This window comes from Dama dama, chromosome 2 (assembly GCF_033118175.1).
Source record: "Dama dama isolate Ldn47 chromosome 2, ASM3311817v1, whole genome shotgun sequence".
Taxonomy (NCBI): Eukaryota; Metazoa; Chordata; class Mammalia; order Artiodactyla; family Cervidae; genus Dama; species Dama dama.
In genome coordinates, this window is record NC_083682.1 from 37,794,361 (window position 1) to 37,938,539 (window position 144,179).

General features: G+C 40.1%; 3 protein-coding genes across 10 annotated transcripts in view; 2 read left to right on the forward strand and 1 right to left on the reverse strand.

Annotated features, from left to right (window-relative positions):
* PCF11 (PCF11 cleavage and polyadenylation factor subunit) overlaps positions 1–7,189 on the forward strand; it is a 24,204-nt gene extending 17,015 nt beyond the window's left edge. For both annotated transcript variants that reach the window (XM_061168440.1, XM_061168445.1), the window contains exons 10-16: positions 1,275–1,394; positions 1,882–1,987; positions 3,238–3,421; positions 3,923–4,078; positions 4,478–4,570; positions 5,119–5,154; positions 6,075–7,189. In XM_061168440.1, the coding sequence (XP_061024423.1) occupies positions 1,275–1,394; positions 1,882–1,987; positions 3,238–3,421; positions 3,923–4,078; positions 4,478–4,570; positions 5,119–5,154; positions 6,075–6,290 (911 nt within the window). In that variant the 3' untranslated portion in view covers positions 6,291–7,189. The remainder of the gene's footprint in view (positions 1–1,274; positions 1,395–1,881; positions 1,988–3,237; positions 3,422–3,922; positions 4,079–4,477; positions 4,571–5,118; positions 5,155–6,074) is intronic.
* Positions 7,190–13,326: 6,137 nt separating this feature from the next.
* ANKRD42 (ankyrin repeat domain 42) lies at positions 13,327–77,743 on the forward strand (the record flags this gene model as incomplete). Its single annotated transcript, XM_061159727.1, has 12 exons — positions 13,327–14,380; positions 19,561–19,724; positions 29,471–29,578; positions 32,940–33,059; positions 33,878–34,013; positions 40,386–40,586; positions 43,593–43,718; positions 47,655–47,760; positions 52,219–52,394; positions 56,457–56,583; positions 63,994–64,138; positions 77,293–77,743. Coding segments are annotated over 12 exons (2,553 nt in total), but the record flags the coding sequence as incomplete, so codon positions are not given.
* A 4,292-nt stretch (positions 77,744–82,035) lies between these two features.
* On the reverse strand, positions 82,036–115,101 carry CCDC90B (coiled-coil domain containing 90B). Of its 7 annotated transcripts, none has more exons than XM_061168451.1 (10): positions 114,568–115,101; positions 101,908–102,027; positions 99,979–100,082; positions 89,261–89,362; positions 88,241–88,282; positions 88,073–88,144; positions 87,915–87,968; positions 86,780–86,856; positions 85,971–86,085; positions 82,036–83,202 (listed from the first exon to the last, which is right to left on the reverse strand). In XM_061168451.1, exons 1-9 carry the CDS (start codon positions 114,665–114,667, stop codon positions 86,019–86,021), a joined length of 738 nt encoding a protein of 245 aa, XP_061024434.1. In that variant the 5' UTR covers positions 114,668–115,101; the 3' UTR covers positions 82,036–83,202; positions 85,971–86,018. The 7 variants fall into 7 exon arrangements, with proteins under 7 accessions (XP_061024434.1, XP_061024437.1, XP_061024432.1 ...); XM_061168454.1 differs by having other exon boundaries at positions 82,036–83,249; XM_061168449.1 differs by lacking the exon at positions 86,780–86,856.
* Between the last annotated feature and the right edge of the window lie 29,078 nt (positions 115,102–144,179).

A 144,179-nucleotide genomic window follows, 5' to 3' on the forward strand; every position in this document is an offset into this window, starting at 1 on the left:
CAGGCTCTTTACCACTAGCACCACCTGGTAAAGAGTATGCAGTGGGTAAGGGCAGAGATTATGTCTTGTATTGTGGTGGCGGTTGTTCAGTTGCTAAGTCATGTCCGACTCTTTGTGACCTGTGGACTGCAACACGCCAGGCTTCCCTGTCCTTCAGTCTCCCTGAGTTTGCTCTCATTTATTGTATTGTGGATGCAAGTTGAATTTCTCCCATTAAGAGGAATTTTTAGTGGTTCAGAACTGTTGTGTAAAGGTGCGGTAAATAAGATGCATAATAATGGTATACAAACATTAAAATACTGTTTTTTATAATTGAGGTAAAGAATTATCATTTTTAAATTAGTGCTTAGCCAAATATGTAACTGGATTGATTCCTTGCCAGTGAACTTAAGAAGAATATTGTTATTCTTGTTTCATTTATTCAAATTATTGGAGCTTCAGTAATGTACCTGTTCAGCAGTAGTCTGAGGTGCTTTCCCAGGGTGGTGATTTAGTACAGGTCAGAGGGGTAGGTATATTCTGAGCCATATGGCTCATCTCCCTGCATTAGTTCCCCTGGGCAGTTATGGGGAGGCGGGGGAGTTGGGGAGCTGGGCAGCAGTGCTTCTGTTTAGGCTCTGGTTATTTTTTTTCCTCCTGGAAATCTGTGCTAAGAGATGGTAGCCTACTTCATCTCTATAAAACTACCTTTGCCAGTAGAGTTAGGTGAATAGAGAACTGAAAGGGTGGAAGGTTGCACCTGGAGGTGTGGTGCCACACTGCACAGAAGGAAGCGTTAAGCTTTCTGCATCTGCCTTTCTTTGCATGGAGTAATTGGGCGGCAGTGGGTGATACTGGTTTTTTAAGATAGTACATGAAAGTGAAAGTGTTAGTGGGTCAGTTGTGCCTGACTCTTTGCAACCCCATGGACTGTTGTAGCCCTCCAGGCTCCTCTGTCCAGGGGATTCTCCAGGCAAGAATACTGGAGTGGGTTGCCATGCCCTTCCTGACTTAGGAACTGAATCTGGTCTCCTGCTGTAGGCAGGTTCTTTACTCTCTGAGCCACCAGGGAATGTCCTTATAAAATATTTGTGGTTTTATTATTTGTCCTAAATAGACTTCTAAGAGGTGATGATTTGCTGATGTAAATTGCAAAGTATAAAGGAGTTTTGGTAATTACACTGATCTTAAGCTTTTTTCAAAGTTAATATTGATAGGAAATCTTGAACAAAACTTAAAAAATGTTTAGCACAGGTTGCCTCTGTTCTGCTTTTAAGAGTATTCTTTTCTTAAAGGAGCCCTGCCTAAGGCTTATCCTGATAATCATCTCAGTCAGGTGGATGTAAATGAATTATTTTCAAAACTGCTAAAAACAGGAATTCTCAAATTGTCCCAGCCTGATTCAGCTACAACACGTAAGTATGGATCTGTAATTCATCTACACAAAGCTTAAGTTATAAAGACATATGATATAAAATGATATGTTCTATGGTAAGAATTCTTAGGTATACTTTGTTTTCTGAAAATTAAATATAACTGGTTTATAATGAAACAAAAATTTTCTAACATGAAACTGTTACCTTTATAGTGGACATTGTTATCAGTTAACAAATATTCTGCAAATACCACATGCAGAGTTTTTTCTAGTTCTATATTATTTTAGCTTATACAAATAATTAGACTGTTAATGAGTTTCATAAAGATTGACTTTTAACAGATCAAACAAAATATCACTTATCAAAATAAATAATTGCATTAGGTTCCTTGGCCAGTAAACCTAAGATCAGAAGCCCTCAGTAGACAGGATGGGGTTCTCCATATGCTTTTAACACTCTAATGTTCCCCTATAAAGAATACATGGAAACTGGTATTTAGAAGTCTGTTGTTTCTTTTCAATTGAAGAAGTAAATGAAGTTGCTGCTCAGCCCGCTGCTGAGGAGGAGGAAGATCAAAATGAAGATCAAGACGTTCCAGATCTTACCAATTTTACAATTGAAGAATTAAAACAGTATGTAATCTAGTTTTCTGATTTTCTAAGGTAAAAGGGATGATGACTTTCTAACAGTGGTTATTATCATTAGTGCCATTCATCTTACCCCTCTTTTACAGCAAGTATAAGGAGATTGAGTATTAGGTATTAGTAAGTCACTCATGTCCTTCTTTACCTTTATTTTCTCCTAATCATAACTTTTTTTCTTTACTGCTATCCTTCATGCTTTTGAAGTTAAGAAAATGAGATTTTTATAGGCTGATATTTAACAGATTAAAACTTTTCATTTTATAGAAATCAAGAAAATAAAGTTACCTACAGTTCCCACTTTACTGATAACCAGTGTTAACATTTGGTGCATATATTTTCATTTTTTTATTGCCTGTATTACTTACATAAAATCATTTACAGTTGCTTTTTTAGATCCATTATGTTAAGAGCACTTCATAAAAAAAAAGAACTTCTGATTTATTACATTTCTTGATTTATCCCATTTAGACAATTTCTTGACTTCTGAAAGTGAAGACTTATTTGGCTCTTCCACTGTCCTACCAGCTCTCCTCTATATAGTTATAAAACCACTTCTCATTAATTTATTCAGTAGTAATATTATGCCTCTAAATATTTTGTTTTCTGGTATACAGAATACTAGTGTACTATGCTTTGCTTTATTCTATTACTTTAAAAACTTTTTTGGTGTTTTTAATGGCCTGTTTGTTCACTTACTTGTTTTGCATTCCTATTTCTTTCTAAATAGGGAGCCCAGAATTTAAAAAAACAAACTGATTATTGCTGACCTCAGTTTCTCTTTCCCTGTTCTTTAGACTGGGGGGGACAGTTGAGTAATTCAAAACTGAAGTTCTGGAAAGATGAACTTGAATTGTTCTGCCATATCCACCTTGATACTGACAGTAATCGAAGAATAGGCCAAATATTGCCTTATTAGTGGGCCAGTGATCATTCCATTATTTGCTAGAGGGAAATAGTAACTGAACCAGGTCTGTTGATAAGAGGGTAGACTCCATGTTCCAAAATTTAACCAAAGGTAAGGTAAAGACAGTCAGTGATACAATGCTAGAAAATATTATTGATCTTTGGATAGTAAGTCTCAACCAGCTCTTGGCTGAAACGTTATTTTGTCACATAATAATGGTTTCACCATTATTAAAATGTAGAAAATTTAAGTACTTATAACTGCCTTTTTTTTTTTAAAGGCCATTAAGCCATGTTATCAAAACTAAAGATTATTTCTCTACTTTTCAAAATAGACGTTATGATAGTGTTATAAATCGACTGTACACTGGTATTCAGTGTTATTCCTGTGGAATGAGGTTTACAACATCACAGACAGATGTATATGCAGATCACTTGGACTGGCATTATCGACAAAATAGAACTGAAAAAGATGTAAGCAGAAAAGTCACTCATAGGCGTTGGTACTACAGTTTAACAGTAAGTAATCCATGTGCCTCTGAACTCTTAACCTTTAAATTATATCATTCTAAAAGTAAATTAAGTAATTGATGAGTACTAGTGAATTTTTTGAATAAAATTTGACCCCTAGAATATAAAATGTCTTTTTAATTAAAAAATTTTTGAAGAGTATGTATTTGCTTGTATTAGAGTAGAACACAGGGTTGTTCTAGCTCTAAAATTCCAAGGTTCCATGACTGATTTTTTTTTTTTGGTAAATTGTAAACGAAATTTATCTTACTTGCATAAGTAGTTGTAACTGTAGAGGTAGTGGAATGTTGATATTAAGGTCTTAGTTGTTCATTAGTTGCTTTATGTTGTCTATTAGCTATGGGGCTCATAGAGATGATGAAATTTTAAATAATATTAAAGTATATTGTAGAAGAATGAACTTCTTATATTGAAATGGCATTATACTGAAGGTGTTCAGTAAGAATTTAGAAACACATGAATATACTCTTTTTAAATTAACTTTTTAAGGACTGGATAGAATTTGAGGAAATAGCTGATCTGGAAGAACGTGCAAAGAGCCAGTTTTTTGAAAAAGTACACGAAGAAGTTGTACTCAAAACTCAGGAGGCTGCTAAAGAAAAGGAGTTCCAAAGTGTACCAGCTGGACCAGCGGGATCAGTCGAGGTAAGAGGAAAACGTTAAATTTTCTGTCTCTGGTCATGCCTTTCACTTCCTTTAAGTAAAGAACATAAAATCATTAAAAGAGAGATGTAAATAAAGTTATAAGATTTCTTGTAAGCTTTACTCTTCAGTGTTTTTCTTGAGTTTTGGTTTGTATTTTATAACCACTGTAGTTACTGCATATTTATTAGTGACCAAGAGCAATGAAATGTTAACTATTTTTGCATGGAAGAATGCAAAATTCTTAGGTCTTATTTTGTACTATATATTTGAACGCTGTTTAAATTTTCAGAAAACTCTTGAATTCTTTTCTCCATGTAACAAAATGTTTGCTTATTTTTACTCAATGGGATTAAATGTGTTGTTACATAAACTTCATTTTTATATGATTCTATTTTTTAGAGTTGCGAAATCTGTCAAGAGCAGTTTGAACAGTACTGGGATGAAGAGGAGGAGGAATGGCATTTAAAAAATGCTATTAGAGTAGATGGAAAGGTAATTTTCACCTCTTTATGACGTACTTTATAAGGAAGTGTTAAGATTTAAAAAAATTTTGTAGGGGTAGTTCTACTTTGAAAGAAAATTGTTTTTGCTTTATGGTTTTTAATAAAAGCAGTATTTCTAAAGTATTGGACTTTAGGGAGTCACAGTATTTGATATGGAAGGCATTTTACCAATTATCTGGTCTTGTACTCATTTTATAAAAGAGGTTGCCTAACTAGTTAATGATAAATCCAGCAGTAGGTCTTCTGAGTCTAGCTAATCTTCTGCTTAATCACACTATTTTGATCTGAATTTATATTTCATCAACAAAACTCATATATATTAGTTTACCATGTTAACTAAATCTATAAAGGAAGCTTTAAGAAATATCAGAATGAAAATTTTGTTTTTATCTGTTTTTCTGACCAAATTATTTTCTTCGTCTTTCCAAAGATAGTTTACCTTCTGGTTTAAATTTAAAGAGAAAATTTTGTCAGAATAGTCCATTAGAAATGAGGAAGCATGCATGTGAATACTTAACTTTTTTGTTTTTGCTTCAGATTTATCATCCATCATGTTACGAAGATTATCAAAATGTAAGTTCTTTTTGGTTACTCTTTGTTCTCATTTACATTGATAAATTTTATTTTTTGCATCTCAATATTGTTATTTTAATCTTGCTATGTTGAGCTGTTAAGATTTGATGGAGCATTTAGGTTGTTCACTAAATATTGGTGATAGATTGATATGGTCTGTTGAGATTTTGTGTCATTTTCCTTGCATTCTTTTCGTTTGAATCTTGATGATCTTACTAGAGTATTAGGCCTAGAGAAATGTAAGACTAAAAATGAGAAGGTTCATGATGGTAATAATTTTGTACAAGTTATGGGTCACATTTAGTTCTGTCACATACCCCACTCAGCCATGTAATATAGGAATAACTTAAATTATCATATGTGAATTATGAAAAGACATCAGTGTATTGACCTTAGAAGTTAAATTTTTCATATTTGTAGCGACCATTTTTTTTTTTTTTTTTTAACTAAACAGTGAAACATATTAACTCTCAGGGAATATTTGTTTCACAGCTTCAAGGGGCAGTTTGGAAGATATACTTAGGTCATCAAAAGATTAGATTTTACAGGATGTTTTGATGGTTTGGGGGGATTTAAAAAAAATCATCAGAGTATTTGAAACTAGGAGTCACAAATCCCAGGATATATGTAGGGGGGGTTATAGTGGGGTTAAAACACAGAAACATGTCTAGTCATTTAACCAACTTCTTTTGGCCTTATATTGGTGACTGCTTTTCTTACCTTATCTCATTACTTGAGTAGATATCAAGTGCTCAGTATACAGTCTAGTTGGCTGCCTTTATGGCATGTTTTGCAGGAAAGCATGGTTTTCAAATTGCCTTTGGTATATGTATGTTTCTTTGCCCATAAAAGGGTCTTATAAAACTAAATGTCATTTAATGTGATATCTGTCAGTACTTAAAGGGTTTTTCATTTTGTAGACATCTTCATTTGATTGTACACCATCTCCCAGCAAGACACCAGTTGAAAATCCCTTGAACATTATGTTGAACATTGTCAAAAATGAATTGCAGGAACCCTGTGAAAGTCCCAAAGTTAAGGAAGAACGAATTGATACTCCACCAGCTTGCACAGAGGAAAGCATAGCAACAGCCACTGAAATTAAAACAGAAAATGATACAGTCGAGTCAGTTTAAATAAAATGAGAAAGGTATGTTTTTCTTTTAAAAAAAAAAAAAAGCTGCTGTTGAAATCTAGAAGGTGAAGAATTTTTTATGTATATATAGACGTATCTATATAAATTGTCTAGCTGAGGCAGGGCCTTCAGCTATCACTTGGTTAATAAATACATTTTAGTATTTGCATTTCCTACTGCCTGCACAGTTTCAGGTGCTTGTCGTGTGAAAGTTCTGTAGATGTGTGCAAATTTAACAAAATGAAATTGTATGTGTAAAAATGTACGATTTTCACTTGTGAAACTGTAAATTATAAATAAAAAAATATTTTTGCTATCCATGGAGTGTAATATTTATGCACACCATCAAATAAAGACAGTGTTTCTGTACTTTTTATTGGGTGAAAATGGAATTAAACAGCAACCTCAACATAAGATTTTTTTCCAGCAGCTTCCCATGATTAAAGCAAAGTCTGAATTACTTTTATCCTTCAAAAGGGGGTTGTGATGAGAGCACTGCAGGACTTTTCTCAAATTGAAAAGGCAGATTTGAAAAAAAAATTTTAAAATAGGACATATTTGCATATCTATCTATATATCTCCAGCTATAGAGAACCATCCAGATGTCCATTTTTGAAAAGTACCTAATGAAGCAACTTAACTTACTCTTGGACACTGATGCCATCGAAAGATTAACAAATATATTTAAGTACTAAAGGTGATTTTTTTTTTTAACGACATTTTTCAGATTTGTCAATTTAATGCAGATGAACATATTTCTATTTTAAGTTACAGGGGAATCTGTAAGAATGTTAATTTGAAACATGGTTAACCTTTTCTCCTTTGTTGGTTTTGACTGAATTAGATGGATGCCATGAGATGTTAATATTCATACATGTAATAAATAGAATGATGAAGAAACTCCAGTTTGTATCTCTTTATTTCTTGAGTGCCTTCAGAAAGTGATTTCCTTCTCCTGTCTATCATCACTCTGTTCTTTAAAACATGAATAAGGCACATGCTATGAGCCAGGCACTCTGAGATGCAAGGTCATCTTTTCTGCCATCTACTGGAGGAGATAGGCTATTATAAAAGAACAAAAGTCTGTTTAACACTTACTATACGGTAGGCATTGGCAAACTCTACGTATATTTACTCTGATGCTTACAAATAATTCTAAATAGTAGATGGTATTCTCACTTTACAGATGAGATTGAATCCTTCATTTATGAAGTTGTAGAACAAGAATGTGAACCTAGCTTTGTTTCACTTCATTTCATACTATTTCTGCAATTTACAAAAATACCCTAAGATAACAGGCACACCAAACTATCTGAAGGTTGGTTAAGGAAGTCTTTGTATGTAGAGGTGGTGGAATCTGAGGGCAAACTAGAGTCCACATTGGTAGGAGGCAAGGGTATCTATAAAGAATGAGCAGCAAATGTGAAGGCTTGAAAACACTTCATGTGTTTGTAGTACACTGACAACCACAGGAGCCACTAGAAACTTTAAACAGAGGCAATATCCTATCTGCATCCAAGGCTGGTCTTCGTTTTTAAAGAATAAAGTGAATAAAAATTGAAAGAGATTTGTGGTAAATGCAGTGGGGAGGTCCAGTGAGAAAACTGGTGTCCACTAGATTTGAGACAAACATTTATGATTTGCGAGAGATAAAGCACATTGATACATTGTATGAATAATGTCATGGAAGAAATGCTGAAGTCTGAATCTAAAAATGTAGGCCAAGACTTCATGTGCGTTTTTGGGGGAAGACCATCCACAGCTTTTATCAAAAGCTTAAAAGTATGTCACCATCGAGGAGGGGGACATTCAAACCTACATATGTACCAAGAATATTCAGGGAACAAACATTTAAAGACTCACAGGTGGGAAGGTGAGAAATAACCACAACTGAAGAAGTAAAAACCAGAACTGGGAAAAATTTTTTTCAGATAGGTAGTCAAAAAGGTCAAATATGGAAAATTGAGAGGCATCCCTTACTGACTGAACAACAGTTGAGTACGGGTGAGAGGTGACAAAAAGAGCTGCTCTTTTATGAAATTTAACTGGAGAGATTTAGTTATATAAACAGAGATGTTAGCACTTAGTTTACTAACGGAACTCACTGGAGAGACAGACTGACCCAGTCTCAGCTGGAAAGAGAGATGGCAGAATAGCACAAGAGGACTTAGAATGGAGGAGGGACAGTATTTCTCTTAGGTGTTCACAGGTATCTGCAGGTGGAGTTGAAAATTCAGTTCCTAGTTTTTGATGTAGGTGTCAGGTAGTGACTTAAAAGGATGGCCTGTCAACTTGGCTGTGCATTAGAATCACGGTGAATGCTAAGAAGAGACTGCTTACCTCCAGTCTTATTTAGTAGATTCTCAGAAACACCTCTAGTAAGTAAACAGCTCCAGTTATACCAAAACCAATGTTCTATGTCAATTACATCCCAATTAAAAAGCTGTATAGTTAATTCTAGTAAACAGCCAGATCTGACAACTGACCTAGAAATCAGCAGCACCTCCTTTTTTGCCTGTTAAGAAAATGGAAGAGTTAGCACATACCATTAGGAACTAGAACCATTACTCTACACAAGACAGTATAGCAAAGAAAGCAAAAGGAGGCCCCAGGAAGATGGAATAGTCTTTTTTTCTTTTGGTCCTCCCTCATAGCATGCAGGATGTTAATTTCCTGATCAGGGATAGAACTTGTGCCACCTGCAGTGAAAGTACAGAGTCTTAACCACTGGACTGCCAGGGAAGTTCCTGGAGGACTGTCTTTTGAAATAAGAGTTGGAAGTTTGTGAGGAGAAATAAAAGGAATATTTCATTGTTTTTACCCTCTTTACCATATCCTCTCATTTTGACATAATTTACCTATTTTTAACTTCCAACTTTCATGTTCTGTAAAACACTACACAGTAATTTGTTATTCAGCTAACAATAAGCTTTGGGGACAAAAATAAGGACCTCATATATTAAAAATATAACAAAATACTGAATGATATCAAGTGTGTCAAATCTAAAAGGTAAAACTAGTTAATAACAGCAACAAAAACGATTTACAAATAACTAGTAGTTACCAGTGGGGAAGTGGGAAGGGGAAGAAGCAAGGTAAGAGGGAGGGATTCAGAGGTACAACACCTGTGTATAAAGTAAACTACAAGGAAATACTGTACAGCACGAGGAATATGGCCAACCAACACGGACAATAAATGAAACATAACCCTTACCACAAAAACTGTGTATATCACTGTTGTACATCTAACACTGAATGTCGAGTATACCTCAATTAAAAAAAACTTGTTTCTCACAGAATAGTTCAACCTAAAATAGACAATTTTAGGTTCTCATTATATTTTCCTGGATGGCATTCTTTATAGCCTAGTTAGCATTCAGTGAATGCTTTGATGGGTTTATTCAGAATACTCAGATAGGATAAGGCATTCAGACATTGTCTGCAAACGGAAAGATCTAGCTGACTAAAGAGGAGGCAGTCTGGAGGTGGAGATGGAAAATCAGGTTACTGTCAAGAACAGCCTGAACTTCTACTGTAGGAGGAGGAATTTTTCTCCTACTCCTGTATGGGGTCAGCCTTCTGAAATAATGGGCACTGCTGGGCAGGTGGGGAAGGACAAGTTAAAGAATACGAGCAAAGAAGAACCTTTGGCACATCCCAGTGAGGGTTCAGAGGGGAGCACCAAAAGGAAGCCAAGAGGGTGTAAAGGCAGAAAGCAGAGATGGTTTCCAAAACCCATTTAATTCTTGTCCTGGGGTTGGCCCTACTCCCTCCTGTAGAACTAGATGGAAAGAGCTAGTTTACAGAGGATTAGAGGAACAACCTGATTTATCACCCCACCTTTGCAAAAAATGAGATAGCCAATTTTACTTGTAACCACATATTTCCTACTTACAAAGGGTTCTGATTCTCTGGAATACCAATACCCACTTCAGTGTGTTCTGAAACGTGTTTCACTTGAGAAACTTCCTTCAGTTAGTCCCTCACTTACCTTGAAATCCTGTGGAGTTTTATATAGCTGGCCTATTTCATTAAAATTGTTCTCCTTAATATTATCAATGACTCCTTGCTAAAAACAGCGTCCTCTTAGCCTCTTAATCATTCTTGGCTCATACACTTCTTAAAAGTATCTTTTGCTTTATGTAACAGCGCATGTTTTCCTGTGCTTCCTAATTTTACTTAGGAATATCTAAAAAATTAAAAATTGATACCAGACGAAAATAAAGTTGCTTTTCATCATCCTATAAAGTAGTCACTGAGTTAACAATTTAGATCTTTACCAAACTTTGGAAAATTCTACAAAGTAATTTTTAGAAATTAGATGAGATCACATACCTATTATTTTGCCTCCTTTTTCATTTACTGTCTTACAACTATTTTCATTTTGATTAAGGCATGGAGAGCTGCATTTCTCATGTAATATTTCATTATATGAATATAACATAATTTATCCAGCCATTCTTTCCCTGATGTATATTCAAGTTTCTAATTTACAAAGTACTGCAATGACTACTCAATATCTGGGTCAGGAAGATCCCTTGGAGAAGGGAATGGCTCCTTACTCCAGTATTCTTGCCTGGAAAATTCCATGGGCAGAGGGGCCTGGCAGGCTACAGTCCACTGGGCCCTAAAGAGTTGGCCAACATTGAGTGACTGAGCAGAGACACAAATAATTCACTTCTGTTTTCAAAGTCCCTCATATCTGTAATATGTTCCCCTTGTTCTGGTTTTCCTTCCTTTTCTTCCTCAGATTTGCTATTTGTTCTTTTCAAACACCAGCTACTATTATGATCAATTTTATTTGTTTCATTAATTTCTGCTTTTATCTTTAATTCCTTTTAAGTTTATTTTGGGAGATTTTACTTTTTCGGCTTCTGTTTCCTTTCCTGATTCTTTCCACCAAATGTATATCCTTTAAGAATGTGCTGTCTTATTCCCTCAGTGTGTTTACCCATACAACAGAGCAAAACCAAAAGCCTTTACCATTATTATACTGTGGCTACAAACAATGTATTCATTTGGAGTCTGTCATAGTGCTTCTAACTCCCTACCACCTAGCTATGTGATCTTGGCCAAATCTTGGTTTCTTCACCTGTAAAAATAGAAATAATAATACAGATTAAGTTTAAGACTATTTACAAATCATTCAGCATTAGAACTGGCCCATATTACTAACTCAATAGATATCTGATAAGACAAAAGGCCTCAGTTACCATTTACAAAAATGAGAAAACTAGGCTGACTAATCTCAAATTCCCTACCAACTGAAAAATTTTCGGTTTTTTTTTTGGCTTCGCTGAGCAGCAAGTAGGATCTCTGTCCCTCAACCAGGGTTCAAACTGGTACCCTCTGCAGGGGAAGCACAGAATCTTAACCACTGGACTGTTAGGGAAGTCCCTGAAAAAATTTATTTTCAATCTACTGGTTCATTTATCTATCAGACAATCAACCAAATATCAACCCACTCATTCACCCAAACAACAGTTAAAAAGCGCGTCCCTTGAACTAGGTATTCGAGATGTTAGGAATGCCATGATGAACTAACGATATAGTTCTTACCTTCCAGGTCAGAGTCCCTAGAGGGTAGGATTGAGCACTAACTGTTAAATAATGGGATACTTGGTCTAATAAAGGCTGTGGGAATTCAGAGACTTTGAGGCGTATGCACAGCAAAATCAAGACTTAGGTTGGACACCACATGCGGGGACTCACTACTTACTAGCTGTGTGTGCTGCGCTGTGCTCAGGGGCTCGGTCGGTCCGACTTTTGGCGGCCCGTGGACTGTAGCCCGCCAGGCTCCTCTGTGCATGGGATTCTCCAGGCAAGCATACTGGGGTGGGTTGCCATGCCCTCCTCCAGGGGATCTTCCCAACCAAGGGATCAAACCCAGGTCTCCCGCACTGCAGGCGGATTCTTTACTGTCTGAGCCTGTGTACCCTCAAAAATTAACTATGGCGTTAAAGTTCTCTATCTGTAGAAAGGAACAGGAATACCCAACTTGGTAGGGTATATTAAAGGTTAAACAACACATCATACAAACTCAACGAATGGAGGTTATTATTATTACAAGAGGCGATGAAAAGTAAAGAAAGGTATTTACTATATTTCAAGAGAGAAAAGGCAGGATCAGGGGAATTTCCCAATTGTGTTCACAAAACAAAACCTGTGGCAAGGCAGTTAAGGATGGGGAAAGAAAAAAAAAAAAAACACGGTAAGAGGAGAATCAAAGTGTGTGATGCCCTTGGAGGGCAGAGAATTCTAATTTCTGTATTTTCAGATGCTAGCACAACACCTGACCCATGTTTGCCATAAACACGAATGGAAGAACACACGTTAAGCAACGGGACTGCAGAGAAAGATCTGGGCCAAACTGTTCAAAGAAACCATTTTACAGTGAAACGAAATCTGAGGAATCAGGAGATCTGGTGCAGTCTTTTGACTAACGACCTCTCTTTTCACTCTGGCTTTGCAACTTACCTGCTGTATGGCCTTAACAAATTACTTATACCTCGAATCTCCTCATCTGTGAAACGGGGATAACACCTACCTTACAAAATTAGTGTGAGAAATAGTACCAAGCGATTATCAAAGAGGCTGGCAGTGGGCACACTCAGTAATACGACAGCGCTGCAGCCGCTTAACTTCTCCATTAGGTCTTTTGTCCGTACTTATGACAGGGTAAGAATATATTTTCTCCAACGCTCCAACCGGCACCGAAAAAGGACACTAGGTTTCCAGAGGATGCAAGGCCCCGCCCGGTTCGCGGCACACACTCGGGTCACGGACGCCGACTGCAGTCCCGGAGCCTCCCCACCTGCGTCGCCGAGCCCTGGCGGGCGCAACCGATACCAAACCGTTATAGAGACGGGGCCGAGACAGGCTGGACATGAGGCCCAGCGCCATTTCACTGAAACCCGTTCCACACCACCATGTCTAGAGGGGACGCCTCGGAAAAAAATAGAGAGTACTTTAAAAAAAAAAAGGGGCAAGGAAGCCGGAAGTGACGCACAGCAGCGAGGAACCGGAAATGACCGCATCACGCCGGAAGTTTACCCGTTTCCAGGGCGCCGGTTCCGCTCCCCCCCCACCCCAGCTCCAACCTGGTAGCAGGTGTCGGGACGCTGGAAAGCGACTCGGTGGAGCGGGTGCTCGCCGATGGCGGCCGCCGCCACAGCGAGTCGCGCGGAGTAGCAACCGAAGACGGCGGCCGCCGCACCAGCCAGCGCGGGTGGAGGATAAACGGCCGGCACGGCCGTCGCGGTGATCCGTCCAGGGAAAGAGTGAGCGAGGGCCAGGGCTCTCGTCTTAGCGAAGACAGAGAAAGAATCCGCGAGGAGAGCGACCGCCGCTGCCGGGTACCGACGGGAAGAGGAAGTGAAGACGTCGGCTTCTCCCGCGATGACTCGAGAAGGGTCAGCGAAGACCTGGGCCACGGCCGCAGCGTTTCTGAGGGAAGAGTCAGGGGAGACGGCAGCCACCGTCTCGGCAACTCTTGGGAGAGACTGAGGGGAGGCCTCAGCAACGACGCGAGCTTCAGTGAAGTCGGAAGCCAGCCGACTAGTGACTCCTCGGGATCCATCAGAGACGACCGCGGCCTCCGCCTCAGCGGGACTTGGGAGGAAGTCCGGGAGGTCCGGGGCCTCCGAGCCACCGACTCGGGCGAGAGGGGCAGTGACGACCTTCGCCGCCGCCTCAGTGGCTCTTGGGAGGGCGCGAGTGTGGATGGCTGCCGCAGTCTCAGCAGTTCCTGGGAGGGGGTGAGTGAAGACCGCGGCTACTTGGCCAGCGACTCCTCCGCGGTGAGCGTCAGCGAAGACGCCAGCCACCGCCGCTTCTGGGAGAGGGAAAGTGAGGACGAAGGTTCCCGCTGCCGGGCCTCCTGGGGGAGGACGACGGAGGACGGCGGCCCCGGGCCTAGTGACGACGAGGTAGAGAGCCGCTGCTGCAGTGGCTCGTGGGTGACAGCGAGCGAAGACCGCCGCAGTAGCGGGGGCCTGGACTCGACGCCCCCCCGGAGTTCGAGTCGCCGCACCATGCCCGGGGTGTCCGATTCAGGCCCGTCCACCTCCTCCACGGAGACTGCGACACCGTGTGAGTCGGATCGCTTCGCTGGCCCTTGTCTCTCTGCCACACTCCACTTTTCTCACTCCAGCCCTTTCTTGGCATTTCCCTTTCTCACCTGTCACTCATCTCTTTTCCCTTAATTGACCTATTTACAGTGGGTCCCAAAGCTCATCTGGTCATCTGGCCCCCATCCTTCCTCATTTCAGCTTTCCTTACTCTTTTTTTTTTTTTTTGGCGCCTATCTGCGCCCACTCCTGAGACTTCGTTCCTAGGTGATAGCAACTCTTGTTAAAATTTATGGACCCTTTTAAGTTCTTGGCGTCTCTGCGGCATTTGACTCTGTGTAAATAGTATTTGTTTGTTGTTTAGTCGCTAAGTCATGTCAGACTCTTTGCGACCCCGTGGACTGTAGCCTGCCAGGCTCCTCTGCCCATGGCGCTTCCCAGGTAGGAACTCTGGAGTTGGTAGCCATTTCCTTCTCCAGGGGATCTTCCCGAAGCAGGTTATTGAACTCGCGTCTCCTGCATTGGCCAGGCGGGTTCTTTATCTCTGAGCCACCATGGAAGCCCTGGAGATATTAGACTCACCTAATTTTCTTCCTTCCACTTTCCCGACTCTCCCTGTCTGTCTGTCTAGCTAGCTATCCACCCATCCATCCTTCCATCCTGACTTTTCTTCTATCCTCTCCTTAAATGTTGCTTTTTTTTTTTTTTCTTGGATAGTGCCATCACTGATGCTTTTTTCCTTGTTATGTACTGTGACTTCAGCCCTACTGAGGACCTCTGAATCTGTTATTCATTCAGTCATCCAGTAAATATTTATTGAGTGTCTACTATGTGCTTTTTCTTAAGGATATGTGAGCAAGGAAGACAAACACATTCCTTCCTCCTACTGGGGAAGATAAATACTGAGCAAGTAATTACTAGTGTGATGAATGTTATAAGGAAGAGTAGAGGGCCCCTGGCTCCAGTGTGGGGTGAGGTTGGGGATCAGAGAAAGCTGCCTACTACTGAGACACAGTTAACCCTGAGAGCTCAGCTCAAGACCTCGCCTTGGAGCTGCAGACTTCCATGTACAGCTCCCATGTGGAACTCTTCCTTGGGCGCCTCAAGATCAACACTTTCAAAATATGATTTTATATCATTATGTCCTCCCTGTCCTTTAGCGTTGTTTGTCTCTATTAGTGTATAGTGGCACTATACCACTTGTGTAACTTAGTCACTCACCTTGGAGTTGTCCTGTTATTTTTCCCATATTTCATGCACCAAATCCCTTCAAGTTATTTCATCCTGTTTGCGTAATATATGTTGAATCTGTTTCCTTTTCTGTTCCTACTGCCATTCTCTTAGTTGAGGGTCTCAACCTCTCTGGTGGAGACTCTTCCCACATGGTCTCCTTGAGTCTCTACTCTTGCCCTTTTGCTCCCCAGTCCATTAATTCCCCTCACTGCAGCCAGCGTTACACATCTGATTATTCTTATTCCTCTATTTAAAATCCTTTAATGATTCCCCACTATCTGTTCAAGTCCAACAAGTTCAGCACAGCCTGCCTCTTGTCTAATTCTAGCCTCTTTTCCTTTCAACCTTATGCTTCCACAGTAGGGTGGGTATTTTTATAGTTTCTTGAACTGTCCAGGATGCCTTTCCCTGCATGCATTTCACCTGGCAAAGTCCTGCTAACCCTTGAAGATTCATCTCAGGTGTTACCTCTTCTAGGAACCCTTTTCTGCTCTCCTTCCCTCCTACCCTAGCTGAGCTAGAAGTCTTTTGCTTCCGTAAGTTCTTAGGAATATTTCTGTTGTTGCTCTTACTACATTGTTTTGTAATTTGCATTTGTAGATCTCTGTGAGTTCCTTGAGGATAGAGACCATGTCTTTTTAATCTTTTTATACTTATGATAGATACCAGATTAATGTTGAGTGGATGAATGAATAAACTGGAATGGCATGTGGTGAGAAAAAAGGTTGTGAAATTAGATGGAGGCAAGTTATGGGAGGGCTTCTCAGGTGATGCTAGTGGTAAAGAACCTACCTGCCAATGCAGGAGACATAATGAGACACGGGTTGGATCCCTGAGACACGGGAAGATCCCCTGCAGGAGGGCATGAAAACCTGCTCCAGTATTCTTGCCTGGATAATCCCATGGACAGAGGAGCCTGGAGGGCTACAGCCACAGAGTCACAAAGTCAGACACAACTGAAGCATTTTAGCACTCGGTAAGTTATGGGAGGACATAGACCGTCATACTGAGAGTCTCTAGATGAGCCTTGGATAACCAGAAGCAGTTTGGAGTGTGGAGGCATGAAGTGATAAGATAGCTCCATGCGTCCTTGGATTAGAGTGTTCCTGTATAAAATGGATTAAAATGGGTAGAATGTCATTTGTAGATCTTGCAGTACTTGTTTAAAGGAGAATAATGGAGATTTCGCTGGTGATCCGGTGGTTAAGACTCTGCACTTTCACTCCAGGGGGTGTGAATTCAGTCCCTGGTCAGGGAACTAAGGCCCCACTGCTCATCTGGAGAACCAAATACTGCCGGGGTTCAGCCTCGGCAGGATCCAGGGGGTACCCTCAGGATGAATGGCATCGGCGAGAGATAGAAGGCACGTGAGACCAGCCTTCATAGGGCCAAGTCTGCGAGGGGGAGAGAGAGAAAGAGAGAGAGAGAGAATGACCAGACAGGGGTGTTTGCAGGGTCTGGCAGAGTTTGGCAATGCTTTATTTTTTACCGTGGCTTTTATACCCTAAAGTAGTACATTTCTAAGGGGAAGATAGTTTAACATTACATCAGCTTGTTCTTCAAGAAACCAGGGTGTTTTCTGCATACTTCTTTGTTTATGAGGGTCTTGTACATTATCTTCTGGCCTTGGGGCCTATTGACATTTTATGACCTAGGTGAATGCAAAGCTGTTTTCCGTAATCTATTCTTTAATGAACACAAAGGTCAGTCCTTTTGCAGAAGTTATCAGTTAAATTTATCTAAAAGGTTTACCACACAAAGACTCTGCAGCTCCAGTGAGGCAGCCCCTGTTTAGCATTCCTGGTTAAAATTAACAGGTTTACACTCTTATTTTTCTAAATCTTTAACTATAACCACTTTTAGAATAATACTTTTATTTTCTCTAATAGGGCTTCCTCACCCTCTAAGGGCTCTGTGTCTATTAGGGCCTTTATGTGATCAGGTTCTTTATGCTGTTTTATGATTAGGGTATTATAAGCAATCATGCCTATTAGTACCAAGGGCATAAACGCATTAGGAGTTTAAATTAAAACACTCCTTTCACCCTGGATAATCTCATAAAATACCTCCACTTGGGAAACTTATTGATTAAAGTTCTAAATTGATTCTTATTAGGAAAGAGATCAGGGAAGGCCTTCTGCCTGTGTCACAGAAATTAGGGAGTAGTCTATTGAAGCAAGCATCAGAAGAACAGATACCATCTTTAAGGTGAGCGCCGGGGGCAGCTTTGGGGCAGCTTTTCGGAATCCCTGAAAACCTGATCCACCTTGCCCGTCAGGTTTTCTCCCCATGACCTTGTCATGGGTGGGATCTCGTGTGCTGGCTTCCGGCAAAATACAAACCCTTATGCCAAAGTTTAAAAAAAATAAAGGAGAATAATGAAGGTCTGACCTAGGGGGATTAACATCATTAAATATTTACCAAGTAGTTTGGTTTTTTGTGGGGTGCCTCCTTATTCCCTTTCCCAGATACATATATCTCAGTTGTTCTTCAGAGACTTGCTCCGCTGTTTCCTCCTCTTCCTCCTTTATTTCACCTGTACTCTTAGGATGTTACTGTCAGGTTTTTTATTGTGTCCAATTTATCCCAATAGTTTTAAAAGCGTCTGTGGAAAGAAAATGTCTAAAATCCATGTCTGTTCATTGTCTTATCATAGTGCCTGGCATATGGTAGATGCTCAGAAAGGATTTTTGAGTAAAATGCATAGCATTTTGCTAACAGTTGGTATAAGAAATGATTTCAGCTGTCAACTGATTTGAACTATTTACTTTCTTCTCCAACTACTGTCTGTTCATGCTTAGATACTTTTGGTGCTTCTGGTTCACAATGCACATTAAGATATTTCATGGAACAGTAGGGCTGACAATGCAGTCTTGATGTTTGGAACATAAAATTATAAAATACGTCACTTCGTGTATGAAGTAAAAGTTGTGACTTGCCATCCCTTTCTTAGTGTAGGATATATGAGAAAGATATGAAAAACATTGACAAGATGTATCTGCCCCTGTGAGATGAGGTTAAGTCTTTTCCACTGGAGAGGAGGCCTTTGTTACAGAGAATAGCTGGGCAGGTTTCCAGATGGTCACCTCTCTCCTGTCTCTACCAAAGACATGAAGCGAGTTTTTTTTTTGGTTTGTTTTTCACAGTAATAACCTGGTGGAGTTTTGAAGGTAAAATCTTTGAAAATGAGGGGCCTCGTAAGACTATGACCCTGAGGAGTTTCTCACTCTTAGGCTAGTACATACCCAGCCCCCAGCAGTTTGTCAAAATTACCACTCCGAGTGCTTCAGGAAGTTTGTGGTTCCAGTGGCTTCTGCTCCAGGTGAGCTGAACTTGACCACGTTTTTCTTGACCTTTCTCTCCAAATTTAGGGTGGCTGTTTGCCCTGAGACCTGACTTCTGATAAGTCTAAGAAAAGTTGTTGATTTTCAGTTTGTTCAGCTTTTTTCCTGTATGAATGTAGGTGACGACTTCTGTGCTCTTTACATATTAGAGCCGAAAGTGAAGTCTGAAAGTGAAATAACATCTTAATCAAGATGTTATTCATGAGTATCTTTGTAGTGAAAGCTGAAAGTGAAATAACATCTTAATCAAGATGTTATTCATGAGTATCTTTGCAGTAAATTATTTGGAAAGCCAAAGTGACTTTGTACTTTCGTTTCAATTGTTGCTTTAGTCTTTTTTGATCTTAAATTTATTTTTTAATTGGAGGATAATTGCTTTACAATGTTGTGCTGGTTTCTGCTGTACAACGATGCGAATGAGTCAGACTTCTATTTATATATATACCCCTGCCTGTTAAACCTCCCTCCCTGCTCCAGGTCGGCACAAAACGCCAAGCTGGGTTCCCTGTGTTATATAGCAGCTTTCCACTAGTTACCTACTCTACGCATGATAGATTATATATGTCAATGCTTTAGTCTTTTTTTAGGTTTGCAGTATATTTTAAGCAATTTGGTTTTTCAATAGGTGCCAGGAAGAAAGTGCATTTTGGTAGCATACACGATGCAGTACGTGCCGGAGATGTAAAGCAACTTTCAGAAATAGTACAACGTGGTGCCAGCATTAACGAAGTTGATATTCTCCATAAATTTACCCCTTTACATTGGGCAGCACACTCTGGCAGTTTGGAGGTAAGAAACTATAAATTATTAAACTGGGTAAGTTTGGAGCTGTTGGCGGCTTTGTAAATTTAGTATACAGGACTGAGGCCTTATGCTGGGCACCACAAATGTTTTTCTTTTTTTAAATTTTATTGAAGCATAGTTGATTTACAGTGTTAATTTCTGCTGCTTAGCAGAGTGATTCAGTTACACATATATATACAAATGTTTTTCTTTTCAATTCATTGTAACATTTGGGTGTTCTTTTTAGCTTTGTAATAAATTGTATCCAAAACTTAGTGGCATAAAATAAGCATTTATTTATGCTTAGGAGTGAAGCAGGAATTTGGATGTTAGGGACACCTTTTCTCTGCTCTGTGATGTTGGGGGGCTCCAGTGAGAGGATTTAAAAACTAGGGCTGGAATCTTCCGAAGGCTTGATCACACAGACATCTGGTAGTAGAGGCTGGCTGTGGGGCCTGGCCATCTGGATTCCTCTCCACCCAGGCCTTTTTGTGAGGTCGCCACATGTGGACTAGGTTGTGATTCCTTTCAGTGTGGTGGCTGGATTCCAAAAGCAGCGTAGAGGGTGGCTTGCAGAGGATAACATAATGCATACGTAGCTCCATCAAATCCTGATATTTTTGCCGTAATTGCTTCAGATTTTTGGAAAAGAAATGGAATATCACAGATGCATTGAAAGTCCCTGAGTGCCCCTCCCAGGTGTCTTTTCTCTTCTTCCAATTCCAGAGATAACTGTTGCTCTGAATTTGGTGTTTATTACCACCATCTATGTTTTATGCTGTTATTACATATGATTAGATCATGGTTTTAAATGACGTTTTATATTTAAATGACGTCATATTATTTGGACCATTCTGCAGCTTGCTTTTTTCTTTTTGTTCAACAATGTATTTTTGACTTAACGATTTCGTTACATATATGTACTCTGCTGCTGCTGCTAAATTGCTTCAGTCGTGTCCGACTCTGACCCCATAGACGGCAGCCCACCAGGCTCCCCTGTCCCTGGGATTCTCCAGGCAAGAATACTGGAGTGGGTTGCCATGTCCTTCTCCCTATATGTACTCTAGTTCATTTCTTTTTTTTTTTTCCTTTTCTAGTTCATTTCTTTCAGCCATGTGGTAGTAGTCTATTCTTAGGTAAATATCGGAATTTATTCATTTTTTGATTGATGGATATTTCATTGGTTCTAGGTTTTCAGTAGTACAAGCCGTGCTTAGTGAATATTTTAATGCATAAATTCCTTTTTTTATTGATTTATTTTATCGAAGTTTAGGTGATTTGCAATGTATTCACTTCTGCTGTACAACAGTGATTCAGTTACGCATGTCTATATACATTCTTTTCCATTATGGTTTATCACAGGATATTGCACAGGTCCCCTGTGCTATACAGTAGGACCTTGTTGTTTATTCATTCTAAGTGTGATAGTCTGCAGAGTTAGTCCCCAGCTCCCAGTCCTTCCCCCACCCCACCCTTCTTGGCAGCAGTAAGTCTGTTCTCTGTGTCTGTGCGTCTGTGTCTGTTTCACATGCTGTGTGCTTAGTCGCTCAGTCGCGTCTGACTCTTTGTGACCCTGTGGACTGTAGCCCACCGGGTTCTCTGTCCTTGGGATTCTCCAGGCAAGAGTACTGGAGTGGGTTGCCATGCCCTCCTCCAGGGGACGTCCCCAACCCCGGAATTGAACCCAGATCTCCCACATTGCAGGTGGATTCTATTTCATAGATAAGTTTATTATGCACAACTTTTTATTTTTGGGCTGTGTACAAAGCCAACTGGAATTTTTCTCATGATTCTCATGATTTTGTGTGGGGAGCTTATTTTAGCTATTACATTTCCCTATATCCTGTAGGCTGCACTATGCATTTCTCTTTTTCCCCCTGCCACAGAGTCTGCTTTCTATGAATATGGAGTCTCTGTGTGATTTCCTGTTTGTTTGGGCTTTTCTGCTTCTTGGAACCAAATCTGGTCCAAAGAATCTGTCTCCACCAGTTTGTGTGCCCCACTTGAACTGTGGAGATGTCTCCTTTGCCCTTTTAGTGGCTCCCTCTCACCTGGGAGGAATGTGCCTGATGGGTGTTTCTGTGCCTGCAGCCCTGAGTGGGGATTTTCTCTGCTGTTTGCTCCCACATCCCTGATTGATCTACACTTTGGCAGCTTTCCTGTCTGTTTTGTGGTTTCAGATGTCTCTTAGCTTCATCAACAATGGGATTTTCCTGCCTTTTTTAAAAAAATGATTTTGAAGAGGAGAGGAAGTACTGATTTTAGTTTCCCAAATTAGTGGTTTTCCTTATGTCCTGCCAATGGACTTCTATGTTACACTCTGTCTCCAGGCCATTTTTAGACTTCCTTGTCTTAATCGCTCCTATATAACAATTCACAGAATTGTTTCCTCTCCAGAATTTGAATTCTGGTTTCTGCATACAGTGCTTATCAGCAGCTCATGCATACCTGACTGGCATCTCATATTCAGTTGGTCTAAAACTAAACCATTATTCTTTTCACTCCCTTCCTTAGCTTTCCAGGCTAATGTCCTTTGCATCATTATTGAGTTGTCTCAGGGTTTTCCAGAAGCAAACTGCAGTATCAGCATTTGTCTGTATGAAGTGCTTCATGGTGCATATTAATGTAGTGAGAAGTGATCATGAAGTTTGTTGATTGTCTTCCATCTCTGACTCTCAGAATTGTCCTCTCCACCTTCACAGCCTTAGAGCTACTTGATTTCCTTCTTTCTTGGATCATCTACCTCTAGTTAAAACTGACACACAAGATTACTGTTCTGAAACAAAAGCAGTAACCCTTCCTTAAAGAAAGTGAGTGTGGAAGTGGTAGTCACTCAGTCATGTCTGACTCTTTTTGACTCCGTGGACTGTAGCCTACCAGGCTCTTCTGTCCATGGAATTCTCCAGACAAGAATACTGGAGTGGGTTGCCATTTCCTTCTCCAGAAAACCTTCCTTAAGTCTGTGTAGTGACTCTATACTCTCTAGGATAAAGTTTGAGCTGTTTAGTACGGTAGACTACCTCTCCAACCTCAGCTCCTGTCAGACTTGTTTCATGCTCCAGTGCAGGTGACTGTCATTTCCCAAACTAGTCTACTGTTTCCTATTATTGTAGCTATTTCATTTGCCTGGTCTCACCTCTTCCCAGTTGAAATCCAGCTCAAATAGCATCTACTTGGCAGAGCCTTCTGTGTTTACCCCCTCAGTATCATCCAACTAGCAACTTTTCCCTCAATTTTATACACATTTGAAAAATTCTGTTTATCACATTGAATTGTATTCTCTGTTAGATTTTGAGCTCTTTGAAGGTAGCTTTTTTTCATTTGAGTTTTATTTATCTTTTTTCCTCAGCATCTAGTATAGTTTCTGGCATGTTGGAGTCACATTGTGGATTTCCAATAAATGTTTGTCATATTGCTGTGTTTGTTGAATTAAATTTATATTTTTAGTATCTAGCACAGTGTATAGCAGTTGTTCAAGAAATGTTTGTTGAATTTTAATCAAATTGAATCTAAATAAAGAAGTTTTGGTGCATTTCTCTGTTGCCATTTAAGATCATCTACTTCTCTACTTTATTTTTTTTTCCCATTTATTTTTATTAGTTGGAGGCTAATTACTTTACACTACTTCTCTACTTTAGTGTTGCACTAATACCTTTACATTTTGTTATCCTTTTTGAGATTTCTTAAGACTTGTGGGACTTAACGTTGGTAGTATAAAATGACAGCTAAATTAATGACTGGTGAAAACTGTGCTTTATTAGACTTCATTTTTTTTTCTTCTATCAGATGAAAGCAGCTTTTGAGCCCCTGTAGTTCAGTTCAGATGCTCAGTCGTGTCTGACTCTGTGTGACCCCATGGATTGCAGCCCGCCAGGCTTCCCTGTCCATCACCAACTCCCGGAGCTTACTCAAACTCATGTCCATTGAGTCAGTGATGCCATCCAACCAGCTCATCCCTCTGTCGTCCTCTTCTGCTCCCGCCTTCAGTCTTTGCCAGCATCAGGGTCTTTTGAAATGAATCAGCTCTTCACATCAGGTGGCCAAAGTATTGGAGTTTCAGCTGCAGCATCAGTCCTTCCAATGAATATTCAGGACTGATTTCCTTTAGGATGGACTGGCTGGATCTCCTTGGGACCCAAGGAACTCTCAAGAGTCTTCTCCAACACCACAGTTTGAAAGCATCAGTTCTTCGGCACTCAGCTTTCTTTAAAAGGTCCAACTCTCACATCCATACATGACTACTGGAAAAACCATGGCCTTGACTACATGGACCTTTGTTGGCAAAGTAATGTCTCTGCTTTTTAATACACTGTCTAGGTTGGTCATAGGTTTTCTTCCAAGGAGCCAAGTGTCTTTTAATTTCATGGCTGCAGTCACCATCTGCAGTGATTTTGGAGCCCAAGAAAATAAAGCCTATCACTGTTTCCACTGTTTCTCCATCTATTTGCCATGAAGTGTTGGGACTGGATGCCATGATCTTAGTTTTCTGAATGCTGAGTTTTAAACAAGTTTTTTCACTCTCCTCTTTCACTTTCATCAAGAGACTCTTTAGTTCTTCTTCATTTTCTGCCATAAAGTAAACTTTTATTTCAGATATATTTTGCACCTTCAGAATTTTCTTTTTTCATAAAAAATTCTCTTTTTCTATTTGATGAATCATTGTTGTCATCATGCTTTTAATTCATTAAACATAAATTCTTTAAAAAATAATTTCTTTTCATTCTCTGAAGCTGTTTATTATAGGTTTGAAGTCTAAGTTGAGCATCTGTATCCTCTCAGAGATAGTTTCTATTGACCTCATTTTCCTGTGTGTATATTACACATTTTTGTTTTTTAATTAGGTCCCATTTGTTTATTTTTGCTCTTATTTCTATTCCCTTGGGAGACTGACCTATGATAAGAAAACATTGGTACGACTGATGTCATAGAATGTTTTACCTGTGTTCTCTTCTAGCAGTTTTATGGTGTCATATCTTATTTTTTTAAGTCTTTAAGTCGTTTTGAGTTTATTTTTGCATATGGTGTGAGAGTGTGTTCTGACTTCATTGATTTAATGAGGCTGTCATACTTTCAACATCCCTTGTTGAAGAGATTGCCTTTTCCTCACTGCACATTCTGGATGTTTAGGATTGTATATTGTAGCACCTCTGGATTCAGATCCTACTTCCTCTGTCCCTCTTCCCTGGGGTGCTTGTTCTGTGTTTGTGTGTTGGTTTGCTTGGACTAATTTTGTGGAATCTTGTTTCCCTCACAGTGTGTGTCCACTGTTCATTTGTTTTTTTTTTTAATTCTTTTTAAATATTTATTTATTTAGTTTGGCTGCGTGGCTTGAGGGATCTTAATAAGTAGTTTTCCAACTGGAGATTGAATTTGTGCCCCTGCAGTGAAAGAGCTAAATCCTAACCAGTGGATCACCAGGGAATTTCCCTCTTATTTTTATTTTTAAGTCTGGCTTCATAGGGGTCACTCCTGGGACAGCATACCTTAGTGGTCAGCCAGTGATTAATCAGAGGCTGCGCTTAAATACCTTGAGCCACTAAGGTGACCATCTTGCTAATGATTCTATGGATGGCTTGGGGAATGTGTTCAAAGTCCAAGCGGTTTATAAGTCAGCTTGGCTTTTTTTTTTTCCCCATGTGTTTTCAGGCCTTAGCCAGGAATGTCTAGCCAGCTTGGGACTTCTTCAGTCTTTCCTGGGTATGAACGATGTTGTACATGTACCCAGCTTTGTAGACCAGAAAGGATAAGTGGAATCTTAGCAAGGCCCACTTAGGTTGTCTCATTTCTTGAATTTTTCTGTTAATTTTCTAGGAGGGTTTTAGTTTTGTGTTTGCCCCAATCAGTATCATGACTGGTTCTGATGTTGGCTTTCCTAGATTGTTGCCGCTGAGGAGTAGATTTGTTTTTAAAATGTGCCTGGGTATGGACTTCTCAGTCTCTTTAGCAGGGCAGTGGAACTGTCCACCTGGGTAGAACTTGTGTGTCATGAAGCTGGGGCTAAGGATGCTTGTAGTCCCAGGCTAATATGTTACCACAGGCTCCTCCTGTTCTTAGAATCTGCAGATATTTCTGGATACATGCTTCTCGTTTCATTATAAGCCTTGCAGAATCTTTAAATTTCTTTTTTTTGGCCATGGCTGCTTGGCATGCATAATCTTAGTTCCCCGGCCAGGGATCAAACCCATGTCCACTGTGGTGGAAGTGCAGAGTCCTAACCACTGCCAAATGGTTGTTTTTGACAGTTTTGTCTGGCTTTGTCATTGCTTCTTGGGGAGGATTTACGAAGCTCCTCATTTAGTCATTTCTGAAGTCCTGCTGATTGGTCAGTTGATTATTGACAGAGATGCAAATATAGTCCAGTGGAAAACAGATAGTATTTTTATTAAATGGTGTTGGCACAACTGGACAGTCATATGCAAGAAAGTGAACCTTAGTTCATATTTGGTACTATATATGAAAATGTACTGAAAACAGATCATAAAGAAACGTGAAACTTAACCTTAATAAAACTTCTAGATGAAAACATAGGAAATTTTTGCAAATCATAAATATGACTAAGAACTTGTACCCAGAATGTATGACACTCACAATTCAGTAGTAATAAAATAAAAAACCCAATTAAAAATGGGCAAATGGTTTCAATAGACACTTTCTCAAAGAGTATATATAACTGGTAATGAGCACATGAAAAAAGTGTTCAACATCATTAAAATACTAATTAAAACCACAATTAGATGCAACTACACACCTATTAGAATGGCAAAACAAAAAGAAAAACATAACCCAGAAAAATGATAATAACAAATATGGACAGGGATATGGAGCAACTAGAAGTCTCATACACTGCTGGTAGAAGTGTAAACTGATATAGCCGCTTTGGAGAACAGTTTAGCAGTTTCTTGTAAAGTGAAACATACTTATCTGTGTCCTAGCAGTCCCACTTGTACATATTTACCCAGGATAGAGACCTTGTACATCAGTGTTTACAGTGGTTTTATTCTGCACTACCTATGCAGTGTTAGCATACAGTCATCTCCATAAATATTTGTTGAGTAAAAACGAATGACTTACTGAGATTATTAGTGAGGTAGAGCACCCCCTTCATATTTTATCAGCCATTAATCTCCATGATAGACAGATGATACCTAAGTTACTGCCCTTTTCAGAAAATGATATATCATAATGACTGATGTGACAGTGTATCTGAATGATACAAGAAAGAAACTTTTTGAAGGTAGACGACAAAGTTGAAAATATATATAGACTGTAACACCGTATGTGGCACAGACCTCTAGTACTGTATTTGTTGAGATTTAAGTTAATTTTAAAAAATCTTAATATTTATTTGGTTCCTTCCCTTTGTTTAATGTGCTACTTATTTTCTTTTGTTGTTCAGTCACTAACTCATGTCCACTCACTAACTCATGTCACAACCCTTTGTGATCTCATGGACTGCAGCAAGCCAGGCTTTCCTGTCTTTCACTATCTCCTAGAGTTTGCTCATATTCATGTCCATTGAATTGGTGATGCTGTCTAACCATCTCATCCTCTGTTGTCCCCTTCTCCTGCCTTCAATCTTTCCCAGCATCAGGGTCTTTTCAAATGAGTCAGTTCTTCCATCAGGTGGCCAAAGTATTGGAGTTTCAGCTTCAGAATCAGTCCTTCCAATGAATATTCAGGACTGATTTCCTTTAGGATGGACTGGTTGGATCTTGCAGTTCAAGAGACTCTGAGGAGTCTTCTCCAACACCACAGTTTGAAAGCATCAGTTCTTCAGCACTCAGCTTTCTTGATAGTCCAACTCTCACAGCCATACATGACTACTGGAAAAACCATAGCTTTGACTAGACAGGCCTTTGTTGGCAGAGTAATGTCTCTGCTTTTTAATATGCTGTCTAGGTTGGTCATAACTTTTCTTCCAAGAAGCAAGTGTCTTTTAATTTCGTGGCTGCAGTCACCATCTGCAGTGATTTTGGAGCCCAGAAAAATAAAATCAGCCACTGTTTCCACTGTTTCCCCATATATTTCCCATGAAGTGATGGGACCAGATGCCATGATCTTAGTTTTCTGAATGTTGAGCTTTAAGCCAACTTTTTCACTCTCCTCTTTCACTTTCATCAGGAGGCTCTTTAGTTCTTCTTCACTTTCTGCCATAAGGCTGGTGTCATCTGCATATCTGAGGTTATTGATATTTTTCCTGGCAGTCTTGATTCCAGCTTGTGCTTCCTCCAGCCCGGCATTTCTCATGGTGTACTCTGCATATAAGTTAAATAAGCAGGGTGACAATATACAGCCTTGACGTACTCCTTTCCCGATTTGGAAACAGTCTGTTGTTCCATGTCCATTTCTGACTGTTGCTTCCTGACCTGCATACAGATTTCTCAGGAGGCAGGTCAGGTGGTCTGGTATTCCCATCTCTTTAAGAATTTTCCAGTTTGTCGTGATCCACACAGTCAAAGGATTTGGCGTAGTTAATAAAGCAGAAGTAGATGTTTTTCTGGAACTTTCTTGCTTTTTTGATGATCCAACGGATGTTGGCAGTTTGATCTCTGTTTCCTCTGCCTTTTCTAAAACCAGCTTGTACATCTGGAATTTTTTGTTCCCTTCTGCTGAAGCCTGTCATGAAGGATTTTAAGCTACTAGCACGTGAAGAGAGCTCAATTTTTGTACAATAGTTTGAACATTCTTTGGCATTTCTCTTTTTTGGAATTGGAATGACAACTAACCTTTTCCAATCCTATGGTCACTGCTGAGTTTTCCAAATATGCTGATATATTGAGTGCAGCACTTCAACAGCGTCATCTTTTAAAATTTGAAATAGCTCAACTGAAATTCCATCACCTCCACTAGCTTTGTTTGTAATATTGCTTCCTAAGACCCACTTGACTTCACATTCCAGGATATCTGGCTCTAGGTGAGTGACTACACTATTGTGGTTTTCTGGGTTTAAGGCGTTTTTTGTAGTTCTGTGTATTCTTGACACCTCTTCTTAATTATCATTTCTGTCATTTATCGTGCCTATCCTTGCATGAAGTGTTTCCTTGATAGCTCCAATTTTCTTGAAGAGATCTCTAATCTTCCCTGTTCTTTTGTTTTCCTCTGTTTCTTTGCATTATTCATCTTAAGAAGGCCTTCTTATCTCTCCTTACTATTCTCTGCAACTCTGCATGCAGTTGGGTATATCTTTCCCTTTCTCCCTTGCCTGTCCCTTTCTCTTCTTTTTTCAGCTGTTTGTAAACCCTTCTCAGACAATCAGTTTGCCTTCTTGCATTTCTAATTCTTTTGGGTGGTGTCACTGCCTTCTCAGAATAACAGTGTTTGCTCTGATACAGAATTTTCTGGATCCATTTCAAAATCTGTGGTAGAGGTTGTAAATTGGCAGCTGTTGAATGAATTTAACCACAGATATGTTTTGTTGGGCTTGTAAAGTATTGGTCAAACATAAGATTTGGACCAGCATTTCATTCAGTGCAAAAACTGGCTGGGATAAAGTAGAATTTCACCTTATGGATAAGGAAGGTGGTCTCCAGTTTTCCTCATCTCTTACCACTCCGTACTGTTTACCCAACAATAAGGCCAAATGTGGGCTATCACATCATTGTGATTGTGATTTTGTTTTTCTTATACCTGCGCCCTCATTCACTAGTGATGCTTCTCAGGCTGTAGTATTTTATGATGATAGACTAACTTGAAAGATATAAAAATGTCAAATACCTGCTAACATGGTTAACATGGTTGTTTTCTTAATGTAGTGTCTTCATTGGCTTCTCTGGCATGGAGCTGATATCTCACAAGTAACCGTGCGAGGCTGGACAGCAGCTCACATATCTGCTATCAGGGGACAGGATGCTTGCATGCAGGTAATAATAACTTGGTTACTTTTTAGGTTTTTCTTATAATTTTATTAATTTATTTATGGCTGTCCTGGGTCTTCATTGCTATATGTGCTTTTCTCTCGTAGGGAGTGGGGGCTACTCTCTGGTTGCAATGTGTAGACTTCTCATTGACATGGCCTCTCTTGTTGGGGAGCACAGGCTCTAGGGTGCCCAGGCTTCGGCAGTTGGGGCTCCTGGGCTCTAGAGCACAGGCTTAGTAGTTGTGGTTCATGGGCTTAGTTGCTCCATGACACGAGGGATCTTCCTGGATCAGGGATTGAACCCATGTGTCCTGCACTGGCAGGCAGATTCTTTACCACTGAGCCACCAGGGAAACTCTTGGTTACTTTTTAAAAAAGTCAATGCATTTAACTGCTTTAGAAATAACTTCCCTAGTGACTCAGTGGTAAAGAATCCACCAGCTAATACAGGATATGCAGGTTCGATCCCTGGGTTAAGACAATCCTCTGGAGAAAGAAATAGCAGCCGACTCCAGTGTTCTTACCTGGGAAATTCCATGGACAGAGGAGCTTGGCGGGCTGTAGTTCATGGGGTCTCAAAGAGTCTGACAGGACTGAGCAATTAAACAACAACAAAACAAATCACTCAAACAGATTGTGTAAGATCCGAAATTATTTTATCTCTGAAGTAGTTGGCTCTCTGTTTGGGTTGTTTTAAGGGCTGTTACAGTCATGTCCAGATTACCATGCCTAAAATTCCTCATTTAATGTATTTCCTCGGCTAGAGTTACACATTAATATGTGTCAGGATCTAGTTTGTTAGAGTAAGTAGATTGAATAAATGTAGTGAAATGGATTGAAACTTGGAGGAAGACAAAATCGTATAAGCAAACAGTTCCTACCTGTAAGAAGCCTGAGATTTTATTTGCAATGACAGGACCTTTACTCAGTGAGTTACAAAACAGTACACATCATAGTCTATGAGTAAGATTCTCATGAAAGTATAGATGAAAAGAACTGTAGAACTTGAGATAGAGGGATCATAAATGGAGGGAATGAAACTTCCAAATGAAACTTCAGCTAATCCTAAAAGAATGGGTTGATTTTAAGAAGATAAGTTGTGAGGAAGCATTGTAGGTAGGGAATGTGTCAGGAGAAAATAAAAATAATGATTAAATTTATCAAACACTTTTTGTCAGTCACAGTCTCCCATGCATCGCTTCATTTAATACAATGGTGTTTTGAGTTTCCTTTCATGTAGATTAGGAAACATTCCGAGTTAACTATGCTGCCTATGTTAGTGACAGAGCCGAAGTTTGAATTCAGACTTTGTCCTGTTAACATCTATGCTATAATTCTGTGTGAAATCTTTGAATTGGAAAAGTGTGGTGTGTTCAAGGAATATACTGTTGTATGAGTTTGACTGAGTGTAGATGGTTTGTTAGGTGAACTGTTGTGAACTAAGTTTAGATAAGCCAGATTTGTAAAATGTCTTAGTAATAAAATAAAGATTCATTTGTATGGGAAAGAGACTTTTATATGTGCATATATATATATGCACACATCTATACACACACACATGGACATTAACAGGAGAATGTAGTATTGAAAACAGTATTTTAGGAAGTTATTTTAGCATGATGCATCCAGGATTATCTAGAATGAATAGAGTTTGGAAGCAAGAAAATCAGAGACTTTTGGTATAATCATTAACCATAGAGGATAAGATTAGTTGGTTGCAATGAGAAACAAAGAAAATTATTTAAAACATCTTACAAAGCAAGCACTGCCAAAGTGTAGTGAGACTGTAAGGTTCTGAGTCAGAATGCCGGATAATTACGGCACTATAGATAGGGACATCTGAAAGGCAGGGGAGATTTGGGAGGAAGGATCTTGAGTTCAGTTTGGCCCATGTGGAGTTTAAGGTGCCTGTTGGTCATTCAGGTACAGATGGTCAGGCAGTTGAAAAGGGCACTGGAGAGCAAGATTTCAGGAGAAATAAAGCTTAGAGAAGAGTGTCTGGAGTATTGAGAATTGAGTTTTGAAGCATGTTACTAGTAGGGATGGAAGCAAGTAGTGAAATGAGTAAAGAATTCAGAGGAGAAAGAGAGATAGAGAGCCAGGATGCATTGACTGCAAGTGAAGGAAGAAGCTGAAGAAGTCAGGTAGTGTATCAGTTACAGAATAAAACTAAGAGGAACAACACTTAAGGAAATGCCGTTGAATTTGAGAACTCTATATTGGGAGGTTGGCTATATTTCTGGAATGATAGAGGTGGCACCCAGTTTGTAGGTGGACTTTACATGCAGGCAGTGAGGTATTAATTTGAAAAGTAGGCGGTGAAAGGAAGGTACAAATACAGCAGTAACTTAAGGGGGTATCAGGGTCAAATGAAGTTTTACTTGATGCTTGCCTTCCCCTAAGCACTGGTTTAAGCTGTTCTTTCTGCCTTGATTGTCCTTTTCTTCCTCAAAGTGATCTCTTCATTCTTAGAGCCTTTGGGATGCTTTTGGGTACGGTGCTGTGCATTTGTTACTTACCAAGGACTGCTTTGTCTAGTTGATTATCTTTGTCTCTACATATATTCTAATTCCCTAAGTTAATGCATCTTTATATTCTTTGTAGTGATGTAGTAAGCCCTTGGAATGTGGTTTGTGATGATTATTGACTGGTTTGTTAATGAGAGTCAGCCAAAATCATGGAAGCTATTCTTCTTAAAACTCTTGGTAGGAATTATGACTAAGTAAACTTTAGCTGAGATACTGGTTTAAATATAGGCTGGTTAGAAAAGAAAAAGGTCTGAGGGAGATAAAACTGAAAAATATTAGCTAATAATTTTTTAAACTAATTACTCTGTATATTATGTAGAGGGACAGGTTGTATATATTCTATAACCCACATGTAGAAACTGGGCCAAGTGTAAATTCATATGGAATCTCCTCAGATGCAGTTGGAAGTTTCATTTGGAGCTTAGAATTGGTTACTTTAATAATGAAGTCCTTTTATTATATTAAAAACCCAGTTAATAAATGATTCGGCTTTTGAAATAGAGGAAGTTTAAATTTCAGTTTTATTAGCTTAGCATTAAATTATTTAAGTTAGTGTTTTTTAATCTGTGCTCATGAAAAGTTTGTTTTATGAATTATATGTACATACTCAAAATGTGAAACCGGTTATGAGTGTCTCCTAGGTAATGTTAAAAAGGATTTCAAGCTTTTTCTTAGGACTGGCTAAGAAATTCTTAGACTTTGCGTGTAGCACACATGAAAAAAACTTACATAATAGCTTAGCTATAGATTAATAAATTGCTTGCCTTTAAATAATCTGTATCTGCATGATTTAGCATCTGTGTTCACATACATTCCTTATTATTTCTCTGCCTTCAGGCTCTTATAATCAATGGAGCCAACCTGGCCGCTCAAGATGATCGTGGGTGCACTCCTTTACACCTTGCTGCAACACATGGACATTCTTTCACTTTACAAATAATGCTCCGAAGTGGAGTGGTGAGGTGTTCCTGTTAATATGTGAAAATGTATAATCATGTTGATGGACTAACGTTTGGTAGTCTGGTTATCTCTTCCTGACTTTTTATATCCTTCATAAGACTCTGAGGACGTAATTTGATCTCTCTCTTTAACTTTCCCATCTTTAAACAAGGGAGCAATAATTTAATTAAATCTTTAGCAACAAAAAAACCGGCCCAGTGGTACAAAATATTTCAGAGCCTGTATGTCCTTCATATGAGTTCAAAGGTTATACCAGGAAGATACTGAGGCTTCCAAACACATCTTAACCAGCAATTGCAACCTTTCTGAATTGGTATGTGTTTACCTGTGTGTTTCTTTTGTAACTCTTATTTCATGAACTAATTTACAAAGCGATTTATATCTCCAAAAATTTCATTTATCGTAATATTTATTTTTAAAGTTACCCAGTGGTTATAAAAAAAACTTCTTATAAGAATTAAATATTTTTCATTAACTCTTGGATTACGTTCCCAAGATACAATTTGATCATTTGAATCTATCTTTCATTTTGTTGGTCAGGAACTTGTGACCTGTAAAATGACTAGTTAAGTACCTTTTTAGAAGCAGTTTCTATGTGGCAAGTTATATTCTTTTTTAAAAAGATTTAAAAATTTCATTAGTATTTTAGGTTATATGTTCAAATCAGTGGTTGCAGTAAATATATGTTACATTTAGTGTTTGCCTTACAGTTTTAAGAACATCTTCTGGTTCTCATTTGTAGAATTAAACTGCTAGACTTAGTGTTTCTGCTGCAAGATGGAAAGAAACTGAGTCCTTGTGAATGTTATCTGTAGGATCCCAGCGTGACTGATAAGAGAGAGTGGAAACCTGTGCATTATGCAGCTTTTCATGGGCGGCTTGGCTGTTTGCAACTTCTCGTGAAATGGGGATGTAGTGTAGAAGACGTGGACTACAACGGAAACCTTCCAGGTATTTGCAAAAGCAAACATTTTGACTTTTCATTAATATAAACTTTTCAAATGTTTGAATCATGTTTAAGAAATTTAAACTGTCATCATTCTGATAGTTCCTAACGAAACTGAAGTAGTAAAATATATTTGACATGAACATTAAAAAAAAAATGTATTTATTTATTTGGCTGTGCTTGGTCTTTGTTGAGGCATGGGGATTGTCCCCCAATCAGGGATCAAACTCTTGCCTCCTGCAATGAGAGTGTACAGACTCTTAGCCACTGGACCACCAGGGAAGTCCCTTGACATGAACATTTTTAATCTTATTTCTATGTTATGTACCCATCATATGATTTTTTTTTTCCTTGAACAACATGTTAGCAGCAAAAGAAAAACTGGAAAAATAAAAAGCTTCCATTTACTCTTCCCACTAGTTGCTTTTCTCATGTACTGTCTAGTGTTAGTGTTTTTTAAATTATGTTTCCACCCCACAGATTACTTAAGAAAAAATAGTACAAATAGTGGACACTGCCCCACAGATGTCTCTGCCCCACAGATTACTTAAAAAAAAAAAGAAATGGTACAAATATTGGACGCTAGTGTGTTTGAACTAATTCGCTCATTGCAGTTGTTTCGCCTGACTCAGGTAGCCAGTTGAGACCTGTAACACCCTGTCTTCTTCTGAGAGGTGCTGTAAGTTCAGAAGAGAGTTAGACTACAGTGAGATGGGTTACTGAAAATGATAGTTGACGTATATCTTAAAGGAATCTTAGTTGGCAAACAAGTGAAGGGGAAGTCCAGACAAAATGATGACTATAATCAAATCATTCTCCTGTTTAAAAAAACTCCCTAGATCCCTGCAAATCTCTGATTCCTTAGTTTGGCAGGCTGGGCCTTCATAATTTGGCTCTGACCTACCTCCCTGCCCTCATCTTCCATCCTGTGACACTACTTACTGTCTGAAATCACATTGCTTCCTTCTGAAGGACATCCTTTACTGTTCATTTAGTAAAGAAAGGTCTGTTGGCTTGAACTCTCAATTTTTGTGTATCTGAAACTAGCTATTTTACTCTCAGTCTTTTACTTTTTTTTTTTTTTTGAAGTATAACATGCATATAGAGAAACACTCAATTCAAATGCACAGCTCAGAAAATTTTCATAAGTGAACACTTTTCTGTAAAGTGTTTCAAGAAACAGGATAGTCTTCTTCATATCCTCTTTCTAGTTACTACCAATTTCCAAAGTTAATCACTACCTTGACTTTCAACGTAAAAGTCAGTATTATTCTTTCTGAATTCCATGGAATAAAATAATGCACTGATGTCCTTTTGTGTGTGGTGTCTTTTGATTTTCTGGAGCATTTGTTATGAATTTATACACCCATGAGCAGTGTATAAGGCTTTCAGTTACTCTGCTTTCTCATTAACACTTGACACGGTCAGTTTTTTTTAGTTTTAGTCATTGTTTTGAGTATATAGTAATATCTCATTGTGGTTTTAATTTGTATTTTCTCTGATAACTAGGGGTGTAGAACATCTTTTCATATGTTTAATGGCTGTTTAGTTATTTTCTTCTGTGAAATACCAATGTGAAACTTCTGTTTTTTTTTTTTTTTTTTTTAATTAAGCTGTCTTTTTTCTAATTGAATTGTAGGGGTCTTTATATATGCCAGATACAAGCTCTTAGTCACAGGTGTTGCAACTATCTTTTCTATTTAACTGTCTTTTCTATGTCTTGCCTTTTCGTTCTTTTAAGATATCTTTTGATGAATAGAAGTTTTAATTTTAATGTTTATTAAGCTCTTCCTTGGGCTTCCCTGGTGGCTCAGAGCTTAAAGCGTCTGCTTGCCATGAGGGAGACCTGGGTTTGACCCCTGGGTTGGGAAGATCCCCTGGAGAAGGAAATGGCAACCCACTCCAGTATTCTTGCCTAGAGAATCTCATGGACGGAGGAGCCTGGTGGGCTATAGTCCACAGGGTTGCAAAGGGTCGGACACGACTGAGTGACTTAACTTTAACTTTAAGCTCTTCCTTTATGGTTAGTGTTTTATGACTCTTACTAAAAAGTCTTTTCCTACTATGTGGTCTTGAAGACACTCTTGTGTGTGTGTGTGTGTGTGTGTATAAATTCCCCCACCTTGGCCACACCGTGTGGCTTGAGGTATCTTAGTTCCATGACCAGGAATTAAGTCTGGACTCTGCAGTGAAAACGTGGAGTCCTAACGATGGGATCATCAGGGAATTCCCAAGGTACTCATATTATCTTCTAGGAATTTTATTATTTCATTTTGACATTTAAATCTCCAACCCGCCTATAACCGACTTTTCTGTAATGCAAGGTAAGGGGCACTTTCATTTTTATTTAGTACTTTATTGAATTTGCCTGATCACTTTGTTAGTCTATTGTTGCCTGCTCCTTGAAAAAACATTCAACTTTTATTTCTTTAAAACTATACATTCTAAAAAATGTATAGTTACTTTATAACCATTTATAGTATATTTTTAATAGTGTAATGTAGAGGTTAAGAATGTAGCCTCAGGATTATACTGCTTATATTCAGATCTCTTTCTGAAAAATTATTAATTCAAAATTTATTTTTAAAGCATCTGTGTGTTAGTCCCTAGGTGCTGGTGATATCACTGCAAATAAAACAGACAAAAGTCTCTGCCTTTGTGTGGTGGTGAGGGGGGAGACAGACCCTAATAATAATAATAACAATAAAAATGAATGAAGAAAGGCAATGCCAAAGAATGCTCAAACTACCGCACAATTGCACTCATCTCACAGTCTAGTAAAGTGATGCATAAAATTCTCCAAGCCAGGCTTCAGCAATACATGAACTGTGAACTTCCAGATGTTCAAGCTGGTTTTAGAAAAGGCAGAGGAAACAGAGATCAAATTGCCAACATCTGCTTGGTCATGGAAAAAGCAAGAGAGTTCCAGAAAAACATCTTTTCTGCTTTATTGACTATGCCAAAGCCTTTGACTATGTGGATCACAATGAACTGTGGAAAATTCTTAAAAAGATGGGAATACCAGACCACCTGAACTGCCTCTTGAGAAACTTGTATGCAGGTCAGGAAGCAACAGTTAGAAATGGACATGGAACAACAGACTGGTTCCAGATCGGGAAAGGAGTACGTCAAGGCTGTATATTGTCACCCTGCTTATTTAACTTATATGCAGGGTACATCATGAAAAACACTGGGCTAGATGAAGCATAAGCTGGAATTAAGATTGCCGGGAGAAATATCAATAACCTCAGATATGCAGATGACACCACCCCTGTGGCAGAAAGTGAAGAAGAACTAAAGAGCCTCTTGATGAAAGTGAAAGAGGAGAGTGAGTGAAAAAGTTGGCTTAAAGCTCAACATTCAGAAAACTAAGATCATGGCATCTGGTCCCATCACTTCATGGCAAATAGATGGGGAAACAGTGGAAACAGTGGCTGACTTTATTTTTCTGGGCTCCAAAATCACTGCAGATGGTGATTGCAGCCATGAAATTAAAAGACACTTGCTTCTTGGAAGGAAAGTTATGACCAACCTAGACAGCATATTAGAAAGCAGAGACATTACTTTGTCAACAAAGGTCAGTCCAGTCAAGGCTATGGTTTTTCCAACGGTCATGTATGGCTGTGAACGTTGGACTATAAAGAAAGCTGAGTGCCAAAGAATTGATGCTTTCAAACTGTGGTGTTGGAGAAGACTCTTGAGAGTCCCTTGGACTGCAGGGATATCCAACCAGTCCATCCTAAAGAAGATCAGTCCTGGGTGTTCATTGGAAGGACTGATTCTGAAGCTGAAACTCCAATACTTTGGCCACCTGATGTGAAGAGCTGACTCTTTTGAAAAGACCCTCATGCTGGGAAAGATTGAGGGCAGGAGGAGAAGGGGACGACAGAGGATAAGATGGTTGGATGGCATCACTGATTCAATGGACATGGATTTGGGTGGATTCCGGGAGTTGGTGATGAACAGGGAGGCCTGGCGTGCTGTGGTTCATGGGGTCACAAAGAGTCGGATACGACTGAGCAACTGAACTGAACTTAATGAACAAAACATATATTAAATAAGGATATGTGTTTAGGTTAAATTGCAAAGGGAAGTAGAATGTTACAGGGGATGAAGTTAAAATAGGGTGGTGAGAGAAACCTTCATGAAGAGTTGACAGTTGAGTGACGACTTGGAGTTGAGAGAACAGGTCTTGATATCCTGGAGGAGAAACATTTTAGGAAGAACTTCAGCAAGTGTAAAGCTCTTGAGGCAGCATTGTGCCTGGGTGTATTTGTGTAATAGTGAGTAGTAACACCAAGTCAGTGTGGTTCAAACAGAAGTGAGGAGGTTAGTAATAGATGATGAGGTCGAGAGGTAACAGGAGCCATTGAAGGATTTTGTACATAAAGGTGATCTGTTTAAGAGCATCATTTTTGCTTATTATGTTCATAGTACTAGATTGTAATGAGGGTGTGGGCATGAGCACTTAGGAGCTTGATGCTATAATTTAGTCTACAATTTCTTAGCCAGAGTAGAGGCGGCAAAGATAGTGAGAAGTGATTGGGCTTTGTGTATCTTTTAAAGATAGAGCCAATAAGATTTGCTGATTGATTAGATGTGGGGACTGACAGAAATAGGACTCAGGGTTTTGGCCTGACCTTCTCAGAAGGGAGAGCATTTCTAGTAACTGAGATGGGGAGAGTTGTGTATGTATGTAAAAAAGGGTAAGGAGTTCAGTTTTTGACCTGTAAAGTTAGAATTTCCTATAATACATTTCAGTGTATACAATGAGGAAGTAGTTAGAAGAATCTGAACTTTCATGGGGAGTTTTTCAATGGGAGGTTCAGCTGAGAAAGTGTACAGTGGCACGTGCCAACGAAGTGTCTTTCGGACTCGGATTCTCCTGAGTTTTGCTGGTAACTTGGGCACTGCCCTATTTCTCCAGAGCCAAGATTTATACATGAATTGGACTGTTTCCCAATGGTCACTTCTCAAGAGGTGTAAAGGCTTTCCTGTTCTTTGTAATTATTGCCTCTAAGCTTGTAGTACTCCAGAACCACTCCTGTTTTCTGCAGATTTTGGGTTATGGCTCTCCCTCAGTCTAATTCATTTTATTTTCTTTCAGGGATTCCTTAACATTAAAAATTTTTTAAAAATTTATTTAATGTTAGTTTATTTTAGTTATGCTGAGTCTTCATTGCAGTGCATGGGCTTCTTACTGTTGTAGAGCTTGGGATGTAGGGTGGGTGGGCTTGGTTGCCTGGAGGCATGTGGGATCTTTCCAGACCAGGAATCAAAACTTGTATCCCCTGCATTGCAAGGCAGGTTCTTAACCACTGGACCACCAGGGAAGCACCCCCTGCCCCCTTCATATTTCTTGTCTGTTCAAGGTATTCTTGTCATTACTGCTTTAAGAAATATCTTTTCCTATTATTTTCAAGAATTTAAGAGAAGGAAGGTGTGAGATAGTTTGTGTGAATAGACTGTAGATTTGATCCAGTTTTCTTGTTTATAGTAAAAATAAAGTTTATAGAAAAGTGACAAAATGCATAGTGATAAAAATAACATCACCCCTATTTGCATAATGACTATTTTGGTTTATTTCTTCCACTTTTTTCCAAAATATTGAGATAACTCACCTATCACCTATATTACATAGAGGGCTTCCCTGGTGGTGGGAGAAGGGGACGACAGAGGATGAGATGGTTGGATGGCATCACTGACTCAAATGGACATGAGTTTGAGTAAACTCGGGGAGTTGGTGGTGATGGACAGGGAGGCCTGGTGTGCTGCAGTCCATGGGGTTGCAAAGAGTCGGACATGACTGATAATAAATAGAAAGCGGTTTTTTTGTTTTTTTTTTCATATAAGCTGCACAATTTGGATTTTACTTTCCATGAAAATTTTTTGAGATCTGCGCTTTGGTGACCCTCACTTAGCTTTTCTAGTTCACAGTAAGTGTAACTATTCAACTATTTAGCCTACTGCTGTGGCCTGACTTGGAGGCTAGCTAAGGATATGTATGCTGAAAAAATGGTCTGTTATTCTTGCATCCAGAGTACATCTCTGTTCTATAGAGTGTGTGTGTGTGTGCATGCTCAGGTGTCTGACTCTTTGCAACCCCATGGACTGTAGCCCACCAGGCTCCTCCGTCCATGAAATTTTCGAGGCAAGAATACTGTAGTGGGTGGGTTGCCATTCCCCTCTCTGGGGGATCTTCCCGACCCAGGGAAGGTGGTAGGTGGATTCTTTGTCACTGTACCACCTGAGAAGCTCCGTTATTTAGAGTAGGAGAGTCATCTCCCTAGGAGAACTAGAATTAATGTGTTATTTCTTTTTCAAGTTATTTTATTGTCAATCTAAAATTAAATTGTTATTTTTCCTCTCACCTCTAGTTCACTTAGCAGCCATGGAAGGCCACCTTCACTGTTTTAAATTCCTACTCAGTAGAATGAGCAGTGCCTCCCAAGGTTTGAAAGCCTTCAATGATAATGGAGAAAATGTATTGGACCTGGCCCAGAGGTTCTTTAAGCAGAACATTTTACAGTTTATCCGGGGGGCTGAGTATGAAGGAAATGATCCAACAGATCAAGAAAGTAAGTAATAAATCTGAAGTGTTATAGCATTTAAAAAGCAGAATAGAGAAGAAAAGGAAAAGAGTTACAAGGCAAATGTTATATTAAAATATGTTGCATATCATTCTCCACACAGTTCATCCAGATTCTCTTCTTTGTATGAAATATTTTAAGCAGATATATATAGAGATTAATGTAACATAATGAACATTCTTTATACCACTAAATTGAAAAATAAAATATTAGGTTAGATATACTTGAAGTTTCCTATTTCTCTCAATACCATTCATTCCCTTTTCTCCATCCTCAGAGGTAACCATTATTTTAGATTTATAATTCCATTCTGTGGTTTTATGTTTAGTATATATGTACTCACAAAAATATGCAGTATCATTTTGTGAATATTTAGAGTAGGGAACTTAACTGTTGTAACTAATGAGAAATCCTAAAATTCAACAGTTTAAATGATACAGAAGTTTATTTCTTTTATGGGATAGCTTCAGTTGGAGAGTGAATCTTGTTCTGTGTAGTCATTCAGAGACCTGTTGTCATCCTAACCAGCTCTCTGTCTAGGTGTTGCTAATCCAGCAGGAGGAGGGGAGAGAACAAAGTATAAACTAGGATTTTCAAAGTCTAGTTTGCAGTCATCACTTTTGCTAACATCCTATTGGCAAGAGGTTAGTCAGTCACATGGCCACACTCAGCTGTGGGGAAGCCTGGAGAATTCAGTAACCAGCTGAGGACCCTCAGCTCTGCTACAACTCTTGTTGCTATGAAAGGAAGGAGGTTTCAGTGGACAACTAGGAGTCTTTGAAAGTTTTTTTTTTTTTTAAAGATTGATTGATTTATTTTTGGCCACTCTGGATCTTTGTTGCTGTGCGCAGGCTTTTTCTGATTGTGACGAGCTGGGGCCAGTCTTCACTGCAGTGCAGGGCTTCTTTTGTTGCAGGGCACTGGGCTCTAGGTGCCTGGGCTTGTGTGGTTGCAGCAGGCAGGCTCAGGAGTTGTGATGCACGGGCTTGCTCCACAGCATGTGGGATCTTCCTGGACCAGGGATGAACCCATGTCCCTGGAACTGGCACGTGGATTCTTCACCACCACCAGGGAAGTCCCTTAAACTTCTTTTAAAACTTGATAAAAATGGCATAAAACAGTATGTATTCTTCTCTGACTTTTTTTTGTGAAATGTTATGATTTTTGAGGCTTATTAGACAGATAGATGTATTCTAGTTTATTCTTTTAAATTTTTTGTGTAGTATGGCATTTAATAAAAACATTATTATTCCATTCTCCAGTTTGATATTTAGATTGTTTACAGTTTTCAGTGTTACAATCCATGTGGTGATGAATATTCTTAAAAGTGTCCTTGTGTGCATGTACAAGATATTCTTTAGAGAAGTGCCTCACTACCTTTTTCACACGTAGCCTATACTGAAAATGACACTGGTGTGGCACACTGGGACCAGTGGATGAGACTTCTTGAGGTGTACTGCCTGTCTACTCTGAAGATTGAGGGCTGAGAGTTCTGCCTTGGCAAGCACTTGGGAAATTCTACTTTAGGTTTTGTTTGGTGGGATATGCCCATCTTCAGTATAAATAGGTATAAATGCTGCATTCTTCATCAAAGTGGTCGTAGTAATTTACACTCTCATCAGCAATGTTTGGTGAGAATTTAGATGAACAATATTCAGTGTTGTCAGACTTAAACATTTTTGCCACTTAGTTGGGTATGAAGAAGTTTAACTTGTGTTGTAATTTTCATTTTTTGATTACTAATAAGGTTGAACATTGTTTCATAAAGTTACTGGCTGTTTTAGTTTACTTTTCTATGAATTGCCTGTAGAATTGTTCTTTGTCCTTTTCTAAATTACTTGAGTTCTTTTACATAGTTCTGATACCTATCTTTTATTAATTTTATCTGATATATTTTCTCTCACACTATGACTTTTTTCACAAATGATGTCCTTTATTTTAAAAAAGGCAACTTTATTAAAATATGATTTATGTACAATAAACTATAGTTAAAGTATGCAGTTTGAGTTTTAATATATATCATGAAACCACCATCACAATCAAGATGCAAAGCACTTTCATTACCTCAAATATTTTTTCATGCCCTCTCATCCCTTCTTTCACCCTGACCTACACAACCACTGATTTGTTTTCTGTCACTATAGATTAGTTTGGGTTTTTCTAATGGAACTCTTTTGAGATTCATTTGTATTATGTATATTAGTAGTTCATTACTTTTTATTGCTTAGTAGTATTCCATTGTAGGGATGTCCCATATTTTGTTTAAGCATTCTGTCTTATTGATAGTCTGTTTATTTGCCAATACTACACAGCTTTGATTACTAGCTTTGTAGTAAGACTGGCAGTCAGCTACTATATCTTCAACTTTGTTCTTTTAAAAATACTCCTTTTGAGTATTCTAGGTTGTTTTCTTTCCATATATAAAATTGAGAATAGCTGTTGCAGGGTTGTTAGAGGGCAAAATGAGGCAGTCCTTTTAAGCGCTTACTGCCATGCTTGACATTCAGTAAGGGCCCAGTGTGTGTAACTGTTATCATTAACAACATGTTACTAAGCATTTGCTCTGTGCTGGGCACCAGGTCAGGTGCATTCACACCTGTGTATGTATGCACACACCTGTATACTTCATCTGCTTCCAGTTTCCTTTGCTTTCTTCACTTCCTTGTAAACAGAGGGAGTGGTCTGTGCAAATGTACAACTTGAGACCAAGTATATCTTTATGCAAAGTGTTGAAAATGACCATCTCCTTGTATTTTGTGGTGGCCTGAGAGAAACAGGGAAGATGACAGGAATAGTTCTGGTACAGTATAGTCCTTTTCATATCCTGAGGGATGGAAAGGCACACAATAATCTTATTACTTGTCATTGCATCAACTGAACTAATTCTAATATAACATGCTCATAATATTGAAACCTGAAATGTATGACTGATTAAGGCAGGGAAAAAGAATGAATTCCTGTGTTTACTGAAATACTGAATTTTTTTATTCATAGCATTAGCATTTCCAGGTCATGTGGCTGCCTTTAAGGGTGATTTGGAAATGCTTAAGAAATTAATAGAAGATGGAGTAATTAATATTAATGAACGTGATAATAATGGATCAACTCTTATGCATAAAGGTAAGTTATGATTCCTGCTTCTGTTTTAACACAATTGCTGTTGAGTTACTGTTAAAATAATTATTCATTAGAAGCACATGAAAATGTAAAATTTTTCCTGATATGCTGAGAGGTATCAGTCTACCTTATATGGTATACAGGGTGCTTAATTTTCAACTCAAGTGTGATAATTCCTTTTATGTCGGACATTTATGCATTATTACATTTGAGAGTAATTCACAAATTCTCTTGTGACACTGTCATGTTAGTTAAGTGAAATTCACTACCAGAGAAGTTTCTGAGGACTGTCATTTTCTTTGGACTAAAAATGACTGATTAGTTTATTGAAATAGAAACCATCTCTCTAGAAAAAAAGATCGAGCAGGGGACTTCTCTGGTGGTCCATTTGTTAAAAAATCCGCCTTGCAGTACAGGGTATGTGGCTTCGATCTCTGTTTAGGGAACTAAGATCCCACATGCCTCGGTGCACTGAGCCCACGCCCCACGACAAAGGATCCTACATGACACAGTTTAAGATCCCACGTGTGGCAACTAAGACTTGATGCAGACAAATAAACAAATAAATATATATATTTTTAAAAATAGTAGAGTTGAGTAGAATTTTCTTCTTTCTTGTACCTTGCAAAAATGTTTTTACTGCCATAGAAATATCAGTGAACATTAGATTTGAACACATTTTCAAAATATCTGCCATTTTTCTTTGTGCTCTCCTTCTCTCTATGAGAATCTTAATCTTTTTATGTTTGTTTTTAAATCAGACTGTTAAATTGTCAGCTTAGTGTTGGGAATATATACTGTAGGATTTATTCTTGACAATCTTACTTTTATTTATAAAATAAAAAACCAAATCTTTAACCTACTGCATGTGAATTTCCATTCTGTTTGATTTGTGATATGTCATAAGTTTCTTCATAATCAATGGCATATAAAAGTCTTAGTGTAAAAGTAGGCTTGTTAAAAGTCTTAGTGTAAAAAGTAGGCTTGTTAATATAGTCTTGTGTTTGAATTGGACTTTATTTCATACATTACTTCTGGGAGTCCCAGTTGCAGATCGTGTTTTTGTTGGTTCTGTTGTTAGCTTAATCATTAAAGTTCATTTAAGTCATATTGGGTCTCAAGTATAGAATCTAAGCACCATGTTTTATCAGAGAGAGAGGGTCAGTGGAGCAGGAGGAAGAGGAACATGAAAGGAGTTTCTCCTCACATAGAAAGGTCCTCACTTCAGTAAACGTTCTACCCTAGACTTGGAGAATTTCATTCCACCTATCTCCGCTGAATGTTTAGGTGTAAAACTCTTTACCATGAGGTTTGTGAATGGGGGGGAGATTCAAAATGTTCATAGAGTATTTTTTAAAATGTGGTACCCGGGAGCAAAGTTCCATATCATATCCTGTATACATAACCGGTTTCTATTGCTAATGTGTGTGTGGGGTGTCATTATTGTAGCACTGTAGCAAAGATGGGCATCTTGAGGTCTGGGAAATCCCGTAGTGTTCTTTTCTTAATATACATATTTATTTATTTTTTTGGCTGTGCCAGGTCTTAGTTGCTACGCGTGGGATCTTTAGTTGTAGCATGAGAAATCCTTGGTTGCAGCATGTGGGACCTGGTTCCCTCAGCAGGGATTGAACCTTAGGCCCTCTGCATTGGGAGTGTGGAGCCTTAGCCACTGGACAATCAGGGAAGTCCCCTCCAGTATTCTTTGTTAGCTGGTTTTAGATTTGCTGAGAGAAACCCCAGTCTCTTCAGGAGCCAGCACTGAGTTTTGGTGATGAGTCAAGCAGAGAAGGGGAGGATAAGAGTCTTCCAGGCCTTTGTATGCTGGCCTGCAGTGCTGAGGGCATTGCTATGTCACTGGGTCTGGCTTAGTGTCCTTTCATCACTGTTGCCAGTATTGGAGGTAGATTGACTTTTAAAGCATCAGAGTCATACCAAAAGTTCCTCTTCTTTGACTCATCTTAGAGAGACATGTATATATTCAGCAGGGCTTCCCAGGTGGCTCAGTGGTATAAGAATCCACTGGCCAGTGCAGGAGATGCTGGAAACATGAGTTCGATCCCTGGGTCGGGAAGATCCCCTGCAGAAGGAAATGGCAGCCCACTCCAGTATTCTTGCCTGGAGAATCCCATGGACAGAGGAGCCTGGTGGGCTACAGTCCATGGGGTGACAAAGAGTCAGACATGACTAAGTGAATGAGCACGCACACAGCACATAATTCAAATATATATGCAGAATCACACATGATTGACCTAAAGGGTTAAACAATTGGAAAGCTAAGACAACAAGGAAGAGTTCTGCAAAGTGGTCGTCTCCATCCATTCATTCACTTTAAAGATAAACAGTTGTGGAATCCCCTGTAGGGTCGCAGAGAGTCAGACACAGCTGAGCAACTGAGCACGCGTGTATGTATTCAGACCAACCACATGCCTGCACCATGAAGACAGTATGAGATTTAGACCTTATTGCCAAGGAGCTACATGCTTATACTGTGAGCACCTAGAGATTTGTATAAGTCAGGGTGTAATCAGTGGCAAAAAGTATTTGGCTGTTAAAATACGTGGAATAGGAATTCAGGAGTAGATGGTGAGGAACAGAAGTTTCTTTGGGTTAAATTACAGAGGAAGTGTCATGGGAATATAGATATAATATGTTAGTAAACACTAAACAGGGTGTAAAACTGTCATCATATTTAATCCTTATTGTAGTTTTATGAAGCAGTAGTGTATTATTCTTATAAATATGACATCAACTCTGCAAAAGGTAAGGAAATTGAGGTCCAGAGGTATCAGGGTTTTTTTCTTTTTTTTAATGTTCATTAAAAAAAATTGAAGTTTAGTTGATTTACAATGTTTCAGATATATAACAAAGTGATTAAGTTATATTTACATATATGTGTATATTTTTCAGATTCTTTTCCATTGTAGATTATTACAAGTTATTGCATATAGTTCCCTATGCCATACAGTAGGTCCTTGTTATTTATTTGTTTTATATATAGTAGCCTATCTGTTAATCCCAAATTTCCAATTTATACCACCCCCCTCAGGTTTCTGGACTGAGGTTGCACAACTAGTAAGAGCAGAGCTAAGATTTCATTCATTTTCTTCATCATTTATTCATCAACTCTGTATTATTATTTTTATTATATTTCTGCATGCCAGCCACTTTCTAAGTTCTGTCCTGTCCTCCAGTCTGTTGTTTAGTGAATCTAAACGCAAATCTTTTTAGATTATTGAACTCCCCCGCCCCCCCCCCCCCCCCCTACAGTTTCCCTGAGTCTTGAGATGGACTGAGGAGGAGGGGAGAAGTTAGATGAGCATGTAATTGGGTGATGGGCACCAGGTGTGAAAACATATAAGCTGAGTTTGGAGGTGAAAATTACTATTGAGTGCATGTGTTTTAAGGAGAGGTGATGAACAGTTTATGTAATCATCGAGGAGCCTGTAAATTCTGAGTTGTGAAGGTCAGAGGAATAAACTATTTATAGAAGACGACAAAAGATTTTTCAATCTTTCGCATTCACATAGATTATACTCACATTTGGCCTGATACAGGATTGGTCAGAAGCTGTGAGTGCAGTCGATGAGCACTGGATAAGGGTTAGCACAAAGCATAGATTATGGTTTCAAATCCATTACTTATTGGCTGTGTGATGTTAAATAAATATCCTCTTTGAGCTTCAGCTTTTTTGTATCTGTATGTAAAGTTTCTACATAAGGGCTGAGCATAGCAAACATTTGATTAAATATGTGTCTAATGAATGAATAAGTGACATAGAGAAAATAACATCTGGCCAACCTACTTTTGTTGATTATTGTAAGGATTAGTATTTACAAAAGTACTCTCTAGTGGTACTGTCCAAAATTTTAGAAAATTGTTTACTGATAACAATAACTTTTGTGTGTGTGCATTTTGTTTTGTTTGTTTTTTTTATAGCCGCTGGGCAAGGCCATATAGAGTGTTTGCAATGGCTGATTAAAATGGGAGCAGACAGTAACATTACCAACAAAGCGAGGGAGAGACCCAGTGATGTGGCTAAGAGGTATCTCTACCTGTTTTGCTTCTTTGTTTTTAAAATTTTGCATGTATTCTCTTATACTCAGAATTCTATCTCTGAAGATTTCTGAAATTATAGAACTCAGTCAAATGCTGATGGCATGATAATTTTTAAGCTGAATTGATGTTTGACAACATATCAGCTCTTCTCTCTAAAGCAGTAATTTTCAGCTAGGAGATAGTATCGTCCCCTTTCTTTGTGGAGTGGTGAATTTGGAAATGTGTGCGGAGGGGTGTTGTCACAATGATGGAGACCATCACTGATGTTTCATTAGGTCAGTCCAAGGATGCCAGACATTCTACAGTGCTCAGAATAGTGGTGTACAACGAAGAATTGTCCCGCCCAAATGCTGGTACCTGTTGAGAAATGCTGTGTAAGAGAAAGGAATATTCAAAAGGAGTCACATAGATTTTGAAACAGATTTTAATATTTGTATTTGAATTAAGTGTAACACCCATTATTACTCACTTGGAGCTCATTTCAGATCAGGTCCTCAAGGAATACTTTAGTTCATCCATTTGTTCATTTGATTGTTTTTCATTCAGCTTAACCATGTTCCAAGTGCTGTGGTTAGCATTAGAATTACTAAGATGAAAAAACTTAGTCCTTGCTATCAACAACCTTATGGTCTTGTGGAGAGATAAATGTGCAAATGTAACCTTTATTTATTATAATTACATTATCAGTACACATTATATATAGGATCTTCCCGACCCGGGGGTTGAATGTGGGTCTCCTGCATTGTGGACAGATTCTTTACCATCTGATCCACCAGTGGAGTCCTATATAAAGTACAATAAAGGACATAGAAGAAAAAGTGCCCAAGTATTTCTGTTTGAAAGTTGTGGGGGAGAAATGTTAATACAGATGGTGGTAAGAGTTATGAAGGAAACTGCAGGGTGTCAGAATTTATATAGAAGTCTGGGAAAATTTTTTTCTTGGTGAAAGCAACATTTATGCTGCCACTTGAAGGAGAAAGAGTTGAAAGATAACGCCTTGTGTGTTCAAGATTCGAATGCATGTGGCTCAGAACAACTTGAGTCTAAAATAGGAGTGTGGACTAAAGCTGCACATGAGGCTTGACAGGATACAAGGGCCTAATTATTCATTAAGTTGCCATGCAGTTTTTGTTTGTGAGGTCATGTTCCATAAAATTTTTGTCTGTAGGATCTTTTTGAAGCCTTGGAATATGGTTTTGTTTTACTACATACTAGCATCATTACCAACTCAGGCTAACTTTTGTCTTTATTTTTAAAAATAGATTTATCAGTAAAGCACACAGATTTGTGCAGCACAAACTGATGAACTCTGATACATGTGTCTACCTGTGAAATCATAATCACAATCAAGAGAGTGAACTTTTCCTTCACCCCTCACAAAATCTTGTGCACTTTTGTAATCTCTCTCCACTGCTTTCCACTGCTGCATCCCCAAGAAAACATGAATTTGCTTTCTGTCACTAGAGATTAGTTTGCATTTGCTAGAATTTTATATAAATGGAAACATACAATATATACTTATACTCTTATGTAGGTGGCTTTTTTCACTGAGCATAGTTATTTTGAAGTTTGTTCATGTGTAGTGGTTCATCTCTTTCTTGTTGCAGTGTAGTATTCCATTGGCTGTGGAATTCCATAGTATTCCAGAGTTTGATTATCCCCTAACCTGTTAAAGGATGTTTTATTTGTATCTACTTTTTGGTGATTATGAATACAGCTGCTATATATATTTGCATACAGATTTTTGTGTGAACCCAAGTATTCAATTCACTTGGGTAATACTTAGGAGTAGGACTGCTGAGTCAGGTGCTAAAGTGAAAGTGAAGTCGCTCAGTCGTGTCTGACTCTTTGTGACCCCATGGACTGTAGCCTACCAGGCTCCTCCGTCCATGGAATTTTCCAGGCAAGAGTACTGGAGTGGGCTGCCATTTCCTTCTCCAAAGGATCTTCCTGACTCAGGGATCGAGCCCAGGTCTCCCGCGTTGTAAGGGAGACGCTTTACCGTGTGAGCCACCAGGGAAGTCAGATGCTAAGGGTGTGTTTATCTTTTTAAGCAACTGTTACAGTGCCTTCCAAAGTGACCACACCAATTTGCATCTCACAAGCAATGGATGAGCGTTTCTGTTACTCCTTGTCATGCCAGCATTTAATATTGCCAGATGTTTTGATTTTCGTAATTCCAGTAGGTGTGTACTGGTATCTTATTGTGGCTTTTAACTTGTTTTTTCCAAATGAAAAATCATTTGATGCATCTTTTCATATTCATATTTGTCATTTGTTTGTTTTCCTTTGGCAAAGTGACCGTTCAGATCTTTGTCCAGTATTAAAACTTGGGTAGTGTTTTTTTTTTCTTAATTGTTGAGTTTTAAGAGCTCTTTCTATATTCTGGATACTAATTCTTTCTCAGATGTTTGTTTTGTGAAGATTTTCTCTCAGTTGTGGTTTGTTTTTTCATCCTCTTAATAATGAGCAAAAATAATTTTAAAAAAATATTTACTAGTTTATTTGAGTGTGCTGGGTCTTAGTTGTAGCTTGCAGGATCTTCAGCCTTTGTTGTAGCATGTAAGATTTAAAAAAAAAATAGTTGCAGCATATGGGATCTTTTAGTTGCAGGCATGCAGAATCTCTAGTTGTGGCATATGGACTCTTGGTTGCAACATGTGGGATCTAGTTCTCTGACCAGGGATGGAACCTGGGCCCCTGCATTGGGAGTGTGGAGTCTTAGCCACTGACCACCAGGGAGGTCCCAAGAGCAAAATTTTTTTTTTTTTATCAGTTTGCTCTTTTATGGGTTACTCTTTTGGTATCATATCTAAGAAATCTTTGATTTCTTTCTCTCTCTTTTTTTTTTTTTTTTAAGTAGCAGCTTGATTTAGTTTATTTATTTATTTATTTTTCCTTGGGCTCCAAATCCACTGCAGATGGTGACTGCAGCCATGAAAAAATTTTTTTTTCATTTATTTTTATTAGTTGGAGGCTAATTACTTTACAGTATTGTAGTGGTTTTTGCCATACATTGACACGAATCAGCCATGGATTTACATGTGTTCCTCACCCTGATCCCCCTTTTGTTTTCTTTTAGACATTGTTTTAGGTTTTACACTGATGTCTGTGATCCATGTTGAGTTAATTTTTGTATATGGTATGAGGTATGCATCTAAGTTCTTTTTATTTTGCATATGGGTATCTAATTGTTCTAGCAGCATTTGTTGAAAAAGCTGTCTTTTTTCCTAAATTGCCTTTGTGTCTTTGTCCCAGTTAGGTGTCCATGTATACATGGGCTTATTTCTGTACCCTATATTTTACCCGTGGATCTGTTTGTCTATATTAGTGTCACGAGTGATTATAATGTCTGGCCCACATTTTTTTGTCACTCATCCACTAAAATGCTAAGTGTGAGTGTGGTGTTATAGAAGTACCCTTGAATCTGTTGTAAAGCAAGTACTCAGTAAGTGCTAGCTGTTAAGTTACAGTCTAGTAATAGATATAATGAATTTTTTTAACCTTACAACTTCCTGTGTTTATTACTATATCATTAATGATTTGCAATACCTGGTGAAAGGTTAGGATATATGTGTGCATGTGGTTATGTAAGTATGTGAGGAAAAAAATAGGGATTTGAGGTTTTTGTGTTTAGTGAGTAATTCTTCATCTCCTAAGAGAAAGCAATTAAACATTTTCATTAGCAAAACTTTGGGAAAAAATATGCAGGTTACATACAGTCACAGCAACAACCTGAAAACCAAGAGTATATTACTAGCTTCATAGAGGTGTGGAGAAGATCAAAGAAAATAGGAAATGTGGATAGAAATACCATTATTTTTCCATTAAATTTCAAAGCCATGCTGAGTGTTTGAGGGTTGAGGAAGAAGGGGGCTAGAGCTGTAGTTTTCCCTAAAACTGGAACCAGAACTAATTCTACAACCTAACTTAGGCCGTCAGGAAACGGTAGTAAACAGAGGTAGATCAAGTAGGGTTGTTCTGGGTTTTCTGCCAGTTGAACAGCTCTGTCTGGGGCACACCAAATATTCTTTTGATAGTAGATCACTTCTTTCAGTTGGATTTTTGCCACTAAAAATTATGGAATCTGGGAATTCCTTAGCAGCCCAGTGGTTAGGACTCTGTACTCTCACTGCTGAGGGCCTGGGTTTAATCCCTGGTTGGGGAACTAAGATTCCACATGCCATATAAATTGGCCTCTCCCAAAAATATGGAATCAGCCTTTAGTATGACTGCTTGTCCTTCGTTTCCACTAACTATTTGAGTTTCCTGCATAGCTGGATATGTGTCACATTGTCACCGAATTTCAGATACAGTTTTGCTTCTTTAGTGGTGGGTGAGCTGGTGAGATGATGTAGAGTGTAATTCCCTAAATTAAGTACAAACTGTGATTTAAATTTGGAAAAGATTATGGATCCTGTTAATTACTAATTCTTTTCTACAGGTTTGCCCATTTAGCAGCAGTAAAGCTATTAGAAGGACTACAGAAATATGATACGGATGATGAGAATGAAATTAATGAAAATGATATTAGGTTTTTTATAAGACATGGTGTTGAGGGAAGCACTGATGCCAGAGATGATTTAGGTCTCAGTGAGTCAGATAAAACAGATGCCAGAGGTAAGTGTGCCAACTCTTTCATGATTTTCCCTTTAAAAAAAATACCATAGCCAGTTTTTACCACAAACTTGGGGAATTAGTCTAAAGGTAATTACCGTCTACAAAGTAAAATACTTTGGTATTTTGGGGAGAAGTAGTACAAATTTTTGTACTAGGGGTTATTGAACATACAAAGAATATAAGACATGATCTCAGTCCCTCCATGAGGAAAGTGATATTTTCATGCCACATAACCCTAATTTCACTTCTCATGGTGTCTGTCAGAGAACCATGGCTCATATGAGTGGATGAGAAGAACTGTTTCAATGGCACTCTTTCATAATGAGAAAGATAAGAAGGATCTGTTTGAATGGAGGCTAACCAAAGCAGAGGCAGGTGTAGTAAAGTGAGCAGTGCTTGGGCAGTGGATTCAGACATCAGGGCTTCACCTCTTTCTAGCTGTGTTACTCTGAACCTTGGTTTCCTCATCTATAAAAATGAGAATGTTAACATAACATCACCCTCACAGAGTGCACTAATGAATGGGATGTGCCTCGCTCATGGTAGAAGCTTAGTAAATGTCAGTTCCCTTCCTCTTTTTTTTTTTTAATTTATTCATTTATCTGGCTGTGCTGAGTCTTTGTTGCTGTTTGGGCTTTTCCCTAGTTGCAGTGAGCAGGGGCTTCTCTTGTTGTGGAGCGCAGGCCCTAGAGCGTCTGGGCTTCAGTAGTAGCAGATCGTGGGCTCAGCAGTTGCGGCTCCCGGGCTCTAGAGCGCAGGCCCAGAAGTTGCAGTGCGTGGGCTTGGTTGTCCCTCAACATGTGGGGTCCTCCTGGACCAGGGATTGAACCTGTGTGCCCTGCATTGACAGGCTGATTCTTCACCACTGAGCCACCAGGGAAGCCCAGTTCCCTTCTTCCTGATCTCTGGAAAGTACTTTCAGTTATTCTGACAAGAACTCGTTGTACCAAAACTCTGTTCTCTGAGAAAAATTTCTAATTCATGTCTAAATAAAAGAAATTTTTTTAAAAGAACTCCCAGAACACTGTTAGATAGAACCTCATTCTCCGGGAGATGGTAGAAACCTCTTTCCTGGTGAATGCAGCGTGAAGATGCTGATGCCAGGGGCTCTCAACAAGCAGCCCACCTGGATCGCCTCATAGCAGGGCTCAGAGTCAGTGATCTCTTCAGAATTTCCTGACAGCTTTATTTTAAATAGCTTTATTGAGATGTAATTCACATACCATTTAATCTAATCTACCTATTTAAAGTGTATAATTTAATAATGGTTTTAGTGTATTCAGATTTGTGCAACCATTATTACAATAAAATTTGTAGTATTTCTATCACCCCCAAAAGAAAGCTCACACCCATTACCCGTACCTTCTTTTCCTTACCCCCAAACCATCCCCCAAATTAGGCAACTGCTAATCTGCTCTCTGTCTCTATAGGTTTGCCTATTCTGGGCATTTCATATGAATGGGATGATACCATCTGTGGTCTTTTGTGACTAACTTCTGTCACTTAGCACATTTTCAAGCTTCATGTACTTTGTAACGTGGATCATTACTTCATATTTATTCTTTTTTACTGCTAAATACACTTTATATATCCATTTATCAGTTGCTGGTCATTTGAGGTTTTTTTCCATATTTTGGTTATTAAGAATAATGCTGCTGTGAACATTCGTATACACGTTTTTGTTTGGATGTGTATTTTCATTTCCTTGGATACACCTAGGAGTTGGGATTGTTGCATCATCTGGTAAAAGTATGTCTGGCACATTGAAGAACTTCAAACTGTTTTCCAAAGTGGCTGCACCATTTTACATTCCCACCAACCACATGTGAGGGTTCCAGTTTCTCCGCATCTTACCAGTACTTGTTGTCTAATTGATTATATTAATAGTTGATTAGAGTGTGTAGTGGTATTTCATTTGGTAGATTTGCTTGGCATTTCCCTAATGATTAGTGGGATGTTCAGTATCTTTTCATGTGCCCATTGATCACTTGCATTATCTTCTTTGAAGAAATATCTACTCAAATCCTTTGACTATTTTTCAACTGAGTTATTTATCTTTTTATTATTGAGTTGTAAGAGAACTTCCAGATTTAAGTCCTGTGTCACACACATGATTTGCAGATATTTTCTCCTGTTCTGTGGGTTGTCTTTTTTCTTGATGATGTCCTTTGCAGTGCACATGCTTTTCATTTTGATGAAATCCACTTTATCTATTTTTTATTTTGTTTGTGCTTAGATTTCTTTTTGTTGATTGTACTGAGAATTGGCAAGGACTTACTAGAATTGCCGAAAATGAACAAGTGATTTGTAGAATTTCAGTGTCTTCTGAAATAATTTGAGCAGGAGATATTTGTAAAGTATCATTGTCAGTGAATCACAGAATTTTTGAAAGATGCTTTGGGAAAGACCATGAATGAAACCAGAACAGGTCCCTACTGTGGTGTGTTTGATGTAAACACCCTCTTACACCCTTGTCACACAGTGAGACTCTGCTGGCGCCCAATCGTGGTGTTTGCAGCTAGTGAGGGTTTGTATGTGCTGTTTTCTTATCCTTATTTAATTTTATTCCAGAACAAAATCCAAAGGACTAGCCAGTCTCTTCTTGGAACGTTAGATTTTGCAAGAGCACCTGTAGGGGACTGGTTGGATTTCTTGTCATCCCAGAATTCTTGGAACTGAGTTTCAGTTCAGAGCATTCTTTAGTGAGTTAGGTTTAGGGTCATGGCATCATAGAACCCTGGAACCATTTGAGGTTTGGCTCCTGGCTCAACACTCCTGTCATGTCATCCAGCATCCAGTTACTTTCAGTGAAGACACTCACTGTTGCCCAGATGGCCCATTTCTACCTTCTGACAGGGTTCTTGTGAGGATTAAAATGTACAAGGCACTTAGCGCAATGTCCATCATAGGCACTCCACAAATGCACGATAACTCTTACTGCTTTTATTTCGTTTCACCTTTGTTAAAATCTCTCTTCCTGGAGCTAATCCTGATTAGTCCTAGCTCTTAAAATCCCATAGAACAGCTTTTTCAAAACATAGCCTTCAAATATTAAAGATTAGATAAACAGTCACAATTCTTTCAATCTTATATAACATTAAAAAAAAAAAAAAAGTCCCCTCTATTTGCTTGCTGGTGGTTATGGTGGATCCCAGACCTGTCTGTGCATCTGCATTGTCTGAGGAGCTCGTACAGGGTATGAAGACCTGAATTTGTAGGACTGATATGGGGCTCAAACATACGCATTTTAAAAAGTGCCCAAGTTGATTCTGATGTGTGCCGTTTGGAACCTGCAGCTCTAACCAACTGAGAGATAAATCAGAGGAAGTGATTTGTTAACCGGTTGTATGGCAAAATTTCTCAACTTCTGTACTATGGACATTTTGGGCCAGATCCTTATTTGTTGAGGGGTTTCTCATGTGTATTTTAAGATGTTTAGTAGCATCCTGAGCCTCTACATGCCAATATTCTGTTTCCCTTCATCCTCTAAGGGTCAGCAAGTTAAAAGGTCTCCAGATATTGCCACATACTCCTTGGAGGAGAAAATCAACCCAGGTTGAGAACTAGTACCACAAAGGATAGAAAGATCCTAGTTTTAATAGTTGGAGAATAGCTCAAAGCAGCTATCAGCAAACTTCCTTCTCAGTATCATCTTTTGACAAAATTTGGGAATTGGATTAGTTCTGGTTTATCTTAAATGCATCAAGCATATTTCAGTTTTTCTAATTATCTGACATAATTAGATCGTGCCTGATCGGTAGTCCTAAAATGCTGCTGGCCAGCCTCCCTCCTTCCCTGTTCATGGTATTAATAATAGCCGTAACAATGATACATCCTCCAGCATCAGGAAAATAATCACCCATTTAGGTATTTCACTGTTTGTTCAGTAGTACTCTGCTACTGGTGTTTATCCTTCTATGTAGACACCACCCTCCCTCCCTTCACTTCCCCTCACCTTGCAGACACGGCTCTAGAGGAAGAATATGCTTCAGGGCCAGCCTCCTGTGAGCACATGGGCTGTTACCCGTCTAAACTAGGTTGCTATTCAACTCTGTCTTGCAGTGAGAGCTTATAAGAAAATCGTAGAATTGAGACACCTCCTTGAAATTGCTGAGAGCAACTATAAACACTTGGGAGGAATAACAGAAGAAGATGTGAAGCAGAAGAAAGAACAGCTCGAGTCTGAAAAGTAATGTCCTCAAAATGCTAGTGATTTGTTTTTACTTACCTTTCTAAATGCTACGTGAGGGTTTGTTGCTGAACAACTTGTTTTCTTATCCCACCAGAGGGTTTGAGTTTCCAACCTGTTTTCCTCTTAAACTCTCAGATGGAGAAGGTGTTAAGATTGTTTAAAAATTGTGGTAAAATATGCATAACATAAAATGTGTCACCTTAACTGTTCTTAAGGTAGAATTCAGTCGTGTCATGTACATTTACATTTTCGCACAGCTGTTCTCCAGAACTTTCTACCTTGCAAAACTAAAGCCTTATAAGGAGGAGTTGTTGTTTTTGAGACAGCTACTTTGAGATTTTCAGCCAACAGTCTCTAGCCATCCCTGTCATATTGGACTTCCTGCTCACAAGTGTGTGACCCGGTCCTGTGTTCATGGATGGTGGTGCCCCCCATATGCTCTCAAGCCTGGAGGCAGTGAGGGCCCCCTTGCCTTTCACTTTCTGCACCCAAGGTCGGCTCTGGGCACATCTGGCCCCGCTCTAGTTGATGAACAGCTGCTGCGATAGAGGGTGTCAAGTGCTTCTTCCTCCCACTGCTGCTCTGCTCATCAGAGAGCGCAGGGCTCAGAGAGCGCAGGCAGGCAGGAGGGAGACTGCTGCTTTTATCAAACGTGGGTCTTTAAGGAGCAGAGCATATGGGTTCTTTGCTTTCCCTGCCTTTCCTTTCATTGGATTCTCTTCCTCCTCGTTAGAACCTCCTGTTTCCCTTTCATTCACCCTCTTCTGCATCCTCTCAGTAAGAGATCTGGTAATTTATTCAAAGTAACATCTAAGTCTTTGATAGGATGAATGTGCTCTCTTTCTATGGATATTTGAAAGTTGTGATAGACAAAAAAAAATTTTTTTAATCAGAATGTCCTTGTATTTCATAAATCACATCACACAAGTAGCTATCCACTGCCTCTGTAAAGTCTTTTGAGATGTCAAATGTTTTTAGTATTGGCCTCTGCCTAAGAGCCTAGCTAAAATTTCTTAGATCCCTTGTAGTCTAGAAAAGTACTTCACAGTGGGGCAATTATTTCCTAGATAATGAGCTTTAAATTTTGTTCCCTTTACTTCTGAGGCAGATTACTCTATTGCTTGTACTGTTGATACTTCTGAGCACTGCTGTATGCTAGGCATTAGGTAAGCCTCTCATATATACTGTTTCATGCAGTCTTCATACTTCCATGAGCTATTCTCTCACTATGTGGATTAGGAAACCAAGATTTAACTACAGGTTAAGTGACTTGCATGAAGTCACAAAGGGAGGACTAAGGGTGAGGGATGGAGCCAAGATTTGGCCTGAATCTATTGACTCCAAATCTATTAGCCAAGGTCATTACAATTTTAATAGTCTTCTTGTTGTTGTTCAGTCACTAAATCGTGCATGACTCTTTGTGACCCTATGGACTGCAGCATGCCAGGCTCCTCTGTCCTGTGTTAACTCCCGGAGTTTGCTCAAATTCATGTCCATTGAGTTGGTGATACTGTCTAACCATCTCATCCTCTGTTGCCCCCTTCTCCTTTTGCCTTCAACCTTTCCCAGCATCAGGGTCTTTTTCAATGAATCGGTTCTTTGCATCAGGTGGCCAAAGTGTTGAAGTTTCAGCTCCAGCATCTGTCCTTCCAATGAATATTCAGGGTTGGTTTCCTTTAGGATTAACTGGTTTGATCCATCCTTGCAGGCCGGGGGACTCTTGAGAGTCTTCTCCAGCACCACAATTTGAAAGCATCAGTTCTTTGGCGCTCAGCTTTCTTTATGGTCCAACTCTCACATCTGTACATGACTACTGGAGAAACCATAGCTTTGATTATGTGGACCTTTGTTGGCAAAGTCATCTCTGCTTTTTAATACACTGCGTAGGTTTGTCATAGCTTTCCTTCTAAGGAGCAAGCACCTTTTAATTTCATGGCTGCAGTCTCCGTCCACAGTGATTTTCAAGGCCCCCAAAATAAAATCTGTCACTGCTTCTACTTTTTTCCCCTTCTATTTGCCATGAAGTGATGAGACCAGATGAGATCTTCCTTTTTTTAATGTTGATTTTTTAAATTAGTTTAGTTGGAGAATAATTGCTTTACAATATTGTGATAGTTTTCCCCATACATTGGGGCTTTCCATGTTTCACTAGGGTAAAGAACCTACCTGTCAATGCAGGAGATGTAACAGACATGGTTTGATCCCTGGGTCAGGAAGATCCCCTGGGGGAGGGCATGGCAACCCACTCCAGTATTCTTGCCTGAAGAATCCCTTGGATAGAGGAGCCTGGTGGGCTACAGTCCATAGAGTTGCACAGAGTTGGATACGACTGTGTGAGAATAATTGGAGAATAATTACTCTACAATATTGTGACGGTTTTTCTAATACATTGACATGAATCAGCCACAGGTGCACATGTCCCCCCATCCTGAACCCCTCTCCCACCTTCCTCCCCACCCCATCCCTCTGGGTTGTCTCAGAGCACCAGCTTTGAGTGCTCTGCTTCATGCCTCAAACTTGCAGTGGTCATCTATTTTACATATGGTAATATATTGTTTCAGGGCTATTCTCTCAAATCACCCCACCCTTGCCTTCTCCCACAGAGTCCAAAAGTCTGTTCTTTGCATCTGTGTCTCTTTTGCTGCTTTGCATATAGGATTATTGTTACTATCTTTTAAAATTCCACATATATGCATTAATACACAGTATTGGTGTTTCTCTTTCTGACTTACTTCACTTTGTATAATAGGTTCCAGTTTCATCCACCTCATTAGAACTGACTCAAATGTGTTCCTTTTTATAGCTGAGTAATATTCCGTTGTGTATATGTACCACAACTTCCTTATCCATTCATCTTCCAATGGACATCTAGTTTGCTTCCATGTCCTAGTTATTGTAAACAGTGCTGCAGTGAACATTGGGGTATGTGTGTCTCTTTTAATTCTGGTTTCCTTGGTGTGTATGCCCAGCAGTGGGATTGCTGGATTGTATGGCAGTTCTATTCCCAGTTTTTAAAGGAATCTCTACACTGTTCTCTATAGTGACTGTACCTGTTTGCATTCCCACTGATAGTATAAGAGAGTTCCCTTTTCTCTGCACCGTCTCCAGCATTTATTGTTTGTAGACTTTTTGATGATGGCCATTCTGGCTGGCTTGAGATGATATCTCATTGTGGTTTTGATTTGCATTTCACATGAAAAGATGAAAACACATCTTTTTATGTGTTTGCTAGACATCTGTTTGTCTTCTTTGGAGAAATGTTTGTTTAGGTCTTTTTCTCACTTTTTGATTGGGTTGTTTGTTTTTCTGGTGTTGAACTGCATGAGCTGCTTGTATCTTGTAGAGATTTAATTCTTTGTCAGTTGTTTCAGATGCTATTATTTTCTCCCATTCTGAGGGCTGTGTTTTCACCTTGCTTATAGTTTCCTTCATTGCGCATAAGCTCTTAAGTTTAATTAGGTCCCATTTGTTTATTTTTGTTTTTATCTCCATTACTCTGGGAGGTGGGTCATAGAGGATCTTGCTGTGATTTATGTTGGAGAGTGTTTTGCCTATGTTTTCCTCTAAGAGTTTTATAGTTTCTGGTCTTATATTTGGATCTTTAATCCATTTTGAGTTTATGTTGTGTATGGTGTTAGAAAGTGTTCTAGTTTCATTCTTTTACAAGTGGTTGACCAGTTTTCCCAGTACCACTTGTTAATAAATAGACTGTCTTTTCTCCATTGTATATTTTTGGCTCCTTTGTCAAAGATAAGGTGTCCATAGGTGGATGGATTTATCTCTGGGCTTTCTATTTTGTTTCATTGATCTATATTTCTGTCTTGTGCCAGTACCATACTGTCTTGATGACTATAGCTTTGTAGTGTAGTCTGAAGTCAGGAAGGTTGATTCCTCCAGTTCCATTCTTCTTTCTCAAGATTGCTTTGGTTATTTGAGGTTTTTTGTGTTTCCATACAAATTGTGAAATTATTTGTTCTAGTTCTGTGAAAAATACCATTGGTAGCTTGATAGGGATTGCATTGAATCTATAGATTGTTTTGGGTAGTATACTCATTTTCACTATATTGATTCTTTCAGTCCACAAACTTGATATATTTCTCCATCTATTTGTGTCATCTTTGATTTCTTTCATCAGGGTTTTATAGTTTTCTATATATAGGTCTTTTGTTTCTTTATTTCTGAGTATGTTATTTTCATCATCACAAGGTGAATGGGATTGTTTCCTTAATTTCTCTTTCTATTTTTTCATTGTTAGTTTATAGGATTGCAGGGGATTTCTGTGTATTAATTTTATATCCTACAACTTTACTATATTCATTGATTAGCTCTAGTAATTTTCTTGTGGCATCTTTAGGGTTTTCTCTGTAGAGGGTTATGTCATCTGCAAACAGTGGGAGTTTTACTTCTTCTTTTCCAGTCTGGATTCCTTGTATTTCTTTTTCTTCTCTGATTGCTGTGGCTAGGACTTCCAAAACTATGTTCAATAGTAGTGGTAAGAGTGGGCACCCTTGTCTTATTCCTGATTTTAGAGGAAATGCTTTCAATTTTTCACCATTGAGGATAATGTTTGCTGGGGTTTGTTGTATATGGCCTTTTTTATGTTGATGTGTATTCCTTCTATGCCTGCTTTCTGGAGTTTTTTTTTTTTTTTTTAATCATAAATGGGTGTTGAATTTTTTCAAAGGCTTTCTCTGCATCTATTGAGATAATCATATAGTTTCTTATCTTTCAATTTATTAATATGGTGTATCACATTGATTGATTTGTGAATATCTGTGCATCCCTGGAGTAAAGCCAACTTGGTCATGATGTATGCTTTTTTAAATATGTTGTTGGATTCTGGTTGCCTGAATTTTGTTGAGGGTTTTTCCATCTATGTTCGTCAGTGTGATATTGGCCTGTAGTTTTCTTCTGTGGCATCTTTGTCTGGTTTTGGAATTAGGGTGATGGTGGCCTCATCGAATGCGTTTGGGAGTTTGCTTTTCTCTGCAATTTCCTGGAAGAGTTTGAGTAGGTTTGGTGTTAGCTCTTCTCTAAATTTTTGGTAGAATTCAGCTGTGAAGCCGTCTGGTCCTGGGCTTTTGTTTGTTGGAAGATTTTTGTTTACAGTTTCCATTTCTGTGCTTGTGATTGATCTGTTAAGATTTTCTATTTCTTCCTGGTTCAGTTTTGGAAGGTTATACTTTTCTAATAATTTGTCCATTTCTTCCATAATGTTGAGTTTTAAGCCAGCTTTTTTACACTCCCCTTTCACCCTCATCAAGAGGCTCTTTAGTTCCTCTTCGCTTTCTGCCATTAGAGTGGCATCATCTGCATATCTGAGGTTGTTGCTATTTCTCCTAGTGATCTTGATTCCAGCTTGTGCCTCATCCAGCCCAGATGATGTACTCCGCATATAAATTAAATAAGCAGGGTGACAATCTACAGCCTTCACATACTCCTTTCCCAGTTTTGAACCAGTCAGTTGTTCCATGTCTGATTCTAACTGTTGCTTCTTGACCCACATACAGGTCTCTCAGGAGACAGATAAGGTGGTCTGATACTCCCATCTCTTTAAGAATTTTCCACAGTTTGTTGTGATCCACACAGTCAAAGGCATTAGTGTAATCAATGAAGCAAAAGTAGATGTTTTTCTGGAATTCCCTTGCTTTCTCCATGATCCATCCAATTGTTTGTTGCCCACTTTGTGTTGAGTACATCCTAAAACATTTATTCTTTGGATACAAACTCCCGATACTAGATGTGAATATAAAGGAAACTTTGCTAAGTATTGGTTGAGGGATGTCCTTTTGATTTTGTTATTAGTTAGATGAAACTCAGAATCAGTCCTGCGGCTGATTGTCTTTTCCTGTTTTCTGAATTCTAGGTTTCCATAGTTATGTTGTTCTTTCCTATCCCCAGCCTCAGCCCCACGCACTTCCATACTAAAGCTACTATTGTATATTCTTAGATTGCCCTCTTTGAGACCTGACATCCAACTCAGGGTGCCTTGGGAGTTCTGGTCCCCTCATCATCCCAATAATAAGGCAGAAAGTAACTCTGGTTCAAGTCCTAGCATCACTTGTATGGGTTTATTTTCATTTATTTTCATGTCGTCCTGATATGTCTCCCAACTCCTTGTCCCTGCTCCTTCCTCTCCCACCCTCATACCCTGTGGTCTGTTAATCATGTTAAAACCCAAGCAGAGGGGTTCAGGATGGGGAACACATGTAGATCCATGGTTGATTCCTGTCAATATATGGCAAAAACCACTACAATATTGTAAAGCAGTTAGCCTCCAACTAATAAAAATAATTGGGGAAAAAAAAAAAAAACCAAGCAGATAAATCTCACCTATTGTTCACTGAAAGAAGCCAGGCCCACAGATGTATATAATGTACAACTTCATTATAAGCAGAGACAAAACTAATCCAACATGATAGGTGTTCAGAAGTGTGGTTGCCTGTGCAAAGTGAGGATTGCCTGGGGAGAATGTTAGGAGCTTTCTGAGATACAGAAGTATTTTGTATCTTGGTAGTCATGGTGGATGCAAAGGTGTACACATTAGTGGAAACTCATTGAAGGGAATTCCCTGGTGGTCCAGTGCTTAAATAGTCTGTGCTTCCACTGCAGGGGGCACATGCTGCATGGCCTGGCCACGAAGAAAGAAAAGAAACTCATTGACTTGTTTACTTGATATTTGTGTAATCAGACAAAATGAATTTTACATCATTACAAAGAAAGCTGAACAAAGCAGAGGAAATCTAAGTTATTATAGTCCTGCTCTGTCTCTGTTGAGATCCTCCAATGGCTTCCTATTTCGCTGAGTGAAGCCTGGTCCTCCCTGTCATCTGTACGACCCTGCTTGTTTTGACTTCTTTTACCTCTTGGACTCTACTCCAGTCACACTGGCTTCCAGTTTTCTTCTAGTTCCCCAGGTATTTCTCTGCCTCAGGACCTTTGCACTTGCTGTTCTGTCTGGGATGCTCTTTCCCTGGATGTCCACTTAATTATCTCTCTTATTTCCTTTGGAATTTTGCTTACAAACCCCCTTCTCAGTAAGGTGTTCCCTAGCCACTGTGTATGAGATATTAACCCCTTCCTCTAAAACATCTTCTATGACTGTCTTGCTCTATTTTTTTCGTCCCTAGCATTTATTACCTTCCAACATACTTATATTTAAGTACATATATTTTCTTATTTTCTTTACTGTCTAAGAAAGCCCCATGAGGGCAGATACGGCCTACTTGGTTCACTACTTTATTCCCAGGATCTAGATCAGTGCGAGCTCACAGTAGATTTTTAATACATATTTGTTGAAGAAATGATTTATTTGCCTTAAATATAATGTAAGGATACTTTTCACTATCACCAGAAATAACTGCTAGTTGATATTGGTTACTGATTGAAAACAAAATTTTTTGACAGGACTATCAGAGAGCTGCAGGGCCAGCTGGAGTACGAGCGATTACGCAGAGAGAAGCTGGAATGTCAGCTGGATGAGCATCGAGCGGAGGTGGATCAGCTCAAGGAGATGCTGGAAAAAGCTCAGGTCCCCAGCTTTGTGGCTGTGGTTGGTATCCTTCTTAGCAAGTTTATGTTTCTCAAGAGATAGCATATAATAGTAGCCAAGAGTACAAGCTTTGGATGGTGCTATTTGGATTTGAATTCCAGCTACAACCATTTTTTGGTTTGGACAACTCATTTAACCTTTCTGTACCTTAGGTATAAATTGGAGATAATTTATAATTTCTAGCGTATATAATTTATAATTTCTAGAGTATTCTAAGAATGAAAGGAATATATATATGTGTGTGTGTGTATACTATGTGTGTGTGTGTGTATATACACACACACATATATTGAAGAGATTAATTATTAATTTGTACAAAATAAAAAGAAGCCAGGAAGTTTTTATTATAAATCATATTTGAGGTGGTATAGATCTGGAACAAAATTAACTCACCCATGAGGACTTTAATAACCACTTTAAAAAATACTAAAATAATATATGTCCTTGCTGTAAAATGTTAAAAGCAGGGCAGATGCTCCTTCCCATTTTGAGTTTGATTCTCCTGAAGAAGCTGCTGTGGTTTGGTCTCGTATTAGACAACATTCTGTTCACCTGCAAACACATGTGTGTATTTCTATATGCAAATTCAAACGTTTTCTGTGGGTTTTGGTATCTCATCTGTGCTTAATTTTCCAGGGGATATAATTAGTCATCATAATCAATCCATTCTCTTCTTTTGCCATGATCGTCTGATCTCATGTTTAGCCCCTGGAGACACTTTAGTATGGAGAGGCTGGCTGGGGCAGTCCTGCGTTGTCTTCTGGACACATACCTTTTATAAACTACCACACTCCAGATCGCCACCTGTCCGCCTGTATCTTTTGCTGCATACCTTTTGAGTCAATCCAAATTGATGGTCAAGCCCTAGGAAGTTTTTGGGGCTTTAGCTGTTTATGATTACTCTTTTCTTGCCCAGAAACGTGTATTCCTAGGGTAAGTTTGACTTCATGCTCTAGAGCACCTCCTCCCTAAGACCTTGCTCTGTACCAGCGATGTGTAGCTCTCAGGAGTGCTGACTGTGGTCCTGTGGTCTAGGCCCATTGGGTTTTGTGGTCCTGTAGGTTCCACCAGTTTTTGTAAATGAGCAAATGTCAGTGACCTCTCATGGAAGCTGCTTATTTTCTGTTCTGCAAAAGTTTCTGGGTCTCAATTTTCTCATCTGTAAAATGGGGATGACACCTACCCTGTGGGGTATTGATGTTAGATGAAATACTGTGTGAAAATCCTGAGGTATCTTCTGTCTCCAGTATTCATAGTATTACATTCTCCCTTCCTCATATCCATTCCTCTTTTTTTCCTTTCTTTCTTTCCATTTTCTACATTTGAGTTGTGTAAACATAGTAGATAAATGAATGTGTAGAGCCCTATGCATCTGAGAGTTAGAAGGAATTAGTTTATTTTCAAGTCTAAACACATAGTCTAAATAAAATGAACTTTTGATTCTGTGCTTACTTTTATAGAGGCTTCAGGAAGCCTAAATCTTTCTTCTGTCACCTGCTGATAAGAGACCCATGATTGGGTCTCCATCTTAAGATTTTGTAAAATAATATATAAAAGAATCTGCAATAGTATAATTTTTAGCCAGAAAAAAATTTCTTTTTTTTTTTTTTCCCTTGCATATTTTTTTTTTTTTTTAATTTTTTTATTAGTTGGAGGCTAATTACTTCACAACATTTCAGTGGGTTTTGTCATACATTGATATGAATCAGCCATAGATTTACACATATTCCCCATCCCGATCCCCCCTCCCACCTCCCTCTCCACCCGATTCCTCTGGGTCTTCCCAGTGCACCAGGCCCGGGCACTTGTCTCATGCATCCCACCTGGGCTGGCGATCTGTTTCACCATAGATGGTATACATGCTGTTCTTTTGAAACATCCCACCCTCACCTTCTCCCACAGAGTTCAAAAGTCTGTTCTGTATTTCTGTGTCTCTTTTTCTATTTTGCATATAGGGTTATCGTTATCATCTTTCTAAATTCCATTTATATGTGTTAGTATGCTAAAAATTTCTTAGGCTAGTTTGATGTAATGCACTTAAATATAATAACTGGTTTTGATAATAACTTTTTATAGTGCTTTCTCATATACTATCTTAGCTTATATTAACCCACCTCACCAGCTTATTGTTTTCTATTCTGTTACATGTAGCCTACCTTTTTCTGAACTTGCCCAACACTTTCCCACCCCCAAGCCTTTGTTCGTTGTTTTCATTTGTAAAGTTCATCACACTGCACACTCGTTGGGGTCCTCTTTGATATGTGGCTTCCCTGATGGCTCAGATGGTAAAGAGTCTGCCTGCAATGCAGGAGACCTAGATTCAATCCCTGGGCCAGGAAGATCCCCTGGAGAAGGGCATGACAACCCACTCCAGTGTTCTTGCCTGGAAAATTCTTTGGACAAAGGAACCTGGGCAGGCTACGGTCTGTGGGGTTGCAAACAGTTGGACATGACTGAGCAACTAACATTTTTAATATGTATATTGTACTTAAATAAAAATGTTTACTTAAAAAACTTAAACTAGACGGGAACTCTAATAGCTTCGGGAGAGATGTCTGCCCACAGATTGATGCAGCACTGAACTCCTCATGCTTCCGGCTAAAACCAGTGTCATTTGGGAGGTCGTTGGTGCAAAACTTTGGGCCATGCTTGCTAATCTAGAATGGCCAATGTGGAACTGGTAACGTTCCATGATTACTTCTGGGTTTAACTTTCTCTTGTTTTCTGCCTACAAGGCTGTGGAACATGGTTGGACTTTTCTCTGTCCTGACATCCTAGCCTGTGAGCCCATTAATGGTCCTTGGAACAATCTGAGAGCTTAAGTGAGTTTATCCATGCTGAGCTGTTACTGTAAGGAAGTTCTAGAAGTTTGTGATTTCTCTGTATTGGTTATACTGTTTTGACAGTCTTATTAAGCCTTTTTTCATAATCAAGAATCATATCGTTTTAGTTGTATATGCTTCCCAGAACTCCTTAGGTTGCATGGAACTTTGTAAAAACAAGAATCCTCCCCCCATCCCCCCCAAAAAAACCCAAGAATCCCATATACCTTTGTCCCCAGTTTCATGTGCAGTGTTGTTGGTCTCTTTAACAAACCTTTATATTCTTTCAGATGGAAACTGGTTAATATTTAGAATACATACATTTTCATACAGGGGTTTTTGGCTAATTTATACTTAGAATTGGTTTCGGTGCCTAAGCATCATGATTTATGTCTTTAATCTCTCAGTATTGCAGTTCTTTTTCCCCAAGTTTGGGAGAAAACACATATTAGGGAGAAAAATGTTTCTTGCTATAATTTATGAAGAGGAAATGAGTAATCTTGGTGAAGAATGTTCCCCAAATGCAAAAACATTTGGAATTTGGAACTTTCAGTGAAGACTTACCGGAGGCCTGTTGGGTGCCAAGCACCTATTTTCTTTTGAAGTAGTTTATGGTAAGGCTTGGTTTGATAGAACAAGTTACCTATTTGATGTTAGTTGAGGCCCCTTTGATATATAATCACTCTTTCTAGAATATTTGGGATTGTTAAAAACCTCCTTTAGGAGTTAGCATATATGAAAAAGGGAAATAAATGTTACTGTTAGCAAAAGTCTGGTAACGCTATTAAACACTAGAAAATTGGCTGTCTCTGACAAATAGCTTCCTGTGTTTCCCTGCATTTTTTGTTTCCTTTCTCTGATTCTATCTTAGTTGGATGAGGTTAAACTCCTGCCCTACCTTGTTGGGGTCCTCTAATGGACCAGATCCTGGTGGTACGGAGTCAACGATAAGAAAGTGAAAGAGGGAGAGAGAGAGAGACAAAAAGACCCGGGGACCTAAGCTCTGATGGAGCAAAGGTGCTTTAATGATTTTCCTATGAGTATATATAGGCTGTGGTACAAGAAACTTCTTTCAGGAATGATAGAGATCAGAAAACCAAATGTACAGCAACCGTTACCAAGGGAACAAGGGGTAATGTTAGTCACAAGGTCAGGACACAATCCATATCTCAAGAAAGGAGAACGAGACTAAGCAGTTTTGTCCTAAAGAGAATGTTTACTAAAGGAGACCCAAGCCTGCCTCACACAACGACCTCAGTCCCTGGGAGCAGCATGCTGTTCCGCTTGAAGAGGGACAAAGGACTCATGAGACACAGCACGTAGGAATCCTCCTGTCAAACATTCCCTGACAATTCCCCCTTATTTATTTATAATATTTGTAAGAAGAGTTCTGACCATCAGAGTTTATTCAGTTTTAACAATCTTTGCATGAAGGCAACAGCAGACAACAAATATAATTGTTAAGATAATCACCAAAATTATAGTTCTAGACCCAATGCTATGAGTAAGGCTTTCAAACCATCCATGTGGGTCTAGCCCAGATAATTGATCAGCCAATTGTTTAGCTAAAAGTTCCCATACTAGTGGAAGAGGGCAGATTATTAGGAAAGGTTTCACATATTTCTTTTTTGTAATAACTGTACATTCAGAAAGGCATTATCATATATGTTTTAAAAATGAAACTTGATTTGTTTCCAGTTGTAGCCACTATTTTAGAAATGAACAGGAGTAACATGAAATTGAGTAGAATTTCAATCATATTTTGGCATCATCTGTTTTTGTACATCTGTTCATTGATCTCCAACCCTTTTGATGGCTGTTGTCAGTTCCTGTATTTCTTTTTGAATATCCTCATCTATTTGAGCCTGAGTGGCCCACATGGTATGAACATCTTTAGTCCAATTTTGGATAAAATTATGTGTTTGAATTGAGGTTTGTAAAGTAACACTAGTGATGGCAGCAATGGTTCAATTAGTTATTAATCCTATAATGCCAAAAATCAGCCATCCAATGAATCGTTTAGATCACTAGAGCAATTTAGTAAATAACTGGGAAGCAAGTCTAGCCTTGGGACTTTCTTCCCAGAGCCATTTATTGGTAACCATAGATTATGTTGAGATCGAAGAATCAAAAGGGAGTCATTTTTTAAGGAAATAGAGGAGTTAAGTATATAATTTACAATTTATGCAAGTTACAGAGCGTAAAGTCTTATTGAATTGTAAATTTCCTATAGCTACAACAAAAGGAAGTGGAACATAGGCTTGTATAAAATATGATTGATTATAGTGAAAGAGATAATTGCTATAGCTATGATTGGTCCCTGTGAAATGTCTGGTCCAAGTCCCAAGTTCTTCGGTGTTTGCAGCAAATTTTCAGATGTCCCATTGTTTAGGCCCAATCTGTTTATCAAGGATGATTCGAGGACGAGGTGGGGGTCATTCCATCGTCAAGCTAGCCAAGAAGTCCTCTGTCATGGTAATGTTTCATTGTAGTATTAGTAACCTTCCATGTTACTTGAGTAATATAATCATACATAGTATTGTTAATATCATCTGAGCAGTTCAATAACCACATACTATGGGGTCCCCAATTGACAATTGTATGATTAGCTATAAACATTAATTTTCCTGACTTGGCCTGACATTTGTCCCAATGAACAGGAATATATTTAAAGTTCTTATTAGTAAACCCTTTGCATAGTGTTCTTTGTTTTTTCTTTAATTCTTTTCCTAAAGTTTTAGTAGTATAAACATGATTCATGGACAAAGAAAGGGCAGTAAGTAATCCAAGAAGCATCAGAAAGTCCTCTTTTGGAGGCAGGGGAAGGCCTAAGTTTGTCGGCTAACGTTTATGCATAATTCTGTTGTGCCCATACACAAAGGAAGGATTTCATAACCTAGAATGATATTAATTAGTTTTTCTTTTTCTTCAGGATGAGAGGGCCCCTCCAAGTTCCAAGGAAGGGGCATATGTGTTGACTCATTAGTGGATATGATTGGTCCTGTATCTGTCCATTTTACAACCTACAATAAAAAAGGGGGGTTAGGTATATAAACCCAGTAAGTGTGATCTATCAGGTCAGCCTGAGCGGGAGAAGCAAAAGCAAGCAAAGCAAGCATAGCGAAGAAAAATATTTTCAGGATTCCGAGGCATTCCCTGTTGAGAAATCAGATTTTTAGTTTGATTAGTAAGGGTTTTCATCTGTCCCCAAGTAGGGAGATCATAAGGTCGATGACGTCGAGTGCGGCGTTTTTTGGAAATTTTTAATGTCGCCATGGCTTGTATTGGAATTCTTACTTCCTGGGTTTTTTGCTGTTTCATCTCTAGTCTGAATGCTGGGGGCCCCCTTAGGTTGAATCTTCTGAAGAGGAAGTCATGTGAGCTCGTTGGATCCATCTGGAGAAATAGAAGCATATCTTTTCCCTGTAAGATTAGTTTCTTAGATTTCCATTGATTAGTTAACCCGTCTTGATATCAAATGGGCAAAGGAAAGGAGGTGTCCTTTAATGTTTCAAAACTTCTTTTTTTGTTTGTTTTTTTGTTTTTTGCTTTTGTCAAAACATCTCTTTGTGGTAAGTTTAAAAAGTTTAAAACAAATAAGGCTATATTAACAATAGTTATAAAAAGAAAGGAAAGCGATAATGATGAAAATATTCTTTTTTTTTTTTTCTCGAAAACATTCTTAGGAAATATTTCAATCCAAAAGAAAAAAAATCATTCAGAAATCTGTTTGGGACTGATATTTGGCTGTGGTTTGTGTTATTTGGGGCAAAGGATTAGGAGTAACCATCAAATATTTTTTCCTAAGTGAAATTATTGAAAACATGATGTAGAACAACTTGACAAATGAAATGTTGCTCACATTCAAATATATTTGACCTTGTCCTTGAAAAAGAAATGCAGCTTAGCAACTGTTGAATCTCACTGTTCAGTGTGTTAAAGAGGATGACTACACTTCCAAGACAGACCTGAAAAGAAGGTGAACATTCCACATTTCTGATATTCTTGGGAACAAATAATCCATTCGGGAAATGGTGTCTTTTTTTATGCCGTTTTCGCCCTGCTTTAAGAATCCTACAGATTGGGAACAGAAATAAAGTCACATCAACAATAGTTATAGGCTTAAAGACTACACTACACCAGAATCTAGTAAAGTTTGCTCTGGACAAGGAAGACAAACGTGTTCCTGTGTATTTCCTCTTATTTAATTTTTTTATTTGCAGTTACAGTGTGTAATGTGTTTGTCCAATCATGTCTTGTGTTTGTGGATTATAAGGAATGTCTGCAATCTGTTTAATAGAGAATGAATGTAAAAATTGTTTGAACTGCTTAGAAATATAGGCAGAGTCATTGTCTGTTTTTATAGAATTAGGTGTTCTCATTATCATGAAGTAAGTTGATAGGTGGGTTATAACATGTTATGTAGTCTTACCTTAGAGAGGTGTTGCCCCTAGAAAAGAATTTGTATTGATCGAGACATGTAAGAAGGAAGAGGAAGAAAGTTCAGGACAATGAGTTACATCTATTTGCCATAAAATTTTCCTTCATTTGTCATAAGCCCTTCTAAAATTCCAGCACTAAACATCCTTAAAAGTTAAAAGGCCAAAACAAAATATGATAGCACAATAAACAAATGCAATGTTTATTTCAGATAAACACATCATACTTTGTGGTTTTCATTGTGATCCACCCAAGCAATTCAACTGCATTTTCCAATACAAAAATTTGCAGTCTGAATGTATCTGCTGACCAAAGTTAATTCTGTTAAACGTTGTTTTCCCAGAATTTTTCTTTTGTTTCTAATTTGGCCTAATTTGGAGAAAGAACATTTGCTGTAGCTAGAACGACAATGAAAAACTAGCCTAGCAAAGCCTATGCAAATACTACTTTATTCTATAATAAATGTTTCAACAATTAAAAAAAATATTTTTGTATTCATCATTTTATTTGCCATTTCTTATATTTTTCTATTAAAAGCATATATTTTACTTTTCTGTAGCAACCATGAAATGTCTTGTATGTTAGCATTTTATAGACCATTGAACATATTTATCAAATCATATTATATATATATCCATTCCTATACAAATATATATTTATATTCATTAACAGCTCAAAATCTCTTCAGCTCTTCTGCAAGAAAATCCCCTTGTAAGAGTAAGCCAATGTTAAGCAATTAACGCTTCAAAATCCTACTTCATTTGGAAATGACCCAGCCATTCAACAAACTTCTACTACTTAGTTCAGCACAACTCCAGAAACCTAAGTCACGCCAATCCCAAGAGACGGCTCCAGATTATAGATAATAGATCATTCTATCAAAAATACAATTATTTCTAATAGAGCTTATCTAAAAGTTTTCATCTCATCTATATATTTGTATATATATATAAAGAGTTACCTTTTTGTTGACAAACTTAGCCCACCCCAAACCAAGGCATAACAATAGTATTATATAATGTTGATGACTCAAGACATGTCCCAACTAGATTAACATAATTATATTTAAATCACATCCACATTTAAATAAACATACCCAACATTGAACACCCTTCAGTTCATGTAAAGCTGAATCTAAATAGAGCTCATTAACTCCACACTATCCAAAAACAAAGACATACATTGAGATGTATATAATTTTAGACACATAGGCATAGTTCTCCGTTTGAAATTTAAAATATCCTTTTGTTTTATTTGTTTTGAGCTCCACCAATTTGTTAATGGCTAGAGTCCTAGATAGAGTGGGCTGTGTATCCCAAGGACATGATAAGAGTTAACTTAAGGTTTTTTCTTAGGCCTGTTTTTGTTTCCCAGGCAGAACTGGAGCTCCAAAAAAGTATTTTAACAAGTTAACCTTTTCCTAACTGCGTGTGCAAGAAGAACCGGTTTTGCAATTTCAAAAAAGATTTTATTTTAAACAGTTTTCTCTGGAGTCTAAAGAATATCATAGCCATTCAGTGTCAAAAATATCATAAATCCTTTTTGTAGCTATGGTATATTATTAATGATATATGCATGAGGGAATTGCTGTCACATAGGAAGTAAAGCCTTGGCTACAAAATTTTGACAAACACTAGGACTGTTATGGAGAAGGCAGTGGCACCCTATTTCAGTACTCTTGTCTGGAGAATCCCAGGGATGGGGGAGCCTGGTGGGCTGACATCTGTGGGGTCGCATAGAGTAGGACACAACTGAAGTGACTTAGCAGCAGCAGTAGCAGGACTTTTAAGCATACCTTGAGGTAACATAGTCTACTGAAATCTTTTATGAGGCCCGATATGATTAGGATAAGGGAGAAAGAAAGTGAATTTCTCCCGGTCTAAAGGGTGTAAAGGTATATTAAAAAAGCAATCTTGTGAATCAGTAATAATAATGTGCCAATTTTGAGGAATAGTAATAGGTGATGGGATCTCTGGTTGCAATGCACCCATAAGTTTCATAAAAGAATTAACTTTTCTAAACTCTGTTAAGAGACACCATTTGTTATATTTCCTTTTTATAACAAAAATAGAGTTCCAAAAAGAGCAAGATTCTTCAATATGTTTCAATTTAATTGTGTGTTTATAAGTTCTTTAGTAGCTTGTAATTTTTCTTTCATAAGGGGCCATTGCTTTGTCCAAATAGGCTCATAATTTTTCTCAGTTATTTTAATAATTGTTTTGTTTGTTAAATGAGCAGTGGCCCCTAGGAAAAGTGAGGAATGTATATCTGAGTTTGCCATTGCATAAGTAAGTCCCTTCCTATTAGATTAAGGGGTGCATCTATCACATAAGGTCTTAATGTTGTAGGTTGGCCTTTTGGTCTATCATATGGGTAGATTTGAGTATTTTGATAAATTTCTTGTACTTTGGTTTGAGAAATTCCTGCAATTTGGCAAGAGACCTTTTGTATAGGTCAGGATTTGGGCCACAAATGTTTGGAAATAATCATAATATTAGATCCAGTGCCGAGGAGACCAGAAAATCTTTTACCATTAATTTTGATATTTATATTTGGTTGGACATATTTAAATACCAATGATGTCCATAAGGATTGTTTTTGATGTGTATTGCCAAATCTGCCTGTGCGTACATTATTAGAGGAGTTAATAGAAATGTAAGGCAAAAGAAGTAATTGAGCAATTTTGTCCCCCCTTTTGAATTGCCATAGAATCTGAGCTGACATCATAATTTGAATTTCTCCTTTATAATTTGAATCAATTATTCCAGGGTGAACAGTAATTCCTTTAGAAGCCAAATTAGATCAGCCAAGTAAAAGACTGAAGGTTTGTGGGGGCAGGGGTCCAAAAAGTCTAGTAGGTATTCTAGAAGGGACTGCTTAAGGGTAAAGGAAAAAATCATTTAGGGCCGGTATATTAATGGCAGCACTGCTGGACGTTGAGGGTTTGAGGGAAAAGATAGAATTTGCCCCTGGTTTTTGTTGTAGGTGACCTGGGAGGTCCCCTGTTTGGAGTTTCCTGGAATAGGTTTTCCTTCAATATCAAATTTAAATTTACTGTCTTTGGCGCAGTGCATTCCTCTATGGCAGCAAGGGCAAATTTTTGGAGGTTTTTTATTAGCCTTCTTAGGGCAGTCCCTTTTTAATCGGTTTTTATCTCCACAGGTAAAGCATCCTTCATTTCCCTTTTTAAAAGGTAGTAGCCATTGTTTCAGCTAGTATTTGCATCTTTTAAGTTTTTGATCCTAGATTGTGACAAGCCTTCAAATAATCAATAATAGTCCTAGTCTCACAAATTTCAGCTATAGCTCTTTGATATTTCTGATTTGCATTCTCATAAGCAAGTAATTTCTCTAGCTGTTTTTTGGTTTCTTCTCCGATTACAGTATGGGAAATAGCAGCTTCAATAGCAGCTTCTAATCTAGCTTAAAAATTAGCATAACTTTTCATTAGGTTCCAACAAATGAGAGACTTTTGGAGTTGCGACTGTTGGCAGAGGAGAAGCATTTGGAGCAGCCGGGGCAGCGCTAGTAAGAAAATTTTGAGATATTTTGTATTGTTTAAATTGGGCCTTTTGCAAAGTTTAATCATTTAATTTATATTTATATAATAAGTGTTCTGTCTGTTGCTGAATATTGGAAGGGCTAGAATGTACCTTTAAATGGCAGAATTACAGCTTTAATAAGAGCCCGTAGGGGCTAGAAATCAATTGGAATATTTTTTCCTTGTTTGGCTGCTCATTTAACATTTTCTTTGACCTGGAGCCAAATTTCTAAATCAAAACTGCATTTATCAGGAAACTAAGGATTATGTTCAACTACTGTTTGAAGGCAAGCCTCTATTCATTGGCGTGAAACCAGAAGTCCCTGAAATTTAAACAAATGGTGAAGTAAAGTAGAAAAATAGTGGGGCTGGCCAGCTGTTTGACCCATTCCTTAGTACTTACCAACCTCAATAGGTCCCTGAGTCACTCTATCCGATATGCCACGTATACCAGTGTCCCTGTTCGGGCGCCATTTGTTGGGGTTCTTTAATGGACCGGAACCTTGAGGTACGGAGTTGACAATAAGAAAGTAAGACAGAGAGAGAAAAAAAGACCCAGGGACCTAAGCTCTGATGGAGCAAAGGTGCTTTAATGATTTTCCTATGAGTATATATAGGCTGTGTTACAAGAAACTTCTTTCGGGAATGATAGAGATCAGAAAACCAAACGTACAGCAACCGTTACCAAGAGAACAAGAGGTAATGTTAGTCACAAGTTCAGGAGACAATCCATATCTCAAGAAAGGGGAACGAGACTAAGCAGTTTTGTCCTAAAGAGAATGTTTACTAAAGGAAACCCAAGCCTGCCTCACACAATGACCTCAGTCCCTGGGAGCAGCGGGCTGTTCCGCTTGAAGAGGGACAAAGGGCTCATGAGAGACAGCACGTAGGAATCCTCCCATCAAACATTCCCTGACACTACCTCAGTGTTTTTCTTTCATGTACATCTTTTCATTCATCCCCTGATGATCTTGAGGCCCTCCTGAAACCTGGGGGTCAGCTGAGCATCTATTTTCCATCTGCTACTCCACCAGACTCCTGAGTGGGAACCAGCTCTCATGACTTTTTGTATACCTACAGCACAGTATAAACAGTACACAGTACAGTTGTAGGAAGTGAATGAGCAAATTTTTTGCTGAAAGATAATTGAAGAACAGTTATAACATGATCTTAGGTGTCAGACAAAATTTGGATTAAAATCCTGCCATTGACTTAGTTTTGTGACCTTGGGGAAAGTTGGTTAACGTCTTGGACTTCTGTCTCTGTATCTCTAAAATGTTGGTAATACCAGCTGCTTCACCTTGTTGTATGTGTAACGTATGAAATACAGTGGCGCCATCTGCTAAACCCCACTAAAAGCTTTGTTGTTCTTGGTCTTCAGACTGGTTGGCAAGCTTTTTCAAGAGAAGGGGCCGTAATACTCTGTGCCCACCAGCGCCTGGCCACTATAAGGGATGGCTAGCAGATTCTCCATCTATTCCTCACTCAGGTTTGCAGCTGAGGGGGAGGAACAGATGTGTGATTTTGTTTCCCTGGGTGGTGCTGCAATCACAGCAGTTTCCTTCTGTGCTCACACGCTCCTATGAGTTAAGTGACTGACCTCATTAGCAGAGGTGTAGGTGGGAACACCTTGGGGACTGCCACCTCTAGTCATTGGCTCTCCTGACAGACATGCGCCTTGTGATGTTCCTGAAACGCCTGCGTTCAGATCTGTCCTGCTCAACCGAACAGAGCATTTTTGACTAGAAGAATTATCCAAAGATGACTGACATATATGAGTATCTGATGTTTCTAGTCTTCTTTTCCTGCTGCCCAGAGCCTTTATGAAGTGAGTCTTCTGTGCTAGATACTGAGAATACCATGATGGATGGGAAGTATTCAGAAATAGTGCGTGACAGGGCAAAGCAGGACCTGGGCCGAGCAGCTGGGGGCGCTGTGTGAGCAGGGGAGGCGGGCCAGACCCTGGGGTGTGGCTCCCAGCCCAGTGGGGCTTGCAGAGTCCAGAGGGCGGCATGTTAACGCTCTGTGTTATTTCCTGTAGTGATACGCTGTGAAGTGTTGGTCAGAGAGAAGCAGGAATGACAAGGCGTTCTGTACTGGGTGTGTGAGGGGAAGGCAGGGCTGGCTGATTTCTCAAGGTGCTTCCCAGGCTGATGAGTCAGTGCAGCATGATGCCCTGGTGCTTCAGATGTAAGAACTTATTTACACAAAATTCTAAAAGAGATGTATACTAGAGTTGAAAATTATCAGCATGGTTAATTTTTTTTTTTGAAACAGATAATGTAGAAAGATGAAAATGTGTCTAGCATAGAAATCCTAAGACATCTAATTTGGCCATCTTTTCCTTTGTAGGAAGATGACATTTCCTGTGACTTAAGCAAAGAGAAGAGGCGAGTGAAGAAGAAGGTGTCTTCTGGGGGAGTTTTTGTGAAAAGGTACTAATCAGTAGATAGCTTTAAATAAACTTTTTTTTTCTATTTTTAAATAGATATAAGTGTAAATCTATATAAATTCATCTCAGAATTACTCTGATGCGTAGTTATTCCAATTCTGAAGGCAGAAATATGTTACATAATGTCAAAGGGTCCAATTCTGAAGGCAGAGATATGTTACATAATGTCAAAGGGATTAAAATTACATGGACTCAGTTGTATTTCCCCTCCCAATATACTTTTTATATATTTATGTGGGCAAGTCAAAACTGTGAATTATTAATTTTTCCAGTATTCACATAAACTTTAAAATTTAATGCAGTTAGTAATAAAAAGGTTTAGTTATATATATTAAAGATTGTTGAAAGTTCTGTTATGGCTTCATAATAAATTATATTTCTTTTACTTTCTAGAGAATACTATTTTACCAGTGTAGGCATAGCTTTCCCCCCCCCAACTTTTCAAATGACTTTTTAAAAATAATTTATTTTACTGAGGTGTAGTTGATACACGGTGTTAATTTCTTCTGTACAACAAAGTGGTTCAGTTATACATAAATATACAGAGATTCTTTTTCACATTCTTTGTGGTACACAGTAGTACACTGTTGTCTACCCCTTCTGTCAGTATATATAATAGCCTGCCTCTGCCGTCCCAAACTCCCAATCCATCCCTCTCCCACCCGTCCTCCCCTTGGCAGCCACAAGTTTATTCTGTGTTGGTGAGTCTGTACCTGCTTCATAGTTAAGTTCATTTGTGCCATATTTTTAGATTCCACATATAAGTGATGTAATATTTGTCTCTAATATGCTTCATTTAGTATAATTTCTAGGTTCATCCATGTTGCTGCAAATGGCACTATTTCATTCTTTTTTTATAGCCGAGTAGTGTAGCCATTCATTTGCTGATAGACACTTGTTTCCACATCTTGGCTGTTGTGAATAGTATTGCTGTGAACACAGGTGCATGTACCTTTTTGAATTATAGTTTTGTCTGCCTATATGCCCAGGAGTGGGGTTGCTGGATCATATGGCAACTCTATTTTTAGTTTTTTGAGGAACCTCCATACTGTTTTCTGTAGTGGCTGCACTAATTTACATTCCCACCAACAGTGTAGGACAGTTCCCTTTTCTCCAGACTCTATTCAGCGTTTATTTATAGGTTTAAAAAATATGTATTTTTGGCTGCTCTGGGCCTTTTTCGATGTGTGTGGGCTTTCTCTAGTTGGAGTGAGCAGGGGCTACTCTGTCGTTGTGGCGCACAGGCTTCCTGTTGTGGAGCGTGGGCTCTAGGGCGCTCAGGCTTCAGTAGTTATGGCTCACAGGCTTTGTTGCCCTGTGACTTGCAGGATCTTCCCAGACTGGGGATTGAACCCATGTCTCCTGCATTGACAGGCAGATTCTTAACCACTGGATCACCAGGGAAGTCCTGTAGATTTTCTTAATGATTGTCATTCTGACCAGTGAGTGGTGGTACTTCATAGTAGCTTTGATTTTAATTTCTCTAATAATTAGTGACGTCAAGCATCTTTCATGTGCTTCTTTAGTCATATGTGTGTCACCTGACTTGATTGTTAAAGAGCATCTGAACTTGGGAGAAAAAGACTAGTAAGTTTTACTTACTTGTTTTTTAAATGTTTGCTTATTGAACTGTGCTGGGTCTTAGTTGCAGCATGTGGGATCTAGTTCCCTGACCAGGGATCAAACCTGGGCCTCCTGCATTGGGAGCTCGGAGTCTTAGCCACTGGACCACCAGGGAAGTTACAAGACTAGTAAGTTTTAGAAAAGGACAACTTTATAATAACAACCAAATATCTCCAGGGAAGTTTACATAAAATGAAAATCAGCTCTTGTAAAAAGAAAAAATACATGTGTGTTTGCTAAAAATACACATCTAAATAATATGCTTTAGAATTCAGCCCTTGTTCTGTCTTGCAGGCTTTATAAGAAAGGAAAAATAGACAAGGTTGATTGGACAGGATGATAATCATGTCCAATGATCATCACGCCCACAGCCCTTGCTTCACTGGCAGCAGCCGTCTCTGCACACCCCAGGCTGCCCAGCCTCTCAGCCCTGGCAGGCACTGTACATGGTGCTAAAGGGCATTTTGGTCCAGTATCACCAGGGCTTGAATGCCCTGACATGAGTGCGTTTGGTTGCTAAGAGGTGTTTAGGCTTGTCAAGGGCTATAAGCAAGTGTTAAAAAGTGGCCTACCGATCCTTTCTGTAACTATTACAGTCATTATTGTGCAGTAGGCTTTCAATCTGTAGTAAAAACGATTGTCACCATTTATTGGGCACCTTGTGTGTGATCTGTGTAAGTTCTTCCCATGTATTACTGCTTAGTTTCCACCACAGCTTATATGACGGAGTGTAGTGCTTTATACATGTAGGTTAAGGAATTCGCCCAGAGTCACACAGCAACGTGGAGCTAGGGTTCTAACCTTAGGAGGGAAATTTCAGAGTCTGAATTCTTCTTTACCACAACCGGAATTGCCAAGTCTAGCATCCCCCTCCCCTTCGGGGACGTCACGCAGCCTTACTTTCTCCTTCAAGCCTGGTAACTGTAAGGTGGTCCCGCCCGGGAACACTGTCTTCTATTCGCTCAGTTTCCTGTTTGTTGTACTTGTTCCAGTTTTCTTGGGGCCGTATCTCCGTCTGTACAAGTGAGGCAGGAAATACCAGGAGAGCGTTTTAATAGAAGCACACACCTTTGTGGCAGAGGGTCCCTGGTTGTCTCCCAGTTTCTCTTCTTTTTCCAAAGTATTAGGATTTACCTGGAATTGTGGCTACTCAGGCTAAGGGCTGACTTCTCAGTTTCCTTTGCAGCTAAGATGCGAAGTTGTGGCCGAGAAGAGTGTGAGCAGAAATGCCATGTATAACCTATGGTCATGTCCCTAAAGAGAAAGCGTTTTCCCACATCCTGCCCCTTTGTTCTTCTGCAATGCTGTAAGCTACTGAGTCACTGGACACTGCCAGGAATGAACCTGGACACACGAGAAGAGCCTGGCTAGAGTTGCTAAGTACTAGAAAAATGCAAATCAAAACTACAGTGAGTCATCAGAGAACTCAATTTGGAGATTACTCTTGTTATTAAGAGTATAAAATCTGGAGTTAAAGTCTGTGTGACTTACCCACTGTGTGACCTTAATTTCACTTAGCTTGTTGCTTTAGCTCTAAAATGAGGATAACCACCTGCCTAAGAGGACTGCTGTGACAAACAGGTGAGTGAGATATATTATTTAGCATATTTTTTTTTTTCCATTTATTTTTATTAGTTGGAGGCTAATTACTTTACAATATTGTACTGGTTTTTGCCATACATTGACATGAATCAGCCATGGATTTACACGTGTTCCCCATCCCGATCCACCCTCCCGCTTCCCTCCCCGCCCAATCCCTCTCTCGTGTTGTATAGTCAATGTGGCTGTTCTACAGAATGCCAGCCACTAACCTCAGTGTCTGTGCACAGCCGTTCCCACCGCCTCATTGTTTCCTTTACACTGAGAAAACACTGGGACTCAGTTCAGAATGGCGTGAAGGACAGGATCATGGAGCTCGCTTCCTCCCACAAACACATCAAAAAACGCATCGACATGTGGGACAAACTTACAGAATACCTACAAATGCTTGCAGATCTCTTACAACCAAAGCTCCAATCTCTAACGTAACTGGGAGGATGAAGGGAAAGGGAGAAGAGGAATTGGGACGGGACCTGCACGTCTGGGCGCGTGCTGTGGAAGAACGCTCCCTAGGCAGGAGCCTCCTGCGGGGCCAGCAGATTGGCGGGGACAGGGAGGGCACTTCAGGGGCTGGAGGGCGGGGTGGGGTTGGCCCACGGCGCTGAAGGGCACAGACGGACCACCACGGAAGGTCCTGGCCGCCTCCCCGCACTTCCAGCCCGAGACGCATACCTGCTGGCGTGCGCGGCCCCTGGGTGCGCGTGAGACCTGAGGAGGGACTCAGCCTGGCTGCGCAGGGACCGCCCCGCGGGGACGACCGCTTGTACATCCGGGGAGGCAGGGCTGCAGGCCGCGCGGACGGCTGGCCGCCCCGCTGCGGTGCGGGGACGCTCTGGCGGTCTTTCCGACGAGAACCGCGTGCGCCTGGGGGCCTCTCGGCCACTCGTGGGCTCCAGGGCTGCAGCTCCAGTGGCTTGCTGAGTGCCTGTGCGCTGAACTCATCACCAGGGCTTATCCCACAGGAGCAGAGGAGTGAGCGCCGTGTGTGTGTAGAAAGGCCGGTCCCAGACAGGAGTGGGGAGAAGTGTCTGGGCCACTAGGGCCTGCTTCTCCTTTAATCTCACTGAGCACGTGTGGCAGGGCGGCTGAGGAAGTGTTTCCACTGTATGCTACTGGAGGGTCCTTCACATGGAGGGAAGACATAGTCCCTCTTAAAATTTAGTGTATTTTACATTGTGCAAATGAATAATTTACCTGTTTACTGTCTATCTTCAACTAAGATCCTCAGTTCCATGGGAAGGAAGCCAGGTTCAGCTCTGCATGTGGGGACCAGCATGCCCATAGCAGGCATTCTTATTGAGTGAATAAATGTACTGTAGAACTTATTACAATGGAACCTTTATGATCTTATTTACATACAAATTTATAATGTGCTAAGAATTTTCTTAGGCAAGTGAATTCTGAGATATTTTAAATCAAAATACAAGACAAGTACAGAAAGTTTTATTTTGTAAACAAGTCAGCCATTAGATCTTTGAAACAAATTTAGTTGGAAAGTGATTCTCACTCACTAGACCATATATGGGCTGGTCTTTTGACTGCTCTATAATTTAGATTCCCTATTTATAACTAAACAAATGATGGAGGTCATTTTGAGTAACTAATGGATCATCAAACTTAAAAGTTTTGCCAAGGCATATGTGAAATCTTGAAATATTTAGCACTTCTTGGCCTTGGCTTCTTGATCTGGCTAAAACTGAAGGTCTGAGATGAAATGATATTTTGTACTTTCCTTGAAATATATATCCTATTAATAGACGCTATTATCAAAGAAAATAGACCCAGTAATGTCAAAACAAAAATATAAAAATTCCCCACGACTTTCTTGAGAGTAGGGATTACATGCCAATAGACATGTGCTGAATTTTAAAAAGCTTTGTTTATGTAGTAAATTTAAGATGGGTTCCCAAGAAGCAGGGATAAACCGGTTTTTGTGAATTAGAAATTAACAACTCTACGGATTTCATACTGAGTGTCATATACTTGAACTAGGGCACATATTATTTTAAAATTTATTGTTTTAGTTCATTACCAAAAAAACCTAACTCTAGCTATATGATAAGTTGCTTTTAAAATCCAAACAACTTTGTTATTGTATATATTTTATATAAAAAGGTAATTGTGCAGTAGCTATCACAAAGTTGAATACAGTTAACAAGCCTGTGGGCTTGGGAATAGCTTTCAGATTTGCAACAGATATGAAAGAAATCCTATATGATTTACAGTCCTTCCAGTAAACAAAAGAAAAGTTTAGTTCAGTTTCTATGAGCTATCAAAAGCATAAAGACAAAAGCCCTATCTCAAATCTATCAAGTTTTGAATGGCCTCTTTCAACATAATAAAGACATACATGAAAAAGACAAAATATACCTTCCATTCTAAAATATTTCCTTTTAGTCCATATGTACTTTAAATAATCGTGTATTCAGTTCCTACTATAACTTTAAATGTTCAGAGTAAATCCATCCAGGCAGTGTTCCAACAGTCAAAGCAGCAGGAGTAGGAGCATGCATAACTACAGCAGTTTCACTGTTATTTCCAGAGTCGATAAAATCCCAATGCTATTGCCAGGCAAGTAAACACTGAGGCTGTGAAAAGACGAATCTGTGTTATAGGTCATGCATTTGAGATTATCCTGCAGAGACAGACAGAATAATGTCATTTTCAATTTAAATTGAAAGCAAAAAAAAAAAAATCAGGAAATCCAGCCAATCTTCTACCTTAGGTTTTTTATCCCCTAGAAAATTAAGCTAACAATAAAGGATATTAATTAGGGCATGATTAATACCAATTCTTAGAAGCTTCCTATATTTTACATAAGGATGACAGTAATTTAAAAAATCTGTTAGAATCTATAAACAGTGTTTCAAGTCATTATTAATACTACCATTATTAACAATACTACTTTAAATAATTATAAATTAATTTCAGATATAATTTTTAAGTGAAAAACTTTTCTTGCTGACATTAAAAAATTATGTCATTAAGCTAGAAGAACATCCACATGATCTATAAGACAAATTGTCTTAAAAGTACATTAAAAATTATTTCATAATTATTAAAAATTTATAAATAAAAAAATGAATTGTTAATGAAAACCCTTCAGAAACAACTCAGTGAGGTAGAAGAAAAGGCAGAAAAAGCATCAGACTTTTTAAATAGTTCATGTACCACCTATTGTCTGTGTTACATCACTCTAAATAGAAAACCTTTCTGTTCTCCTTAAGGTGGTGAATCTGGGTGAGGCTTTTGGACTCCCTAGTATTTTAGTTTGTTTAAACAGTCATGATTTTAGAGACTCTGAGATGAAGAGCAAACTTCAGTGATTAAAGACATAAGAAACAGCCATTCATAGTAAAGCTATCCTATTTTTAATGTGTAAATTATTATATATTATCCCATTTGACCACACTACTAAAACTTGGTTAATGACAAGAGGTCCCTAATTTTAAGAAATGGGATTAGGTCTAAGTCACGGTGGGAAGCTGGACATTTGAGGAGAAAGAGTAACACTTAAAGAATTTCTTGTCTTGTTGTCACTGGTCAATTACACATTCTCTCATTTGATCCTGCTACTATTTGCCATGTTCCAGGCAGTGTGCTGAAGAATTCCATATATTACCTATCTAGCCATGATTAAAACCCCATGGAGTTGGTGATAGTATCCCCATCGTATAGATGAGCAACAAGCTCAAAGCTGTACTGTGAGCAACGGTGGAAGCAGGACTCAAGGCTGTGAGCACCTGACTCTAAAGTAGTTGCTGCTGCTTAAAGAGCAGAGCAGTGCCTGCAGAACCAGTAGTTGTAAGTCCTCAGTGAAAAAAGGAAAGGAACACAGGAAATCTAACTTTCTGAACAGACTTAGTGATTTCTTTTCCCACTGCCACTAAGTCTGTTAGTCTGCCTCATGTATGTCCACTACTGAATGAAAAGCTTTCTGGAGACCATCACCATGACACTGCGTCTGTAGGTAAATACACGAGAAGACGCTGAGTGGAACAGCAGCTCTTCCCAATGGGGTGCTTTGAGATCTATTTTCAAAGTGGGAACGATCACTCCAAACTGGGCTGATCTGGAACTTCCCCTGAGCATTAGTACTGAACAGATCTCTGGTTCCAGAGACTTTTGCTAGGGTTTTTGAAACTCATTTTAGCCTTACAATCCTTTTTTTCAAATGGATCTTTAGCAGAAGCCCAATATTTGAAAAAGGCAGAAATTAAGTCATTCAAGTTGAGGAGAAGAAGGGGGGTGTGGAGGTGAGCATCAGTAGGGGGCTGGGGTCATCTTTACTCCTACTGTTGCGCCAACATACTGAGCGCCTGCCGAGAAAAACCACTGATGCTATAAAGCAGCTATTTTATTTTGGACAATAACAACACAAAATCCTAAATGTGTATATCTTTTTGATCCCAGTTTTTAGATGTGCATAAACAATTAATTATATAGAAATTCTAGCATGAAGGCACAAGGATGTATATGTGTGTATGTGTATTTATTCACACACATATATGACTATTTGGTGCAATATTATTTTTAATAATGAAAACTTCAGAGCAGAACGTCTGTAAGTAGATATATTTAGATAAATTATGGTATTTTCATATTATAGAATACTATGATTTCTAGTAAAAAGATATCTATGTATTCATATGGAAAGATGTTCAAGACATTTGGTTAAATTTTTAAAAGTTGTAGCTTGTAGGGTATCATCTAATTACTGTTTTAAAAATCTATAATGTTCACATACAGAAGGAAAAGCCTAGGAAAGATACATACTACCAATAGTAAATACATATGGGGAGGGAGAAGGCTTTCATTTTTACTATATTGCTTTTCAATTATACAAACAATTTAGGATGAAAATTTATTACTTTTTTATAAAAAAGAAAAATACTACTCGAGGGCATTCTTCCTAACTCCTTGGGGCTCTATAAATTGGTCAGGTCACAAGGTTCTTGACGAACTCAGTATGTGACAGACTAATTCTGGGCAGTATCCCTGCGTCCTCAGTTGGATTCAAGAATGGAAGTAATTTCTACCCCTTTGTTTGCTGTGGTTTTTAATAGCCTATATCTGTTTTGGTGATCTGTACCTAATTGTGGACTACCTAGTTGAATCTTTGCATCATTTTGTACGGGTGTTTATGTGTGTCTTTGACTTCCGTACACTTTTTTCCTTTTCAGAGGATGCAGAGTGGCCTATTAAACGTACATTTTCCAAGCACTGCAGGGGACCAAACAGTAACTCTGTTACAGCCCCTCCTTTTGTGTCGCATGGCCACTACCTTGGGAGGTAGGAGCTAATGCGTCTGAAAATCAAATGATAGTAATTCCTTACTCTGACAACACAGTCTTACCTGCAAGATAACGAATTGTCTCAAGCTTACTGGATTCCATCAGAGTTTTTAAAGAAGCAATTTCAGTGTCAATTTTGTTACCAGTCTCTGAAATAATACCTCTGGTTTTGGTATCCTGTAGTAATTAAGAATAAGATAATTAGATTTTGTCTCCATGTATCATGGGCAGAAATGTTTACTTTAGAAACCCTCATTTAGGGGCTAATTTTGTGTTAAAAAACTTTTGAGTGGGGAAACATAGCTTAAAAAAAGCACAGTGATATAAAAATTACATGAACATTATAAACTGACAAAAACTATTCCTTCTACTTTGATATTTGGAGACTACTAGGATTATCACATTCTGGGCACATTCCACTAAAAACCTCACAGGTAGTTACAGGCACACCTCATTTTACTGCATTTTGCAAAGTTTGCATTTTTTTTAAAAAAACAAATGGGAGGTTTGTGGCAACTTTGAGTCAGGTAGGTTTATCAGCACTATTTTTCCATAAGCATTTGCTCACTTCATGTCTCTGTGTCACATTTTGGTAATTCTCACAATACTTCAAACATTTTCGTTATTACTATATTTATTATGGTGATTTGTGATCAGTAACTTTTGATGTTATTATTGCAAAAAGATTATTACTCAGTAATGGCTCAGAAGATAACTGGTTAACATCTTTTTAGTGATTCTTATTTTTTAATTAAGGTATGGATATTGTTTATTGAGACATAATGCTATTATTGCATACTTAATAAACTACAGTATAGTGTAAATGTAAATTTTATAAGAACTGGGAAACTGAAAAATTGCTGTGACTCACTTTATTTCAATATTTGCTTTATTGCTGTGTCTGGAACTGGACTTGGAGTGTCTCTGAGGTATGCCTGTATTTGAGACCTAAATATACAAGGATAAACTAAGAAGCAAAAATGTCAGTCACAGAACTATCACTTTATGGGTATAAAGTCCTTAAGATATCATAGTTAAAACGTTAAATATCTTTTACAAAAGGAAAAACCAACCAGGTTTATGATAAACTGACACCAATATTAAAGACCATGGCAGATATGCTTGTTGAGTTAACACTGAATGTTTCGTGCTCAGGGGCTGAAGGGTAGGAAAAGAAGGTGATACTTAGAGCTCAGAAATTAGTGGTGAGAGAATTTGATTTCATCTCCTTTATCTGGCCAAGAAGTTAGAGAAGGGAACAGGCTGCTTGGAAAGGCAAATGGTACCTGTACTTCTACTGAATTATAATCAAGAATGAAGTCTCTCATGTCGGAATGTAGACCAAGTGGCTTTTAACTTTTAAACAAGGAAAGGACTAGGCTGAGAGCTAGGTTTATTCAGCCATAGAGATTAAGTAATGATTACAATTTAGGATTACTGAGAGAGAAACAGTATTTATGAGTATGGAGTTTAGAATCCATGTTCACGTCCTGGCTCTACCACTTAGCAGCTGTGTGACCTTTACCTCCCAAAGCCTCACTTTCCGAACTGGTAAAATGGGAGTAAGAGTGCCTACCTCGCCCAGGGGCTGACACAATAACTAATAAATAGAAAGTAAGTAAAGTAGGATCTAACATATAATAAGCACTCAATAAATATTTACTATTACTTAAAAAATATGTAAGATAACTACTTCAATCTAGGCACTTAAATACTGTGACTCTCTGTCTCTTTGAAAAATAATTATCTTCCATATAAAAATAGTTGAAAAACAAGTGCTACCTGGAAAGCTTGATTCTGACTCAGAAGTCATAGCTCCAGTACTACCACCCACCTAGCAGCAGCTTCCCCCAAAGTACTGGTTACCTGTAGTAGTTATGAGGAAATGACGGGCTGCATAGGGCCAGCTTGTTCAAGTCCAGACTTATAAAGTGATACCCGTGAGGGTAGCTACATAAGGCATGACAGCTATACGAAAACAGAGGAACTGTTACCCAGTAGCTTACATTTCTGGTAAATTCTGTGGTTGCTTCCATAAGTTTCTTTTCTTGATCTGTAAACTAAAGGATATGAATTATCAGGAGGTTAGAGAAAAAAAAAAAAAAAAACTAAAAGGAATTTTTAAAAGGAATAAGTGACCAAAGTACATTTAAAAACACATTACCATATCTGTTACTCTGCTCCTTTCTAGGTTGATATCCAATTTGTTATCTGCTCTGATTCGACTAGTTTCATTCTTTAAAAGAAAATAAAAATATTTAAAAAGTGACCTTGTCATGAATATCTGTCTGAAATTTACATATTCTGAAGTGGGGAAAAAAGTTTCACTTACTATCAGTTGTTGTTTAACTTGTTCTAATTCAATTTTCATTTTCTAGGTATAAAGAAAGATCACACACAATTGGTGTTAAACCAAAAGCCCATATGATTTATCAAAAAAAAATCTGAAACCCTGCAAAAGCAAAAATTGGACAATCTATGGATTTCTAATATAAAAACTCATTATAAATTAAAAAAAGAAACCTAATAGTTCCTCTTATTCAGAAAATAATATGAACATGACATTAGAAAATGTATTTATGTTTTAATATAGTAGTCCCCCCAGTCCATACGGGAATATGTTCCAGGACCCCCAGTGGATGCCTGAAACCCTGACTAGCACTGAAGCCCACGTGCATACTATGTTTTTTCTTACATTAACTGGTGGGTAGCATACACGGTGTGAATACTCTGGACAAAGAGATGATTCCTGTCCTGTGGGGATGGAGCAGGATGGCGAAGATATTCTGCTACTCAGAACAGTATGCAATTTAAAACATGAGTTATTTCTGGAATTCTCTACTTAATGTTTTCAGGTTGTGTTGACTACACATAACTAAAACGGTGGAATGCAAAAATGCAGATAAAGGGGGACCTACTGTAGTCTGCTTTAAAAAGCAGGCTGACATTCTAATATTTTAGGCTAGTGGATAACAAAGCTCTGACTGAATTACAGAAACATTTTTCTCTTAAGTGACAAAAATAGTTACAGACCACCCGCCCACCCCAAGCCACATTACTCAGCCCGGAAAACATTATTCTAAACCACACTAGAAATTTTATAAAATATGTACATCAAAGATTTCCTCCTTTATGTGACCCATATAAAATACAAGTCTCATTTTTTTTAAACAACTCTTAAGCATGCAAAACACTGATATACATAGGAAGATTAAGTATGGTTAAACATGTAGTAGACTTTTACCTAAAACTTATTTAAATAACCACATGAAACTGTTTTTGGGTCCTATTCACCAAGTAGAATACTTGTGAAATCAGTATTTTATTATTAATAAATTAAGACTTGTATCACCTGGTTCTCTGCTCGCAGATTTGCAAATTCACTTTTCTCTAGGATGACCATGTCTTTTCTGATGGAGTCCAAATGAGCCATTAGCTGTTGTACTGTTATTTCCTGAAATGCAAAATTAAAGTCATCTAGTGATCTATATAATACCATCCCCTTACATGGAACTTCATGAAACTTAAAAAACTGTAGTGGGGTGCTCTCTGTGCCCCTTCTGATGTCTGTGTCAGACGCTTTCTCAGTCCCTTTTTATACTTTAATAAAACTGTGCTAACACACACACACACACAATTATTATCTTTCTACAAGGTATAATGTAGCTTGGCTAAGTAAAAAAAATTTAAGCATATGAAACCTATATATCTGAGATATCAAAATGAAAAGCAGGAGATTCAAGGAGGAAAAGGATTTCCCAGTGAAGAGAAACTAATGTCTAGGTCTTTTCAATGAAAGAGTCCCAATAAATTGCTTACTTAACCTCTAAGAGTTCTTCAACAAATAATCTTATTTAAAAAATATCTACATGGGAAAGCTCTAATCTTTCATTGCTTTAACTTTGAAGGATTTTTTACCATTGGAAATTTCTAGGATACTAGATAAGACTTAGAAGTCAGGTAATAAAATAGGTAGAAGTATGGTTTAAATAATTAGCCCTTGTCAGCATAACATAATTAGTTTTGTTTAAATTCCCGAGTATCTTTTCTATATTTGGCAATATAAAGAATTCGTGAAAGGAAAAGTGGGCCCTATCTGATAGATTTATAAACTTTTGCTTTGCTAGTGAGGGATATTTTTGTAGAAATGATTAGTTTTTGGCTATGCAACATGTGAGATCTTCGTTCCCCAACCAAGGATCGAACCTGTGCCCCCTTCAGTGGAAGCAGAGAGTCCTAACCACTGAACCACCGGGGAAGCCCCTGTAGAAATGATTTAAAGCAGGCTTACAAAGAAAATGTAACTTTTACCACTAAACTTCTCAAAATCATGTAGTTTGCTGCTTCATCTTTTATCCCTCTTTATAAAAAAGCAGATGAGAGTATAACCTTGAAGAACCTCTATAACATGGTTCATAAACAAAACAAAAAAAACCCAAACAAGAGCAAGATCACTAGTGGAACTCCCATTTCTGTCATAGTTTGTGACCAGGGGTGCACTGTTGGGGTTATAAGTCCTCTGCTGACCAATTTAGGGAGAAAGGCTATTTCAAAACTGACTTGACTTTTAGAAAACAGGGGCTATAACAGTTCCAGATACATAACTAAGAAATGACTCGTCCAAGGGTCTGGAATGCACATATCTTCTCCAAAAACAACCCTCAGATGGCACAGTCACATAGAGTGGAAGTTAAAAATGTGAGTTCTGGAGTCAGACTGCCTGGGTTTGAATTCAAACACTGCCATTTACTCTGAGACTCTGGGCAGGTTATTTACTAACTTCTCTGAACTCCTCTTTGGTGTAATGAAAGTAACTACCTATACCTTATAGCACTGTTCTCAGGATTAAATGAGATAATGCATGTACAACGTTCACAGTAATATTTGTAGCACAGGACTCAATAAATGTAATAAGACAGGGACCTAACGGCTGAAGCAGGACAGTGTGACTCCAATGAATGTTGTGATGTGCAGGAAGTTTTGCTTTAAATATTATACCTGTATAAAATTAAAAGTAGGGAGGAGCCAAGATGGCAGAGGAATAGGATGGGGAGACCACTTTCTCTCCTACAAATTCATCAAAAGAACAATTGAACGCTGAGCAAATTTCACAAAACAACTTCTGATCGCTAGCAGAGGACATCAGGCGCCCAGAAAAGCAACCCATTGTCTTCGAAAGGAGGTAGGACAAAATATAAAAGATAAAAAGAGAGACAAAAGAGCTAGGGACGGAGACCCATCCCAGGAAGGGAGTCTTAATAGAGGAAGTTTCCAAACACCAGGAAACCCTCGCACTGGCGGGTCTGGGGGAAGTTTTTGAATTTCGGAGGGCAACCTAACTGGGAGGAAAAAATAAGGCCCACAGATTAGGTGCCCAAAAGCAACTCCCAGCAGAAATGTACCCCAGACACCCGCATCCGCCACCAACAAGTGGGGGCGGGACAGAGAGGAGCAGGCGGCATTGCTTAGGGTAAGGACCAGGCCTGAGTGCCCTGAGGACAATCGGAGGGAGCTTTTTTAAACTGTGGGATAGCAAGAGAGAAAATTAACCAGCCCGAACACAAATTTGCCGGCAGTTCGCAAAACAAAGGGACTGAGAAGCTCCAGAGAAGAGCTAGCCTGTGGCGGACCGGCCCATCCCCGCCGGAGGTAGGAGGCAGGGGGGAGGAGAAAGGGGCAAACTTGGCCCCAGAGGCGGCATCCCCTCCCACACTGCAAACAGGCCTCCAGTTTCTATCCAAAGACTTCCTGAGATTCTGGATGGTCGACATCCGCCACGGAGAAGTTCGCGGCTAGAGGCCAGCTCCTGAGAACAAACACAAGCTGCTGGCATCCGACCAGCGCGCGCAGAAACAGGCTGGGGCCGCGGAGGGGAGAGGGCTTGCCGCACCGGGGGAGAGTGCGCCCGTCAAGCTCCTGGCTGCTTGAGCCGCTCAGGCCGGGGAAGGCACAAGACGCAGGCACAACCGAGTCCGCGCTTTTGTGGAGGACCCGAAAACTGGAACCGCACGCAGTGCAGGGCACACTCCATATAGAGCAGCCTGGAGCCTGAGCAGTGTAGACGGGGAAAGCACAGACACCCGTGAGCAGGGGCAAACCCAGTGTGGCCGGAACACGGTGAGTGCTCCCCACACACAGATATCTGTCTGCAGCGCTCCGCCCTCCCCGTAGCAGGACTGAACTAGCTACCTAAATAAGAGATCACCTCCACCCGCCTGTGTCAGGGCGGAAATTAGACAGAAGAGATGGCAAACAGAAGCCAAATAAACAAAGGGATCCGCTTCAGAAGGGACCAGTGCAACAGATTAAAATCCCTGTAGGTAAGACCGACTACACCGGAAGGGGCCTATAGATATCGAGAAGTGTAAGCTGGAATGAGGAGCTATCTGAAATTGAACTGAACCCACACTGACCGCAACAGCTCCAGGGAAATTCCTAGATATATACATATTTTTTTTTAATTTAAAAAAAATTTTTTTTTCTTTCCTTTTCTTTTTTCTCTTTTATTTTCTTTTAAAATTCCCTATTACTCCCCCATTACTCCTTAACTTTCATTTTCATATATTTTTACAATTTTTTCAATTAGGGAAAAAAATTTTTCTTTTTGTTTTTCTCTCTTATTTCCTTTTAAAGTCCTCTAATACTCCTTTATTATTCCTTAATTTTCATTTTCATTTCACTATAACCTTGCAAAAAAAAAAAAAAAAAGACAAGCCCTATTTTTAAACCGAACCTCATATATATTTCTAAATTGTTTTTTGTTTTGTTTTGTTTTTTTTTTGTTTGTTTTTAAATATTGTATTTTAAAGAGTCTAACCTCTATGCTAGATTTTTAATCTTTGTTTTTCAGTATGTGATATAAATTTTGGACATTTAAGAATCCAATATTCAGTTCCCATTTTTATTCAGGAGTGTGTTGATTATTCTCTCCCAATCTTGACTCTCTGTTTTCTACCTCAGAACACCTCTATTTCCTCCTTTCTCCTTTTCTTCCCAATCCAATTCTGTGAATCTTGGTGGGTGTCTGGGCTGCGGAGAACACTTTGGGAACAGAGAACTGCGTAGATCTGTCTCTCTCCTCTTGAGTCCCCCTTTTTCTCCTCCTGTTCATCTCTATCTCTATCCTCCTTCTCCTCTTCTTCATGTAACTCTGTGAACCTCTCTGGGTGTCCCTCACGGTGGAGAATCTTTTCGCCATTAACCTAGAAGTTTTATTATCAGTGCTGTATAGTTGGAGAAGTCTTGAGACTACTGGAAGAATAAAACTGAAATCCAGAGGCAGGAGACTTAAGCCCAAAACCTGAGAACACCAGAAAACTCCTGACTACACGGAACATTAAGTAATAAGAGACCATCCAAAAGCCTCCATACCTACACCAAAACCAGCCACCACCCAAGAGCCAATAAGCTCCAGAACAAGACATACCACGCAAATTCTTTAGCAATGCAGGAACATAGACCTGAGTGTCAACATACAGGCTGCCCAAAGTCACACCTAACACATAGACCCATCTCAAAACTCACTACTGGACACTCTATTGCACTCCAGAGAGAAGAAATCCAATCCCACGCACCAGAACACTGACACAAGCTTCCCTAACCAGGAAACCTTGACAAACCAATCGTCCAACCCCACCCACTGGGTGAAACCTCCACAATAAAAAGGAACCACAGACCACCAGAATACAGAAAGCCCACTCCAGACACAGCAATCTAAACAAGATGAAAAGGCAGAGAAATACTCAACAGGTAAAGGAACATGGAAAATGCCCACCAAGGCAAACAAAAGAGGAGGAGATAGGGAATCTACCTGAAAAAGAATTTAGAATAATGATAATAAAATGATCCAAAATCTTGAAAACAAAATGGAGTTACAGATAAATAGCCTGGAGACAAAGATTGAGAAGATGCAAGAAATGTTTAACAAGGACCTAGAAGAAATAAAAAAGAGTCAATTAAAAATGAATAATGCAATAAATGAGATCAAAAACACTCTGGAGGGAACCATGAGTAGAATAACGGAGACAGAAGATAGGATAAGTGAGGTAGAAGATAAAATGGTGGAAATAAATGAAGCAGAGAGGAAAAAAGAAAAAAGAATCAAAAGAAATGAGGACAACCTCAGGGACCTCTGGGACAATGTGAAACGCCCCAACATTCGAATTATAGGAGTCCCAGAAGAAGAAGACAAAAAGAAAGGCCATGAGAAGATACTCGAGGAGATAATAGCTGAAAACTTCCCTAAAATGGGGAAGGAAATAGCCACCCAAGTCCAAGAAACCCAGAGAGTCCCAAACAGGATAAACCCAAGGCGAAACACTCCAAGACACATATTAATCAAATTAACAGAGATCAAACACAAAGAACAAATATTAAAAGCAGCAAGGGAGAAACAACAAATAACACACAAAGGGATTCCCACAAGGATAACAACTGATCTATCAATAGAAACCCTTCAGGCCAGAAGGGAATGGCAGGACATACTTAGAGTAATGAAAGAGAATAACCTACAATCTAGATTACTGTACCCAGCAAGGATCTCATTCAGATATGAAGGAGAACTCAAAAGCTTTACAGACAAGCAAAAGCTGAGAGAATTCAGTACCACCAAACCAGCTCCTCAACAAATGCTAAAGGATCTTCTCTAGACAGGAAACACAGAAAGGTTGTATAAACGTTGAACCCAAAACAACAAAGTAAATGGCAACGGGACCATACCTATCAATAATTACCTTAAATGTAAATGGATTGAATGCCCCAACCAAAAGACAAAGACTGGCTGAGTGGATACAAAAACAAGACCCCTATATATGCTGTCTACAAGAGACCCACCTCAAAACAAGGGACACATACAGACTAAAAGTGAAGGGCTGGAAAAAAATATTTCATGCAAGTGGAGACCAAAAGAAAGCAGGAGTCGCAATACTCATATCAGATAAAATAGACTTTCAAATAAAGGCTGTGAAAAGAGACAAGGACACTACATAATGATCAAAGGATCAATCCAAGAAGATATAACAATTATAAATATATATGCACCCAACATAGGAGCACCACAATATGTAAGGCAAATGCTAACGAGTATGAAAGAGGAAATTAATAGTAACACAATAAGAGTGGGAGACTTTAATATCCCACTCACAACTATGGATAGATCAACTAAACAGAAAATTAACAAGGAAACACAAACTTTAAATGACACAATGGACCAGCTAGACCTAATTGACATCTATAGGACGTTTCACCCCAAAACAATCAACTTCACCTTTTTCTCAAGTGCACATGGAACCTTCTCCAGAATAGATCACATCCTGGGCCATAAATCTAGTCTTGGTAAATTCAAAAAAATTGAAATCATTCCAGTCATCTTTTCTGACCACAGTGCAGTAAGATTAGATCTCAATTACAGGAAAAAAATTATTAAAAATTCAAACATATTGAGACTAAATAACACGCTTCTGAATAACCAACAAATCATAGAAGAAATAAAAAAAGAAATCAAAATATGCATAGAAATGAATGAAAATGAAAACACAACAACCCAAAACCTATGGGACACTGTAACAGCACTGCTAAGGGTAAGATTCATAGCATTACAGGCCTACCTCAAGAAACAAGAAAAAAGTCAAATAACTAACCTAACTCTACACCTAGAGCAACTAGAGAAGGAAGAAATGAAGAACCCCAGGGTTAGTAGAAGGAAAGAAATCTTAAAAATTAGGTCAGAAATAAATGCAAAAGAAACTAAAGAGACCATAGCAAAAATCAACAAAGCTAAAAGCTGGTTTTTTGAAAAAATAAACAAAATTGACAAACCATTAGCAAGACTCATTAAGAAACAAAGGGAGAAGAACCAAATTAACAAAATTAGAAACGAAAATGGAGAGATCACAACAGACAACACTGAAATACAAAGGATCATAAGAGACTACTACCAGCAGCTCTATGCCAATAAAATGGACAACTTGGAAGAAATGGACAAATTCTTAGAAAAGTATAACTTTCCAAAACTGAGCCACAAAGAAATAGAAGATCTTAACAGACCCATCACAAGCAAGGAAATCAAAACTGTAATCAAAAATCTTCCAGCAAACAAAAGCCCAGGACCAGATGGCTTCACAGCTGAATTCTACCAAAAATTTAGAGAAGAGCTAACACCTATCTTACTCAAACTCTTCCAGAAAATAGCAGAAGAAGGTAAACTTCCAAACTCATTCTATGAGGCCACCATCACCCTAATTCCAAAACCAGACAAAGATGCCACAAAAAAAGAAAACTACAGGCCAATATCACTGATGAACATAGATGCAAAAATCCTTAACAAAATTCTAGCAAACAGAATCCAACAACATATTAAAAAACTCATACACCATGACCAACTGGGCTTTATCCCAGGAATGCAAGGATTCTTCAATATCCACAAATCAATCAATGTAATACACCACATTAACAAATTGAAAGATAAAAACCATATGATTATCTCAATAGATGCAGAAAAAGCCTTTGACAAAATTCAACATCCATTTATGATTAAAACTCTCCAGAAAGCAGGAATAGAAGGAACATACCTCAACATAATAAAAGCTATATATGACAAACCCACAGCAAGCATTACCCTCAATGGTGAAAAATTGAAAGCATTTCCCCTAAAATCAGGAACAAGACAAGGGTGCCCACTCTCACCACTACTATTCAACATAGTTTTGGAAGTGTTGGCCACAGCAATCAGAGCAGAAAAAGAAGTAAAAGGAATCCAGATAGGAAAAGAAGTGGTGAAACTCTCTCTGTTTGCAGATGACATGATCCTCTACATAGAAAACCCTAAAGACTCTACCAGAAAATTACTAGATCTAATCAACGAATATAGTAAAGTTGCAGGATATAAAATTAACACACAGAAATCCCTTGCATTCCTATATACTAACAATGAGAAAACAGAAAGAGAGATTAAGGAAACAATACCATTCACCATTGCAACAAAAAGAATAAAATACTTAGGAGTATATCTACCTAAAGAAACAAAAGACCTATACATAGAAAACTATAAAACACTGATGAAAGAAATCAAAGAGGACACAAACAGATGGAGAAACATACCGTGTTCATGGATTGGAAGAATCAATATTGTCAAAATGGCTATACTACCCAAAGCAATCTATAGATTCAATGCAATCCCTATCAAGCTACCAACGCTATTTTTCACACAACTAGAACAAATAATTTCACAATTTGTATGGAAATACAAAAAACCTCAAATAGCCAAAGTAATCTTGAGAAAGAATAATAGAACTGGAGGAATCAACCTGCCTGACTTCAGACTCTACTACAAAGCCACAGTCATCAAGACAGTATGGTACTGGCACAAAGACAGAAATATAGATCAATGGAACAGAATAGAAAGCCCAGAGATAAATCCACAAACCCATGGACACCTTATCTTTGACAAAGGAGGCAAGGATATACAATGGAAAAAAGACAACCTCTTTAACAAGTGGTGCTGCGAAAACTGGTCAACCACCTATAAAAGAATGAAACTAGAACACTTTCTAACACCACACACAAAAATAAACTCAAAATGGATTAAAGATCTAAATGTAAGATCAGAAACTATAAAACTCCTAGAGGAGAACATAGGCAAAACACTCTCTGACATAAATCACAGCAGGATCCTCTATGACCCACATCCCATAATATTAGAAACAAAAGCAAAAATAAACAAATGGGACCTAATGAAACTTAAAAGCTTTTGCACTACAAAAGAAACTAAAAGCAAGGTGAAAGGACAGCCCTCAGATTGGGAGAAAATGATAGCAAACGAAGCAACAGACAAAGGATTAATCTCAAAAGTATACAAGCAAGCCCTGCAGCTCAACTCCAGAAAAATAAATGACCCAATCAAAAAATGGGCCAAAGAACTAAACAGACATTTCTCCAAAGAAGACGTACAGATGGCTAACAAACACATGAAAAGATGCTCAACATCACTCATTATTAGAGAAATGCAAATCAAAACCACAATGAGGTACCATTACACGCCAGTCACGATGGCTGCTATCCAAAAGTCTACAAGCAATAAATGCTGGAGAGGGTGTGGAGAAAAGGGAACCCTCTTACACTATTGGTGGGAATGCAAACTAGTACAGCCACTATGGAGAACAGTGTGGAGATTTCTTAAAAACTGGAAATAGAACTTCCATATGACCCAGCAATCCCACTCCTGGGCATACACACCGAGGAAACCAGATCTGAAAGAGACACGTGCACCCCAGTGTTCATCACAGCACTGTTTATAATAGCCAGGACATGGAAGCAACCTAGATGCCCATCAGCAGACGAATGGATAAGCAAGCTGTGGTACATATACACCATGGAATATTACTCAGCCATTAAAAAGAATTCATTTGAATCAGTTCTAATGAGATGGATGAAACTGGAGCCCATTATACAGAGTGAAGTAAGCCAGAAAGATAAAGACCATTACAGTATACTAACACATATATATGGAATTTAGAAAGATGGTAATGATAACCCTATATGCAAAACAAAAAAAGAGACACATATGTACAGAACAGACTTTTGGACTCTGTGGGAGAAGGCGAGGGTGGGATGTTTTGAGTGAACAGCATCCAAACATGTATATTATCTAGGGTGAAACAGATCACCAGCCCAGGTTGGATGCATGAGACAAGTGCTCGGACCTGGTGCACTGGGAAGACCCAGAGGGATCGGGTAGAGAGGGAGATGGGAGGGGGGAGCGGGATGGGGAATACATGTAAATCCATGGCTAATTCATGTCAATGTACGACAAAAACCACTACAATATTGTAAAGTAATTAGCCTCCAACTAATAAAAATAAATGAAAAAAATAAAAAAATAAAAAAAAAATAAAAAAATAAAGAAATCTAAATGGAAAAAAAAAATTAAAAGTATATTTTATTATGTACAGTTGACATCCCTGACTATAATACCATCCTTAACTGTCATCATTTATGCAGTTCTGCTTGAAATATTAATGAGGGGCACTTCCCTGGTGGTCCAGTGGTTGAGAATCTGCCCTGCAGTGTGGGGGGACATGGGTTCGATCCCTGGTCAGGGAACTAAGATCTCGAATGCCTTAGGGCAGCTAAGCCTGTGTGCCACAACTACTGAGCCTGTGCACTGCAACCAGGACTTGACACAGCTAAATAAATAAATACTTAAAAAAACAAAAAAAAGAAATATTATTGAGAATTACCTCAGAAGTCATATAGAAGTGGCTTCAAGGGGTTGTCAGTCTTGTTCCCCAAAATATGATTATGAAGCAGTTCTAAGGCATTAACTATAAGATTATTTTTGTTTTAATCTTTAATAAACATTTTATTATAGAATAAATATACTTATTCTGTATTAATATAATAAAGAATAGCAAGGAGAGATAAAAAAGCCTTGTTAAGTGATCAATGCAAAGAAATAGAGGAAAACAACAGAATGGGAAAGCGTCTTAGCTAGGTGATATATGAAGTCCTTCCCAGCCATGCAGGGCTTCCCTGGTGTCTCAGACAGTCAAGAATCTGCCTGCAATGCAGGAGGCCTGGGTCTGATCTCTGGGTCAGGAAGATCCCCAGTATTCTTGCCTGGAGAATCCCATGAACAGAGGAACCTGGACGGTACAGTCCATGGGGTCACAAAGAGTCGGACACGACTGAGTGACTCACACTTTCCTGTCATGTAAGTCCCTTCCAGCTTTCCAAGTTTGTGAAAATTAGCCAGAACACACACACAACTGCAGTCAAGTGGCGGCCTTTCTATGGGGAAAAAACTTGTTTCACTAGCCGTCTATCACCATCTCATGGCTCAAATAAAATAATTATCTTACACAATGAAAGATCTGACAAACTTTCATTCTGTGTGCTACCATAATTTTGCGATAACTATTCTAACTCCTCAATCTCTCTGGATACTCACTTTACTAAAGGATTCTGGTCCCTTTAGAGAAAACAATAAGGAAGATGCAGGTGTGTATGGAAGGTGGGTTATGAAAAATATTATCTTAATGAGACTATCAGAAGTGATAAAAATGAAAATATTACCTGCTGAGCTTGAGTGACCATCTCCTTATAGATAGTATCAAGGCTGACATTTGATAAAGTGGTTAATGCTGATACAATTGTTTCTGCTTGTGCTTTGTCAAATCCTATAAACAGCAAATAGGTTTTTATCTTTTTTAAAAAGTGCACATCCTTCTCAAGATAGACTGTCATTTAAATTTTCATATAGTTGACTCTTGAACAACATGGATTTGAACTGACTAGGTCCACTTAGATGCAGGTTTTTCTCAATAGTAAATACTAATATACCACACAATCTGTGGTTAGTTGAACCCATGGATGAGGAATTGTGGACCCTCTAGAGGGCCACTATAAAGTTACAGGCAGAGTTTGAACTGCGCAGGCAGTTGGCGTCCCTAACCCCTGTGTTGTTCAAGGGTCAACTGAAGCCTTTTAAAAAATAAAAAGGTTATAATTAAAAACCAACAGATTATGCTAAGTTACTCTCTAAAAGCACTCTCCAATTTTAATTCCACTGATCCATTTCCCCATATCTACATCAACATTGGTATTACTGGTCTTTTTTTTTTGAGTATATAATTGGTTTAAAAATGGTATTGCATTGTTATTTTAACTTCTACTTAAAAATTGCATTTAAGTATCTTTACATATGGGTTTCGCTGGTAGTTTAGCTGGTAAAGAATCCACCTGTAATGTAAGAGACCTGGGTTCGATCCCTGGATAGAAGATCCCCTGGAGAAGGGAAAGGCTACCCACTCCAGTATTCTTCTGGGCTTCCTGGGAGGCTCAGACAGTAAAGAATCTGCCTGCAATGAAGGAGACCTGGGTTCGATCCCTGGGTGGGGAAGATCCCCTGGAGGAAGGCATGGCAACCCACTCCGGTATTCTTGCCTGGAGAATCCCATGGACAGAGGAGCCTGGTGGGCTACAGTTCATGGGGCTGCAGAGTCAGACATGACCGAATGACTAAGGACAACAGCCCATCTTTACATATATTTATTTTTCTGAGAGCTGTTTATGGCCTCTGTCCATTTTCTATAAAACTGCTTAACTTTTCTTATTGACTCATATGAATTCTTTGTATATTAAAGCAATAGGCTCATTGTCACATGTGTTGCTAACATTTTTAACCTTATAGATATCCTTTGATACAGATTTAAATATTTCTGTGGTCACATCTGTCTTTACTTTCATTGCCTTTCAGTCTTATGTTTTGCTTCCTTACTCTATAAAAGTCTAAAAATATTTCTAAATTATAATATTTTTTATAGTTTTTCTTTTACATTTAGCTTTTAATCAATCTAGAATTTATTTTCAGTAAAGGAATTTATTCCAATAGCCAGTCATTTATCATAACTCAATTATTAAAGTCCTTCCTTTCCCTAATTTGTAATGCCTTTTTAATTGCTAAGGTATATATATATATATATATATATATACACCTTACAATGATATATATATTCATATATGCGCACACACTCGTTTCTAAATGCCACTTTATTCCTTTAAGTCAACTCTTCTATTCCTATAGTATCACATACTTTAAGTAACTGTTTTCATATCTGGTGATTTTTTGTGACTGTTGTTTGATTTTTGAAATTTTTAATAGAAAATAAAAATTTGTTTTTCTTTTTTTCTGTTGTGCTTGTACTTCTACATGAACTTAATATCATACTAGAAACAATGGTTGTTTTTTGTACATAATTGGAAACATTCTGTACATGTAATCTTACATAATGCTTTTTTCAATGAACACATCTTGAGCATTTCTCTTTTCAGTAAATATTTTCTAAGTTATACCATTTTCATGACTAAAATACTCCACTTATGGACAGGTTTTATATTTAAATGACGACTTGTAATGGTTGATAACGGTGATGTTGTCTTGACTAGGTAATCTATTATGAGTGCTGTTAACATTCTCCTTCAGGAGGGATCCATGTTTCTCACCATGAGCTTCCAAGTCCAGAACCAATGCATGTGTATCAAAAGTTAATTTCCTTTGTTCTAACGGAGTTATGTCCACTCGCCTCATATCATATCCTTCCTTGGTTGTGGTGGTGAAGAAATCTGAAAAGATAATTATTTTTCTGTAGTAACAGAAGCATCACACTCTAGCTTCTAAAGCATTTCCCCCATAAACCTATAATATAGTTCCAGCTCTTCTGCTCAGGAATTCTGTAATTTCAAGCAAGATAACTCCTGAGTCCATCGTTTTTTTATCTGAAAAGTCTCCAACATTATTCTGTACCTAGAAAATAATCAATAAATGTTTTTCTTTCAGTATTCTGAAATTTTAAGAGTCAGTTTAACATTGTAATATAATATACATCAAGAACTTTGGATATTACTGCCACAAAACTGCCCAGCTCTCCTCAGTACTCAGAAGTCTTACATACTGCTATGATAATTTAGAGCTATGATAACTGTTCATACATATGTTCCCATCTAAAGCAGCTTTCTGTCCTCCCACTCTTAAATATCCACATTTTTGCCCACACAGTTCTCAGTTCTGATTGGAAATTATCTTATTTACTGTTTGTCTCTCTGAACCAGAATGTCAGCTCCATAAGGCCTTGACTGTTTTTCATTACTGTATCTCTAGTACCTAAAACTGGAGAAGGAAATGGCAACCTACTCCAGTATTCTTGCCTAGGAAATCCCGTGGACAAAGTCTGAGCCTGCTGGGTGACAGTCCATGGGGTCGCAGAGTCAGACACGACTTAGCAACTGAGCACAGTACCTAAAACAGTGCTTGGCAAATGATATTTTATTGTTGAACCGATCAGTGAACTGGATTTAAAATCCTGGCGTATTCAGTGGTATCAACATAAAAGACCTGCAAAGTTTTTCTTAGTTTTGACATAAATGTCCTATTTCAATAAACTCTCGATTTTTAACCTAGACACAGAATGGTCCTGTTTTACCTACTGCTGATGATTTTATTAAAAAGGGAACTCTGTCCATACACAACTTTATTGCTATTATTATGTATTAAGTAAAATAACTGCTAATTAGCATAAACACCCAGTTAAACACAAGGTACTAGATACTTTATATACTACCAAGGCAAGGTGGGATTATCCATCTTTTTAGGTAAGAAAATCAAGCCTAGGAAAAGTAAAGCCTAAGGTTTTGCCTAAGGTCATAGTCTCTGGCAGAATTGGGATTCAGACTGCAAACGCTGTTTCCATGCTGTCCTTTTTATCCTAAGTCACTTAAGACATCCAGGCACTTAAAAGACAAAGCTGCAACCTCAAGTATTACTTATTCTGCTAGTAGAGTGTATGGCAAATGTGATTCCTTCCCATGTATCTTGCCAGTCAAGAAACATCTGAGTGCTAGGCATGTGTTGGGGACAGGGGATGATAAGCAAAACCAGACATAACAGATATCTTCACTGACTTTATAAACTGGAAGGCAGGAAACAGATTTTTTCTTTTTTAATCTAAACATAAACTCTAAATTCAAATAATGAAAGAGTAATGTCCAGTCCTTTAGACTAACTCATTCAAGTACTCAGATGAGTTCTGGTAACTAGATATAAAAGGAAGCAGATGTAAAGGTGGATCAGTTTTGCACATGTGCGTGTGTGCACACACACACACATTAGCACAATGGTCAGCAATCTTCCTGGCTTTGAGTGCCATTGGGAACAGGGGCCCCCAACCCCTCAGCCACGGACCAGGTGCAGCAGGAGGTGAGAGGCAGGTGAGCCAAGTGAAGCTTCGTCTGCGTTTCCAGCCTCTCCCCACTGCTTGTGTTACCACCTGAGCTCTGTCTCCTGTCACACCAGGGGTGGCCTCAGACTCTGTCCTCGTAGGAGTGCAAGCCCTACTGTGAACTGTGCACATGAGGGATCTAGGTTCCCTGTGAGAATCTAGCACCTGACGATCTGGTGGACAAGTGAGGCGGTGATGCTGGTGCCGGGGAGCGGCTGCAAATACAGTTACCATTAACAGCGGCTTGACTGCACAGAGACCATAATAAATCAACTGCTTGCAGACTCACATGAAAACCATATCAGGGAATGGCAGCTGACAACTAAGGTGCATCTGGTAGCAAGCTTTAAGTCAGAATCCAGTATTCTAGTCCATGCGTGGCCTGCCCATTATTCACCACTTCTGCACTTGATCGTCTTCTTACCTTTTCCATATCTTCTAAATTTTTAAACATGTTCATATCTGCTAATTCTTACATCTGTCAGTTCTAGCTTGGTTTCAAATGGTTGATTTTTCGTCTTCATTATGGGTTTTTTTCTCTTCATTATTATTTTTTCATGCTTGGTGATTTCTGATCGGATGCTAAAAAGATTTGTTACCTTGTTTGGTGGTGGATGTATCTATATTATAAATATTCTTGAACTTCATTCAGGAATGCATTGAAATTACTTAGGATTGGTTTGACTTTTCTCCTTATATACAAATAAATGTATGTGTATGTGTGTATATAAATATATGAAACATCCAGGAAGATTAAAAAAAAAAAAAACCTGGAGAATGATAGGTTCTATAATACTGCCACAAAGGTAGGAAAGCAGATACAGGGAATAGGGCGAATGGACCAGAAAACCAGACTGACCCTGACTCTGAAGATCATGGCTTACAATCCAACAGTATTTAAAGTTTATCCTATAGGCCAGTGGTTCTCAACCTTATCTGTGTATCAGATTTAGCCATGAAGATTTTGAAAAATAAATATACCTAAGTATAACTTTTAGAGCTACTTGTGTAGTAGTTTTGAGGTATAGTCCAAGCCTATAATGCTTTAAAACCTTAACAGGCAGGACTAATGCAGTCAGATTTCTAAGTCAAAGCAGCCACTATTGGTCAAAGTTCTATGAAAACAGTAACAATATGAATATGCTCTTCAACATTTGTACTGTGTGCATTTTCTAGCTCTTCAAAGAATCAAAGTAGAATAAAAAACGTAAAACTGAAGCAAACTATGGAGTCCATACATAGCTGCTGCTCTTCATCCTTCACTGACAGTGGTCTGCTTTCTTTCCTAAGTAGCAAACCTGCAGAGGCAGCTGGTGTGTAACATTTTGTAGGACATGTGAGTTACATGTAAATCACATGTAAAGAAACAATCATTTCTTAGATGGCCCAACTGAGGAATATTTATCTTAGGGGAGACATCAAGATGGCAAAATAGAAGAGGGTAGAGCTCACAGAACACACAATTCTCACAAAACACCTACTGAACACTAGCATATCATACACTCAAAGTTTCAAGAAAGATCATCATGTGGTAAGATTAAAGGGGAAGAGAGAGAAAAAAAAAAAGGAATTGGGATGGAATTGGTGCAAGAAAAAAAGTTCCCTCACTCTGGGAATCCCCATCACTGGCTAGGTGTTCAGCTGGGACACAGAGGGTGCTTCAGAGGCTCAGAGAAGAGAGCAACAGAGGCCTGCGGAAGGCAGAACGGAGGGCAGCCCAGCTGGTCCTGGCCACCTCACTGCGCCCCGAGCCTGAGACGCACGTCTGCTGGTGCGCCTGGGGGCTAAGTGTCGAAACTCAAGTTTCAGTAGACAGATCCTGGAGAGGACGGACCTGCCAGTCCAACGGGGCTGGAGTGTGGTCTGGGTTGCAACTGCAAGTGTGCACAGGATGAAGCCTGCTCTGCCACAGAAGCCCCGTGGTAAATCCAAGCGTGAGGGGAGGGGCGGCCTCAGTTTTGGCATGCCCACAGCAGGTGTGGCTCTGACTCGATTAGCGTGGGGAACACACAAGTGCCAGCAGGCTGCCTACACCCAGAGGTAGGGCTGAAATCTGGGCGCGTCCCCACAGATGCGTGACTGGCAGATTTATGATGCTGGTGAATTTGTAAACTCAGGAGTCAATTAAATTAGAAAACTCATGTGCTGAAATGAAAACCAAATTAAAGGAATAAACAGCAAACTAAATAATGCAAAAGAACAAAGAAGTGATCTGGAAGATGGAATACTGGAAATCACCCAATCAGAAGAGCAGACAGAAAGACAAATGAAGAAAGATGAAAGCAACTTAAAGACCTATGGGATAATATAAAGTATGCCAATCTATGCATTATAGGGATCTCAGAAGAAGAAAGAGAAATGGGGGTTGAAAATGCATTTGAAAAATTGAAAAAAATTATGGCTGAAAACCTCCCAAACCTAAAGAAGGAAACAGATATCCAAGTACAGGAAGCACAGAGGATCCCAACCAAGACAAACAGACCTGCACCAAGATACTTTATAATTAAAATGGCAAAAGTTAAAAAGAGAGGATTTTAAGGGCAGCAAAAGAAAAAGAATTAGGTACAAGGGAACCCCCTTAAGACTACTGGCTTATTTCTCTGGTGGCAGGATATATTCAAAGTAAGGGAAAACCATGCAACCCAGGATACTCTACTCAGCAATATTACCATTCAGAATAGAAGGAGAGATAAAGAATTTCTCAAACAAGCAAAAACTAAAGGAATACAGCAATACTAGACCTATCCTAAAAAAAAAAAAAAAAAACTGAAAAAAGTTCCTAAATAGAGAAGCAGGAATCTAGAGCAAAGAGAAGAGCAACACTAGGAAAGTAAATCACTTAAATAAACCAGTACAGAGATTAAGAGAAAAAATTTAAGAAAGTGAGAGGGTAACAGGCAGGAAGGCCAGGGGTCTCCAAACAAGGAAATAGGCTGCAAGTGTCAGACATTTTTTATCTCTCTTAAGTGGCAGGAGAAAACAAACAAGTGTTAGATTTTTTTCCCTTCTTTATACGAATTTAAAAAGAGGTTTCTTTTTAAAATTCTGTGTTGCCATAATAACACCTGGTTCCACCTGAACTTTTCTCAAACCTTGAGCTAACCAATGCATTTTTCTTACAAAAATGTTTGTCTTAAGCTATGTTAATAAACTATGTATTTACCCTAGACTCTATCTTCAGGTGGTTCCACCTAAGACTCAGAACCGACCTGACAAACCAGTATATTTACTCATGCAAGTGTTCTCTTAAGCTATGATAGCAGGACTGTGTTTGCTTGGAAACCTGCCTTTCTTCAAGGTTCATGTCCATCATTTTACGGCCCGGGACAGCTCCCCTTGGGCCAGTGCTATTCCAAAATGCATGTTGTGGGTGAGGGGCCTGGTGCCAGTCTCCGAGTTTTCAGACAGCCCTTTCTCCAATTAGCAGCCTGCTGGTAGCTCTATAACATCTGGCTGAAGACTAGCAGGGGGGCACTCTTTCTGCCCCTTCTGATGTCTATGTCAGAAGCTTTCTCTATCTCTTTTATACTTTAATAAAACTTTATTACACAAAAGCTCTAAGCTATCAAGCCTCGTCACTGGCCCCAGACTGAATTCTCCTCATAGGCCAAGAATCCTGGTGTCTTTCATGGCTCAGCAACAACCTTTCAGAAGTAATTATAACTACAATGAACAGAAAAGGATAAACAAGAAGATGTAAAAACAGGACAGCAAAATCACAAAATGTGGGTAAAGGGAGTATGAAAATGTTAATCTTTTAGACCGTGTTTGAGCTTATATGACTACCAATCTAAAGCAAGAAGATATAGTAATGGATTAACAAACTTGGAAACCAGGTAACTGCAAATCAAAAGCCTACAATAGATTCACAAACACCAAGAAGAAAGGTACTCAAGCATAGAACAAAAGAAAACCATCAAACCACAAAAGGAAACACAGAAAGCAAAAGAAACAAATACAGAATCAACTGGAAAACAAGGTTTAAAATAGCAATAAATACATATCTATCAATAATTACCTTAAATGCCAATGGACTAAATGCTCCAATCAAAAGACTTAAGACTGGCAGACTGGATAATAAAACAAGAACCAACGTCTGTCTACAAGAAACCCACTTTAGGGCAAAGACACAGACTGAAAGGGTGGGGATGGAAAAAGACACTTCATACAAATGGAAATGACAAGAAGGCAGGAGCAGCAAAACTCCTATCAGACAGAAATGACTCTAAAACAAAGGCTGTAATGAAAGATAAAGGACACTATATGATGATAAAAGGTCAATATAATAAAAGGATATTACACTAGCTAACATATATATAGGAGCACCTAATACATAAAACCTCTTGATGAAAGTGAAAGAGGAGAGTGAGAAAGTTGGCTTAAAGCTCAACATTCAGAAAACTAAGATCATGGCATCTGGTCCCATCACTTCATGGCAAATAGATGGGGAAACAGTGGAAACAGTGTCAGACTTTATTTTTGGGGGCCCCAAAATCACTGCAGATGGTGATTGCAGCCATGAAATTAAAAGACGCTTACTCCTTGGAAGGAAAGTTAAGACCAACCTAGATAGTATATTAAAAAATAGAGACATTACTTTGCCAACAAAGGTCAGTCCAGTCAAGGCTATGGTTTTTCCAGTGGTCATGTATGGATGTGAGAGTTGGACTGTGAAGAACGCTGAGCACTGAAGAATTGATGCTTTTGAACTGTGGTGTTGGAGAAGACTCTTGAGAGTCCCTTGTACTGCAAGGAGATCCAACCAGTCCATCCTAAAGGAGATCAGTCCTGGGTGTTCATTGGCAGGACTGATGGTGAAGCTGAAACTCCAATACTTTGGCCACCTCATGTGAAGAGTCGACTCACTGGAAAAGACCCTGATGCTGGGAGGAATTGGGGGCAGGAGGAAAAGGGGACGACAGAGGATGAGATGGCTCGATGGCATCACTGACTCGATGGGCATGGATTTGGGTAGTTGGTGATAGACAGGGAGGCCTGGCGTACTATGGTTCATGGGGTCGCAAAGAGTCAGACACGACTGAGCGACTGAACTGAACTGAATACATAAAACAAATACTAGCTGTCATAATCGAGAAACTGGCAGGAGTACAGTAATAGTAGAAGACTTTCACACTGCACTGACATCAATGGGCATATCTTCCAGACAGAAAATCAGTACAGCAACAGAGATCCTAAAGAACAAAACAGAACAGTTAGATGTAATTGATACCTTTAGGATATTACATCCCCCCACACACATTATTTTCAAGCACACATGGAATATTCTCTAGGATAGACCATGTACTAGGATACAAAACAAACCTCAATAAATTTAAGAGGATAGAAATTATTTCAAGCATCTTTTTTGACCAATTATGGTAAGAAATTAGAAATCAACCACGGGGTGGGGGGAAGAGAAGGAAAAGATTACAGGGAGAATAAACAATATGCTACTGAAAAAACAGGTCAACAATGAAATCAAAAAGGAAATATAAAAATACCTTGAGACAAACGATAATGAAAACACAACCAAGCAAAATCTATGAATACAGCAAAATCAGTTCTAAGAGAGAAGTTCACAGAAAAACAGGCCTTCCTCAAAATAAAAAAAAAAAAAGAAGACAAGAAAACAAGAGAAATTTCAAACAACCTAAGCCACCAGCTAAAAGAATTAGAAAAAGAAGAACAAACAAAATCTAAAGTCAGTAGGAGGAAGTAAATAAAATAATAAAGATCAAAGAAAATGAGGAATTCTCTGGTGGTCCACTGGTTAGAATTCCCACAAGTCATGTGGTGAGGTCAAAACAAGATAAGATAAGAATAATCTAAAACAAACAAAAAAAAACCCCCAAAGTTGGTTTTTTGAAAGGATAAACAGTATCAACAAATCTGGCCAGACTCACCAAGAAGAAAAGAAAGAGGATCCAGATAAACAGAATAAGAAATGAAAGAGGAGAAATAACAACTGAAACTGAAGAAATACAAAAAACTGTAAGAGAATACTTTGAATAATTATATGCCAATAAATTGGACAACCTAGAAGTCAACAAGTTTCTAGAAACACGGAGCCCCCCAAAACTGAATCAAGAAGAGATAATATGAACAAAACAACTGCTTGAATGTGAATTAGAATGTATAATTAAAATCACTCCCTGCAAACAAAAGTTCAGGATGGGATGGTTACACTGGAGAATTCTACCAAATATACAAAGAAGAACTTATACTGATCCTTCTCAAACTCTTCCAAAAGACTGAAGAAGAGGGAACACTCCAAAGGTCATCCTATGAAGTCACTATTACCCTGATTCCAAAACCAGACAAAGACATTACCAAAAAAGAAAATTAAGGTCAATATCTCTGATGAATATAGATGCAGAAATTCTCAACAAAATATTAGCAAACTGGATCCAACAACACATAAAAGGATCATACATCATGATCAAATTGGTTTCACTCAGGAGCACAAAGATGGTTCAACACACACCAATCAATGTGCATTTCTTTACACTAACAATGAAATATCAGAAAAGGAAAGTCAGAAAACAGTCCTTTTAAAAGCTGCATCAAAAAAAAAAAACACAACTTAGGAATAAACCTGACCAAGGAGGTGAAAGAGTTATATGCTGAGAATTATAAAACACTAATAAAACTGAAGGTGATTCAAAGAAATGGAAAGAAAGTCCATGCTCTTGTATTAAAAGAATATTGTTAAAATGACCATACTATCCAAAGCAATATACAGATTTAATATGATCCCTACCAAATTACCCATGACATTTTTCACAGAATTAGAACAAATAATTTTAAAATTTATATAGAACCACACACACACACACACACACACAAACCCGTCACAATTGCCAAATTAACCCTCAAGAAAAACAACAAAGTGGGAGGCATAACCCTCCGAGACGTCAAACAATACTATGAAGCTACAGTAATTCCAACAGTGTGGCACTGGCACAGAAACAGACATATGGATCAACGGAACAGGACACAGAGCCAAGAAATAAACCCACAGCCCTGTGATGAATTAATCTTTGACAACTGATGCAAGAATACACAATGGAAAAAAGAGAGTCTCTTTAGCAAGTCGTGTTGGGAAACCTGGTAAATCAATGAAATTAGAACACTCCTTATACAAGAAAATACTCCAAATAGCTTAAAGATTTAAATGTAAGACATGACACCATTAAACTCCCAGAAAAGAACACAGACAAAACATTCTCTGACATAAATTTTATCAATGTTTTCTTAGGTAGTCTCCCAAGGCAATAGAAATAAAAACAAAAATAAACAAATGGAACCTAATCAAAATTATGAGCTTTTGCACAGCAAAGGAAACCATAAACAAACTGAAAAGACAACCTATGGACTGGAAGAAAATGTTTGCAAATAATGCAAACGACAAGGGATTAATTTCCAAAACACAAACATCTCAAACAACTCAATGACAGAAAAAAAAACCCCAATCAAAAAATTCGTAGAAGACTTAAAAATATTTTTCTAAAGACATACAGATGACCAAAAGGCACAGGAAAAGACATTCAACACTAATAATCAGAGAAGTGCAAATGGAAACTACAAGGTATCACCTCACACCAGTCAGAACGGCCGTCATCAAAAGTCTACAAATAATAAATGCTGGAGAGGGTGTGGAGAATAGGGAACCCTCCTATAAGTTGGTAGAAACGTAAACTGGTACAGCCACTATGGAGAACAGTATGCAAGTTCCTTAAAAAACCAAAAATAGAGTTACTATAAAATAGAGTTACTATATGACCCAGCGATCCCACTCCTGGGCACATACCTACCCAGAGAAAATCAGAATTCGAAAAGATACACGCACCCCAATATTCTTTGCAGCACTGTTTACAATAGCCAGGACGTGGGAGCAACCTAAATGTCCATCAGCAGAGGAGTGGATAAACAAGATGTGGCATAGACACACACACACAGAATACTACTCAGGCATAAAAAAGGAAATAATGCCATTTGCAACAACCTGCAGGTACCTAGAAAATGTCATACTAAGTGAAGACACACACAGACAAATATTGTATGATATTGCTTATTTGTGGAATGTAAGAAAATGTAGCAAATGAACAGAAATAGTAAGAGGTGTAGAAAACAAACTTGTGGTTACCAGGCGAGAGACTGGGGCTGACATATACACACTACTATATGTAAAGCAGATACTAATAAGAACCCACTGTATAGCACAGGGAACTCAACCTAACACTATAGAATGACCTACAGAATCTAAAAAAGATCGGATATATGCATAGCTATAGGGGCTTCCCAGGTGGTGCTAATGGTAAAGAACCCACCTGTCAATGCAGGAGACTTGAGAGACTCAGGTTTGACCCCTGGGTTAGGAAGATCCCCTGGAAGAGTGCATGGCAACTCACTCCAGTATTCTTGCCTAGAGAATCCAATGGACACAGGAGCCTGGTGGGGCTATAGTTCATAGGCTCACAAAGAATCAGACACGACAGAAGAGACTCAGCACACACGCGTATGTCTAACTGATTCACTATGCTGTACGGCAGAAACTAACAACACTGTAAATCAGCTATATTCTAATAAAAATTTAAAAAGAATTAAAAAAGAGAGATTATATACACAATGGAATATTACTCAGCCACAAAAAAGTGTGAAATAATGCCATCTGCAGCAACATGGATGGACCTAGAGACTATCCTACTAAATGGAAGTAAACCAGAGAAAGACAACTATCATATGGTATCACTTACATGTAGCATCTAATAAATGATACAAACTTATTTCAAAACAGAAACAGGCTCACAGACATAGAAAAGAAACTTAATGGGAATGAGTGGGAGAAGGGATAAATTAAGAGTCTGGCATTAGCAGATACAAATTGCTATGTATAAAATCAAATCAACTATGTTTCAATAAAAAAATTTTAAAACAGAAAATAAAGTATAATGGAAAAGAATCTGAAAAAGAACAAATAGTATAGATGAGTATATATATAACACCACTGCTGAAACTAACACAACTCTAAATCAACTATACTTGAATTAAAATTAAAAAATATTACTAACATTAGAGTTGTGACACTTCAATGACATAGCTGATTATTAATATATATTTTTCCATGCTGGTCTGTTGATGTATGCTGTGCTAGTTCCATCAAGATTATCAGCATTAATATATTAAATAATAAGCTAACACAAGATCTATGGACTCCACATCCACATCCAGAGACTGGCTTCTCAGGGACAGCCAAAAAATCTGTTTTTAGAAGCTCAGTGTTTTTGATGTTCTGCTAAGTAACAGAAATAGTAATGAACTAGGAATCCACCAGTGGTCACAAAACTTACATAAATAACATCTTCCTGTGCCTTGTTTTATCTTTAAAACGGTAATTCAACTAGATGAAAACTAAGATCCTTCCCTGGGTCAGAGGTCAAGGTTTTCAAATTCCCTGATTACTGACTTGAGACAAGCTTAAACTACTTGAACACTGTAAACATTCAATAAATATTTGTTTAGTGATGAGGGACCCAAATTATATTAGCTCTGAAAGTTTACAAAAGATTGAGACTGGGGTGATTTCCCAGGGTTCAAAAAACGTCCGTTTTTTGTACAGTCCGTCATAATGTGTATGTATGCTAAACTCCATGGGGTCTCAAAAGAGTTGGATACGACTGAGCGACTAAATACACACACCAACTCAACATCTTTGTTGTTGTTCAGTCGCTCAGTCGTGGCCGACTTTTTGCAACCCAATGGACTGCAGCATGCCAGATTTCCCTGTTCTTCACCATCTTTGCAGCTTGCTCAAACTCATGTCCATTGAGTCAGTGATGCCATCCAACCAGCTCGTCCTAAGTAAGTACAAACACCGTGCCAAGGACCCTGGGCACTAAACAACAGTCTTAGAGATGGGGCGGGGGGGGGGGGGGCGGTTAATAACTGCAGCCTTGCTGTGTGACTAAAATGAAACGAGCAAAACAGCACAAAGTTCTGGTGCTGGGCAGCTCAGTTCGCCCGGCACTGAAGAATTAAGGTGAATTCTTTCGCGGTTTAGTGATAAGGGACCCAAGATCACTAGATCTAGTGACCCTAGATCACTAGAGAACGCTGAGGTTAGAACGAAGTGCCTACTCTGCAGACAACCCCAAAGGGTTTAAAAATTGTGGGGAAAAGATTCTGGAAACGACTCTCAATAAATTCAGTTGTCCAGCACACACTGGTGACAGGCGCGCCCGCCCGTCAACCACTGTAGCTTCCCGTGATCACGTTCCTTTTGCTTGAAAGGCGATTGCTAAGTACTGAAAACCACAGCGAAAATAAAGCGGGGGTTGTTCAGTCGCTCAGTCGAGTCCGACTCTTTGCGACCCCACGGGCTGCAGCACGCAAGGCTTCCCTGTCCTTCACCCTCTCTCGGAGTTTGCTCCCGAGGACCGAAAACTAGAGCGAAAATAAAGCGGACCTGACGGGAAACGTGCGCTGTAGATTACCTGGGCCGGAGGACGGCACCCGAGTAACAGTCCAAGTTTGAACAAACCGCGAAAGGTGACGGGCCTCTCCGGGCACAAACTACAACACCTGCGAGGGAGCGGGACGACCAGCCTCCCTCGACGGAGAAGGGTTCAGAGAGACACCTGGCGGGGCTCGAGCGGAAGAGCCGGGCGGGAAGACAGGCCTTCGGAGGCTCGCGCTCCCGTTCTCGGCCCTCGCGCCTCCCGCCTCAACCCCTCGGGGCGAGGCTCGGCAGCAGGGTCGCCAGGCCCCGGAGCGGGCTGGAGGGAGGCGGCGGCACCCTCGCGTTCCTCTCGCCCAAGCCGGCACCAACCACCGGCACCAGCTCCCCACAGAGCACACAGGCATCGGGCGACACGGTGCTTTTTCTCACCTCTCCGCAGGGCCGGCGAAAAACGCCCACAGGGGCTCGAAACCCGGCGGCCCCCGCCGCCTTCACAACGCAAAAGCGGCCGAACCCAGCGGCCCCACATTTCACGGGTTTTCCAGCCGGAGGCAGCCGGGTGAGAAGACGGGGCGAATCGCGCTCAGGCTCTCGGGCAACGTAGTTCTGGCGCCAAGAGGATGCTGGGAAATGTAGTTTTCGGCCCGTAGCAACTCCACACAGCTTCCCGGCACAGGCTCGCACCGCGCGCGGTCTCGCGAAGTTGGGCCCCTCCACAGACTGACCCGGAGCTCACCAGCATGGTTTACAGCGGCTCCGCTTCTCTCACCGCCTCACCCCAACCCGTGCACGCCATTACCGCCCTAAGAAGCGGAATCTTGTTTCAGAACCTCCCGGTGCCCGTTCCCTGGCAATGAGGTGTGCAGCTAAACGGCCGACTACCGCCGGAGAGCCAGCGGTCGTCACCGGTTTGGGTTGGTGGACGACAGAGTCACGTCCAACCCCGCGGCAACCTGGGACGTGCAGGCCTTGGCCGCTGAGCATGCCGGGAGTTGCGCAGAGCGCTTCTGGGAAGTGTAGTCCCCCCCGAGGCTCTCGTGTTTCATTTCTTGCCGCTTCTCCCTCTAGTGTACGGGAGGACCATATTTATTTGGTTTCGTTGCTGTCTTGAGGGAAATTGAATTCTCTCGTTTCTCGGGACGACCTGATTTATATATCACCATTTTATCTCTCTCAGACCTCAGTTACTCCAGAGTTTTCCCCACACGGTAAAATGTTGAAAGTAGCAGCACACAGTAGTTGTGGGGTTCAGATGCGGGGATGCCAGTACTTTGGCCACCTCATGCCAAGAGTTGACTCATTGGAAAAGACCCTGATGCTGGGAGGGATTGGGGGCAGGAGGAGAAGGGGACGACAGAGGATGAGATGGCTGGATGGCATCACCGACTCGATGGGCATGAGTTTGGGTAAACTCCGGGAGTTGGTGATGGACAGGGAGGTGGCGTGCTGCGGTTCATGGGGTCGCAAAGAGTCGGACATGACTGAGTGACTGAACTGAACTGAACTGAACTGAACTGATTCTCTGTAAATTCTTTCATATTAGTTCAAACGACAAAGAACCTGCCTGCGATGAGGGAGACCTGGGTTCAGTTCCTGGGTGGGGAACATCCCCTGGAGGAGGGCATGGCTGCCCACTCCAGGATTCTTGCCTGGAGAATCCCCATGGACAGAGGAGCCTGGTGGGCTGCAGTCCATGGGGTCGCCAAGGGTCGGACACGACTGAGGGCCTAACACAACAAAGTGGTGAACAACCGCCAGGTTTTCGTGGCTTAATTATTCTAACAAGACTGTAAACTTCGCACTCAGTCTTACCGATTTGTTTTCAGAGCTTTGTGTCAGCAGCGTGACAAGCACCGTTCTAAGCACTGAGACACGTTAGAAGAACAGGAGTCCCTTCGCTGTGCAGCTAAAACGACCACATTGTTAACCGGCTATACCCCAGTGCAAAATAAAAAGTTTAAAGTAGGCGGGGGGAGAAAGAAAAGAAAGAACACAATTCCTGACAGGGCTTTAACAGTATATGGAGAGGAAATAGGAAACAAAGAACCACCCCTCCTCAAAAAGAGTTTAACTTCACAGCTAAAAAAAAAAAAAAAAAAGGTATAACAGAAGGATATACCATTATTACCTGTTAAACATTTTCTAAAAAATAATGATCAGTTCTACCAAGTAAACCATCAGATACAGTCGCTTAAGTTCCTGGCAGGAGTTTATGTTAGTACAACATATTTGGGAAAACAATGTAATAATATATATAAACTCTAAAAATTGAATAGCTAGTTTCACTTCTAAGAATTTACTCTAAAAAATTTATCTTGTAGCTAAGATTTTTTTTAAAAGTTTTTATTATTATTTATTTATTTGGCTGCACAAGGGATATTTTAATTGGGGCATGTGGGATCTAGTTCCCAGACCAGGGATTGAACCTGGGGCCCTCCATTGGGAGTGTAGCATCTTAGCCACTGGGCTACCAGGGAAGTCCCTGTAGCTAAGAGTTTAAAAAAATTTTTAACTCTTGCAGTGTTATTTATAATAATGACAAATTAGAAGTAATCTGGTGGCTCAGATGCTAAAGAATCCACCTGCAATGCCGGAGACCTGGGTTCGATCTCTGGGTTGGAAAGATCCCCTGGAGAAGGGCATGGCAATCCACTCTAGTATTCTTGCTTGGAGAATCCCCATGGACAGAGGAGCCTGGTGGGCTACAGTCTATGGGGTGGCAAAGAGTTGGACATGATTGAGTGACTCAGCACAGCACAGAAATAATTTAAATATTCAAAATGATTCAGTAACTTGCAGAAATATCCCTAATTCGAATATTATGCAATCATTGCAGCTACGTCGCTTCAGTCATGTCCGACTCTGTGAGACCCCATAGATGGCAGCTCACCAGGCTCCCCTGTCCCTGGGATTCTCCAGGCAAAAACACTGGAGTGGGTTGCCATTTCCTCCTCCAATGCATGAAAGTGAAAAGTGAAAGTGAAGTCACTCAGTCCTGTCTGACTCTTAGTGACCCCATGGACTGCAGCCTACCAGGCTCCTCCATCCATGGGATTTTCCAGGCAAGAGTACTGGAGTGGGGTGCCATTGCCTTCTCTGATTCAATCATTAAAAAAACTTAGTGACAAGAAAATGTTTAATTTATATACTTATATAACTATATCCCCAATATGATTTTAAGTCTGTTAAATGATATAAGTAAAGTCAACAGGTGTTATTAATAAAAACAACTCCAACTGCTCTTCTCAGTATACTGGAAGAAAAAGACCAGTAAGTGAGAACACAAAATTTTTATTTACCTTAAATTCAATAATGATTATGAAAAAGCGAATCTCTTTAATTTTAATACATATTATTTGTATTACTATAAAATTCTCTCCCCGACGTACACACACAGTGTTGATGTTGGGCCAATCATATTCCTTTCTGTGGAATTATCGACTGAATTCAGGGATTCTTAATCATCTTCTGAAATTTGCTGGAACTATAGCAAGTGAATTTGGGAGCCCACACAGCCTCATTTTGCCAAAGAAGTACAGAGGCAGGAGCAGGGATAGCAGATGAAGTAAATCCACATGGTATTCAGCTAATAGATTTAGCCACTTCCTGAGTCCCTTGGACTGCAAGGAGATCCAACCAGTCCATCCTAAAGGAAATCAGGCCTGACTATTCAGTGGAAGGACTGATGCTGAAGCTGAAACTCCAATACTTTGGCCACCTGGCGCGAGGAACTGACTCATTTGAAAAGACCCTGCTGCTGGGAAAGATTGAAGGTGGGAGGAGAAGGGGACGAGAGAGGATGAGATGGTTGGATGGCATCACTGACTCGATGGATATGAGTTTGAGTAAACTCTGGGATTTGGTGATAGACAGAGAAACCTGGCGTGCTGCAGTCCCTGGGGTCGCAAAGAGTCGGACACGACTGAACTGAACTGAGACCTGGGCAGCCCAGGTGGCGCTAGTGGTAAAGAACCCAGCTGCAAACGCAGGAGATGTAAGAGACGTGGTTTTGATCCCTGGGTTGGGAAGATCCCCTGGAGGCGGCCATGGCAACTCACTCCTCTGTTCTTGCCTGGAGATTCCCATAGACAGAGGAGTCTGGTGGGCTACAGTCCATGGGGTCGCAAAGAGCTGGACACTATTGAAGTGACTGAGCATGCACGTGAGACCTGCCTAACGCTCTTGTGTTCCCAAAGTTCTCCACTGCTCCTATTATTTGTCTGCTGAAAGTCTTATTTGATAAAAAGTATTTTTCCATAAACGTGTTAATATTTTCTCATGTGTTAAGAGGTATAAAGGAGTTAGTGCATATAAAATACTTAGCACAGTATATGATACATATAAATACTCAACGAGTTGCAGCTGTTTTTAGTACCAACGCCTGTTGACTTTGCTCAGCGTTGGGAGGCCGCTCTCCACGGGTCTGTCAAGATCCCGCACGGCTCCCACACAGAGGCCTTGTCTGTTGCTTGTTATGGGCTCTCTTTTTAAGGACGAGAGAACTTTGCAAAACAATATAACGAACAGTCTTGGGAAGTACAGTGTCTCCCTCTGGAGTGAAAGGCCTCAAATTTACTGCCTATTATAAAAGATTTGGGTTTTTCTAGCTCAAGATTCCTCTCTGTAATGCAATCCACTGCACACTCAGGCACACACCGGGGCCTTTCTGCATCACGCCATGAGACTTGGGGGAAGGGGAACTGATGCAAATATGCAGATGCTCAAGTGGTTTGTTAGCCTCAGGTCTTCTGCCTGCATCCGGGCAACTGCGGCAGGCTAACTTGTTATCTTGCAGATATGTAAGATCTCAAACCCTTCATCGTTCCTGATGACCACTGCCCTTCGCTGAACTTTAAAACATTTTTCATTCTTTTAATTTCGCTCACAAAAATATCTGCCCACCTTGGTTTAAGTCTAGCTGTTGTGAGGAATGTAAAGAATGTAATGAAACATAACTCAGTTCAACAATTATTTGAGTTCCTACTATATGCAAAGATTTCTACTCTTCCAGAACTTGTAATATAACCGGGAGAACAGAACAAGCGTGCTAATCACTTGTACACAAGGCAGTCATGGATCGTGAAAAAGTGAAAGTGTTCGTCCCTCAGTCGTGTCCAACTGTTTGCAACCCCATGGACTGTGTGTAACCCAACAGGCTCCTCTGTCCATGGAATTCTCCGGGCAAGAATATTGGAGTGGGTTGCAATTCTCTTCTCCAGGGGATCTTCCTGACCCAGGGATCAAACCCACATTTGTCTCCTGCATTGCAGTAGATTCTTTACCGCCTGAGCGACCAGGGAAGTAGTGCCATTTAAATGGTACAGAAAAAAGAAGACTTTGGTTCAGTTGAGGATGATACTTTTTGGTCATGGTTAGCAAGAGGAGATAAGATTTGAGCTCTGCTTTTAAAGGTATTTAGTAGGTATAGGTTGTTGGGACGAGGTCTGGGAGAGAGCATGGGAATAAGCAAGGACATTTAATTAGTCTCCCCACTCTTTCCCACTTTGGAACATATGTCCATGGTGTTCTCTCCAGTTGGACCCCTTTCTCCTCCTCTTTACCGGGTTCATTCCTTCCTATCCTTCAGATCTTAGTTTAAATCCCACCTACTTGGGGGAGGGGTTCCTGCTCTCTCTACATATAGACTTCGTGTATTTGTTACGGACTCCTATAACACCTCTCACCGGGCTTCCTTGATAGTTCAGTTGGTAAAGAATCTGCCTGCAATGCAGGAGATCCTGGTTTGATTCCTGGGTCAGGAAGATCCACTGGAGAAGGGATAGGCTACCCAATCCAGTATTCTAGGGCTTCCCTTGTGCCAATGCAGGAGACCTGGTTTCGATCCCTGGGTTGGGAAGATCCCCTGGAGAAGGGAAAGGCTACCCTCTCCAGTATTATGGCCTGGAGAATTCCATGGACTGTATAGTCCATGAGGTCGCAAAGAGTCAGACACGACTGAGTGACTTTCAAAAGTGCCAACCTTCCCACATCACAGCACTTCTTCTGTGTATCCTCCATAATAGCCGAGACACATCTGTCATCATTTTCACCAACACCTACCATAATGCCTGGCCCATAACGAGCCTTTGATAAATAAGTGTTTAATGAATGAATAAACCTTCAAAATACAGTCATAGTTTGGTGGGGAGACTTGATAGATCAGGGTGCTGGAGTCATTTGGAAGACAGCGGAATTGGGGCAGATAAAACTGAGAAAAAGAAGGAAAAGGGACCAAGGAATTCAGATTTTACACAGTAGACTCTCAGGAGATTTCAAAAGCTTCTGAGCCCAAAGGGATAACAGTTTGAGCACTTTCTAGAAAGCACCATGAGCCATTTACTAGTGCAGGCTAAAGAATCACTGCTGCTCCCAATGTCTGATGAGCGGGTCTGGCCATGAGAAATGCTCCATCTTGAAAGCAGCCTAGTTAATCCGTACCTCCGAGGCCAATAGGGGATCAAGGAAGAGGGTCCTGATTTTTTCACTGTGAAGAGCCACTTTTATTATGTTAATGTAAACTTTAAAACGTACATTGTACTCTTTACCCACCACATGTATAAAATCATTACTTATTTTCCTATTTTCAATTAATTCCAGACATAGGTAGCTACCGTTTGGCAAATGGGAGATAGGCCGTGACAATCTAACCTCGAGTCGATAAATTCAAGCTGAAGGTAACAGTATTTGCCAATTCTTTGGTGGGTTCCCGTTTCATCTCCAGTGACAGTACAATTTCTTTAGGCATTCTTAAATCCCTGGACACCCCTGAGGACCCCAATACCCTTTCCTCTGATGCCCAGAGGTCTGGGGACCCAGGTTGGACGTTAAGTGCATGAGATGGCCAGAGGACCTCCAGCTCTATGAATGCAGCGCTCGTGAATTTAAGAAGAGTGGATGCGGCCGGGGCCACTGACATCGGTTAGTTCTTTTCTCTTTGAATAGGTGTGAAGGAATCCCAGTGTCATTTTTAGGGCAGGTGGATGAGGCGCTGAGAGACTGGTGGGACCCAGTGGGCTCCATTTCCTTCCTTGGCTTACTTGGAGCTCTTGACACTAGAGGGCGTATGTGGACTGAGCAGAAGACAATCCTCTGCCCTATTTCTGCAACGCATTTTATAGTTTTTGTGTAATCCTTGAGTCAGAGGAGCCCATTGTCACAAAAGCTTTGTGTTACGTTAATATCACATTTTTTCATGGCTTGAAAGTGACCACCAATTCTTGTCCCCCACACGTCCGGGGAGAAATTTTTTCCTGATTATACTGGGGGCCTGGCAATGACACCCCGTTACAAGTTTGCTGATTCCCATGAATTAAGGAAAGAATAATGGAAAGAAAAGAAAAAGAACTGCTAAAACATTATTTCCCTTGCAAGGTTACATCATATTTGATAGTGTCTATCATTGATTTTTCATTTATTCCTTCAACTAATCCTTATTAAGCCATGTTTATGGTGCCAGGCACTGTGCTAAGCCATGAGAATGCAGAAATAAGACACAGTCCTGCCTTCTGTAGAGGATATCCAATCATCTCTGGGTTTTCTATGCGAAAATGTCCACCCCCTTTCAGAAAGAATTCCCCATCCACTTCAAAAAGAAGTGGATCTTCCCTCGAAAGGTTAAACAGAGAACTACTGTATGACCCTGCAGTCCCATTCCTAATGTCTATTCAAAGAATTAAAGCAGAAACTCAAACAAATACATATATATGCATATTCAGAGCAGTACTAGTCATATTAGCCAAAAGATAGAAACAGTCCAAATGTGTCTACCAAGGAATGAATGGATAAATTGTGGAATATATGTGTGTGTGTATATGTGTGTGTGTGTGTGTGTGTGTGTGTGTGTATATAGACTTCCCTAGCGGTTGAGTGATAAAGAATTCGCCCACAACGCAGGAGACGCAGGAGACTTGGGTTTGATCCTTGGGTGGGGAAGATTCTGTAGAGGAGGGCATGGCAACCCACTCCAGTATCCCAGCCTGGAGAATCCCACGGACAGAGGAGCCTGGCGGGCTGCAGTCCCTGGGCTGCAAAGAGTCGGACAGGACTGAGTGAGAATAGCACACACAGCACATATGCGTGAATGAAAGGGATGGACGGCATATATATATATATGGGCGGACGTTTTCCTGAGGGTAAAGGCGTCCTCTGCAGATGAACAGAAGATGTCCAGGTTGGGGATGAGAGAATGCGGAGTGGAGAACTGGCACCTCTTCAGACTGCTGTGGGCAGGAGACGCGGGGGGCAGCCTGGGGTAGAGGACCTCCACGTGGCGGGAGACTCTGAAGATGGCCCTGCATCGGAGGTGGAGCTCTTCCCTTGAAAGGCCAAGGGACTCGCGTCATATTGCTCAGCTGTCAGGAGCTGTAGAAAGGCAAGCAGAACTGTGAACCTCTTTAAGGGGAGGCAATTTGTAGACATTTGCATTGCTATATTTGGAGTAATTGCTATATTAGGAGTAATGACCACTAGAACCATAAAAATAATGACCTTGTGATTCTGTCAGCACTTATAGCATGAACTTGGAACTAGGACAGAAAGGGAGACACGTATGAAATGAGCTATGAGGGGGACTTTCCTGGCTGTCCCGTGGTTAAGGCCTTGCCTCCCAAGGCAGGGGCTGCAGGTTCAGTCGCTGGTCAGGGAGCTAGGATCCCACAGGCCTTGCAGCCAAAAAACAAAACCATAAAACAGAAACAGTATTGTAACAAATTCCATAGACTTTAAAAATGGTCCACATCGGAAATTCTTAAAAAAAAAAAAAAAAGAAAGAAAGCTACCAGGATATATTGTTACAACACATGGATAATAGCCAATAATTCCAATATTTTGTAATAAATATAAATGGAGTATGACCTTTAAAAATTGTGAATCACCATATTGTATATCTGTAACTTATATAATATTGTACATCAACTGTACTTCAATTAAAAAATTTTGAAAACATCTTTAAAAAGAGAAAGAGAGAGGCTGAGAATTCTTAAAATTTCAAGACTAGCAGGTGGCCATTAAAGAGAGATACGTGTGGAACATGTGTCCTGTGGGCTCAGAAAAGGATTATAATGAAGAATCAGGATGACAGATGAAGACCCCCCCCCCCCAGATAGAAATAGGGCAGAAATGTTCTTTGGACATAGCTGGCTAAGCATCAAAGGGTTCCACCATTCCTGAAGTTACCTTCCCAGCCCACAGTGTTGATTTTATGTATATTTATGCTTAAATAACTTGCATAATAATTTGTATGTAGTTTATCTCAGAGGTTAGTCTCATTTATTCTCAACTTTTTGCAGCCATGATAAGGTTCCAACCTTTGAATCATGCAGATAAGATTCTGATGTCCAGAATGGGCAAATCAATTACGCAGCTTACGGATACAAAAATGCAATCTGAATATAGGTTTTTTTCCGTATAGGCCTTGAAAGAAACACTATTTATGTTGTCATCTTGGTCAAACGGTTGCTGAGATGTCAGTATGGCATTTGACAAGACAGCTGCCTCTTAAGTGCAAGTGTGTGTGTATGCGTAGTAGCTCAGTCATGTCCTACCCTTTGTGACCCTTTGGACTGTAGCCCACCAGGCTCCTCTGTTCATGGGATTTTCCAGGCAAGAATACTGGAGTGGGTTGCCATTTCCTTCTCCAGGGGGATCTTCCCCACCAGGGGATCAAACCCACATCTCCTGTGCTCCTGAACTGCATGTGAATTCTTTACCCACAGAGCCACACAGGAAGCCCTCGTAAGCACATGGGCACACGCTAAAGGTCTAGTCCTTGTTGCTGTGGTCCAGTCACTCAGTCGTGTCCGACTCCCTGAGACCCTATGGACTGCAGCAAGCCAGGCCTCCCTGTCCTTCACTACCTCTGGCAGTTTGCTCAAATTCATGTCCATTGAGTTGGTGATGCCATCCAACCACCTCATCCTCTGTCTAGTTGTCTTCCAGTTTAAGTTATCCAGATAGTTGTCATGGTCACGCCTAAATTTAGCAGCACAGCACAAAACAGAAATATGTCCTCTTGGAAATTTATATCCTCTTGGAAGGGTAGGTACGGAAGGCATTCACATCTGGGTCTGAAGCACAAAGTCTGTGTCTTTGGAAAATAAGTAGTTTCTTCACAGAAAGTTCCAACAAGGAGGAGAAAACCCTGGAACTCATCCTGCCTTTGCTTACAAATGATCAAACAGTAATTATCACATTTAAGGGGTAATTGTTCAATTGTACCAGACTGGGATGCTCCAGCCCTCTTTCTTCTGCCGACACAAATAGAATTGCTCTGAAGATGGAATGGTGCTCCCAGCACAGCTTGGTTTGAGCTGGTTCTTTTTATAGTGAAACTCGGGCCAGGGAAAGATGCTGTGTGGGCTGGCCCCCTCGGGTCTGCTGGGGTGTCAGCTTCTGAAGCTCTTTCCTCCTCACAGCTGAGCCCTTTGATAAGCACCTGCAGCCACAGAGCCAGCCCCCAAAGGAGCGCCCACCTTGACCTAAGGCATGATGACTTGAACCTTTCTTGTCAGATCCTAGGACCTGGACAGGAAGCCTGATCGTCTTCAGATAAGCTGCAAGGCAGATGAAGTGGGCAATCTGTCCTGAGATGCTTTCACGAGGGCAGGATGAGGGCACTAGCACTTCAGTTATAGGGTTCCCCCGTGGGGAAGAGAGGAAGGAAGGAAAATATCACATGCTGAGCAACTACTGTGTTCCAGGCACTGTACAGGGCCCTGGCTCATAGTCACTTCAGTTAGGCAGCGGAATCCCAGGTAGGGGAGGTACAGTGGGCAGAAATGATGTGGATACGGTGCTTGGGAGTCTGCCAGGTGAGCAATCCTGCTGAGGTCCTGAGTTCTGTTGTGCAGCTCACTGTGTCTGGAGAAGCGACTAGCGAAAACCAGCCAAGAGAGCAGGACCCAAAGTGGACACCAATCCTGAGAATGACTCGTGAGCAGCTGGGGTGCATGCTTGCTAAGTCACTTCAGTCGTGTCCGACTCTTTGGGATCCCATGGACTGCAGCCAGCAGGCTCCTCTGTCCATGGGATTCTCCAGGCAAGAATACTGGAGTGGGTTGCCATGCCCTCCTCCAGGGGATCTTCCCGACCCAGGGATTGGACCTGCATCTTTTATGTCTCCTGGATTGGCAAACATGTTCTTTACCATTAGTGCCACTGGGGAAGCCCCAAGCAGTCTGGGTGAACTAGGATAAAATGGTTGTGGGACTGAGTATTCTAACACATATATACAGAATCTAGAAATATGATACTGAAGAATTTATTTACAGGGCAGCAGTGGAGAAACAGACATAGAGAATAGACTTATGGACATGGGGAGAGGGGAGGAGAGGGTGAGATATACGGAAAGAGTAACATGGAAACTTACATCACCATATGTAAAATAGAGAGCCAACGGGAATTTGCTGTATGCCTCAGGAAACTCAAACAGGGGCTCTGTGTCAACCTACAGGGGTGGGGAGGGAGATGGGAGGTTCAAAAGGGAGGGGATGTATGTATACTTAACGATTCATGATGAAGTTTGACAGAAAACAGCAAGATTCTGTAAAGCAATTATCCTTCAATAAAAAATAAATTAATTAGAATGGTGTGGGATTGAGACACTGTGGGAGCCCAGGAATTTTTCTCACCCTAGCTGTATATTATCATGGGGAGCAGGCAGGGGAACGGTGAGAAATGCAGCAGGAGCAAGACCCCGAAGGATCCTGTATGTTGCACAGAGAAGTCTCGACTTTCTCCTGGGGCTCCGGGAGGAGACTGGAGGGTTTTAAAGCTAGTGGTGAAGAATCTGCCTGCCAATGCAGGAGCCTCAAGAGACTCGGGTTCGATCCTTGGGTCAGGAAAATCCCCTGGAGAAGGGCGTGGCAACCTACTCCAGTCTTCTTGCCTGGAGAGTCCTCATGGACAGAGGAGCCTGGTGGGCTGCAATCCATGGGGTTGCAAAGAGTGCGACCTGACGGAGCAACAGAGCACAAGGATGTGACTTCATTTGGAACTGGGATCTCACGCTGGCTGCCCTGTTGAGATAGGAAGAGGAAGATGGAGAGGACAAATGTCGCCGGTGGACACCATACTCCATGCTGGGTGTACACTATCTTTGCTAGAAATTTTTTTGGTTGCTAGTGGTAGAAATTCCTCTTGAGTACCAACCATGTCATGCATCCTTCTCTAACAGACTCGGGGCCGATGGTTCCAGATGCCGACTGGAACTGCTGACATGGGGGCTTGACTATAACCAGGCCTCTGGCCATCTCATTTTTTCTCACTTCTGCCTGCCAACTCTCCAAGGTAGAGAACAACAGTCGTCCCCAACCTTCTTGGCACCAGGGACCGATTTTGTGGAAGACAATTTCTCCATGGTTGGGGATGGGGATGGTTTCAGGATGGTTCAAGCACATTACATTTAATACGCTGCTGTTGATCTGACAGGAGGCGGGGCTCAGGCAGTGATGTGAGTGATGGGGGTCAGCTGTAAATAAATACAGATGAAGCTTCTCTCCCTTGCCCACCGCCCACCTCCTGCTGGGAAGTCCGGTTCCTAAGGGACCAGTATAGGTTTGTGGCCCGGTGGTGAGGACCCATGGAATAGAGGCTATGATAATGGATTCTGGAGCCAAATGACCTTAGGCTTTGTTACTTAATAGCTATATGATATTGAGCAAGTTACTTAACCCTGCTTTGTCTCAGCTTCCTTCTTTGTAAACAAAGATAATCATGTTGTTTCCTCCTGGGGTTGTTGTAAGGGCTAAATAGATTATGGACTAAATGGACTACATGCACATAAAGGACTTGGCATAGTGCCTGGTACATAGAAGCTACTTAAAAAGTATTAGCTATTATTGTGATTATTTTGTAGCAATCTGGCTTTTTTAAAATGGGAGGAAAACAGCCTCTGACAACTCTCAAGTTTTGCATCTGGCTTTGGCTACCAGAGAGAGACTGACTGAATTTTCTCTGGACTTTCTCTGCAAGTCCAAACACTGATGGGAAAAGATTCACAAGCCAGCTTGAATTTATTTTTTGTTGTTGTTGTTCAGTCACTAAGTCATAGCTGATTCTTTGCAACCCCAGGGACTAGAGCACACCAGGCTTCCCTGTCCTTCACTATCTCCCAGAGTTTGCTCAAACTCGTGTCCATTGAGTCAGTGATGCCATCCAACCATTTCATCCCCTGTCACCTCCTTCTCTTGCCCCCAATCTTTGCCAGCATCAGAGTCTTTTCCAACGAGTCAGCTCTGCACATCAGGTGGAGAAAGTATTGGAGCTTCAGCATCAGTCCCTCCAGTGAATATTTAGGGTTAATTTCCTTTAGGATTGACTGATTTGATCTTGCAGTCCAAGGGATTCTCAAGAGTCTTCTCCAGCACCACAATTTGACAGCATCAGTTCTTCAGCGCTCAGCCTTTTTATGGCCCAGCTCTCACATTCATACATGACTACTGGAAAAACCATAGCCTTGACTATATGCACCTTTGTCAGCAAAATGATGTCCCTGCTTTTTAATATGCTGTCTAGGTTTGTCATAGCTTTCCTTCCAAGGAGCACACATCTTTTAATTTGATTTTACTTATGAGCAAATCAGCCTCGCCCAAAAGTCAAAAGCCACCATTGCTCCACTTGGAACTGTGATTCCAAAGATCACTACAAGGACCACCAGGACCAAGCCACTGGTCCTTCTAGTAGGGAAAAAAGCAGAATCCCCAGCTCCCCCAGGATGACAGGTAGTGTGATGGAGGCGCTCACCGCATCCACTAGATTCTCTCATTTCAGAGGGTACATGCCTAGGCCTTTGGGATCTCTGAACTTGAGAACTCCTCTACAGTTTCATACTCCCCGACAGAATTCAGAAAAAAATAATACAGCAGAAACATCAGGCTCTATTGGTAGACATGACAAAGAGCGTGCTTGGCTCCTGAGGTCTCGAGCTCCCACTTGACAGCTGGTGGCTGAGCCCTGGTCTCCAGTCATCTGGAGTGATGACTCCAGATCAGATCATCTCCAGGGATCAGCCCTGCCCCCGGGTCTTTGGCTATCCTCCCTACTCGGCCTTCCTCTTTCCCTTACTAGAGGACCTGGCCTACCTCTCCTGATGCCTCCAGACTCCTTTGCTGGGGTTCAGGGACTAGACTCTAATCCTTTGCCCATCCCTTCTCTAAGAGAGTGGAATAAAGAGGAGAGTGGACACAGAGTCCCCACCAGGGTCTGTCCTCTTCCTCCTCCGGGATCTAGTTTACGCTAAACCCTCTCACCAGCCTCTTGATTCCATGATCCTTTCCTGTACTCCAGACTCACAGCAACTGTGACTCAAATTCTGTCCTCAAGAAAACTCTAAGTTAACCCTGTCTTGGACCTCAGGGTAGTTTGAAACTGTTTGAAATGGAAAGCATTAAAATCTGTCAATGACAAAAGTGTCCGTAGTACAGATGTGGAGAAGTCCATCCCGTCCCTATACATCGACTGAAGTTTTTGTTGTTGTTGCATTCGGTTGATTTTGACGTGGCCGGAAAGCAGTGTGGATGGTCAGAGAGGGGAGAGTGCAGGGGGAGAGGGCAGGTTGTGTTTTGGAGATAGAAAAGGTTAGATGTGTCTGAGCCTCAGGATAAATGGAGAGATTAGTAGGAGACAAAGTTGGAATGGCTGCAAGTCCTCAGAATCTTTAAAACAAGCAGTGTTCTCTTCCCCAACGGCTGCCATTAGGGTTAACATTCCAGGTATCCCTTGCACAGTGGTCAGCATTGAGTAAGAGCCTTTGTTATGAAGAAACAGGGTAGAGTTGGTGGGACGTGTATGTGCTGTCCTTGGGGGAATCAAGCTGACCGTGGTGTGGAGTATGGTGGGTGATGGTAGACTGAAAAATCCCTCACCTCACCAAACGCTTCCTTATTCTCATTTGACTCTCCAGAAGATGCTCCCAGCGGTGCTCGGTGAACACTAGTGGGAGGAAGATAAGCTCCCTGCAAGGGAGCTTCCCACCCAGAAGGACCTCCCATCGCAGGCCTTCTTGGGTTCCCTGTCTCTGGTGGGAGCTGTGATGATACAGTTGGGAACTTGAATTTGGGGAGTAAGTTTGGAAAGTGGAAGTCAGTCCAGGGGCAGTCTGAGGATGCGCAGGGGTCAGGCAGGGTTCCCAGTTAGAAACAACAGACTCTCTTCACCTGGTCCCTGTGCTCGAGGAGCTCCCGGTCCTCAGAGGGTCAGGGCACAGGCAGGCAGAGCGGCTGAGGGCTGTGACGGAGCTTCGCTCGGCGAACTCGACCTCACAGAGAAGCCTGGGAGGGGAGAAGACTCGTGGGGGACGGCAGCGATGGGCTGAATCTTGAGGGATGTGTAGGAGCCGGCAGGTGTAAAAGGTCAGGCAGGGTATTCTCGGCAGGGGGAGAGCATGAACAGGGATACAAGTAAGAGACACTGATGGTGATGACAGTAACAATGCACATGCATTATGTCATTTACTCCTGACAAAATCCCGGAGAGACAGGGATTCTGTTATTTTAACTTTACAAAGAGGAAGCAAAAACAGAATAGTTAATGAATTCCCTGAAGGTCTCAGAGCTGGTGAGTAGCAGAGCATAACAGGGCTAACTCGTCACTTGTCTAAGCGGCTAAGACTTTCACTCAACAAGGGTCCAAGCAAAGAGAACAGGCAGCTCTGGCTCAGAAGACCCCAACTTCCCAATGGTTTTCAGGGAAGGATTTTAAAAGAAAGTTGAGGGAGAGGGTTTCAGGGTGCCTGATCAGCTGGTGGACATTCTTCTGATTGGTTGGTGGTGAAGTAACTGGGTAGTATTTCTGATGTCAACATCATCACCTTCTGGTTCCAATGGATCTGGGGTCTATGTGCTGGGGTGTGTGTATGTGTGTGTATGTGTGTGTGTGTGTGTGTGCACTCAGTCATGTCCAACTCTTTATGACCCCATGGACTAGTAGCCCACCAGACTCCTCTGCCCATGGAATTTTCCAGGCAAGAATACTAGAGTGAGTTGCCATTTCCTCTCCCGGGGAACCTCCTGGACCAGGGATTGAACCCCTGCCTCCTGCATTGGCAGGCGGATTCTTTACCACTGCCTGGGAAGTCCCAGCATGTGGTTCACTTCTTCCTGGTGGGGGTTTGAGTATCTGCAAAACAACTCAAGGACATGGCTTAGGATATTATCTTTAGCCCTCGAGGAGGAACTAAAGGTCCTTGGCTTTGCTTTATGGCTAAACTCTTACTATTTTCTCTTGCTTGACTATTTCCCTTCAGTTCTGCCTTTTTCTCACTTCTCTGATTAAATTTGCTCTTTGGAAATTGGGGAAGGCTTAGGAGGCTAAAGCTTTTCTATAAACAAAGTTTTCTACAAAGCTTGGTCCCGGGGAAACCTCCATAACGGCTTGTTTTCACTTTGAACCCACGATCCAGGCTGTGTAGACAAAGGAGTGGTCTGCATGGCCCAGTCTGCATTAATGTTTGTGATCTCACAGCAGTAAAGGGTGTTCTTTAGCTAGACTTTGCCTCACACTTATTTCCCTCAGGAGTCTCGTGTGCTGGCAGGAGGATGGGATACTATGTCCAACAATCTGCTCTAATAGGCTGTTGCAAATACATACCCTTTGAGATTCCCTGGTGGTCTAGTGGTTAAGACTTTGCCTTCCCGTGCAGAGGGTGTGGGTTCAATGCCTGGTAGGGAAGCTAGGAGCTTTCATGCCTCTTGGCCAACCCCCAAACCCTGAAACATAAAAACAGAAGCAGCATGGTAATAAGATTTAATAAAGACTTGAAAATAAAGAAAAAATAAGAATTAAAAAGGAAAATACATGCCCTTTTTCATTTATTTCTTGTGATACTTCTATAACTAAGTATTCTCATCCCCATTTTACAGATGAGGGAACTGAGGTTTAATGAAGTTAAATAGCTTACTCAAGGTTTTATAACTAATTATGGTCATAATTGGAATGAGAGTTCCCACTGGTTTTTCAGACCCTCTCCACCACAGTCAGCAAATGAAATAAGTAAAGCAAAATGTTTTCAAGGAACTGGTTGGGACGTTATTCCTAACAGGATCTTACCCTGGCTGTCCTTTTAATATTTTTATCTTCTTTGGGTAAAAACAGCACAGATTTATAATTTCAACTGCTGCAAGATCTGTTCCCAAATGAAAATAGCCATGACATCTTTTTATACAAATATATATGCATCCTTCCTGAACTGATATGCTTTTACCAGCCTCCAGATACTGGAGTGAAGTGGTTTTAGGAAAATTGTTTTTGGCAGCACTTGCTTTTGAAATAAATGCATTATTGTTATTTTAAAAATCTTTTTGATAAAGCTCCTTAGTCAAAGCAGAGATTTACTTAACTGAATTTTCCTGCAGAGGTGTTAGGTATTATGGCAGTTGCAGCCTCTCAGAGTATAGTCATCATGTATTCTCCCAGCTGAGGTGAAAAAAAACAAAAAAGAGTCAAAAGAATTCCACCATCTCAAGAAATCAATTATCTACATTTTGGTTTATTTATTTGCAATATTTCTTTCCTGTGAATTCTTTTCTTTAAAGCATAGTTGCCGTTAACAACAGTGTATATACAATTATAGCCTACTTTGAAAAAATGGAGTATTACCTGTTTATTAACTGCTTAATATAAATTCTTCATGGTCACCATTTTCTCATGTGGGTACAGAAACATTGAGCCTTCTTTTATAAACAATATAAAATGTTTACATTTTTAAAGATAGATTAGCAGAATTGACATTTTTGGATCAGAGTGTATACATTTATTATTGCTCCTTAGATATATTGCCAAATTGTTTTATAAATAAGTTGTATAAATTTATTCTGGCAGTTGCACTTTTGAAAGTACCCATTTCCCTGTAGCCTAATAAGCACTAAATATTATCGACAAAACGCATTTTTTGTTTTCTAATTTTACATATAAAATAGCACCTCACAATCATTTTAGTCTTTATTTCTTTGGTTATTAATGAGGCTGATTATTTTTACTAGTTGTAAGTCCTTTTGTGTGAATTTCAGGTTCATACTCTTTATCCAGTTATTAACTGGGCTCAAATTAAAAAAAAAATTCTGTATGTAGTATATGGTATAGGATTTTTCATTGATCTACTAGAGAGATAGTAATGCTTCCTCTAATACATGCTGTGAATATATTTTCATGACCTGTCATTTTTTCTTTCTCTGTTAACTTTTTTCGAAAATAATCTTGGCTGTGATGGGTCTTCGTTGCAGCATACCGGCTTTCTCTACTTGTGGCGTGTGGACTAAGTTGCCCCAAAGCATATGGGATCTTAGATCCTAGGGATTGAACCCTTGGGCCCTGCATTGGAAGGTGGAGGATTAATCACTGGACCATCATGGAAGTCTCATGACTCTTTAGTAGTATGTATTATTATTATTATTTTTTAAACTTCAAATGGAATTTTTCAACAAGGGTTGCTGGGTCCAGGAGGTATCCAAAATCATGTCACAGAAAACAGGATCCAAGAGACTGTGTAGCATTTCTTGGAAAAGACCCGGGGAACAGGACTGCATTCTTCATTTATGTGAAGAGCTGCCGTATTAAAGAGACATCAAACTTTCTCCGCACAGGTGAAGAGGCATAACGCGAGTAAAGGACAGGAAGTTGTAGGTAGCAAATAAAACGTGATACTGATTGTGTTCTGCATGCCAGACTGTGTGTCAGGAAGCCATTAATCCTCACTGTTTAAAGGAAAAACTATTACAGCTCTTTTCCAGGGAGCTTAGGGGATTGCCCTAGGTCATGTGGACACCAGGGGCAGAGGCGGGCTCCAGCCCAGGTCTGGGATGGAGCCCAGGTCCCGTGGTCACCCCACGGACTGTGCGGTGGAGGCGGGTCCCTTCCGCCAGCAGGGCCTCAGTTTCCTCATTAGAACTTGAGGGTTAGAGCAGATGTCCTCTAGGACTTGGTCCAAGCTGAGAGGGGAAGGAGGGTGCTGGGGGGCTGCAGCTGCTCCCCACAGGCTCCCCCAGTCCTGGCGGACGGAAGAGGAGGTCAGAACGGGAAGGAGGCCTCCGGATCTCTCTGCTAAGAAAACAAGGCATGTGGCTTTCTATTAAACATGCTTCCTACCAAGATATGCTTCTTTTCGAGTGTGCCCATTCAGCTTCCTCCAGACCCTGAGACTTTTGCCACGAAAGGGAACAGGGAAGGCCCTACCGTGCACGTGAAATAGTCTGCGTGAGGGGTCCTGTCTTAAGGTCGTGTGAAACGTGGGAGCTGCCTTCAAACACGGAGAACTTACTCTTCCAAACAGTCATGGCCTTCCTGGAGCTGTTGCAGTAAACTGGATGCTTCTAGTAGGAAAATTTTCGTGTGGTGTGGTTTTTTTTTATGCTCAAACTTAATTAAAAACAAATGAACTAACAAAACCAGCTCTAAGCGTGGGATGGAGATGAGAGGAGACACACCACCCACACAGAGGGCAGAACAAATTGAGAAGTTGCTTACATCTGAGTGAGCTGCCGTTTTCTTACCTCTCCCGGGAAAATAATACCCTTCTTACTGACTCTAAGACACGCTTCTTTTTCATTTTACTGGCTCTGAAACTGGGATGCATGAATTAAAATGGTGGGAACTTTTCTTTCTTAAGTGGTACATAAATTAATGGAACTTCGTGTAACGGAAGATGTCTTATACAGGATTTCATGAATTACATGAGATAATATATACTTTGTGCATTCACCCAGAGGGTAAGGTTTATACCAAGTAAGATCAGAGAGGTTAAGCAATTTGTCCAAGGCCACACAGCTGAGTACATCAAGCCTGTATATTGTCACCCTGCTTATTTAACTTGTATGCAGAGTACATCATGAGAAACACTGGGCTGGAGGAAGCACAAGCTGGAATCAAGATTGCCAGGAGAAATATCAATAACCTCAGATATGCAGATGACACCACCCTTATGGCAGAAAGTAAAGAGGAACTAAAAAGCCTCTTGATGAACGTGAAAGAGGAGAGTGAAAAAGCTGGCTTAACGCTCAACATTCAGAAAACTAAGATCATGACATCTGGTCCCATCACTTCATGGGGAATAGATGGGGAAACAGTGGAAACAGTGTCAGACTTTATTTTTTTGGGCTCCGAAATCACTGCAGATGGTGATTGCAGCCATGAAATTAAAAGACGCTTACTCTTTGGAAGGAAAGTTATGACCAACCTAGACAGCATATTAAAAAGCAGAGATATTACTTTGCCAACAAAGGTCCATCTGGTCAAGGCTATGGTTTTTCCAGTGGTCATGTATGGATGTGAGAGTTGGACTGTGAAGAAAGCTCAGCGCCAAAAAATTGATGCTTTTGAACTGTGGTATTGGAGAAGACTCTTGAGAGTCCCTTGGACTGCAAGGAGATGCAACGAGTCCATCCTAAAGGAGATCAGTCCTGAGTGTTCATTGGAAGGACTGATGCTGAGGCTGAAACTAGTACTTTGGCCACCTCATGCGGAAGAGGTGACTCATTGGAAAAGACCCTGATGCTGGGAGGGATTGGGGCCAGGAGGAGAAGGGGACGACAGAGGATGAGATGGCTGGATGGCGGCACTGACTCGATGGACCTGAGTTTGAGTAAACTCCGGGAGTTGGTGATGACAGGGAGGCCTGGAATGCTGCGATTCATGGGGTTGCAAAGAGTTGGACACGACTGAGCGACTGAACTGAACTGAACACAGCTGATAGATGGTGGAGCTGAGATATGAACGTAGATAGTCTGACTCCAGTGCTTGTGTTCCTAACAGATATACTATACTGCTTCTCATGTTAATTGATTTATTATTCTCTCCCCCCGCCCCTGCAGTTTTATAGAATTTTAAGGGGGAGGTAAATATGTGTGCTTATTCTTAAATTTTGGGCTTATCTTTGTGTATCTCTCATGGAAGCTCAGATTCTTCTGTAAAAACCACTATAGTATAGTGGCTGAGAATGGGGCTAAACCAGTCCTAGTATCACAGGCTGTGAAAGTTATTTAATATAGTATCAGTGTTCTTATTTGTGTAATTGGCACAATAATACTGTTTTCTATAGGATTGTTTTAAAGAGGGATAAATGCATTTAAAGCATTTGCACAGTACTTGATACAATGTAAAAAAGTAATATTTATCAAGCTATTATGTAATGGCATTATTAGAACTAATAATATGGCATAATCAGAATTATTTTTATTTCCTACATATGCATCTTTCAGGCCCTCTCAGCCCAGGTCAGATCCTAGAGCTTACACAGCAGGAGAGCAGGAGGGGCTGCTTTGGCTTAACGTCCTTTCCTAGGCTTCTGACATATTGGTGATGCCAGACCTGGATCCTCTCATTTAATAGAAACAAAGCTGGCAGCAGGGCACCCCTGTGACCTTTTCCATCATTTAAAACAGAGACAAAGGACACTCACCCAAAGAGAAAGATTAGATTAGGCAATTTACCAATTCAGGGAATTCATCAACTATCCTGTCCTTTCCCTTTCCGAAGAACTATGTCCCCACCTGCCTTCTGCAGACCATGCCCTGGGCAGGCCCGCCTCCCTGGCTGCAGAATTCCCTGCCTTGGGAGACCCTGCCCAGGGCCTAAGAAGCCACTGGAAGTCAAGGTAGAGGGCTCTTTCTGCCGCTAAATGGTGTACTGCAGTCTATTTCTGTTCTCTTGGTCTCAACAAGGCAGCTGGGAGGGATGACAGGGAGGCAGAGGCAGCTTTTGTTGTCAGAGTTCTCCCCCTGACCTGCACCCAGTCTGCTCAGCCCTCCCCACGTCCCCAGAGAGGCAGAAGAAGGGGGACTGTGATTGACAGCTGGGAGAAAGCAGGGCTGGGAGCTGTGTCTCCCTCGTGGAGCATCCACGGAGAAGAAAGTTCTAGTTTTTCTACCCTGTGAATAGTCCTGGGCTTATTCTCTAGAGCATTCTGTTGGGATGCTAGAGAGAAGGCGAGGGGAGACTTCTGCTTTTTTTTTTTTGTAAAAGCATTCATTTTATTATAAATGTATTGTTTGCTTAGAAATTTAAAAAGTAGGGAAATCTATAGAGTTTAGAATGAAATTATTCTCTAATCCCATGTCCTAAAGATAACCACTGTTAACTATTTACTGTACTTCTTTTCTATTGTGCTGCAATACTCTTTTTTTTTCTTAGGGTTATACTTGAGACATCTTTCCAAATCAGTACATATAGCTCTGTTTCATTCTTCTTACTAACTGAGTAATATTACATGACTTAGGTAAGACATTCTCCTTTTATTTATCTTATTTATTTTTTCTTTTGGCCGAACTACTTGCTATGCAGGATCTTAGTTCCCTGACCAGGGATCGAACCTGTGTCCCGTGAAGAGGAAGCTCAGAGACTTGACCACTGGATGGCCAGGGAAGTCCCAGAACAGTCTCCTTGTAACTGGTGTTCCTTTAATGGACACTTAAGTTGTATTCTTTTTTTTTTTCTATTTTAAACAAAGCTGCACCAAAGGTTCCTGTAGATATATCCTAGTGCATATGTGAGAATGTTTATAGGAAGAACTCCTAGAGATGTAATGGCCGCACCAAAGAGTTGACACATTTAAAACGTTGAAATAGATTGGCTATTTGTTGTTCAGTTGCTCTGTCATGTCTGACTCCTTGCGACTCCATGGACTGTAGCACTCCAGGCTTCCCTGTCCATCACCAACTCCTGGAGCTTGCTCAAACTCACGTCCATTGTGTTGGTGATGCCATCCAACTATCTTGTCTTCTGTTGCCCCCTTCTCCTCCTGCCTTCTATCTTTTCCAGCATTGGGGTCTTTTCCAGTGAGTCAGCTCTTCACTCATCACTCTGTGATTAGTTTCAAAAATTTGCATACTTTTAGGAGAGTGACTGTTAACGTTCGATACCTCTTCCTAGCATTGTTGTTTAGTCGCTAAGTCGTGTCCAACTCTTTTGAGACCCCATGGACTGTAATCTGCCAAGCTCCTCCGTCCATGGGATTTCCCAGGCAAGAATACTGGAGTGGGTTGTCACTTCCTTCTCCAGGGGATCTTCCTGATGCAGGGATCAAATTGGCATCTCCTGCATTGGCAGGTGGATTCTTTACCACTGAGCCACCAGGGAAACCCTCTTGTCATCATGCTACCTGTGAATTGCCTCAGTCAATAACTCCTGGGTTCTCCAGAGATCTGGACAATTCTCAGTAACTCTTTCCCTGCACACCAACATGGTTTTTTGTGTGCCTGCTATGGATGCTAGGATGGGCGGTTGAATAACACTTCATACTCAGAGGAATTTACAAGTAGGAGAAGAGACAAATAAATGAAAATTAAAAGATAATGTGCCAGGTGTCAGGATGTGAGTAAATACTTAGAGGGCATGGAGAAGTGAGTAAATGCCTCTTTCTGGGGGCCTTTGGGGAAGGCGTCTCAGAGGAAGTGGTTCTTGACATATGAGTAAGAGTTCTGGTAAAGGCAGGCTAGGCAGAGGGATTAGCATGTGCGAAGCTGGGGGTGCTCATGTGCGGACTTGGGAACGGTTCCACGGCCAGTGGGGTGACCGGGGGCAGTGGTGAGAAGAACTCAATTGAGAGAGATAAGCTGTAAAGGATTCTGAAGGCCCCAGGGAGGAGAGAGTGTCCCGATCCGGTGGAGAAAGGCCAGAGGGCAAGAGCCTGGATTCAGGAAGAGTGATTAAGAGACTGAGAGTGATTAAGGATGGGGTCAGGGTGATTGTGCTCAGGTCAGAGAGGGGAGGGTGGGAGCAAAGCGGAACATTTGCACACGTTGCTCTGAGATCTCAGACTCAGCCTGGCTTGGTAAGAATCAGGTGTAGAGGCTGCCATCTGGGGAAAATTTATTACACTGGATGGCTAATAAGATGATATCGATTTCATTTTGTTTTGCAATAAGCAATTCCTCTGCTGGGAACAATGTCAAATCTGATGTGTCCAAGTGGAATGAGCAATAAAACTGCTAGCTTCGTTCACCTGAAAACTGCTGTCTCAGGCTCAGAGCTGCTTGCACTCTATGATGGGCCAAGGTGAGGCCTTTATTGGGCGATAATTCCTGTCTTGATTAGGAGGTCTGACCCTGACCTGGGCTAGAGAGATTGGAGAGGTTGCAGGGAGAGAAAATTAAAGGTGAGGGCAATAACCTTGTGAAAGACAAAGCCAGGAGTTATTGTCATTCATTCATTCACTGAAGTTGTATGAAGCTCTGTGCCCAGGAGACTGGGAGCCATTAGAGACACAAAGTGTTTGTCCCCCAGGGGCCTGGTCTAGGCCCAAAGCCATGTAGCATACTGATGGGTTTGTTTGGCCCGGTCAGATCTCGTCTCAAATAAAACAACGGAGCTCAAGATGTTTGCTCTGGGAACCCTTCTCTCTTCTCCTTTTCTTCATCCAACCCCACCTCAGGCTTCCCCATAACAGTGTTGTACTTGAGTGGCCAAGTCATGTCCAACTCTTTGTGACCCCATGGGCTGCAGCATGCCACGGTTCCCTGTCCTTCACGATTTCCCAAAGTTTGCTCGAACGCACGTCCATTGAGTCAGTGATGCCATCCAGCCATCTTTGTCTTCTGCCACCCTCTTCTCCTTTTGCCTTCAATCTTTCCCAGCATCAGGGTCTTTTCAAATGAGTCAGTTCTTTGCATCAGGTGGCCAAAGTATTGGAACTTCAGCTTCAGCATTAGTCCTTCCAATGAATATTCAGGGTTGATTTCCTTTAGGATTGACTAGTTTGATCTCTCTGCTGTCCAAGGGACTCTCAAGAGTCTTCTCCAACACCACAGTTCAAAAGCATCAATTCTTTGGTGTTCAACCTTCTTTATGGTCCAACTCTATCATGTGTACATGACTACTGGAAAAACCATAGCTTTGACTATATGCATCTTTGTCAGCAAAGTGATGTCTCTGCTTTTTAATATGCTGTCTAGGTCTGTCATAGTTTTTCTTCCAAGGAACAAACGTCTTTTAATTTCATGATTGCAGTCACCATCTGCAGTGATTTTGGAGCCCAAGAAAATAAAGTCTGTCATTGTTTCCACAATAGTGGGTTCATGTCATTTCTGTTCTCGGCCAGCTCCTCCTCATTAAAGTGTCAACAGATGATCAGAGCATTTCTAATAACAGCTTAAGGCAGGATCTGTTCTGATTTCCAAGGTGTGAGAGAGGAAGTCTGGGAAAAATACCTCGTCTTGGTTTTGACTGATCCTAGCCTCACTGCTCATTAGTCTTGTGATTTTGGAAAAATTGTTTAACTTTTTTGAGGCTCATTTTATTCACCTGAAAGTAGGAAGCTCCATAATTCCTGTCCTGCTCTTCTCATGGGACGGTTGGCAGGCTCAGTAGGACGTGGTGGATGTGCTTTGAAAATTGTCGAGTGTGATGTAAAAGCAAGAGCCTGTAATGACTCCCAGTGCTCTCTGTTGCTCAGAGACTGAGATTGTTCCTGCAGGGGACTCACAATTCTCAGGCCACCCTGTTCTGTACCCAGCTCTTGAGGGAGGGGACACATCACACACAGTTTGGTTCACCTCCTCCCAATCAAAGATGGTGGGTTCTGAGGCTGCAATGGGGTTGAACTAATTTCTCTTAAGGAGATAGCTGTGTGAAGGGCAAGATGAGCAAGACCTGAAAAGGAATCTCTGAAGATTTCTCTGTAGACGGCAGGATAAGAGGCATTACACTTGAGCGATAGCAGGAGAGATTAGGTCAAACACCGGGAAGAATACACTGGGTTAAGGGTTGGGAGGCACTGGACTGTGAAACCTTGGAACTTTCTAAGACCTAGGTATTTCCGCTTCTGATGTGTTGTGTGACTTCGGGCAAAGTGCCTCCTTCCAGGGATCTCGGGAACCACTTCCTCCATGGCTTCCTAAGTGTTGTGCAGAGGTAATATGCTGTATATGCCAAAATGTGGGCTGAACGGAATCTTCTTTTGTAAACTTGTTCTGATAAGAAAGATGGAGGCAGCTCTTCTTGTTTTAATTTGTCGGGTAGGAGATAAGTTAGGTAACTAGAATCCTAGTATCCTGCAAAGCCCCTATGGAGAATTCACATTGAAGATAGTTAGAAAAAAACTTGGTAAAAAACTAGCTAGTGATTCTGAACAGAATGTAACTGTTGAACTGCTGAAACGCTTTCCTTTGTGCTCAGTCGGAAGAGATGAAAAAGACTTTTAGCAGGCTGCATATCACCATCTTAAGTTTTTCCCTACAAAGTGTTTGGTAAAAAGAAAATTTTACTTAATTGTTCAGGACAAAGAGAACCAGTAAGGAGTTTGAGATGTAGGCTTAAATATGAGAAGGCATGTCTTGCCACTGATAAGCGTATCTTTATAGAAGGGGAGGGCTTTAGCTCATAAAGAATCTGCCTGCAATGCAGAAGACCTAGGTTCAATCCCTGGGTTGGAAAGATCCTCTGGATAAGGGAATGGCAACCCACTCCAGTGTTCTTGCCTGGAGAATCCCATGGACAGAGGAGCCTGGCGGGCTACAGTCCGTGTGATCACAGAGTCGGACCCAACTGAGAGACTGGTTCTGATTCCCAGGTGGTGCTAGTGGTAAAGATGCCTGCCAATACAGGAGATGCAAGATATTCAGGATCAATCCCTGGGTTGGGACAATCCCCTGGAGTAGGAAATGGCACCCTACTCCAGAATTCTTGCTTGAAAACTTCCATGGAGAGGGGAGCCTGGCGGGCTACAGTCTGTGGGGCCACGAAGAACCAGACACGACTGAGGCTGAGCACACACAGAAGGGGAATGAGGCTTCGACTGATTAATCGCATCAAAGATGGACAGGCTCCTGTTCCGTCTCTCATTAGGAGCATGGGTGCTGAGACCTTCCCAAGTCACAGTCGTTGAGGGACATCACAGAGAGCATGGTTGTGATGAATGGTGATGAAGATGACGGCGGTGGTGCTGGGAGCGGGCCTTCTCTGGAAACGTACAACGTGTCAGGCTCTGTACTAAGTGTTTTGTATGGATGACCTCACTGAATTCTCATCACCACATGATGTCTTCTTAGCCTCACTTTATAGATGCAGAAACTGAGGTTAGTAAAGGTAAATACATTACTCAAGGTTGCCTTTCTAGGAAGTGGAAAAACCCAGGCAATTCTCATCTAAGAGCAACAACAAAACATACTGTTTCTTAATCTGAATTATATTCTAGCTTCTGCTCTAATCATTACCGTAAGTTATAAGATATTTGAATTATTATTTTTTTTTCTTTTAAAACAATTTTTAATGTTGTTCTTATAAATAAAACAATATAGGAAACAAAATAATGAGTGACGGTTGCTTAATATGAACTTAACTGCTATTGGGTATCTTTCTGTGTGCGCATTGTCTAGCAATTTATCATGTAGATTTATTTTTTTTATTTATTTATTTTTCATTATATTTTTTCTTTTTTTTTTTTTAATTTTTTTATTAGTTGGAGGCTAATTACTTCACAACATTTCAGTGGGTTTTGTCATACATTGATATGAATCAGCCATGGATTTACACGTCTTCCCCATCCCAATCCCCGCTCCCACCTCCCTCTCCACCCGATTCCTCTCGAAACATCCCACCCTCGCCTTCTCCCACAGAGTTATTAAATTGAAATAGTGTATGGAGATTTCTTTTCTTTTCATGCTGCCAGATGGCTGAGTTTTAAACCTCCTTGAGGAGAATCTCTGACCTTTCAAACTAAGGCATCTTATTGCTTGCAAGATACCTTACATTTTGGAAAAATAAATTTTTGGAAATATGTCACAAGGCAGGTACTACTATCCCATTTAACAAATAAAGAAATTAAGGTTCAGACAATTTAAGTCAGTTTTCCTCAAATTTTAATGTATATATAAACCCAGCGGGGATCTTGTTAAAATCAGATTCTGATTCAGTAGGTCTGGCTTGCAGCTTGAGATTCTGCATTTCCAACAAGGTATTACAGAAGTTGCTGGTCAGGGAGCAAGGTAGGTAACCTGCTAGGATGACATAGCACAGAAGAAGAATATCCTGAAAGCCTAGTCTTTTAACACTATCTGGGGGCTTCGGAGGTGTGGTATTGGGAACATTAAAAAGACATGGTTGAAAAAAAAAGAAAAAAAGACATGGTTGCCCTTTGTCTGCCAGGACAGGCAGCTGGACAGACATCTAGACTTGGGTCTGGCTTTGACAGCTCGTGCCTCTGGGTCTTGCCTATCTCCCCCCGGAACCTCAGTTTCTCTCTCTGCGCAGTGTTAAGGGTGAATCACATGACTTCCAAGTCGTCTGAGCATCAGGCACATCATGAGAAGTGCCTGGGATGCAGGCTGGAACCCTGGATGGAGAGATCTTTCTCTGAAATGGGAAGATTGAAAGGAATCACCTTAGAACACACATCATTTCTGGGAGAACTTCCTGCCCAGGATCAGTGGGAAAAATATTTTATCTGTGAGAGAGGAGAATGATTAATGTCTAAGGGACTATGATTGAGCCTCAGAAACCTGGGGGCTGGAAGGTCAGACTCCCCAGGCCGTCATTTAAACAGTAGGGAGGGAGCAGCCGCTGGATCTCTGTCACCTGCGTGGCCTGCAGACTGTCCTGGGCTTTGAGTCCTACCCGGGGAGGTGGAGATTCCCTTCTCACCTCCCATCTGCGGGGAGGGGGGTTCCTCATCTCACATTCAGGAGCACTAAGGCTCTGCTGGGGCCTTCACAGGTGGCACTAGTGGTCAAGAACCCAGCTGCCAATGCAGGAGACTTAAGAGTTCACTCCCTGGGCTGGGAATATTCCCTGGAGAAGGGAATGGCAACTCACTGTAGTATTCTTGCCTGGAGAATCCCATGGACAGAGGAGCCTTGCAGGCTACGGTCCACAGGGTCACAAAGAGCTGGGCACGACTGAAGTGACTTAGCATGCACAGGGCTCTGCTCACTGAGGGATAGAGCAAGCATTCAAGTCTGTAAAACTCTCTTATGGAGAAGGAGAGAGTGTGTCTAAGGAACTGAAAATGACCCAAACAGATAAATTTCCTGTGTGATTTATTCCTCATGGGGGATACCTGGGAAGGTAGGCTTGACTCTCTGAGATGGGAGCCAGGTGGGGAAGCCCATTTGTTTATCTTCTTTAGAGAAATGGCTAAGCGCTTTTCTCATTTTTTAGACTTTTTCTTTTTTTTAATAATTATTATCATTTTTTTTTTTTTTTTGTGGCTGCCCTGGGTCTTTGCTACTGCTCGCCAGCTTTCTCTCTAGCTGTGGTGAGTGGGGGCTACTCTTTGTTGAAGTACGAGGGCTTCTCACTGCGGCGGCTCCTCTTGCTCTGAGCACAGGCCCCGGGCGAGCAGGCTTCGGCAGCTGTGGCCCAAAGGCTCCGTGGTTGCGGCTCGAGGACTCCAGAGCTCAGGCTCTGTAGCTGTGACCCAGGGGCATGCGGAATCTTCCTGGACCAGGGATTGAACCCGTGGCCCCTGCGTTGGCAGGTGGATTACTATCCCCTGTGACACCAGGGGAGTCCCAGTTGGGTTATTTTGAGTTGTAGGTGTTCTTTACATATTCTGGATATTAACCACTCTTCAGATATATGATTTGCAAATATTTTCTCCCATTTCATGGTTTCCTTTTTTATTCTACTGATTGTGCCCTTCAATGCACAGAGGCTTTAAATTTTAATATAGACCAATTTGCCTTTTTTTACTTTTGTTGCCAATACTTTTTGGCATCATATCCTAAAAATCATTGCCAAGCCCAATATCATAAGGTTTTTCATCTGTTTTTTTTCTAAGAGTTTTATAGTTTTAGACTTTGATCCATTTTGAGTTAATGCCATTCTTTTGCATTTTGTTCTTAATATCAGTTATCCCAACACCACTAGTTGAAAAGTCAGCCTGATACCATTTGTTGAAAAGTCAGTCCTTTTCTTCACTGAATGGTCTTGGCACCCTTGTCAAAAATTTCTGGACTCTATTCTGTTCAGTTGATCTGTGTTTCTCTCTTTGTGTCAGTAACACCCTCCCCACACCCCGTTTTAATACCACACTTAATGGTAAAGAGTCTGCCTCCAATGTGGGAGACCCGGGTTTGATCCCTGGGTTGGGATAATCCACTGCAGAAGGAGATGGCAACCCA

Excerpts from the sequence above, each read along its gene's own strand:
- CCDC90B (XM_061168449.1), bottom strand. The coding sequence starts at position 114,667 with ATGTGGGGCCGCTGGGTTCGGCCGCTTTTGCGTTGTGAAGGCGGCGGG. Across the intron at positions 102,028-114,567 it reads TTCGCCGGCCCTGCGGAGAG|ATTTCTTCACCACCACAACC; the intron begins GTGAGAAAAAGC and ends TTATCTTTTCAG. Across the intron at positions 87,969-88,072 it reads GGAGCAGAGTAACAGATATG|TTTACAGATCAAGAAAAGAA; the intron begins GTAATGTGTTTT and ends CATATCCTTTAG.